The sequence below is a fragment of the Hypanus sabinus genome, chromosome 14, assembly GCF_030144855.1.
Source record: "Hypanus sabinus isolate sHypSab1 chromosome 14, sHypSab1.hap1, whole genome shotgun sequence".
Lineage (NCBI taxonomy): Eukaryota > Metazoa > Chordata > Chondrichthyes > Myliobatiformes > Dasyatidae > Hypanus > Hypanus sabinus.
This window is the reverse complement of record NC_082719.1, coordinates 51,926,843-52,071,021: the sequence shown is the minus strand read 5'-3', so window position 1 is coordinate 52,071,021 and position 144,179 is coordinate 51,926,843. Positions and strand designations below refer to the sequence as shown.

Sequence of the window (144,179 nt, the reverse complement as noted above, 5' to 3'; positions counted from 1 at the left end):
GAGGGGGGAATCTCATTGAAACCTATCAAATGTTGAAAGCCCTTGTTAAGGTGAAAGTGGGGTAGATGTTTCCTATGGTGGGGAAGTGTGAGACCAGAGAGACAGCCTCAAAATAGAGGAGCATCCATTTAGAACAACAATGAGGAGGAGTTTATTTAGCCAGAGAGTGATGAATCTGTGGAATTTGCTGCCACAGGTGGCTGTAGAGGCCAAGCCTTTGGATATATTTAAGGCAGAGGTAGATAGGTTCTTGATTAGTCAGAGTATGAAGTGATATGGGGAGAAGGCAGGAGACTGGGGTTGAGAGGGAGAATGGAGCAACCATGATGAAATGGCAGACTCGGTGGGATAAATGGCCTAATTCTACTATATCTTATAGTCAAACCAGATTCAAGGCCTCTTTGCCAATCTATGTATAATTTTTCTCTGCAGCAGTAAGGCAATGTGATGCAAAGACTATTGTGGGTTCACATCCAACACTCAAAACCACAAGCATCACAAGCAAGCTTCACTGGATGATGTGGATCATAATGTGCAAGTACAGTGTCTGAGGTCACTATTTATTTTACCTTTTTGAATGCTACCACACACTGCTTTATCCATTGCCAATTCTTCCTGATCTGTAGAAATGAGTTTAAGGTGTGGAGCACAGTATTCAGGTTTGTCAGGAACCTGTTATAGTAAATTACAAATCCTAAAAAGGACCACAACTGTGACACATCCTTTGTCCTTGGGACATCCACAACTGCTTGAATTTTCTCACCTCACTTGTGTACATCTTGTGAGTTAATAGTGTGACCACAGAAGTGATGCTTGATATAAAGAATTTGCATGTGTTACATTGTGCTCTAAACCCATAATCTTTTTCACACTGTCTTGATATTTTGGAGATGTTCTTTGTCATCCTCACTGGTAACAATGATTTCATCCAGGTAACACTGAGTGCCTGGGCAGCCTTGCAGCACCTGGTCCATAGCTTTCTGCCAGAGTGCAGGTGCAGATGCTACTCCAAAAGTAAAGGCTATTATAGCAATAAAGACCTTTGTGAGTGTTTATGACTCTTCTTCCATCTCCATCTGTACGTAGGCGTCAGCTAAGTTCACTTTGCTGAAGTGTTTTCCTCCAGCAAGGTTTGCAAAGATACCCTCTATCCTGGGCAGAGGGTATTGCTCTACTTTCAGTACTGAGTTGATGGTGACCTTAAAATCACCACAGATGCTGACAGACCGATTCTTCTTATCTACCGGGACAACTGATGCTGCTCATTGGCTCCACTCAATCTTGGAAAGAATTCCTTCAGCATCCATCTGATCAAGCTCATTGGCTACTTTATCATGGGTGGTATAAGGAACCAGGCAGGCTTTGTAAAATTTGGGTGTAACATTTTCATTTAATGCTATTTCCCCCTTAATATGTTTGAGTTTTCCAATGCCGTCCGTGAACATTGTTGTACCATCATCCAGTAACTTTCTTAATTTGTTTTCAGTTGATTCTGTTGCAGGGAATGAGGCATGCAAGTGGTGGATGGATCTCCAATCAAATTCTAGTTGTCTCAGCCAATCACAAATGCACAATGCTGGTCCTCCTATTTTTTACCACATACAATCCCAATGTGGCTTGTTGGTTGTTGTATTTCACTCTTCCAAATGTTATTCCCACAGGTGTTCTCTTATCTCCTGTATATGTTCTTAGTTGGATATCTGCAGTCTTCCTTTCACCACCAGTGTCCAATTCCATTTTAATTAATTTGCCATTTACATCTTTTGTAAGGCATATTGCTTGTCTATTTATTGCATGTTTTCACATAGCAAATCTCAAGCCTACTCAGTCATGTGTCACTCTAATCATTGTAAGATTTTTCACCAACAGCATGTAGATTCCTGCTCTTTTTGAAATTGCAACTTGACATTTTATCTTTCTCTATTCCCTGTGCAGTCCTTTTCTTTGTCTGTTCGAAATGCTTTTTGTGTATGTGTCCTACTTTGTTGCATTGTTTCACCTTTAAATCTGTATTGGACTGGTTTATGTGAGCCCCTGCCACAATGGTAACACAATTTGTTCAGCCAGAAAGGTTACTGTTTTTTCAGACATTGCAATTTTGTTCTCGTTTACTTTTATTCCTGACTGCAAATAAATTGTGTCTCTGCCTGCTGGTTCCATTGATACACCTATTTCAACTGCTCTTTTAAATGTAAGTTGTGCTTCAGTTGAGAGCCATTCTTGAATCCTTTCTTGTAAGATTCCACAAGCTCAACGATCCCTCAGTGCATCTTTAAGCCCATCACTGAACTGAGAATGCTCAGACAACATCTTCAATTCAGCCTCCTAAAAATGAGCTCCCCTTCCTTTTGATTCCACTTAGGAAAACAAAAGTGATCTGCATTCAATAATGTTTTCAGTTCTAAATGCTCCTGCATTACTGTCACAACAACAACAAAGCTCATTTCAGCTGGTTTAGTTGGACCAGTCAAATATTAAGCAAACTGTATACCTTTAAATCCATTGCACTCATCAAAATTGACATTCGCTTCTCACTGACTATTTCATTTGCTTCAAAATACCGCTCAGTTTGATCAGTATACAAAATCCAGTTATGCCTTGTGTAATGCAACATATCAATCTTTCAGATGTAGCCAGCCATTTCTGCTTTTTTTATTTATTATTTTCACCCAGTACTTACTGTTTATGATCCCATGAATTTCTCCATTTTATGTCTTTTTTTAAATTCAATCGCCTTTCCTTTTCTGAAGTAGCATGCACTCCTCTTTTTTCACTTGTATGTTTCTCACTGTGTTTTTCTTTAAACTGGAAGTCTTGCTGGGTTTGTTGTCTCGGGTTTGTTTAAAACTTCCTCCTCACCACTATTATGTCTTGTTATTTCAAAACAATTGAAAGGAAAACATGGAGTTTCCATAATGCATTTTCTAGTTTGTTCTTTACTTCAGAAAGATGGGCGCATATGACGTTGGGGGAGTAATGATGTATGCCGTTTACATTCTTTTACTTATCACCCACAATGCAGTATGAAAAGAATGTTTAGTCAAACAATATATTTACAATATTACTCAAATATTACTGAAATATTAAATACACAGCAGATAAAAATGTAAAACACGAACTTTTCAAACTCTCCTACATGCCGATGGAATTCTCTTCCATTTGATATGGCATACCTTGCATGGGAAGGCTCAGAAGCACCGGGTGGTTTAATACTAGGGTGGTATACAATTTCTTCAAACCTACTTTCATCCCAATGAGCTTGAGAGCCAAATTCATGAGACATCTGTCTTGCAACTACCTCCAACTGCATTCAGTTTAATGTCACCTAATAGCCAATAAAACAGAATTCTTTTTAACAGAAATATGGTCCCCTGCTATCAACTGAAGCTTTTCAATGTTTGTGCCATGTTGTTGAACTCAGCAGGAAAACAAAGCTAAACCAACCTGTATGCACTAATGTCCTCTGAGGCAGGTCAGTAGTGAAATCACATCCAAAGCAGATCAGTCCATTGTGTCTCTGTTGCCCCAATATTGCCAATTGCAGCAAGAAAGGTGAACTTTTACATCTGTTTCTGTTCTTTTTCACCCAAACCTCGATTTTTTTTCTGGTGTCAGTAAAAGGGATCTGATGATAGTGTAGAATTTTGTGAATAAAAGATGCAAGAGTTATTTTATGTACTTAACAAAAGCCTCAGACCTTTATTTCCATTACGAACAAAATAAAAGCAATTGACTTACACTGACATCATTACATCAGACATTGTCTCTTAAAGCGAACACAACAACTCAATGACAGTGTTTGTGAATTGTGTAAAACAGTTTCGATAATGAACAATATGTGTAATCTGTCACCCATTACATTACCATACACAGGTCAACCCAGAATTTACCACAACCAGCATTGTGAGTCTGTCAGGAGTTCGTACAAGCTGCCTACTTGGGTCCTTTGTGCCTTGGTTGGAGTAACAGCAGGAGCTTCTGGCTCATCCTGGGGTGTGCTGACACGCACATGGTCATGTCATGATGCAGGGGATATGGCAGTGGAACCATCTAGGTCTTGGAGGGCCAGTTTAAGGCAATTTATAGAAATACATTCATGCTTACCCTTCCTATCTACAATAACAGTCTTTTTGCCTCATTCCAAAATGCTAATGGGCATAAGGAGGCTTAAGGGGATGTTGATATACATCATGGCGGACAGACACGAACAAGGTAGAACATTGGTCAACCTTGAGTGTGGTACACCATGATGGGAGGTAGGAATAGGTGAAGAAAAATTGAGTTTACTGAGGAGGGCAGAACGCCACTGGAAGGCAGACCAGGTAGTCAGGGCGTCGAGATCACCTAGATCCCATAGTGGCTGCCGGTACACTATCTGTGGAGGACTGTGGGTACTCTTTTAGGCCCATTTAAGGCTCCCAGCAGGACCCATGGGAGATGATGGTGTTATCACTCATCCTGCAGGGAGGGCCTCAGAGAAGCCCTTAAGGAAAGATGAAAAAGCTCGCACAGGCCATTGGACTGCAGGTGAAATGCCATGGTCAATTTGACTCCCAGGTTCTGGGCGGACCGTGGTCAGAAGATATATCAGATGGGGTGCCAAACTGAGCGACCCAGGTGTTGAAGAACACTTGGCCGCAGCTGTCATTGATACTAGACGGACAACCTAACCTGGTGGTATGGTCCACATGGAAAGGAGACGTGTATAACTGCAGGAGTGGGGGGAAGTGGACCAACCAGGTCCATATTGACATGGTCAAACCATTACTCAGGGACCTCGAAAGGTGCAGATGGTGCCTGATCATGATAGTTAATTTTCGCCTGCTGACCTAGACTACAGGCTGCATTCCAGTCTTGTAGTTCCTTCCTCAGAGCAGGCCACACAAACTTTAAAGCAACCATTTTCTGTGAAGCCATCCCGCCCAAAAGCAAGAGGCTGTGAATGGAGTTAAAAACAGTATGCCTCCAGTTTGCCATCCCTATGGGGCAAGAGCAACTGGTTGAGACATCGCACAGGAGAGGAACTCTTGCGTTCTCGAACTTGACGTCAGCCATCCGCAGGCCCACGGCTACTGCCCTGTAATCCTGGACCTCTGGATCAGTAGCCTAGTCAACACTATGCCAGCATAGTCAGCCACAATGTGTACAGCATCGATGGTGGGCCATGAGAGGCAATCAGCCACAGCATTATTTTTTCTTCAATATACTGTATGTCAGTCATGAATTCCGAAATGTAGGCCAGGTAGGATTACTGCCATGTAGACTGAGTGTCTGACTCTTTGGCCATTGTCTGCACAAGGGTTTTGTGGCCAACAAGCATTGTGAAATGCCGACCCTCCAGCAGAAAATGAAAATTGTGGACAGCCAGGTAGAGACCGAGAAGCTCACAGTCAAATGTGCTGTATCTCGTGAGCTGTTTAACCTGTGTACAATGCCAAGCATTTCCATGTTGGCAAATTCAGTCTTCCCACTGGCTAGCTTTACTACGTGCACTGGCATGGACTGGCACGCCAGTTGTGGAAATGTGGTGGTCTACACCATGTTTTGTGAGTGTAGTGGAAAATGAAGGCTTGATGAGGTTTGGGAATTCACCCAGCAGGCGAGTGAATTCACGTGTGATGGTGTATGTGTAGACAGAGTCATCATGAGGAACTTACTAGGGGTTAGGGGTAGCAACCCAAATTCCTTCACAGCCACAAGCTGGCAGTTATTAAGATATACTAACAGTACTTTGGCGCACAGGAAATCTGTGCTGAACAGAGATCTAGCAGCTTTAGCCAAGATCAAGTCCCATACGTAGCATTTCCCACTGAAGCAAAGCATCATGCATCATATCCCTTAAATCCAGATCCTGCTGCCATTAGCGGCCTCCGGTGAGGGTCCATCGCCATCTCCGTTATAATCAATGGGTGACACTAGCAGCACACTCACTTGAGCACCCGTGTCACACAGGAAACATCACTTTTAAAGGACGTCCAAAGTAAACAGTGGATGACCCTGGCAGGTGGAACCCATGGTATTCACTGGCACTGTCAAGGATGTATGGCGGTAGGCCCTTCTTGGTGACTGTGCCGAAGTGTGCTCAGTAAAAACATTGACCCGCCACTGTCTGGTTCAGAACTGTGGGCGTGAGTCTGCTGGAGCTCTGCTGCAGGGCTTACTGAGACAGGGAAAGGAAAAGGAAAGATGTACCTCTGCCTGGCTGAGTGTAGACTGTCGGCCATTTTAGCAAGCTTCCTCTAGTCCTCACGAGTGTATTAGCGAGGGCTATGCAAACTTGATTAGGCATTTGTTGCATAAAGATTTCTTTAAAAATTAAACAAGGATGGTGTTTGCCCAGGAGAGAAAGCATGTGGTCCATTAGTTCTGAAGGCCTAGCACCACCGAGGACAGGCGAGAAAAGCAAGTGTTTGGAATGCTCAGACTCAGACAATACAAAAGTCTGTAATAGGTGAGTTTCAGGCATATTTCTCATGTCCAGGCAGGCCTTCACTCTGGCTGCAGTGGAACCGCTTAGCAATGCTACAATGTAGTGAAATTTGGTATTGTCCACGGTGATTTCTCACAGCGCAAGCCGGCCTTCCACCTGTGTACAGTGCTGCTCCCAAAACTCCAGCAGCTTCAAAGTGACTGCGTTGGTTGACATATCATTGAGCAATTCTGGAACCACCTCAGAGGGTCTGGATCACCAGCGTAGGATTTTGTGAATAAAATAGGTGAGTGTCACTTCATATGCTGGACAAAAACTGCAGTCCTTTCCTTTCATTAGGAATAAATAAAAAGTGGTTGCCTTACACTGATGTCATTACGTCAGACGCCGCCTCTTATAGTGATCACAACTAAATAATGGTTCTTGTGAATTATCTATAATAGTTACTATTATGAACAATGTGTGTCATCTGTTACCCATTATGTTAGCCTAGAATAGCAAAGCTATTCAGGCTCTTGTACTGTCATTTCAATGGTGACAGCCTAATGATTACAGTGAATAAGATCATTTCTTGGGAGGAACATTTTAGATGCAAAACAATGGATTGTATTGTAACTCTGTATTTACTGTAAAGTTTTAATCTTGTTGCTACTGACCAATTTCTGAAGACAAAACCAATGGGACTTTGAAGGATTCCTGCTGCTGAAAAGTGATGCTTAAATTGCTGACATACAGTACGTTTGGCCAGATTGTACAATTAATATTTTGATATTTATGACGGTGCTTTTTAATGTAAACATCGAGGCAAATTCTGTAACGATATTGGCTGTATTATTCAATTTAGATTGGGGTTCCCAGCTGTTTTTATGCCAAGGACCCTTACCATTAATCAAGGGGTCCGTGGCCCCAGGTTGGGGACCCCTGCCTTACATGCACATTGCTTTGTGGGGGACACAGGTAGCAAGTTTCAATCAATCATCCTATAGGAATGGAGGAGAAGTGGCTGAATGATATTATTGCTTCCCTGCTGCTTCTTTACACCAGCTGCTGTTTTCCTGGAGGTCACTGCATGAACAGTCCAGGTAACTCATCATCATCATTATGTGCCATGTTGTATGATGTGGATAATCATGGTCTAGCCATCACCATAATTGTTCTTGGCAATTTTTTCTACAGAAGTAGTTTGCCATTGCCTTCTTCTGGGCAGTGTCTTTACAAGACGGGTGACTCCAGCCATTATCAATACTCTTCAGAGATTGTCTGCTGGGCGCCAGTGGTCACATAACCAGGACTTGTGATATACACCAGCTGCTCATATGACCATCCACCACCTGCTCCTGTGGCTTCATGTGACCCTGATCAAGGGCCCAAGCAGATATTGTACCTTGCCCAAGGGTGGCCTGCAGGGAAGGAGTGCCTTGCACCTCCTTTGGTAGAGTCATATTTCCATCCCTCTACCCTTTAAGCAAGGGTAAAAGACTCAAACCCATTCAGAAATGATCACTTTATTGTTGCTTGTTTTCTGTTGAAGGCCCTGAGAATTTCATTGCTACATCGGAAACAGCAGCCTAATCACTTTTAAACATGGACCTACTCTGGTTTATCTCATCAGTCCCAGGTTTTGCATCATTAGTGGTGACTGAAGCTTGGATGCATGTTATCACCCCACAACAATCACCGTGGAGCCTCGTTTCTTGCCTGGAGCCACCAGGAAATAGACAGATACATTTCATCAAGTAACAAGGAACTGACTTCCAGATATTTCATGTACTTAACACATTAAAATTAGCTCATCTACTGAACTTAGAAAGGTTAATCATCTTCATTTATTTACACTCAATTATTAAAAAGAAGCCTAAAGTCAGACTGTGTAGTTACCATTACTCCAGAAATGTTGTCTACTGTATTTCATTTTTTTTTTAAATAATATAACTCTGTAAGGATGCATTTAGAACTGAATAAAAATAACAACATCACTCCTGCACATACTATTTAAAATAGACTGTTTAATGGCATATAATTATATGAAACATGGCTGATCTATTTTTGTTTTTTTGTTGACTGAACTAAGAAACAGATTGCTTAAAATTGCTATTACAAGAAAAAAACATTATAAAAAGCCAAGAAACTAGAGTTTCTCTTAAGTCCTTAATAGCCCATAATATTCTTGTTGGAAAATTTCCAGATAACTCCCCATAAACCTTAGGCAATATTAAATTTTTGCACTGGAAATAGTTATCTATATTTTTATTAATAGACCAGTCTGCACAGGATAAGTAAAGAATACCAGGTGAGTTTACAGTTTTATTGGTTGTCCTCCTGTTTTATTACAGACTAAAAGTCTTGGCCAATATATTTTCTAAAATGGAACAGGATATGGTGCGGTATGGTATCAGAAATTGAAAGAATTAATTAATTAACAAATATATGACTAGCTTTGAAGCCTGGTTGCTCTGTTCAGTTTCAATACTTGGCTTTCCAGCTGACATGCTTATCCTAAAGCCAAACTTTATAAAATTATGGTACATATGTTGAATTAAACTGGTTAGTGTGGCATTGGGTGTACTGAGATACAGGATAGCTTCTGCACTGAATGGAGTTGTGTATTTAATATTTCAGTAATAATGTTAGAGTAATATTGTAAACATATTGTTTGATTAAGAATTCTTGTTTGTTAAAAAATTTCTTTATGGGATATAGGTATAAGCACGTGGATGGCATACACCATTGCACCACCATGTCATATGTGTGTGTGTCTCTTTCTCTCTTCAACTCCTGTGATGCCTCACCTTGAGTACGTGCAGTCATGTCACATATCATGAGTGATGGAAGTGAATGGCCCATAGCTTTTGCATCACATGCCCTTACTGCCACAGAAAAAATTAACGGAGAGGCCTTGAGTCTGGTTTGTGGTGTAAAACATTTCAACCAGTACTTGTATGGGAGAGAGTTTGCCTTTGTTATTGACCAACCATTAGTGTCCATTTTCAATCCACAGAACAGTGTTCCACTAACAGCAGCAACACAAATGCAGGGATGGGCTCTGTCTCCTGGAGAACACAATTATAAGATTGAATTCTATAGCATGACTAATCATGGAAACGCTAATGAAGCATCTTGGGTAAAGGAGAAGAGCTGTCAGAACCTCTTCCTACTGTCCCAGAGTCGACTCATACAACCACCATGGAGGATGCTCCAGAACTAGAGGTTGTTTTACAGCCGCAAGTCTCACCTTCCAAAAAGAGTGACTCTCTTTGGCAGGAAAGACGTTATCCCACAAGAGTAAGAAACCCTTCACAGCAATTAAATCATTAGGTCTGAATGGGACAATGTAAAACTTACTATGCTGTGGATGTCTGTATATTATATCATATTAGGTGCATATAGTTGAGATGTGTTCTTTATTGAGTTGGAGTTTATAGCTAAGCAGGGAGGAGTGTTATGTATTTAATATTTCAGTAATATTTGAGGAATATTGTAAGTATATTTTTGATTAAGCCCTCTTGTTTGTTTATGTTTGTTGATGGCATATGACATTTTGCCACCACATCATATGTGCACATGTGTTGCTTAAAGTGAAAAATTAAGCTAACGTACATGCACTCTGGACTCCCACTTTTCTTTTAATTACTTTTATGTTATAGAGTTATCAAAAATTAACAATATGTATGTGGGCAAACCTGCCGCTTCGGTACAGAGAAACACTTAATGAGCTACTGAAACATCTGTCTCCATAAGCTCTATTGATAAGTGCATTTTCTATTTAATTCCTTGCTGCAGCACTGTTCCCAAAGACCAATATAAGTTTTGTCAATATAATCCTGTAGGGGATTTCCATCTTGCCATTACTCTCAAGTGATAACTCAAATCTTACTTGGTTTGCTTCTATTAATATAGACAGGGTTTATGTGCCCAGAATTGGGTGCAGAGCAGGTCAAGACACAGAACCCCAAATGGCATCAATCACAGTGGGCAGTGTGAGCAGCTGAGACAGGATGACAGAATAAAGAAGGCTGAAGACTGAGAAGCAGAAAGTGGGATGGGTAGAGGGTTGGGACTTCTACTGTAGAGCGCTGGTCATAATTAGGAAATAGACATAGGTATCAGGGGTTCTACCAGGTGCTGCTTTCTCTGATACACCGATAACCATAGACTGCAGGGAGTGCGCAGTGTCGGAAATGCCTCAAGACCCTGTAGGATCATTTGCCTCTCCCTCCCTTCCTTCCTTACTCAGGTCTAGTTCCTGAAAAAATTATGTCAGCACTGACCAAAATGTTTGAACACTTGAGAAGTATTGAGCCTATAGATGGATAAATGGACTGTCTCGGTGGTTCCTGGAGGGGCATTTGAGCGTGGCCAAGATTGAATAAACTGAGTAAATTTGTTCTGTCTTTCTTGTGATTTGGTCATCTCCGGTGAGACCGATGTCTATTTCCCACACTTAACTACCATGTGAAGTTACTTTGGACCACTTGTATCCTCTTGCAGTTGGATTAGCGAACTCCCCTCACACCAAGTCAAGGCTCCTTTCATTTAAAGGATAATGTTTATGGGAGTAGAGTCCTTCCATAAGAGCAATGCATCACCTCACATCTTATCAAAGGAAGGTATTAGATGTATTCGTCAAACCTCATTAAAAAGGGTCTGAAATCCCTCAGAAGTTATAGGGCTCACACTATGTAGCAGTCAGCACATCATAGACTCTATACTAATACCAGTTATAGTTTCTCCTCTGAACTGCTATTTTTAATTAAAGCAACCACGATAGAACTCCAAGCCAAAATCCTTTAAGAATGACAAACAAACAATAGAGCTAATACAACACTTAGTTCTTTCTCACTGCTGCCTTCAAGCAGAAGGTACAGGAGCCTCAGGACTCACACCACCAGGTTCAGGAATAGTTACTACCTCTCAATCATCAGGCTCTTGAACAAATGGGGATCACTACACTCATCTACTGAGACGTTCCCACAACCAATGATCTCACGTTAAGGACTCTTTATCTTATTATTTCATGTTCTCATTATGTATTGTTATTTATTTATATTTGCATTTTCACAGATTGTTGTCTTATACACTCTGGTTGATTTTTCATTGATCCTGTTATAGTTACTATTCTATAGTTTTACTGAGTATGCTGTAGGAAAAAGAATCTCGGTTTTATGTGGTGACACACAGAATATACATATACTCTGATAATAAAATTTACTTTCAAATTTAAAAGTGTGTGAATATATTTAACAGGTAACATGCTGAGTTACAAATATAAGCAAGACTGCTTTCTCTTTTTGCCTATGACTGCATATATGAAATAATTTTGCAACATAAGAAATAGAAGCAAGAATGCTTGTTTTCATCATTAAATAACAGCACAGCTGATCTTTTATCTCAACACCAGTTTCCTGCATCAATGCTGTATCTGAGAATTCTCAATATTTACAAAATAGAAAACTATACAAGTAGCTTACTAATTGTAAATACATCTATGTATTCGCCAAACATAAATCTACAGTGATATAACATAAATTAGATTTACCAATTCTAAAGTGTGTGCCCTGGATCCTGATAAACTGAGTCTCATCAAAATCTTCTCAAATCTGCTTTATATAAGATAAACTACAATTTGTATGAAAGGGTTACTTTAAACTGTCTATAAATATAAATTGAATTGTGCTGAAAAATGAAGCTGAGATAGAGAATCTGGATCAACAGTGGAGCAGATTTGTAGAACTACAGGTCCTACTCTTGCTCCTATTTACAGTATGTTCGCATGTGCTTCTCACACTAAGTGTGAGCCCAAAAATTAGACCAATATTCCATCAATTACTACTGCAATTCAAAGATACACAGTTTCTAAAGTATTCCCAAATCTGCTAACCCCGATAAGGATTAGATGAAAAAACACGGATTGCTTTCTCTGAAACATTGCGGGCTGACAGCAGATCTGATAGAAGTTTATAAAATCCAGAGTGGTGTAGGTAAGGCAGGCAGTCAGAAACTTTTACCGAGGGTAGTAATGTCAGATATTAGAGGGCATAATTATAGACCGAGAGGATAAAATTCAGGATGCTAGGGGCAAGTTTTTTTACGCAAATAGTAGAAGGTGCCTGCAACATGCTGCCAGGGATAAAAGCCAATGTGATGGTGACATGAGAATGTGCAGGGAAAGAAGGGATATGGATCATGAGGAGACAGAAAGGATTATTTCAATTCAGTATCGTGTTCGGCTGAAAGGCCTCTGTTCCTGTTTTGTACTGTACAGTGTTGTTCTACGTTCTATAAAACAGCATGCATGCACTCTGGCTCACTTCCTTCTCAGAATCAAAATCAGGTTTATTATCACCGGCGTGTGCCGTGAGATTTGTTAACTTAGCAGCAGCATTTCAATGTAATACATAATATAGAAGAAAAATCAATCAATTGTAGTATATGTATATTGAATAGATTAAAAATTGTGCAAAAACAGAAGGAAATATATATTCTTATGTATATAGGGGAAGAAGCTGTTGCTGAATCTCTGAGCATGTGCCTTCAGGCTTCTGTATCTCCTGCCTGATAGTAAAAGGGCATGGTCTGGGTGGTGGGGGTCCTTGACAATGGATACAGCCTTTCTGTAGCACTGCTCCTTGAAGATATCCTGGGTACTTTGTAGGCTAGTACCCAAGATAGAGCCGAATAAATTTATGACCCTCTGCAGCTTCTTTTGGTCCTGTGCAGTAGCCTCCCCATTACAGACAGATGATGCAGAATGCTCTCCACAATACATCTATAGAAGTTTTTGAGTGTTTTTGTTGACATACCAAATCTCTTCAAACTCTTAATGATATCTAACTGCTGTCTTGCCTTCTTTGTAGCTGCATCGATGTGTTGGGACCAGGTCAGATCTTGACACCCAGGAACTTGAAACTACTCACTTTCTCCACTTCTGATCCCTCTATGACAATTGGTGTGTGTTCCTTCATCTTACCCTTCCTGAAGTCCACAATCAGCTCTTCCATCTTACTGACATTGAATGCCAGGATGTTGCTGCGACATCACTCCACTAGTTGGCATATCCCACTCCTGTACGTACTCTCGTCACCACCTGAGATTCTACCCACAATGGTTGTATCATCAGAAAATTTATAGATGGTATTTGAGCTATGCCTAGTCACGCAGTCATTCGTATATAGGAGCAGAGCAGTGGGCTAAGCACACACCCTTGAGGTGCACCAGTGTTGATAATCAGCAAGGAGGAGATATTATTACCAATCTGCACCGATTGTGATCTTCTGGTTAGGAAGTCAAGGATCCAATTGCCAAGGGAGGTACAGACTCACAGAAATCATTAACTGCAAGACAGCAGTTAGATATCATTAAGAGTTTGAAGAGATTTGGTATGTCAACAAAAACACTCAAAAACTTCTATAGATGTACTGTGGAGAGCATTCTGATAAACTGCATCATCTGTCTGTTATGGGGAGGCTACTGCACAGGACCAAAAAAAGCTGCAGAGGGTCATAAATTTATTCGGCTCTATCTTGGGTACTAGCCTACAAAGTACCCAGGATATCTTCAAGGAGCAGTTCTACAGAAAGGCTACAGAAATACTCCGCCAGAGTTCATTCATAATCCCCAGTACCTGTCGAAGAGCTACTGCCATTTTGGGACCATGCCAACACTACCACTCCCTCCCTTTCAAGATGAAAATCAAAAAAAAAAGAAACAAACTCTGCTGGAAATCTGAAATTAAAAACAAAAGATTGATAAGAATACTCAGCAGATCAAACAGTGTCTGTAGATAGAAAGATGTTTTAATGCTTGGTGAAATAAGGGTTTTCTATTTTTATTTCACACCAGCCTCTTTCTCACCCGCCAGCTATTTTGCAGCTCACCAGTGATCTACAACAAATCTGACTCTGGCCTCATGAAGGCAAAAGCTGCAAAGTAGAGCAGCTATCGACCATTTATGGATCATTTGTACCAGAGAATTACATGCACCTGGTGTTAACCTGCCAAAGACAAATAAAATCATATTTTAGAAGCAAGAAACTTTAATCTATATTTTACCTTTGCTTTTTAACAAGAAATGAAGTAATTATTCTATAATCTCTTCATACTTTCAAAACTGAAACAGCAGACTCTGTAGCTTCCATCAAGCATTTGGAAGCAATTTAATAATACTAGTTGGTAGATTTTTATTAGCACTTATACTTGGCTATGATTTCAACAAAGACATTTATGGGCTTTTAAGTTTATTCAGTATTTAAACATGAAATAGTTAATAAATAATATTGCTTTTAAGTATTATATTTCTTAAATAAAGAATTGTTTAAATGCAACTATTCAGAATCTTTTTAAATGTTTTCTTACGAATTACAATCCTTGTCCTATCCTGTGGCTATGCTGTTTTCCATTATAGCTGGTTTGACTTTTAACAAAGAAGAGGAAAAGACTTCTCCTGATGCTTGCCAGATATCCATGTGTTTCCCAGATGCCATATGATCTTAATGTATAAATAGTTGAATTAGGAAGTGGAAGGATGGAATGGAGGGTTCAGCCATTTCAGGAAAAGGTTTAATGAAGGAAAGCACACAAACAAAAATGGCACTTTCTACTGATGCTGCTTTAGAGGCAAAATTAGTCATCAGTAGAAACGGATTTCTTATACACAAGGATCATGCATAATGACATTGTAGAGTGGATTATTCCCACTTTCATTTTGGCTCTGGGCAAGGAATTTCTTTATGGGTACCTCTTGCAAGGCACCAGCCTATAATTGTCATGAATCCTTTGCCTTTGTGTATAAGTCATTGCTAGCAGTTTCTAAAAGGAACCTTTGCTTTGAGCAGTGGGGCGAAATTGGGGCAGTTTTTCAGAGACAGACATGACTGTCTGATCATCATCTTTGGTGAATGATGCAACTTTATGAATCAGAAATAGGCATCCTAGCAAGATTTAAAGAAGTTCAATCTCACTCTAAGGAAAATAGAAATTCTCCCAGTAACACTGAGGCATCTGTTCCCTCACTCAATATTCAGATTTCATCTCCTGTGGAGGGCTTTCCCACCAGCTCATTTAAGGGATTCTAAATTAAAGCTTGAGGAGGCCTTTTATCTCATGTTGAAGATTGCTCTGCAGCCAAAGCTTCATGGTTTCTGAAAAATATTGTTTTCACATGTTTGAACAACTCAGGAGTGACCTCAAAAGAGCATGGCAGGACGATTGACATCCTCGCTGTATGCTCTGTAGCTCCCTTGCAAAAACACATTATGCTGAGAGAGAACCTCAGGACAACTGCATTGAGCACTGCTTGTACATAACTTCAGGCATATTTGATAGAGATAGATAGATATACTTTATTGATCCCAGAAGAAATTATGGTGTCACAGTAGCATTACAAGTGCACAGATATGCAAATAGACAAATATTAGCAGAGAAGTAAGAAAGAATAAAAAATAAGTTACCTCAAACAGTCTAACTTGAATGGGGGGGGTCATCACTTCCCCAGTTATAGGTTGACTCATAATAGATCCTAATGGCTGAAGGTAAGAATGATCTCTTTAGAGCAGTGCAATTGTCTTAGTCTATTACTAAAAGTGCTCCTCTGTTCAGCCAAGATGGCATGTGGAGGGTGAGAAATATTGTCCAGAATTGCCAGGATTTTCTGTACAGTCCTTTGTCCCACTACAGCCTCCAGTGTGCCCAGTCTGGCTCCTATAACGGTGTCAGCCTCTCTAATCAGTTTATTGAACCTGTTAGCATCACCCGTGTTGATGCCATTGCCCCAGCACACCACTGCATAGAAGATTGTACTGGTGACAACAGACTGGTGGAACATGTGAAGGAGAGGCCTGCACACTCCAAAGGACCTCAGACTCCTTAGGAAGTAGAGGTGAGGTGACTCTAGCACTCTAGCACTTCTCTGTGTTGGTGCTCCCCTTAGTCTATCATCTAGGTGCATCCCCAGATACATGTTGGTCCTTACCACATCCATGTCCTCACCATTAATAGTAAGAGGGAGCAGTGGAGGCTTATTCTTCCTAAAGTCCATCACCATCTCCTTTATCTTACTGATATTGAGCTGCAGATGATACATCTTGCACCATTTGACAAAGTTCTCCACCAGGGCTCTGTATTCATCCTCCCATCCTCCCTTTTGCTGAATCATCAGAGAATTTCTGCAGATGACATGAATCAGTGTTGTATCTAAAGTCTGAGGTATACAGGGTAAACAGGAAGGGACCCAATACAGTCCCCTGTGGGACCCCAGTGCTATTTATAGCCACATCTGACACACAGCTCTGAAGTTGCACAAACTGTGGTCTCCCAGTCAGGTGGTCCATTATCCAGGAAGTGCCAACCTGCATTGAACAGAGTTTTATCCCCAGCAATGAGAACTGTATGCTATTGAAGGCACTCAAGAAATCAAAAACCATGTTCCTCACAGTGCTGCCCTGATGGGAGCAGGCTCCGTTCAGCATAGACAACTCCAATGTGCTCCTGGGAGGCAAACTGCAGGGGATCAAGGGCTGATCTGACCAGGGGTCAGAGATGAGCCAGGACCAGCCTCTCTAGGGCCCTCATGATATGTGAGGTCAGGGTCAATGGATGGTAGTCATTCAAGACTTTTGGGTGGCCCTTCTTAGGTACTGGGACCACATGTGATGTTTTCCACACAGTCACGACCCTTTCTAGGCTGAGGCAGATTGAAAGTGTGCTGGAGAACTCCACACTCCTTCAGGACATTGGGGTTCACATCGTGCGGTCCCGAAGCTTTGCTGTGTCTCAGTTTCCCCAGAGTCCTTCTCACCCACTCAGTAGCGAAGGTGAGTCCACGATGACTGGGGGTTGGTGGAAGGTGGGAGCTGGGGGAGGTGAAGATCAGGACGATAGCAGTTTGTATATGGAGGTGTGGATGATAGGTGCAGGGCAAAGAGGGGATGTAGACAGAGGTAGCCTGTGTTGTTCATCACGTGTTGAATTGTGTAGGGCACAAAACCTGTGTTAAAGCATGTTAAAATGTATTATTAAAATTACACAGCATTCAATACAGTTTCTTCATCATGTGGTTTTAGTAAATAAAATGGTGTCATTAACTGCATCTTAGAGGAAGCCATTATCAGAAACAAATAGCCTTTCACATGAAAAGATACGGACTTACCTTGATGGGCTGGAAAGGGTTTGTTGGATCTGAACATCCAACCTGACTGAACGGTTTGAGTTAACAGACAAGGTTGATCAAGGTAAGTTGTGAATGTAACATCAAAGTGTCACACATATCAGGTATATTTGACTGACATTTTAGGGAAAATGTTGGTATACATACCAACTTGGGTCAGTAACTGGAGGCAAAAGGAAATAGTGGCTACATATTTTTAAGAACTGAGACATAATTTGCAACAGTATTTTCCAATCAATTGATGACATGTTACAATTTGATAGATAATTTGTGCTTGGATCTGAGGAGCAATATTATGAAGCAGAAAGTTATGCTTCAGTGTGGTAGAATATCAATGGCCAAAAATTAACAAGACTTTGCTGAATTCAGTATCAATTTGGGTAACAAGACAACTTTTAGATGGATAATTTATTTATTTTTATTCCGAGATACAGCATAGTAACAGGCACTTCTAGCCCAATGAGCCACAATTACACACTTATGACCAGATAACCTACTTTGGAATTAACTGTCTTTGGGATGTAGAAGGAAACTAGAGAATCCCAAGAAAACCCACGCAGTCACACAGAGGACATACCAACTCCTTACACAAAGAAGCGGGAATTGAACTCAGTTTGCTGACAATGTATTACTCTAACTGCTACGCTACCATGTTACCCAATAAGTTGTTCAGTGCAGACCAATGTTCCATGTGATGAAGTTTTGTTTTAACTTGAGATTGTACAGTATTGAATCTTGAAGAGTCTTATCTCTCATTCTCTACTCTCTGAGTCAAGAACTTTTTTGGTTACATATAGGTTTCCTCTACGCTGTTCAAAATAATGCAACTGACGTTAATATATAACCATCATCTTCCCAACAAATATAGAGTTGATGTAAACAACTTTCAAATAATATCCTGCTGCTGTTGTACTAGAAGTAGTTATAAGGAGAGCTTGAAGGAAATGGCTAGACCTCTTCCATCACACTTAAAAGTAGAAGGAACGTGGGATTCCTCTCAGTGGTTGTAACTTGTAAACTTTCAAACCATATGAGATTTATAATTAAGTCATGTAATTCAACTGCCTCTCAGGACTAATGTGAATTGGTCCAATCAATTGAGTCCTTCCTTCCTTGAACTAAAAATTATTGTATATAAATTTCAGTCAAATAATAACTTTACTTATTTACTGTATTCTCTGCTTTAAGTACTACACCCCTGGATTGTTCTCCATGTATCAAAGAAGGTTTTGGGAAATTTTGTTTGCTCTAAATCATGTAGAAGTTGCGTCACCAGAGGGCAAATACTTAAGATGATCAGCTGGGGGAAAAATGTTTTATGTGGTGAATTAATATGATGTTAAAGACATCACATGAGAAGTTGGAAGAAGCAGATTCAATAGCAGTTTTTGGTTGAAAATTGGATAAGTACTTTAAGATGGAAAATTGACAGACTTTGAGAAAGTTCAGGGAATGGAGCTAAATGGATAGTTTTTCAAAGAAACCTTTCAGGAATGATATGTTGAACGGTTTCTTTCTTTGATGTATGGTTCTCTGGCAAGAAATGTTATTTATACGTAAAAATGCACATTAATGAAGCCCTGCCAGAAATGGGCAGGGCCACACCAGTCTCATGTTCAATGTACAATGCATCCTGCAGATTTCTGAAGACCTTAACTCCTCAGATGTATCCAACAACTTCTCCTTAGTGATCTTCTAGCAATAGATGGAGTGGAAATTGCAGGGGAAGTGTACTCTGAGGTAGATTGGGGTGGAAGTGGAATGACAGATGATTGATGAAGTTAATCAATTTGCCTGTGACAAATTTTGCTTTGAGACAGAGATCACAATGTAGGTAAGATCCCAGAGGAGGAGAGGAGCTGGTGGGAGTTGGAGAGGCATTCAAGAAGATGATTAGGTTGGTGGGAGAAATGAGGAAATAAAAAAGGGTGCACCACAACTAACAGTGAAAAGTGGCCAAGATGCTGCTGCCTTGCGATATCTGTTCAGGTCATGGTCTAGAATCAGTTTTGTTTTCAATTTGTAGGGATATTTTGCAGGTAGCATTGAGGAATAGGGGAATGATTAGGGCTTAGGGACAGGGATGAGAGGAATTAGGAGCCAGGGGCAGTAAATGAAGAGGCAGGAGCCAGAGTCCAGGTTGGAGTGCTCCACAGTAGGGGGCCAGTGATCCCTGAGGAGGTCCATGCAGGAAGGGCTGGTGACCCACCAGGTGCCAGTCCGCACTTTGAGACCAGAGTGCAAATTCCCATGGTCGGCATTTTCTGGGTTCATTAGCAAAGGTCGAAGTCCGAGGGCGGTACTTGGTGATCTGGAAGTCAAGGCCCGATGCCTGCATGTTGGAGGCCTGTTGTCTGCAAGTCTGTGAATCCAGGCTGGGGAGCTGAAGTTTGGAGGCCCAGAGGTGATCCAACCTGGAGCTGAAGGCCTGTCTGTATGTGTGGGTGGGAGGGAGGAAGCAGCTTGTTTTAGTGCTTTGCTTTTATTGTTGCTTTGTTGCTGTTGTTTTCTTGTTGTTGTTGCTTGTGTTGTTCTGCCAAACACTGTGGGCATGATATGTTGGCTCTGGAATCTATGGCAACACTTGCGGGCTGCCCCCAGCACATCCTGAGTTTGTGTTGATTGTTAACGCAAATGACGTATTTCACAGTTAGTGTCTATGTACCTGTGATAATTAAATGCATCGGAATCTGTATTTGAAGCTGAAGGAAGCACCGACCTGTAGGAAGATGGATGCCTTTATCTCTTTGCTAGCATCCCAGGTGGATACAGTCCTTCAACTAAAATGGAAGCAGACCTTAAACTTCATTCAAAGCTGAGTTGCACATGCAGAGGTTAAGGTGAATAGAAGATTTGCATTTAAGGACTGGGGAAGCATCTGATAGAAAATATACAGAGGGCCATGCTAATCAAAATAAATAGGGGAAGATAGGAGGTTTGGATGGAACATAAACCCCGGCACAGACTGCTGAGGCCAAAGGACAGCTTCTGTACCATGGATCCCAAGGAATGCCATCAGTCTTCCAGACACAGCATTGGGCTCCGTGAGAGGAATTCTACCCCCAGCAGAGCGGTTACCACACATCTCCAGTGATCGAAGTTCAATCCTGACTTCAAGCACTCCCCGTGTGGTTTGTCTGCTCCTCCCTGTGAGTGTGTGGGTTTCCTCGGGGTGTTTCAGTTTCTTCCACGACATGCAGGGTGGTGGGTAATTGACCACTGTAAACTGACACTAATGTACAAATGAGTGGTAGAATCTGGGGCATTGAGAGAAACAGGTTACAGGGAAAATTAGTGTGGAAATGGGATTGCCCCGTGAGCCAGCATGGACTTGGTTGGCTGATCAGCCTCTACCCATGTCATACAGAAATAAATGAGTGCATCTTTACTTCCGTAATAGGGCTTATATTATTAGTATAACCAAAAATGGAGTTTTGTCTGGAACTCATTTTGACAAATTTCTGCTGGTCTGTATTTCTAAACTCAAGACTTTCATCTGCAATGATCAGATAGATGCTTTCTGGGTAAAGAGAGGATCATGGGCAATCTGAGCTTTTCCACATTGTGCCTTGACATTGTTAGCAGCAGGTTCTATTCAAGGCTTCATAAATCGCAAAGACATTCGCAGGATATATAAATACGTTCAGGATGAAAAATTCCTTGGAGCAAAAACGTACAGCAGACAATTTATTCACACAGTCTGTGTTAAAGATATTGCTTGACCAGTGTCACTTAGAGTATGTTAATGTTCAGACTGGAAGTAAAACCTGCTCAAAGCAAGATTGTTCAGTGAGGAAAGATTTATTCTGAAGCTCATCAAATTCCTTTGTCAGGTACATATTTCCATGCACTTATAATCAAATTGCTGGGCTGTTCTAGAGACTGAGAGCATCAAACCCAAAGAATTAAAACATTATTTTAATGGAATTCTAGGAAACAATTTTTCCAGAATGTTTAACCACAAGGACAGTGTTAAGGATTGGCGAGACTGTTAGTAGAGATAGCACCCAGGGCATTTATTGAGGCAATAACGCAGAAGAATTCAAAGTCAGGGAGATGGATGAACTTGGTATTCAGCACTCAGCAGGATACCTGAGGTGGCTCCATGTGTAGCACACTCGAACATTTAAACAGGGTCACCAACCTTGACTAAAAAATGTGTAGGCATGTGCTTTGTTATTTTCTTTACTTGCTATTGATATCTGTGATTAGCTTCTAACACATAAACAAGTTTCCAAGTAGTTTAATTGTTGTCAGGTTTGTAATTCTAATTGTTTTTTTTATTAATTACCCCTATCTGGACTGATTTTAACAAGAGATTTAACTTATATTGGCTCTTCACTCAACCCTGGAACATCTGCACAGCAAAGATGCATACATCAGAATGCTCTTTATTGACTACAGCTCTGTATTCAATACAATCATCCCCTCAGAACTAATCAGTGAACTCTAAGACCTAGGCCTCAATACCTCCTTGTACAATTGGATCCTTTATTTCCTGACTTGCAGATCCCAGTCAGTTTGGATTGGCAACAACATCTCCTCCATGGAATCCATCAGCACAGGTGCACCATGAGGCTGTGAGCTCAGCCCCCTGCTCTACTCACTTTACACTTATGTCTGTGAGGCTAAGCACAGCTCTAATGCCCTATTCAAATTTGCTGATGACACCAGTGTCACTGGCCGAATCAAAAGTGGTGATTGAAAACCTGGCTGAGTGGTGCCGCAACAACATCTCACTCAATGTCAGCAGGACCAAAGAGCTGATTATTGACTTCGGGAAGAGAAAATTGGAGATGCATGAGCCAGTGCTCATCAGGGGATCAAAAGTGGACAGAGGTCCTGTCCTGGGCCCAGCAGCTAAGTGTAAATATGAAGCTAGCACTTAGAAGTTTGTGAAGATTTGGCATGAGATCTAATACTTTGACAAACTTCTATGCATGTGTGATGGAAAGCATTTTGACTGGTTGCATTGTAGCCTGGTATAGAAACTCCAATGCCCTTGAATGGAAAAATCCTACCAAAAGTAGTGGATAAAGCTCAGTCCATAATGGCTAACGCCCTTCACTCCAATGAGCACATCTACATGGATGGATGCTGCAGGAAAGCAGCTTCTATCATCAGGGAACGCCTATCATCCAGTTCATACTCTCTACTTGCTGCTACCACTGGAAAGAAGATACAAAACTCACACTACCAGGTTCAAAAACAGTTATTACACCTCAGCCATTAGACTCTTAAACCAGAGGGGATAACTTCACTGAACTTTACTTGCCTTATCACCGAATTATTCTCACAACCTATGGACTCACTTTCAAGGACACTTCATCTCATGTTCTTGATATTTATTTCTTATTGATTTATTTCTTCTTACTATTTATCTTTTTTTTGTATTTGCACAGACTGCTGTCCTTTGCACCTTGGTTGTTGGTCCACCCTGTTGAGTGCAGTCTTTCGTCAATTCTATTAAGGTTCTTAGATTTACTGAGTATGCCACAAGAAAACAAATCTCAGGTTGTATATGGTGACATACATCTACTTTGATAAATAAATTTACCTTGAACTATGAAATCCAGAGCAACACGTACAAAATGCTGGAGGAACTCAACAGGTCAGGCAGCATCAATGGAGAGGAATGAACAATCAATCAACATTTCAGGCCAGGACCCTTCGTTAAGACTGGAATGGAAAGGGAAAGAAGCCAGAAATTTGACTGATTTTAGATGTCTCTGATGGTCAGATTCATTGAAGAGCAGATCAATGGACTGTGACAGCAATAAATTGCTGAATGTCGAATGGCCAACAGGGAGTCTTGGGGGCAGGAGCTCAGACTACCCTGCCTAAGGCCTAGGCACTGTTCATAGTCCACTCTGCTTCTGCTGAAATTCCAGTCCAAAGATATCTGCAGAGATTCAAGAAGTACATACAACAGTGAAAAGCTACAGGGGGTAGGTGTAGAAAATAGTACAAATCAAGAACAATTCTTATTAAAGTGTCACAATTGTCTAGGATTTAACCAATAGATGTGTCCAAAGCTATTTTAGGGCTTTAAAAGAATTCTTGGAGAAACTGCTTCCACTCATAGTAAGTCCCATTTGGATAACTAAACTAACACTAGAACCATTAGCGTATTCAGAAGAAACTTATTTACCCAGAGAATGGTTAGAATGTGGAACTCACTACCACAAACTGTTTTTGTGGTGGATAGCTTGGCTATATCTAAGGAGACACCACATATACAGTACGTTCGAGGGAGTAGGGAACCGGAAAATATCAATGATTGGAGTAAGTAAAGAGTGGTGGGACAAGGCATAAAAATGACAGAAACATTTTACCAAATCACAAGACTTTCGAGTTCTTTAGTTTTAATTCTTATGTCTAACATACCTCCAGCAACAATCTGTCATTTGCATCAGTAATAAGGCAGTGTAAAGAAGCCTGAATTATACAATCTAAGCTTACACAGGCAAGGGTTAATTCAAGGGTGAATGAATTACAAATGTTGCAGAATAAATGTCTTAGAGAGTTCCTTAAATGTAGACTAAAGGGTGAGGCTGTTCTGTGTATAGGAGAAAGACTGCAAGCATTGGCCTTGCCTAGGTACCTGAGACAAAATCATCGCTTTGTCAGATTGAAAAGACTATGTCACAGGATCAGGCCATTCAACCCATTCTGTTCCTTTAGGTTAGATTCAAATCTTCTCTGTTGTTTCTACAGTATATAAATAAGTTCCATTTTCCAACCATACCTGATCATTCTCTCTTTAAACATATCTATATTATTTGCTTTAACCACTCTTTCTTGTAGAACTTGTCTTCAATAACATATAAATCATGGTAGAGTATTCTGAACCCTTGTAGTGGCACTTGTGACTTCCTGACAACTACCCCTTCGTTGAACTACTTTCTTGCTGAACCTACTTTTAACATTTATATGACCCAGTCATTTCCATAGATGTGCATCCTATCTGCACCTCTGAACCCTATCCCAAGCAAAGCTGGTTCATATTTTCCAGTTCCATCTCCATAGCGATGGCTATTTTCTCATTTCTTTGAACATGAGGAGCAGAGCTTCATGTACCTGCTCTAGTCGGCCATATCTCAGAATACTGCAGAAAAACATCACTGTCCTCCCTTATTGCTCCTGGAAGCAAAAATATTGCAAACTCATGATTATTGTAGAATACGTAGGCCTTTTCAGGTGTCTGTTCACTAAGGCAGATATCAGCAAAAGAACAGCCAGTAAAAAGCTCAACTAACTCAATCAAATGTAAAGGCAGAATAAACGGTTAATTGCAGGATTCTTAATAGAGTGGAAGAACAGAGGGATCTTGGGGTCCAAGTCCAAAGATCCCTCAAATTTGTCAGCGTGATATAGTAACGTAACAGTTAGTATAACGCTTTACAGCACAACTGTAAAATTGGGGTTTAACTCCTGCTGCTGTCTATAAGGAGTGTGTATATTCTCTTTTTTACCACGTGGTTTTCCTCTGGGTGCTTCAGTTTCTTCCCCACATTACAAAGACGTATGAGTTAGGGTTAGGCAGTTGCAGATATGCTATGTTGATACTGGAAGCACAGTGACACTTGTGGGCCGCCTCCAGCACATCCTTGATGCAAACGATGCATTTGGAAGTACATGTAACAAAAAAGCTAATCTTACTCCTTGATAGGGTTTTTAAGAAGTCATATGGTGTGCTGGGCTTCATCGGTAGTGGGATTGAGTTCAAGAGTTATAAGGTAGGGCTCCAGTTCTGTCAACCCCTGGTCAGTTCTGCTTGCCTCATTATAGGAAGGATGAGGAAGCTTTAGGGAAATACAGAGAACATTCATGGGATGCTGCCTGGTCTCGAGAGTAGGTTGAGTGAGCTAGGGCTTTTCTCTTTGGAGCAAAGGAGGATGAGAGTTAACTTGATTAAGGTCTGCAAGATGATATAAGGCATAGATCGAGTGGATAGCCAGAGACTGTTTTCCACGGTGGAAATGGCTAATATGGGGGGGGGGGCACATTTTAAGGTGGCTGGAAGAAAGTATAGGGGAGATGTCAAAGTTAGTGGGTGCATGGAACGCACTGCCAGGAATGGGGGTAGAGGCAGCTACATTAGGGAAATTTAAGAAACTCTTAGATAGGCAGATGGATGATAGGAAATAGAGATATGTAGGAGGGAAGGTTAGATTGATATTGGAGTAAGTTAAAAAGTCACCACAAAATTGTGGGCCAAAGGGCCTGTATTGTGCTGTAATGTTCTATGTTCTATATTCTAACAATGAATCAAAGCCATACTGTCACATAATACATACAGCTCCTAAAGCTGACATTCATGTATTCCGTACCATGAATAAAGAAAGTCAAATAACAAAACATTTTAACCATGATAACAAATAAAATGACATCTGAAAATACAATTGAATTTATTCCACTGTGGAATACAGATTAATTCTTCCTCAGTTCATCTTTTAAGGAATTTGGCATTGGTATTGGCAGTGGTTTTTGTTTTTATTATTGTCACATGTACCAAGTTACATAGAAAAGCTTGTCTTGCATACAGTTCATACAAATCAAATTGTTACCGAGTGCATTTGAGATAGAACAAGATAGAACAATAACATGAAGAATTAAGAACAGAGTAAGTGCATTGCAGGTAAACAATAAAGTGCAAGATGATAATGAGGTAGATTGGGGAGTCAAGTGTCCATCTTATTGTACAAAGGATCCATTCAAGAGCCTGACAGCAGTGGGTGGAAGCTGTCTTTCACCTGGTAGTACGTCCAATCAGGCTTTTGTTTCTTCTGCCCAATGAGAGAGGGGAGAAGAGGGAATGTCCTGGGAGGGCAGGTCATTATTTCTGCTGGATACTTTACTCAAGAGTATAGACAGAATCCATGGATGGGAGGCTGGTTTCTGCGATGCGCTCAGCTGTGTCCACAACTCTGCAGGTTCCTGTGGTCATGTGCAGAGCAGTTGCCATATCAAGCCATTATACACCGAGATAGAATGCTTTCTCTGGTGCATCAGTAAAAGTTCATAAGGGTTGATGGGGACATGACAAATTTCTTCAGCCTCCTGAAGAAGTAGAGGTGTTAATGAACTTTCTTGGCTGTGACATCCACATGGTTGAACCAGGAAAGGCTATGAGTGATGTTCACTCCTAGGAACTTGAACCTTGCAATTATCATGGAGCTAATATTGTAGGTTTTTGCAAATAAAATGAAATAGAAACATAGAAAATCTACAGCACAAAACAAGCTCTTCAGCACACAATGCTGTGCCCAACACATACTTACTTTAGAAATTACCTAGGGTTACCCATAGCCCTCTATTTTTCTAAGCTTCATGTACTTATCCATGAGTCACTTAAAAGACCCTGTTGTATCAGCCTCCACTACTGTCACCAGCAGCCCATTCCACACACTCACCACTCTCTGAGTAAAAATCATACTCCTGGCATCTCCTCAGTACCTCCTTCCAAGCACCCTAAAACTGTGCACTCTCATGTTAGCCATTTCAGCCCTGGGAAAAAGCCTCTGATGATCCACACAATCACTGCCTCTCATTTCCTTGTACACCTCTATCAGGTCACCTCTCATCCTCCTTCACTCCAAGGAGAAAAGGCCAAGTTCACTCAACCTATTCTCATAAGGCATGCTCACCAATCCAGGCAACATCTTTGTAAATCTCTTCTGCACTCTTTCTATGGCTTCCACAACCTTCCTGTAGTGAGGTGACCAGAACTGAGCACAGAACTCCAAGTGGGATCTGACCAGGGTCCTATATAGCTGGAACATTACCTCTCAGCTCTTAAACTCAATGCCACAGTTGATGAAGGTCAATGCACTGTATGCCTTCTTAACCACAGAGTCAACCTGCGCAGCACCTTTGAGTGTCCTATGGACTCAGACCCCTAGATCCCTTTGATCCTCCACACTGCCAAGAGTCTTACCATTAATACTAGATTCTGCCATCATATTTGACCTACCAAAAGAATCACCTTACACTTATCTGGGTTGAACTCCATCTGCCACTTCTCAACCCAGTTTTGCATCCTATCAATGTCCTGCTGTAACTTTATTAAGTACCTCTGCTATCTCCTCTGGTTCCATACACGCTTTTCCACTGACACAATTGATTGGTCCTGTTCTCTCACATCTTATCCCCTTGCTCTTCACATACTTGTAGAATGCCTTGGGGTCTCCTTGATCCTGCTCGGCAAGGCCTTCTCATGGCCCCTTCTGACTCTCCTAATTTCATTCTCCTAAGTTCCTTCCGGCTAGCCTTATAACCTTCTAGATCTCTATCATTACCTAGTTTTTTGAATCTTTCGTAAGCTTTTGTTTGACTAGATTTTCAATGGCATGTTACAGTATGAAATGTGGCATTTTATGTTGAATGAGACCTGTAACACATTTCATTGAACTCCAAAACCTACACACAAAAGTGAGCTAAAACTTGACGTGAAAAAAGTTATCACGTCAGACCAGCCTCTTAAAGCAAAACCCCAACTCAAAATCGGTGGTTGTGCATTATGTACATTTCTCCCAAGTATGTTACCAGAATTCACTAAAACCAGCATTGTGAGCCTGTCTGGAGCTCGGATGAGCCACCCAGCTTGGGTCCTGTGTTCCATGGGTGCCTCGTCCAAAGGTACGTTGACACGCTCATGGTCATGTTGTGATGCCAGTGGCACGGCAGCGGAATATTCCAAATCTTGGTGGGCCGGTTTAAGCGATCTGCTGAAATACATGCCGGTATAATGGCTGGTTGTGAGAGGCAATAAGCCAAGCATTATTTCTCCCTTTGACAAGTTGTATATCAGTTGTGAAGTCAGATATGAAGGCCAATTGGCATTGCCTCCATGCAGACCAAGGATCTGATATTTTGGCCACTGTGCACATGAGGGGTTTGTGATCAATGAACACTGTGAAATGGCGATCTCACAGAAGAAAATGAAAATGGTTGATAACCAGATGGAAACCAAGGAGCTAATGGTCAAATGTGCTGTACCTCATTTCAGGGGGAAGGAGCTGCAGAAAAGTCTTGAATGTGTGGAATCAGGTAACATTAATGATCTGGATGATGGGGTGGTAAATTGAGTTAGTAAGTAAGCAGATGATACTAAGATAGGTAGTGTTGTGGATAATGAAGTAGGTTTTCAAAGGTTGCAGAGAGATTTAGGGGCTGAAAGATGGCAGATGGAGTTTAATGCTGATAAGTGTGAGGTGCTACATTTTGGTAGGAATAATCAAAATAGGACATACATGATAAATGATAGGGCATTGAGGAATGCAGTAGAACAGAGTGATCTAGGAATAATGGTGCATGGTTCCCTGAAGGTGGAATCTCATCTGGATAGGCTGGTGAAGAAAGCTTTTGGTATGCTGGCCTTTATAAATCAGAGCATTGAGTATAGGGGTTGGGATGTAATGTTAAAATTGTACAAGGCATTGGTGAAGCCAAATTTGGAGTATTGTGTACAGTTCTGGTCACCAAATTATAGGAAAGATGTCAACAAAATAGAGAGAGCACAGAGAAGATTTACTAGAATGTTACCTGGGTTTCAGCACCTAAGTTACAGGGAAAGGTTGAACAAGTTAGGTCTTTATTCTTTGGAGTGTAGAAGGTTGAGGGGGGATTTGATAGAGGTATTTAAAATTATGAGGGGAATAGATAGAGTTGACGTGGATAGGCTTTTCCATTGAGAGTAGGGGAGATTCAAACAAGAGGACATGAGTTGAGAGTTAAGGGGCAAAAGTTTAGGGGTAACACGAGGGGGAATCTCTTTACTCAGAGAGTGGTAGCTGTGTGGAATGAGCTTCCAGTAGAAGTGGTAGAGGCAGGTTCGATATTGTCATTTAAAATAAAATTGGATAGGTATATGGACAGAAAAGGGTTATGGGCTGAGTGCAGGTCAGTGGGACTAGGTGAGAGTAAGCGTTCGGCATGGACTAGAAGGGCCGAGATGACCTGTTTCCGTGCTGTAATTGTTATATGGTTATACGGTTATATAACAATCAGGGCTGGTAGCCTTGTTAAAGTGTCGGTAATCACCACATGGGTGGCAACCACCATCGGGCTTAGGGACCATATGGAGGGGTAAAGCCCAGGGCCTAATCAGCCAGCATACAATTCCAAGTATTTCCACATTGGCAAACTCAGTCTTCATGGTTGCCAGCTTTTTTGGGTCCAGTCTACGTGCACTGGCATGGACTGGCGGGCCAGTTGTGGGAATGTGGTGCTTGACCCCATGTTTTGTGACTGGAGAATGTTGAGGTTTGGGAAGTTCCCCAGCAGTCGAGTAAACTCACATGTGGTGGTGCATGTGCTTGACAGAAACGTTGTGGGAAACTTACTGGAAGGAAAGAAGGAACATCAACTCAGGTCTGAGAGGCCAGTGTCGGGCAATTTCATGCCCTACAAGGTATGGAACGAAAGACTATGTGACGTGCCACTCCTCACACAGACATTGTGCAGTATTTTTCTTTATTTTACGAGGCTGAGTTGCAAGCTCAACACTCAACCAGGCACAGATGGAAGGCGTACTCGGGAACTGGATTAGACCGGGAACCTTTGGAGTCCGGCACTGATGTCACTGTGCCACCAGCTGGCTTAACTTACTGGAGGAGCAGGGTAACAACCTAAAGTCCTTGACATCCACAAGTCGACATTTCTTAAGATCGACTCCCAGCCCTTGGGCATACGGGAAGTTTGCACTAAGCAGAGATCTAGTTACTTCAGCTAGAATGAAGTTCCCCGTGTAATATCGCCCATTGACGCAGATCATCTCCTGTTGTGTCCTATAGGTCTGTATCTTGCTGCCGTTGGTGGCCTCCAGCAACACTTGGTCCCTCCTTATTTTCTCATCACTAGGCAATGCTGGCAGCACACTCACTTGAGCACCCATGTCACTTAAGAAGCATCACCCTGAAAGGGCATCTTTAATGAGCGGTAGACATCCCTGTAAGCTGGAACACATGGTGTTCACAAACCTGGCACTGTTGAATCTGCAAGGTGGTCACCACTTCCTGGCGTCCCTACCAAAGTGAACACGAGAGCCGCAAGCATCCTTATGTTGGAGGTCTTGCTGACTGGGCTTTTGAGGTAAGGAAACAAGGAGGAATGATGCAGCCATTTTAGCAAGCTCCCTATAGTCCATCACGGGTGTGTTAGCGAGGGCTGTGCAAACTTCATTAGGCATTTGCTGCATGAAGAGTTCTTTAAAAATAAAACAAGGATGGTGATTTCCCGGGAGAAGCAGCATGTGATCCACTAGCTCTGAGGGCTTATCATCGCCAAGACCAGGGAAGGGGAGCAACTGTCCAGGCTCCAGTCATCCAAAAGCCTGGAAAAGGTGAGTTTTCAGTGATCAGCATTTATCGTGTTCAGGCAGATTCACCACTCTTGCACTCTTGGCAACGTGAAATTGCTAAGAGATGCTATCACATTGTAGAATTTGACGTTGTCCATGGATATCTCTCTCAGAGCGACCTGAGCCTCAGCTTGTACAAACCAAGCGATGGCAGTTTGCTCCCCAAACTCTGGCAGTTTCAAAGCAACTGCATTGGCTGACGTATTCAATAATTGTGAAATTGTCCTGGAGCATCGGGGTCACCAATGTAGGTTTTCACCAATACAACAAAGTGAGGTGCCTTATGTGTAATGAAACCTGTAACATATTTTATTCAGCTCCAAAACCTACACATTAAAGTGCACTATAACTCTTTACATAAAAAACCTTCATCATGTTTGACCAGCTTTTTAAAGTGAAACCCCAACTCAGTGTTTGTGGTTGTGAATTATGTACATCTCTCCCAATTACATTACCCTACAATATTACCAGGTGGTTACTGATTTATTCACTTTTAACTGGACTAAAGAGTCAAGTTGAAACTGTAGCCAGAGGTCTAGGATAGGTTCCGCACTGGATTGTCAGCTGTGTATGCTCAACTGGAAGGCACCAGTGTAGATGTTTGACAGGAGAATTGTAATGAGGTGGAGCCATGAAACTTAAATTCATAACTTAAGTCCATCACTGGTCAAGCCCTCCTCACCATTGATCACATCTACATCAAACACTGTTGCAGGAAAGCAGCATCCATTATTAACAACTCCCTCCATACAGGACAGGATCTCTTCTTTTTTTTTCTTTTTTCTTATATTTAAAAAAAAAAATTTATTCACGAATTTACATGTCATCCTTGTGCAGGGGCCATGCTAATCTTCTCTGTATCGTTCCTATTTTAGTATATGTGCTACCGAAGCGAGCACAGGATCTCTTCTTGCAGCTGCCATCAGGAAGAAGGTACAGGAGCCTCAAGACTAACACTGCCAGGTTCAGGAACTACCATTCAACCTTCAGGCTCTTGAACCAAAGTGAATAATTTCACTCAACTTCACTTATCCCATTGTCGAAATGTTTCCACAACTCACTAACAAGGACTCTTCATCTCATGTTCTGATAATTACTGCTTATTTTATTATAATTATTATTATTATTGATTTCTTTCCTTATTTGCACTCTTTGTTGTCTTCTGCACATTGGTTGAAAGCCCAGGTTGGGCAGTCATTTATTGCTTTTATTATGGTTATTAGTCTTTAGATTTATTGAGTATACCTGCAAGGAACGAATCGCAGGGTAGTATATGGTGGCATATATATACTTTGATAATAAATTTACTTTCAACTCTGAAATGTAGTTCAGAAATCAAGATTCCCTCACCCACCTCAAAAAAAATTTAAATTGGTTTCTAAATTGAGACGTACAGAGCTCTCATCTCAGGTTTACATATGATTGGTTACTTTAAACACAATGGTAAAAAAAATTCCCACTGATTTGATGTAACCACAAAATCTTAAATTACAGCACAGTAGTGAAAAAAGAAACATATTGATTGGGCAATCTCTTATGACTGAGTCAAACGTGGTTTAGCCATCTTTGGTCTAACCCATAAAAACAGTAAATGTTCTCCATTCATTGAGAAGCCATTTTCATCAGTACAGCTTGGAGCAAAAATACCTCACAACATCTGTGCTCTGTTGCAAAAGCAGAGTGATTTTATTAAATAAAAATAACACATCAGAAGTCTCAAAAAAAAAAGATGTGGGAAATACAGGGCAAACCTGTGAACATAGCAGAAGAAAAGATATTTATGGCCTCCAAATTTAGTTTACTGCCTTTTTATCAGCTTTCTGCTGGCAGTGTTCAAAATCAAATGCCAATCAGAGCAAATGAACCAGTATAATACAAAAATACAACTGCAGATGCTGTGGATCAAAGAATACGTACACAACGCTGGAAGAACTCAGAGAGGGCTGAAGCCCAGTCTTCCCCCCCCATTCCTGATGAAGGGTCTCAGCCCAAAACATTGGCTGCTCTTTTCTCACAGATGCTGCCTGACCTGCTGAGTTCTTCCAGCATTGTGAACCAATATAATGAAGTTTGTGCTTTACATAAAGACTGCCAAGAAAGTCTGGCAATCACCTTTATGAATTTTTATCCATTGAAAATTGATAGTAGATGGACAGCTGTCAGCCATTGAAGTGGAAAACCATCCCTTTATCTGACATACATGAGCTTTAAACAGCAACATCTATTCATACTGTGAAGTTACCCATGTCCAGTACTGAGCCATCAGCATCTCTGCAGACAGTTTAATCATTGCATGGCTGGTTTAACTGGGGATTCTAGTGCCTTTCTACCCACATATAATGGCAGAGAGACGCCTTCATCTTCACTTCACTACATTATTGAGCTACCACAAAAACCAAGGCTGGGATCTTTGTATTCATGGGTGTGTCAAGGCCAGAAGTGAAGCCACTGATGCAGCACAAGCTGGAGCAGGTACTTTGAGAGATGCTGGGTTCCTGGATGAGTTTGATGGAAAGGATAATAATCCTTACAATCAATTGATGAGCAAAGCCAGTAATTAAGGATTAAGGAAAGTCAGTAATTGAGAGCAACAACATTTTGCTAAAAAGATAACCATGAAATTGAACTGCCAAGAAGTAAATTCGTGCTCTGCTAATAATTTTATTTAAAAACAATTCCGAGTGGTTAAACAGAAGGAAATCTGCAGATGCTGGAAATCCAAGGTAACACACAAAATGCTTGAGGAACTCAGCAGGTCAAGCAGTGTCAATGGAAATGAGTAAACATTGTTAACATTTTGGGCTGAGATCCTTCTTCAGAACTCAGGATTGCTAATATTTTCATTATTGTTATTGAAGTATGAATATTTAGTTATCTGATTGGGCTTATTCCAGTGAAGGAAGAATGAACATAAATTTCATCTTAAAATTGACTGCAAATCTTGTACTAACCCACCAGTACTGTAAAAGTATTGGGGATTGTTCCCTTTCCTCACAGATTCAGAACCCACTGTTGATTGATTTCCTCAGATGCAGGGCCCAATGAGCTAATAAATAGAAAAATAGAGGGCTATGAGTAACCCGAGGTAATTTCTAAGATAAGCACATGTTCGGCACAGCTTTGTGGTCTGAAGGGCCTGTGCTGTGCTGTAGGCTTTCTGTATTTCTATGTATCTGGGATATCAACAAGGAAAGAAAATAGATCATAGTGTGATAAAGGAAAATCTTTTGATAGAATTTACTTTGAGGCTTAAAAAATCTGCCAAACAGAGCTCAACAGTAAAATTATAGCAAAGGCGATAAACACTTACATTATTAATGTATTTTTTTGGCATAATATCTTGGTCCAAAACAGAGCTGGAAAATTTACAAAGGAAAATGAGAACTGAAATAATAAATAATGTACCTTCAAATGTGCTTAGATTAAGACTACCTAGAAGAGAAGGGGGAAGAGGAATAACAGATTACAAAAAATCTACACATCAGTCAGATAAGGATATATTTTCCTCAACGACAAAAGGATTCAGCACTCCATGCAAACATATGTAATTCTTTCGAGAAGTACACACTACTAAACTTAAATGAGAGCACAACCCAGGAAAATGAAGGCATTATTATTATTGAAGAAAAAGTTAAGCAATGAAAGAGCATGACCCTCCATGGTAGACATCCCCACAATCTGAGCAGATGAGATGTCGGTAAGGAAGCGTTGAATGCCTGGATCAGAAATAGAAGGATTCCTTGTGACAATATAACCATATAACAATTGCAACACGGAAACTGGCCATCTCAGCCCTTCTAGTCCATGCCGAACGCTTACTCTCACCTAGACCCACCTACCTGCTCTCAGCCCATAACCATCCATTCCTTTCCTGTCCATATATCTATCCAATTTTTTTTTTAAATGACAATATCGAACCTGCCTCTACCACTTCAACTGGAAGCTCGTTCCACACAGCTACCACTCTCTGAGTAAAGAAGTTCCCCCTCATGTTACCCCTAAACTTTTGCCCCTTAACTCTCAACTCATGTGCTCTTGTTTGAATCTCCCCTACTCTCAATGGAAAAAGCCTATCCACGTCAACTCTATCTATTCCCCTCATAATTTTAAATACCTCTATCAAGTCCCCCCTCAACCTTCTACGCTCCAAAGAATAAAGACCTAACTTGTTCAACCTTTCTCTGTAACTTAGGTGCTGAAACCCAGGTAACATTCTGGTAAATCTCCTCTGTACTCTCTCTAATTTGTTGACACCTTTCCTATAATTTGGTGACCAGATCTGTACACAATACTCCAAATTTGGCCTCACCAATGCCTTGTACAATTTTAATATAACATCCCAACTCCTATACTCAATACTCTGATTTATAAAGGCCAGCATACCAAACGCTTTCTTCACCACTCTATCCACATGAGATTCCACCTTCAGGGAACTATGCACCATTATTCCTAGATCACTCTGTTCTACTGCATTCCTCAATGCCCTACCATTTACCATGTTTGTCCTATCTTGATTAGTCCTACAAAAATGTAGGACCTCACACTTATCAGCATTAAACTCCATCTGCCATCATTCAGCCCACTCCTCTAACTGGCCTAAATCTCTCTGCAACCTTTGAAAACCTACTTCATTATCCACAACACTACCTATCTTAGTATCATCTGCATACTTACTAATCCAATTTACCATCCCATCATCCAGGTCATTAATGTATATGACAAGCAACATTGGACCCAGTACAGATCCCTGAGGCACACCACTAGTCACCGGCCTCCAACCTGACAAACAGTTATCTACCACTACTCTCTGGCATCTCCCATCCACCCACTGTTAAATCCATTTTACTACTTCAATATTAATACCTAATGATTGAACCTTCCTAACTAATCTTCCATGTGGAACCTTGTCAAAAGCCTTACTGAAGTCCATATAGACAACATCTACTACTTTACCCTCGTCAACTTTCCTAGTAACCTCTTCAAAAATATTCAATAAGATTTGTCAAACATGACCTTCCACGCACAAATCCATGTTGACTGTTCCTAATCAGACCCTGTCTATCCAGATAATTATATATACCATCTCTAAGAATGCTTTCCGTTAATTTACTTGCCACTGACATCAAACTTACAGGCTGATAATTGCTAGGTTTACTTTTAGAACCCTTTTTAGACAATGGAACCACATGAGCAATACACCAGTCCTCTGGTACCATCCCCGTTTCTAATGATATTTGAAATATTTCTGTCAGGGCCCCTGCTATTTCTACACTAACTCCCCTCAAGGTCCTAGGGAATACCCGGATACTTATCCACTTTTATATTCCTTAAAAGTTCCAGTACTTCCTCTTCTTTAATCATCATATTTTCCATAACTACCCTACTTGTTTCTCTTACCTTACACAATTCTATATCCTTCTCCTTAGTGAATACTGATGAATATGTCCCACTCGGTGGCACAATAATATTAGTGCCGGACTCCGGAGCGAAGTTTCCCAAGTTTGAATCCAAATCGGGTTGAGCGTCAAGCTAGTAACTCGGCCTCGTAAAAACAAGAATAGCTTGCTACGGAAACACCGTCATGATGGTGCCCCGATAACTCCACTGCTGAGTTAAGGGATATTCTTCTTCTTGTGACAATACAGGACCAGGTGGTTAACACAAAAAATGATCAAAAATACACAATAAAAGACCAACAAATTCAGGATGATAAATGTAGAAAATGCTGAGAAAAAGCAGAAACAATCCAACACATTACAGGATTTTGTAGTAGTTTAACTCAATCTGATTACTTACACAGATATAATCAAGTGGCAAACATCATTCATCAAAATCTTGTTTTAAAATACAAACTCATATATGAACTCACACCTTACTATAAATACAGGCCGGATCTAGTTTTAGAATCAGAATACCACAAATTATATCATGACTGATCCATTATAGCAACCATCCAGATAAAATCACCCAGGATAAACAAGCAAGAACAGTTTATTTAATAGATACAGTCATACCAAACACACAGAACTGACAGAGATCAACAAGTGAAAAACACCAGAAATGTGCTGAATTCAAAGAGGAAAGTGAAAGACTCTGGAGCATAAATAAGGTATACATTGTTATAATAATAATATTTACATCTGGTATCTTCCCAACGTCACTATGCAATGAAATTAAGCAATTAGGCCTACATAGTAAATCTTCAGAAAGCCACAATAGTAAAAACTAGAATAGTCCAAAAGTTTGTAGCAGTTGAGAAATGAATGTGCTCTGCTCTGCCTCAGGTTTTAACAGCTTGGGCTGAGAAAAAATTAATAATAATAATAATAATAATAATAATAATAATAATAATAATAATAATAATAATAATAATAATAATAATAATAATAATAATAATAATATCAAATAAGCAATAAATATCAATAACTTGATATAAGGAGTCCTTGAAAGTGAGTCTATAGGCTGTGGGAACCTTTCAATGATGGGGCAAGTGAAGTTATCCCCTTTGGCTCAAGAGCCTGATGGTTGAGATGTAATAACTGTTTCTGAACCTGGTGGTGTAGGTCCTGAGGCTCCTGTACCTTCTTCTTGATGACAACAGCAAGAAGAGAGCATGGCCTGGGTGGTGGGGGTTCCTGATGATGAATGCTGTTTTCCTGCCACAGCATTTCATGTAGATACGCTCAATTGTGAGGAGGGCTTTACCTGCGATGGACTGGGCTGTATCCATTACTTCTTGTGGGATTTTCCATTCAAGGGCATTGGTGCTTCCACACCAGGCAGAGATGCAACTAGTCAATATACTCTCCACCACACATCTGTAGAAGTTTGTCAAAGTTTCAGACATCATTCAGAACTTTTGCAAGCTCCTAAGAAAGTAGAGATACTGCCATGCTTTCTTTGTAATTGCACTTATATGTTAGGCCCAGAATAGCTCCATTGAAATGATAACACCAAGGAATTTAAAATTGCCGATCCTCTCCACTTCTGATCCCTCACATAAAGGCTGGTTCCTCCGGTTTCCTCCTCCTGAAGTCAATAATCAGCTCTTACAGACACTGATCGTTGTTGTGGCAACACTCAGCCAGATTTTCAATCTCCTTCCTATATGTTGATTCTTGAATCAGCAACCTTGAATATGGGATTGGAGCTATGCTTAGCCAGATGGTCACGAGTGTAAAGTGCTTAGAGCAGGAGGCTAAGCACACAGCCCTGTGGTGCACCTTTGGTGATGGAGATTGTGGATGCCAATCTGAACTGATTGTGGTCTGCAAGTGAGGAAATCCAGGATACAATTGCACAAGGAGGTATTGAGGCCCAGGTCTTGAAACTTACTGATTAATCTTGAGGGAGTAATTCAATGCCAAGCTGTAGTCGATAAAAAGCATCCTGATAAATGCATCTTTGCTGTCCAGATGTTCCAGGGTTGAATGAAGAGCCAATGAAATGCCATCTACGGTGGACCTGTTGATAGGTAAATTGGAGTGGATTTAAGTCACTTCTCAGGCTGGAGTTGATAAGTTTCATCACCAAGCTCTCACTTAATTACTGTGGATTTAAGTGCTACTGGATGATAGGTATTGAGGCATGTTACCACGTTCTTCTTAGGCATAACTGAAGCTGCTTGAGCAGTTGGGTACCTTAGACTGCCAAACAAAAGGCTAAAGATCTCAGTGAACACTCCAGTCAGCTCATCAGCACAGGTCTTTAGTACTCAGCCCGGTACCCCATCTGGGCCAGGTGCTTATCGTGGGTTCACCTCAGCCTCAGAGACTGAAATCACAGGGTCATTAGGAACTATGCGAGTTTGTTATGGTTCCTCCATGTTTTAATGGTCAAAGCGAGCATAGAAGGCATTGAGCTCACCTGAAAGCCAACCCCTGTTGTCTCCTTTTATCACTTGATGCACTTTGTAAAGAGGAGATAGTAGTCAAGATATTGAGCATCCTTCATTCATTCAGGTTGGGTCTGGAATTGCCACTTCACCCATAAGATTGCTTTCCAGAGATCATAGCTGGACCTCTTGTAACTTTCTTGGTCGCCAGATTTGAATGCCTCAGCAGATTGCAGATCTCATGGCTCATCCAGGGCTTCTGGTTGGGGAAAGCTCTGAATGATTTTGTGGGGGCAGAGTCATCTAAACTGTTTTAATAAAGTCCAGGACATCCAGTGTGTATCCATTCAGATCCACAGAAGAGTCCTTGAACACAGCCCAGTCTAAAGACTCGAAGCAATTCCATGGCCACTCCTCTGCCTCCCACGATCACTACTTTGTTGCCCTAACCTCTGGAACTTTGCTCATTAGCCTCCACCTGTAAGCAGGTAGGAGAAGGACAGCCAAGTGAAATTATTGGTTAGTTTATTTTTGAACTCTAGTTTAACCAAGCAACTTTAATCTCCTTATCAAGGGCTCAGATTTTCACATGAGGTATTGCAGTGTACTTATCAGATACAAGACGATTTTAGTTAACAAGTTGTTTTTTTAAGTGGAATAAAGAACCATTGCTCAAATAGTTTACCATCCCTTGGTGAGAACTGCTTGTACTTTCCTAGCTTAATCTATAGCGCAGCACAGTTTGTTTTTAGGTGCACTAGTTTGATACCTGAAATCTGTAGCTGATTTGGAAGAAATTATGGGTAAAAACCCTTGGCAGTTTACCAACAATTAGTATCAGGGTATTATTTATGTGGACAGCAAAATGTGTTGGGAGGGTTCCTGCTTCCTATAGCCAGAGTTTCCATGGACAAATGCCAGCCAGAGACAGCTGGCTTGTCACTATGAATCTAAGGAACCAATGCATCTAACCTCTTACTCCCTCTCCAAACTCATTTATTTGAATGGGGTTGTCTACTTTCACTAAAAATATAAATAAAGTGTCTTGTTTTATTTGAATCAACATTCATGTTTTTGACTAATTTTCTGTATAATGTGGATGTTATTTTTTGGAATTGTTCAAACTTTTTAAAATTATTTCTAAATATCTCTGGTTATCAGATGTATTGATATTAGTATTGGTTTTTTTATTTATGCATGTACTATGATACAGTTAAAAGTTTGCCTTAAATATTGTTCATGCAGATCAGCTTGTTGCACAGTGCATTGAGAAAGAACAAGTCAAAACAATAACCAAGTGTAAAAGCTGAGAGAAAGTGCAGTACAGGTAAACAGTAAGCTGGAAGATCATAACGAGGTAGATTGTAAGGTAAAGTGTCAATCATATCACACAAGAGGTCCATTCGAGAGTCTGATAACAGTGGGATAGAAGCTGTCTTTAAGCCTGGTGCTACGTGCTTTCAGATTTTTGTATTTTTTTGCCTGATGGGAGAGTCAAGAAGAGAGAATGTGGGGGTTGGGGGATGGTGAGGACCTTGGCTATACTGGCTGCGTTACTGAGGCAGCAGGAAGAATGGAGGAGTCCACAGAGGGGAGACTGGTTTCTGTGGTGTGCTGAGGTGTGCCCACAACTCTCAGCAGTTTCTCGCAGTCATGGACAGAGCAGTTGCACAAACAAAACTGTTCTGCTGCTGGATAGAATGGGTTCCATGGTACACCAATGAAAAGTTTAAAGGTCAGCAGGAACCTGCTAAATTTCAGAGGAAATGGAGGCATTAGTGAGCTTTCTTAACTCTGATATCAACGTGGTTGGAGCAGGACAAGCCGTTGGAGGTGTTCACTCCGAGGAACTTAAAGCTCTCAACATTTGGAACCTCAACACCATTGATGTAGGCAGGAACATGTCACACTCCCTCCCCCACCCCACTTGCCAAAGTCATTGATCAGCTCTTTTGCTTTGTTGACATTGAGAGAAAGGTTGTTATGATGACACCATGTCAGTAAGCTCTCAATCGCTTTCCAGTATTGCAACTCTCTATGGTAGTATCATCTGCAAACTTGTAGATGGACTTCGAGAAAAATCTAGCCATGAGGGTACAGGGAATAGTGTAGGGGACTGAGTACTCCATGTTGTGGAGCACCAGTACTCAGAATAATTGTATCTAAATATATTTATAAAGAGTGGAAAAAATGACTTTAATAATACAAGCAGAAGGCCACCACAATAGTTCATGTGTGGGTGTTTGATTTGATTTCTATCACGTGCAGCCCAGTTGCCTGACCACTGCACTGACCACTTCTGTATGAGGGCCACAGACATGATGTTGAGAAGAGGCTGCAAAGGTAAAAAGATTAGCACCAGAGGCAAAATCAGTGTGTGGGCCCAGTGCATTTCCATTATGAGGACCTGTGAGGTTTAATGTTTCTGGAATCTGTTCCAAGTGATCCGCAAGTTTTGTTTCTTAATCAAGAATACAAGATGCTCAAGTAATTAGGCAAATGAGCCAAACAGCCCATGGGCTCACAAGCGACAGAGAGCATCAAACCTGTGAGAAAACAGATGGCCAAAGTGTCCAGTCACTGAACCACCCACGGAGGACAGTTGTGCAGCTCTAGTGCTGAGGGACTGTGGGGGCCCAACGGTGTAAAATATGGAAGAGCAAGGACAGGTGTGCTGTTTATTTAGCAGGAGTTTGAAAGTGCTCCCCGAAGGATCATGTCCAAGCACAGGAACAGGATTAATATACCCACCCACCCATTTTCCTGTCAAAATCTGTGTGCTTCTCCTGCTTGGATAAATAGGAATCGACCGAGAAGTTTTAACGATTGGAACCAGAACACTGAAACTTTCTGTGAAACACATAATTTGATGTTTAAGCTCTGAAGAAGGAAAGCATTCTTGGCTGAATGAGGACTTTAATCATTTGGTTTGACTGAAGAATCTAAGGTTGTTCTCCTCAGAGCAAAGAGCTCTGATCGACAGGCTGAATATAGAGAAGCTGCTACTAATTCCAGTTGCCAGGCAAGAGGAAGAGAAGATGCACAGGCTTATTCCCTGGACTGGAGGCCTCAAGTTGATAGGCTGATACTGTTTTTACTGTAGGCCAAGGGAGATTTATAAAATTCTGAGAGACGTGGACAGAGTAGAAAGTCACAGACTTACTTCCTAGCGAAGGAGAGTCTAGAATTAGAAAGCAAAGGTCTAAGGTGAGGGTGGAAGGATTTAAAGGGGATCTGATGGGATCATAGAGTTGTGGGCATATAAGTGAGCTACCAGTGGAAACGGGAGATGCAGGTACAATTACAGCATTTAAGAGACACTTTAATAGGTACATGGATGGGAAAGTTTAGAGTGATAATGGCCAAACACAGACAAACAGAATTAGCATAGATAGATTGGCAGGTATGGGTGGGTTGGGATGAAGGTCCTGTTTACATGATTTATGACAATGAGTCTTTACAATCAAAGGACATTTTTATGCTATGCAGCATAGTTAAGATCTGCAATCTGCTCTCAAAGGTTGTTGAAGCACATTAAGTCAAGGTGTTCAAAAGAGAATGGGATGAGAACATTGATTCACAGAGAAGCACACATTTACACTCAGAAGGCCATTTGGCACATTGTTTCTACCGCAATTAAAAAGACCTACTCGGCCTCTTTCCAGTACTTTGTCTGTAGCCCTGTAGAGAGATAGATAGATACTTTATTGATTCCAAAGGAAATTACAGTGTCACAGTAACATTTCAAGTTCACAGATGTACAATATTAGAAGAAAAGTAAGAAGAATAAATACAAAATAAGTTACCTCAAACAGTCTAACAGGAGAGGGTCATCATTTCTCCAGCTGTAGGTTGACTCATTGTAGAGCCTAATGGCTGAGGGTGAGAATAACTTCATATAGCGCTCTTTACAGCATCGCATTTGTCTTAGTCTGTTACTGAAAGAGCTCCTCTGTTCAGCAAAGGTGGCAAGGAGAGGGTGAGAAACATTGTCCAGAAATGCCAGGATTTTCCGGAGGGTCCTTTGTTCTACCACAGCCTCCAGTGTGTCCAGTTTGACTCCTATAACGGTGTCAGCCTTTCTAATCAGTTTATTGAGCCTGTTGGCATCACCCATGTTGATGCCATTTCCCCAGCACACCACTGCATAGAAGACTATACTGTTGACACGTGTGAACGTGTGAAGAATGTGTGAAGGAGAGGCCTGCACACTCCAAAGGACCTCAGCCTCCTCAGGAGGCAGAAGCGACCCTGGCCCTACTTGTACACAGCCTCTTGTTGGTGTTCCACTCAATTCTGTCATCTAAGTGCTCCCCCAGGTACTTGTAGATTCTCATCACATCCACATCCTCACCATCAATAGTAACTGGGAACAGTACAGACTTAGTCTTCCTAAAGTCCATCACCATCTCCCTTGTCTTACTGATGTTGAGCAGCAGATGATTCAGCTTGCAACATTTGACAAAATCCTCCAGCAGGGCTCTGTATTCACTCTCCTGTCTTCCCTTTATACACCCAGCTACTGTTGAGTCATCAGAGAATTTCTGCAGGTGACATGACCCAGTGTTGTATCTGAAGTCTGAGGTATACAGGGTAAACAGGAAGGGAACCCTGTGGGGCTCCAGTGACGCTTATAGCCATGTCTGACACACAGCTCTGAAGCTGCGAAAACTGTTGTCTGCCAGTCAGGGGCTCCATTACCCAGGATACAAATGGAAGTGCCAACCTGCATTGAATGGAGCTTTTCCCCCAGCAATAGGGACTGTATGGTATTGAAGGCACTTGAGAAATCAAAAAGTATGATCCTCACAGAGCTGCACTGCTCATTCAAATGAGAGTAGGCTCTTTTCAGCAGGTAGATGGCAGCATCATCGACTCCAATGTGTAATGATCCTGGGAGGCAAACTACAGGGGATCGAGGGCTGATCTGACCAGGGGTCAGGGGTGAGCCAGGACCAGTCTATCTAGGGTCTTCATGATGTGTGAGATCAGGGCCACTGGATTACAGCTCTTAAAGCACAAATTCCAGGATCATTTATATGTGGGTGAGGACTTCTACCTCTACCACACTCTCAGGGGCTGAATGTCAAATCTTACGACCCACTAGGTATCAAAGCATTTCCTCATTTCTCCGTTCATCCTTGTACTGATTACATTAAATCTGCGTCTCTGGATTTTCAACCCAATGCTAAAGGAAAACATTTTTATTTACTCTATTGAAGTTCTCATTATTGTATTCACCTTAATTACGTCTCGCCTTATCATGAAATGGTGTAATATTCAGTGCCATGCAGAAGTTTGGGCACCCCGGTCAAAATTTCTGTTACTGTGAATAGGTAAGCGAGTAAAAGATGACCTGATTTCCAAAAGGCATAAAGTTAAAGATGACACATTCCTTTAATATTTTAAGCAAGATTACATTTTATTTCCATCTTTTACAATTTCAGAATAACAGAAAAGGAAAAGGGCCCGAAGCAAAAGTTTGGGCACCCTGCATGGTCAGTACTTAGTAACACCCCTTTTGGCAAGTATCACAGCTTGTAAGTGCTTTCTGTAGCCAGCTAAGAGTCTTTCAATTCTTGTTCAGGAGATTTTGACCCATTCTTCCTTGCAGAAAGCTTCTAGTTCTGTGAGATTCTTGGGCCGTCTTGCATGCACTGCTCTTTTGAGGTCTATCCACAGATTTTCGATGATGTTGAGTCGGGGGACTGTGAGGGCCATGACAAAACCTTCAGCTTGAGCCTTGAGGTAGTCCATTGTAGATTTTGAGGTGTGTTTAGGATCATTATCCTGTTGTAGAAGCCATCCTCTTTTCATCTTCAGCTTTTTTACAGATGGTGTGATGTTTACTTCTAGAATTTGCTGGTATTTAATTAAATTCATTCTTCCCTCTGCAAGCAAAATGTTCCCCAAGCCACTGACTGCAACACAAGCCCAAAGCATGATCAATCCACCCAGTGCTTAACAGTTGGAGAGGTGTTCTTTTCATGAAATTCTGCACCCTTTTTTTCTCCAAACATACCTTTGCTTATTGAGGCCAAAAAGTTCTATTTTAACTTCATCAATCCACAGGACTTGTTTCCAAAATGCATCAGGCTTGTTTAGATGTTCCTTTGCAAACTTCTGACGCTGAATTTTGTGGTGAGGACGCAGGAAAGGTTTTCTTCTGATGACTCTTCCATGAAGGTCATATTTGTGCAGGTGTCGCTGCACAGTAGAACAGTGCACCACCACTCCAGAGTCTGCTAAATCTTCCTGAAGGTCTTTTGCAGTTAAACAGGGGTTTTGATTTGCCTTTCCAGGAATCCTACGAGCAGTTCTCTCGGAAAATTTTCTTGGTCTTCCAAACCTCAACTTGACCTCCACCATTCCTGTTAACTGCCATTTTTAAATTACATTACGAACTGAGGAAACAGCTATCTGAAAGCACTTTGCTATCTTCTTATAGCCTTCTCCTGCTTTGTGGACATCATTTATTTTAATTTTCAGAGTGCTAGGCAGCTGCTTCAAGGAGCCCATGGCTGCTGGTCATTGGGACAAGGTTTGAAGAGTCAGGGTATTTATAAAGCTTTGAAATTTGCATCACCTGGCCTTTCCTAATGATGATTGTGAACAAGCCATAGCCATAACAAACTAATTAATTTCTGAGATCTTGGTAAGTTATCTGAGAGCTTAAATCTCTTGGGGTGCCCAGACTTCTGCATGGTGCTCCTTTCCTTTTTTTCACTCTAAAATTGTACAAAACAAAAATAATATACTAATCTTGCTTAAAATGCTGAAAAGAATGTTTCATCTTTAACTTTATGGCTTTCGGAGATCATTTCATCTTCTACTCACTTAACTATTCATAGTAACAGAAATTTTGACAAAGGGTGCCCAAACTTTTGCATGCCACTGTATATTTGTATCTCATTAATTATGAGTGGGGACTTTCTGTCAAATCTGAAGGAAGCCAACAGGCAGACTTGATTTGGATACCATAAAGACTTGGATACCATAAAGACTTAGCCTACAGAGTATTGTTGCAATTTAAACATTTATCTAACAAAACAATGATTCACTGTAACTTGGATGTCCTCTGAAACTCCTTCAGCCTGAACCAGACTGCACCACAATGTTTATTTAAATAGTCTTTGACCTGTAACCTTTGTACTCTTGTAGTGTTTAGCAATACTGTTGGAGGGTTGGTGGTGTTGGAAGCAGAGCCAGCTAGTGAGTTACATGAAGCAACTGTTGGGTTTGTCTTTGGAGTCAGAGTTATTCTGTTGTTGCTGTTATCTTACAGTTTGAAAGCCTGGCCCTATTTTAACCTGAGCATTCTGACGAGATGGCCCAGAATCGTCATTGGTAGTAAATTTCTAGAACTAAAAGGGCCATGGCATCAGTGAGATGTTGCTAATATACACCCATGGCCTACACAACTGAAGCTGCCATTCCTACTGGTTTGGAGGGGCCTATGTACAGGATCAGGAAAAGCTGCAGAGGGTTGTAAACTCAACCAGCTCCATCATGGCTACTATCCCCCTTAGCATCCAGGGTATTTTCAAAAGACAATGCCTTAAAATGACACCAATAGTCCGAAGGTCCCCCACCGACCAGGACGTGCCCTCTACTCGTTACTGCCATCAGGGACAAGGTACAGGAGCCTGAAAACACATACTCAATGTTTTAGGAACAGTTTCTTCCTCTCTGCCATTAGGTTTCTAGTCCATGAACCCAGTATTCCCTTTTTGTGCTATTTATTTATGTCTGTTAATCTAGTAATTCTCTATGTTTTGCACTGTACTGCTGCAAAGAGAAAACACATTTCATGATACATGTCAATGACAAGAAACCTGATTCAGATTCATTGGAAAGCAGCCTCAGAAATCAATCATCACCAGCAAAGAAATGATCACTATGCAGCAAGCCAGAAAATAATTTGCAATCACAAGGAAATTCAGCTCCACATTCAGTCTCTACTTTTCATGTAAGTTGCAGCACACAGCTTTAACAAAAAGTTGTGTTATGCAATCCAATTTCCAGTCAATTATGACTCAAAAGACCCAGACATGGGGATTTCCATTCTGCTACTAACCACCCACCAAACTCTACTCCCAATGCTACTCCTTCACAATCTTGCATATGCAATATGGGAAAAAAAACAATCATGTGAATTGTAATTTAATCTATATTTAATGTTACACGTACACTCAGTGGCCACTTTACTAGTGCCTGCTGTATGTTCGTGGTCATCTGCTTCTGCACCCCATCCACTTCAAGGTTCAATGTGCTGTGCATTCAGAAATGCTCTTCTGCACACCGTTATGGTAATATTTGGTTATTTGAGTCACTGTCAGCTTGAACCTGTTTGGCCATTCTCCTCTAACCTCACTCATTTTTGAACTGCTACTCACTGAAAGTTTTATTTTTGTTTTTCATAGTAGTAGGTCTCCGTTAGTCTCGATAGACCATGGATTTGCACCCTAGAAACTTTCCAAGCTTGGGCAGGGTTGTATGGAAGACCAGCAGTTGCCCATGCTGCAAGTCTCCCCTCTCCATGCCACTGATGATGTTCAAGGGAAGGGCATTAGGACCCATACAGCTTGGCACCGGTGTCAATGTGTGATTAAGTGCCTTGTTCAAGGACACACACGCAGCCTCAGCAAAGGCTCAAACTAGCGACCTTCAGACCACTAGACAAATGCCTTAACCACTTGGCCACGTGCCACTCAATCATTGTTTATCGTACCTTTCTCTGTAAGCTTTAGAGACTGTTGTGCATGAAAATGCTGACAGATCAACAGTTTCTGGGATACTCAAACCACCCTGTTTGTCACCAACAATCAATCCAGGGTCAAAGTCAATTAGACCACATTTCTTCAACATTTCGATGTTTGGAATGAAGAACAACTGATCCTCTTGACCATGTCTACATGGTTTTATGCTTTGAGTGCTTCTACATGATTGACTGATTAGATACTTGCATTAGCGAGCAAGTACGCAGGTGTACCTAATAAAGAGGCCACTGAGCGTATCGCTCAGTGCCAGTGTTTGTGCCTCTTTTTTCAATATTACTGTAGTCTTTACTCATACTACAAGACTCAGTTCAGAATGATAAAAAAATTTTGGAATTTGCAAATATATAATCCAGTTGTTCCAGAAATAAACACATCAATACATAATCAGTATGTTTGATCAAATCAATAAATGTACTGTCCAAAACAACTTGTACTTTTGCAACTTACACAGAAAAATCACCTTAAGTACTTCCGAGGAACATTATCAAAGAAAACTTTGACACCAAATAAGAAAACAGATTAAATTTTCAATTGCCGGGTCAGAATGTGATAAATTCCACAGTTTAGGATTTAGATAGTCTAATAGCCAATGATTAAATTCAGAAGATAAAGCAGGCCAGGATTGGAGACCTTTTCAGAGGATGTCATTAGCCTGTATTTTCCCAGCCTTCCCTCCCTGACCCATTTGCATCTATTTTCTGAACAGAAAATATTGTCAATTACTGTATAACAAATTTTACAGAACTTGTAACTAAAACTCCTGAAAGGAATCCATAACTAATTAGCATGTTGTTAATGAAAGCCTTCAATAGGTCAATGCAAATAAAGATTATTGATTTACTGATTGAGGATCCCTTCCCTGAGAACTAAACCTGCCTCATTTGCAGTTTTATTAACATGCAAAATATTATTGTAATAGATTCTAGCAGACTAAAATGTATCATGTATAAGAAGAGCCATGAATAGAAGCTGAAGGATCAGAAAAGTTGAACAGCCAGGTTTTTTTTTTACTTGCAAGGAGGACATTCGGCCTATCAATTCTGTGCTGTCTCTCAGAGGACATCCATCCGTCTCAATGCCTCATTGATCTCCCTGCAACCGGTTCTTCCTCCCAAGCCTTTCAATCCCTTCCCCCATCCTGTTGTCCTGCCGCTCAAATACGCTGGGGGCAAATTACAGTGGCTAATCACCCTATAAGCAAGTGCTTGGAATTTTGGGAGAAAGTTACAACACCCAAGAGAAACCCATGTGGAAATGGGGAGAACGTGCAAACTCCACACCGTCAATACCCGAGGTCAGTATTGAACCTAATTCAGCGGAGCTGTGTGACAAGAACACTTGCCTCCCTTGTAATCACAAGCGAAGAAGGAGGCAAGAAGAAATCAGAGAGGAATGGAAGAGCATGACCAAACAACAATGTCAGGTGAAAAATCTATATGAAGGGTGACTTTGTCTTGATTTGAACTGTATTCACCCAAGTGTCTTTGACCATTGTTGCTCTGTTTCGAGTTTTCCCCACAAGCAGACAAAGACAAATTCCTAGCAATTCCCCTGTTTACATTCCTTGTGTAGCACAAGGTATGATTCTGAAACACTGACATAATATAAAACTAAAACCATTTTTAAAAATGGCTTAAGGAGTACTTTGGATGGGTTTTTCATGATGCAGCATCCGATTACAGCTCAGTGTTATTGATGATTCAAGGGGATGTGTGTATTTTCCTAAGTCTTCCTGCCTACAATTACAGAAGGTGAAAGTCTAACCCAGCTGGGCAATATTTTTCAATCCACACTTGATTTATATCCTTAACCTTTATCATAGTTCCTGCTCCAGTACAGATCAGCGAAGTGCTTGCTTTTTAGTGATAAAGGGAAGCCAACATAATAATATTTTATTTACAGTGAACTCTTTCGAATGGGAAACTCAAACTAAAATACGTAGGTAGTTTCTGAAGATCACTAGGATTTCACTACTTTTCAGCGCTAATTAGTGCCACTCTGAAGAGCAAATTGGTGCAGCTGCGAACTTGTCTCTGCAGGGAGTTTGACTGAGAACAGCCAAATGCCTTTCAATCAGGACCCTGGATGGCCATTGAGGCAGAAAGGGAAAGATGTTCATCCCATTCATTCGGGTCTGGTTCAAACACAGCTTCTCCACGGGGAAAAGGTTTTCTTTTTTCCCCCCCCTGCCTTCAAACTACCCTGTTATTTCCCTCTCTTAAACTATCTCCCACATGTTGCTGACATGAGAAAAGGCTGAAACAGGACAGAGGCACATCATGAATGTTAGCGAGGCAGGTTCTCAACACTGAACAGGAAATTCGCTGTGCAATGGGAAAAGGTAATGTTTCCTCTTTCCAACTAATAATCCGGTTGAACCGATGACACTAGGACAAGGCTGAAAGTTCATTGTTTAGTTTTAAGAGGCTGAATTGGGACATGTTTTTTTTGAAAGCTAGACTGAAAATATAATTGCATTTGGCATCCTGTGAGCCTCCCTGTAAGGATTAACAGTTCATCCATCCTCTGTAACACTGGGATAAGTAAACTCACCACAGCACATTAACATCAGCAAATGAAGGAAAACAAAGAAATCCACGTGTCAACGTGCATACTCTAAATGTTCAAGCATTTCATCATTCAAACGATCCTAATTGTCTGACATCAGCTTGGAAACTTGAGACATACTGGAACATCACATGAGCATTTGAACAAATGTTCAAGTTACTTTGCCTCAAACCAATCAAACTCACAGTAATAACTAGGAAGGACCCAGACACTTTGAGTACGTAGGGGGAGATACAGCCCAAATCCAACATGATCCATTCTGATCAGTGAACAATCTACACGTATCTAAGTCACACGCTTATGTGTAAGGGTCGCATATTGCCAAGATGTAAATTTTAAAATTGACAGGCACTATTGTGCTCATTGCATTGAGTGGACCAAGCAGGCATAAGCACAAGTCTCTGAGGCCTATCTTGGACTTTGACCCATTTGTTAAATGCACAAATGTTGTAATTCACATCCATCTTACATCTCAACAATCCACCATGAAGAAGACAGAAAAAGGTCAAACCAAATGATTCATTTGACCTAGTAGAATCTCAGAGACAACAGGCAAGTTCACTTGGCTGTCAAACCATTGCTCTTGCCAAGTCCGTGACCAACAGCCAACTTCAATATGTCAATATAATTTACTGCACCACATCCCATACTGCACAGCGACCACAAAAAATGCAGATCATTACTGAGCTAAAGTAATTTTTTTCAAAAATATGAAAAATATATGAACGTTGATGAAACTTTCACTCCAACTTTAGATGATAACCACATCAAAGGAAAATATATACAGTGATAAGAAAAACGTGTATTCACACACAAAGGCATTCTCTTTTCTGCAAGGTTAATTCTTTGTGTTTCAGGTAACCTTTTTCAAAGAAACACAATGGAAAATTGAGAAAATGAACGCAAGATTTAAGGGGCTTGGTGATTTGAATTCAACTACACTTTTAGTTCTAATATTGTGCCTCAAAGTGTAATTTTAATTATTTGTAAACAAGAAAAAAATAACTTCCATATGGTACAAAAACCATGAATAGAATGAATATAAAAACCTTGCGGAGTATAGAACATCAAGTGTGGAACAGCTGCTTTTTTGTTGTGATGTCACATCCCTGAAGCATATGTTTCAAAGGGATTGAATGATCCCTTTAGTAAAGATGTTTTTCTATCAAGGCTGTTTTTTGTCCAAGTCTTTGAAAGACGGGTTCATCTGCTTATCACCGATCTACTTCCGTTGCAGTTTCCATGACAGTCGTGACAGGATTCGCTTGGCAGCTCCAAAACATCCTGAATGAATGCAGCTGAATGCTTTTGGCACAAAATAAATGGAAAAAAAAGATAAATTAATTGTGGCCTTTGTTTTTTCTTCAATCACCCATTTGGCAACACATTTGAGCAAAAACACAAGGTTCCTAAAGGACCACTGAGCAAAATAAGGACTCATTTCTTTCTATAACTGGCCAAAAGTAATTATAAGTTTCCTTTTGTAAATCTCACTACACAATAATAAGGGCATCAAATTTTGAGAAACTAGAAATAGGAACCTGCTTATGGATATTGAAGTGATATAGTAATGTAGATTTTCTTTTTGCTGACAGAATGGAAGTGGGTGGTGTAAGCATTGCAGTCATTTGCAGTTCAGGCCTAGTTATCCACAGATCTGCTACTAAGTCCATCACATAGGCAAGTTCCAGGTTGCTGAGTGACTGTTCTTTGCCCAGCTGGAATTTTCCCCTCACTGCAGGATTTCAATTCTTCCAGTAGCTCCAAGTGGTGGCCATTGTGATTTGAAAGAGCAGCTGAGAAGGAGGGTTCTGCTGGGACTCAAGTCTTCCAAAGCACCTAATTATTTTTTTCCGGGGGGGGGGGGGGTTGTTGAACATGAGAGGAAAGACTTCAGTTTGCTTCTTACAACCTGGCCAATGATTGGAGAGGCTGTGAAGAAGGAAGGAGGGGTCTTGAAGTAAGGTGCAGGGTGGAATGTGTTTACTAGAATCTCTAGCCTGAGAATTCTACTCATTGATCAAACTCTCAGCTGACATCTTGAAAGCATTCAACTGAATCTTCCAGAAAGACAGTAGAGCTCTTCCAATATGAGTTAGTTACTCTGAGTGCAATGGAGGGCTCACATTATTAGCACTGGGCTTTGTTAAGTTTCTTTATGTCCCTTTAGGAAGTTGGCATCCCGTTAGGAAGTCTTCATGGGGAGTTTAGGAGTCAGTTCTTTTATGTCCTTTTACCTTTCAAATCAGTAAGACTTGAATCTCCTGTCCATCATTAAATATCCACAGCAGTAACTGAGGATAGGGGCAAGTTGGTGGACTGCAGGCATGGGGTCTGAGAAGTTGAACAACATTGCTAACAACAACACAACAGCTACTGAATGAGACTGTTGCTAAGAACATAAAACAAGGAGCATTAAGGCAGATTCAAAAATCCCACAAATTATTCACAAATGTAACACATGGTACAGAAAACTGCAGAAACTTCAAGCAACTGCTCTGTAGCTAACGAGTGCCAGCTTAGCAGTTAAATTTGTGGTTAGAAAATATTCTGTGAATAAGAATAATAAACATGAAAATAGAAGGTCTGGGATTAAGATTATTCTTGCTGCAAATTCCCAAATGTCCATCCAGTTTCTCCAAGATTTGTAATGTATTTTGTGATCTACAATTCATTGAAATATTTGCTTTATTGAAGATTTGATCCAATCTTATAAGAGGGAAGACATCTGGCTTTTTACTGTGACAATATGAATGAGCTCTCATGGTACCTCAGGAGACATTGGTGTTCTAGGCTTGAGCTGAGTGTTTCCTCTACACTGTTCAGGGATGCCACAATGTCAGTCAAATGTAAGCAGGACTGACTCTAGTGCAATGAGCTTCTAGGACATTGTTAGCTATTCAGTCTTGTGAGTTGACATTAAGATGGAAAACCATGCAGAAACTACTAACTGGTTACTTTTTACATGAGAAAATCAAGAAAGATTAGACCAATCGGCCCTTCAAGCCTGCCCTCAGTTGCTCCATAGCTGAAACATTCCCTGCAATCTCTGTCTTAGAGACTGGCATCAGAATTTCTTTCATGAGGGTGAGCCCTCGCAAGTGTCAAGCCCTTAAGGTGTATCGGTAAGGCCCTAAAAGCCTGTGACAACCAACTAGCTGGAGTGTTCAAGGTCACCTCCAATCTCTCACTATTGCAGTCAAAGGTTCTCACCCGCTTCAAAAGGGTGACAACTATACCAGAAGAGCAGGGTGAGCTGTCTTCAACAACTATCACCCAGTTGCACTCAATCTACTTTGATGAAATGATTTGAGAAGTTGATCATAGCCATAATCAATCTTCCCTAAGCAAGGACCTTAAACGTTTGTTAATTTCCACCTTGAACATTTTTAGTGAGCTTTCCTCTTCCTTCATCAAGTAGTCTGGCCAGGTGGCATATCTCTTCCTTGTTATAGACTTTGTGAGCGAGTGGGTTGGGAATTGGTAGTGAGAAGTCTATTGGAAAAAGGTTCTGGCTAATTTTCTTCATAGTTATTTTTTCTGAACATTTATCATATGCTTTCTTCAATTGTTTCTTGGAAGCAGGAGATTGCTGGAAAGTTTGCCATTGTTGCCCATCCCTAACTAATACCAAGAGGGTAGAGATGAGCTAGCTTCTGGAACCACTACACTGTGCCTGGTGAAAGTCACCCTTGTTATGGGGTAGGGTGTCCTAGAATTTTGATGCTAGAACAATAAAGGAAGAGCAGTGTATTTCCAAGTCAGGATGCCGTGCGGTTTAGAGATGGAGAATGATCAATGCAGTTGGAGATTTCCCCATATTCCTGCTACCTGCAGCAGTCTGGCTGGTAGAGGCCTCAGTCCACAAAATGTTTTGGAAGAAGCTTGATGAGTTGCCGCAATACACTTTTAAAATCATTTAAATCATGTATTCCACAGATACCACATCTTCCTATAACAAGTATTAGTAAAACTTACTTGCCTATAATGACTTCCTTCACTATGCAGATAGGTAGGGAAGAAGAAATTTAGGTGACAGTGATATTTGTGTGGTGAAGGATCTACTCATTTATTAAAGCTATAATCTGCACACTGGCATTCGAACCACTGTCCATGGCAGCTTTAAATCTGAAACTGTCCTGACCCAACAAATATTATGACTGGTTGGGGGAGGAAGCAAAAGATTAACTGACTTTTAAAGAAAACTATGTTGTCTGCAATATACCCTCTTTTTAATTTCCTTTGGTCTTGACCTTCCAGAATGTATTTTAAGTTTTACAGGAAAGAAACAATTAAAATGAAACACTACAGTGAGATGTGGGCAAAAAGACTTGTCTTGTACAAAGAGAGACTCCTGCTGAGGTAGTGGAGCAATCAAGGAATCAATGAAATGAGAACAAATTGGACAGTAAAGAGATGAGAGGGATGATGAAAATCATATACTACATTCCATTTAAGTTCTACAGTCAGTTCTGTAGCAATTTATTAAATTCAGTCAGCAAATATAAGAATTATGAATAGATGAAACAGCATTATTAAAGCTTCTTGACTTTGATCTTCCTAGCAGTCACTTGGATACAATGAGATATCTGAGGTCTGATTCTGACTGAAGGTTATTCTGAATTCCTACACAAAGTTTCTTTCAATTCTAACCACATTCTTATTCTCTCTTCGATTCCTGTTTTCAATTTTTTCTGCTTTCAAGATCCTGTTTTCAGGGATTTATAGAATTTATTTTTCCTCTTTGCTTCCAAATCTTCTGATGTTCCACTAGGAAGGGAGCAGATAATCCAACCTTGTGAACGATTCACTCCTTTTAATCCAGGTGATAAATCAACATGAACGATGTACTGTACTTCTGTATTCATTCTACTCAAGCTGCATTTGTAGCATCCGGTTTTGTCCAATCCCTGGGGATTTTAATTGGAAATAGGAAATGGTATTTTACAGGGGTTTGTTAACAGTTGCAATAATATGATTCAACTAAGTAAAAAGTAACGATAATTGACATGGCAATAATTCTACAGTAATACAGAAGGAAGTGTTTGGTGATTTCATTGGTTGATTATTGTCATCAGTAATTTTTCTTTTGAGAGTTGCTTCATGCTCAGATGGGGTCGTATGGCAATGGTGGGGGGTGTGATAGTGCAGTGAGGAGACTGAGAGGCCGGGCTCAGACCTCAATCGCCTTTATACAGGGGTTAGTGGGAGGAGCCACAGGAGCAGTCAGCAGGGGGCGTGTCTAGACAGGTATATGTAGTTCACCACACAGGTATGAAGTGGATTCCTGAGTATCCTATACAGTGGATAAAAATTCATTTGTTCTGAGTGGAAGTGCATCTCCTGCTATCTTGGTTTCAGAGATAATCTTTAAGAGCTCATCTTTAAAGTTGGTGGTAGCTACTTCTGTAAAATGTTAAGGAGATTGAGCCCTTAGACTGCTGGACCATTGACCAAACTAGAACACAGCCAGCAACCGGATTAGACTCATCACCCACTACGTGCGAGGCTGACTCACATCCAGAGCAATGGTGCAAAATTCAATTGGAATTCATTAGTGTGGGGTCCAGGATTGTTCAATCAGATGTAAATGAGGATTGAGCAAGGTCCAGAATTTGCTCAGCATTGAACTTTCTTGCCTGAGCTCAGGAATGGTTGACTGGAATTGCAGAATATGTTCACTGATGCAAGACTAGAGTCTAGGCAATTCTGCTCTTCAAGAAGGTTATGAATGTTATTTCCTTTTCATTAATTTTTAAATCTTGCAACCAAAATGAGGGCTGATTGTAATTTTCTGCTTTGTGCAAAACATAAGTTGAGCAACCAATAAAATGCTTTGAGAATTGGGACATCAAGTAGTTAACTGTACTTTTGCAAAAGCATTGGATTGTTGCAGCTGAGAAATTTCATTTTAACAAGCAGTTGTCCAAAATAGTTCCAAGTTTTGTGCTTGAGTATTCCATCTGGATTTTTTTTATTATTCACTCTCGGTGAAGAGAAACATCAGCCATAAAATGAACTTCTACTAACTCAAATTAATGTATCCTTGCTTAATTTCATAACTTTTTTGGAACTCAATGTGTGTGTGTTTGGAATAAAGACGAGTGGGTTTCTTTCAAATCAACTTCCCTCTGAAAACTACAGGTTTGTTGTTTCTATCAGGACCATGGTAAATAGGTTATCCTCTTAATATTGGCAACAATTCTTTTTTATATATATTTTGACTGATGCCTCATTTTCAGAAAAATTAGGAAAGTAAATAAGCCTAAATTCTCTCCTTCTGTGATTAGGTCAAATTCCAATGACTGTAATCATCTTGAATTGTTTACCCGATATATGTGTCATCTTGATAATCAGAAAATTATAAGAAATCTCAAAACGTATAATAATTTTGATCATCAGCATCTGGGACATGTTTTCTTCTCATCACTGCCATCATGGAGGAGGTCAGGAGCCTGAAGAATCATATTCAGTGTTTGAGGAAAAGCTTCTTCCCCTCCGCTATCAGATTTCTGAATAGGCCATGAACCCATGAATACTACCACATTATTCCCCTTTTGCGCTACTTATTACTATATTTTTAGTATTGCACTATACTGCTGCAGCAAAACAACAAATTTCATGACATATGTTATCAATAATAAACTTGATTCTGATTCTGATTCTAATTCTGGGGGGATAATCCCATTTAGACAAACACCAATCTCAAACTCTCAGATATATAGGGTATTTTTCAAAATGATTTACAAACCTCTGAAAAATGCTAATGTGTTGAACATTGCAAAATCTTCATTGCTAAATGCACAGCTATAAAAATAAAGCATAAAATATATTGATAGATTTATAGTGCGCCTTTAATACCCTGTTGCAAAGTGGATTTAGTTCAAATGTTTACTTCATGGTTTAAAAAGGTACTTGAGAAAGATTTTTTACTTCACTATTTTAAAAAGAGGACAAAATGGAAGGCAATCAATGGCTAATGGATGTACTAAATGGATGTATTAAATATTTAGCATACTTTCCTTTTATCTATTAAACACACAATCATCTCACATCACGAAAAGCAGCTTGAGAGCATATATTATGACATTGAAAAAAGTCACAAAGAGTTTATAATTCTTCCTTCAACTTTTCTTTTTGCAGTTTAAGTTGATGGTATATGTAATGTAGTTTCATGGCTAGAGAGCATATTTATAATCATAAATGTTGTTTTGGATTCTGTATCTAGCTCTTTGCAGAGGGTTTAACTGCTTTATTTGGACATGCAGTAATGATTAAGTCTGAGCTATGACCAGTAATGTTATTGTTTTGGAAAATCAGTAAGGTTGTAGTGGCTGAAGTTTTTGGGGAAAGTGTGTGGTGCAGACTTGGGAGGAAGGGAAATAGATAAGTGTATAATGAAATATGAATTCAGTGGTGAATCAACAGTGTCACCATGTGGCAAAGTTACTGCAATACAACTAGATTTTCAAATACGTATAAAGCTGATTCAAAAGCAGCTCACATATATGATATTCCTCTGACCATTACTATATTTAAGGTGCTACCTCATTTATTTTAAACATATTAACATCTTATTTTAATATGATGTGTGTGCAAAATAGATCTCTTAGTATATATTTGGACTGTAGAGCGTAGTATATTTTAGTCATTATAATAGGAAGCCATGAATTCATTAGAAATATCATTGCATTACCACCATGTATACCTTCTGCAAACTCCTTCTCACCCACCATTCCACCTCACTCCTCCTCTGTGATAGAGAACCTAGTCTGAGGAAACTGCAGTCAACAACTCACCCAGACCAAATCCCTTCCATATCCTTCAGATGTCGATTATCTGAAATAAAAACAGAAAATTATGGAAAGGTATAATTGATCGAGTATGAGGAGGGAAGCAAGCCTAATTTTTCAGGTTGATAAACTTTATTTGGAATTATGATGCATTTGTTTGTTCAATTGCAAATGGTATTGCAGAGAAATTATACATGTTATTCCTGATACCCTTCACTAATGTTTATCAATTGCATTGTTAAAGCTACAGCTGTCAATGAGAACCATCATCAAGCCACATTAATGAATGCCACATTGATTTTATGAAGGAAGAGGTCCCTTGAACTGGTGATGGCGGGAGCAATTTCGCATTAGGGTTTCTGAAAAAGCAGCCAGATCACAGCAGTTGTCAAGGTCAATAATTAGCCCTTTGCACAATGATATCTCAGCCCTGACATAGCAAATGCACTCCGCTGCCAGTGAGTGGCCAAGCTTCCCTGGAACTACGCTCCACAATTAGCACTCAGTATCATGCCTGTAATGGATGAACTAATTAATTTGTTCATTCACTGGAGACCTTAAGGGAGGAAATGTCCGCCTTCACTGGGCAGCCAACGATGAGGAATAAATCTGAGTTTGTTAATGTTGCACGCAACCTCTTTTATTTTAACAATGCCAAACATTTCCTAATAAACTTCTAATCTGAAGACACTGATACACTGGAAATGAGATGTAATTAAACTGACTTCCCTATATGAGTTTCTGGTTAATACTAAATATTTTAAAAATGGAGGGAAAGAATGAGTAGGAACTACTGGTCTGCCAGCTCAACATTAGGGTAGTAGGGAAAATACTGTACTGGGATCTACAGAAAAATAAATGATATAGTAACTATCTGAAAAGATAGCTGGATTGAGCAGAATTACCATGGATTTATGAAAGGGAAATCCTGCTTGACGAAACAAAATCCTGCATAGTGAGATAGCAGTCAGCATAACACTAGCAGAGTGCCAGTGACTAGGGCTCAATTCCTATTTTGCCTGTAAGGAGCTTGTATGTTGTCCTTTGACTTAATGAATTTTCTTCAAGTGCTTGGGTGTCCTCCAACATTGCAAAAATTAGTGGATTAGCTGGTGACGTGGGTGTAATTGTGTAACATGGGCTCATTGGGTCAAAAGGCCTGTTACCATGCTGTACCTGTAAATAAAAAAAACACTGGAAATCAGCAGGTCAGGCAGCATCTAAGAAAATGAATAAACAGTCCACATTTCAGGCCTAGATTCTTCATCAAGACTGGAAAGGAAGGGGGAAGATGCCAGAATAAAAAGGTGGGGTGGAAGGAAGGAGAACAAGCTAGAGGTGATAGGGAAACCAGGTGGGTGGGAAAGGTAAAGGCTGGAGAAGAAGGAATCCGATAGGAGAATTGAGAGGACCTTGGGAGAAAGGGAAGAAGGAAGGGCATCAGGGGGAGTAGTAGGCAGGTAAGAGGTAAGAGGCCAGAGTGGGGAATAGAAGAAGAGGGAAGGGATGAGGGAAAAAATACTGAAAGGAGAAATTGATGTTCATGTAATCAGGTTAGAAGCTACCAAAATGGAATATGAAGTGTTGCTCCTCCATCCTGAGAGTGATCTCATTGTGTCACAAGAGCAGGCCATGGACTGACATGTCCCCCTTCCCTTTCAGTGCTGGAGAAAGGTTTTGGTCTGAAACATTGACTGCTTATTCTTTTTCATATCTGATGTGCTGTGTTCCTCCAGCTTTTTGTGTGTGTTGCTTTAGATTTCCAGCATCTGCAGAGCCTCTTGTATTTATACCCCCTGGAATTGTTTGATGATGTAATGAGTACAGTATGTGAGGGAATTTGTGACTTTGCTTTACTTGGATTTTCAAAAGGCTTTCAAAAAGTTCCTATGTAAAGGCTTGGTCAGCAAGATTTGGAATAATGGAATTGGGGCTAATATACTGAGATGAATTAATTATCAGACTAAAAATAAGAGTGGTAATGAATAAACCTCTCTTAGGTTGCAAAGCTGTGACTAGTTGTATACAATGGTAGTTGACTGCCTGGATCCCCATGCATCAGATTCTACAGCAGTGGTTTGGTGAGGGAATCAATTGTCAATAAACAGCTTTGTTGATGATACAAGATTAGGTGGGATGTTGAGTGGGGAGGAAGGTGTAAAAAGATTTCAAGGAGATAAAGTCAAGCAGAGTGAGAGGGCAGGAGCACACTAATGTGGAAAAGAGTGAAACTACCCATGTAACAGAAAAGCAGGGTATGTTTAAATGTTGAGAGCTTGGATAAGGTTGATGTTCAATTAGACCCTGATGTCCATGTACACAGAACAGCACAATGCTGTTAGCACAATGTTTTTCAGTACCTGCGGCCCGAGTTCAATTCCCGTTGCTGTCTGTAAGGACAAACGAGAAAATCTGAGATGCTGGAGAAACTTAGCAGGCCAGACAGCATCTATGGAAAAAAGTACAGTTAATGTTTCATGCTGAGACCCTTTGTGGCAGGCAAGGAGACATGTCCTGCCGAAGGGCCTCGGCCCAAAATATTGACTGTAGTTTTTTTCATAGATTCTGCCTGGCCTGCTGAGTTCCTCCAGCATTTTGTGTGTGTTGTCTGTAAGGAGCTTGTATGTTCTTCCTGTGACCATGGGAGTTTCTTCCTGGTGCTCTGATTTTGTCCCACAGTGCAAGGACATACCAATTGGTAGGTTAATTGGTCATTGTAAGTTGTCCCGTGATTAGGCTAGGAGTAAACTAGGTGTGCTGGGCCAGAAGGGCCTATTCCACACAGTTTCCCAATCAATCAATTGATAGATAGATAAATGAATAAGTAATTAAATAAATACGCCGACCTGCAGCAGGTGATGGATGGGAACATTCCTTATGAAAGGGTTTGTGTATAGATGTCAGCCGTGATGACCTGGACCTGGAGGACTGTGTGCTATGTTCAGCAACAGGAATATTTGCCATAGAGGGAATGCAACAAAGCTTCACTAGGCTGGTTCCAGAGATGAAGATCTTGCCACATGACGAGAGATTAAGTAGATTAGACCGAAGTCATCCAGAGTTTAAAAGAATGTGAAGGTATTTCATTGAAATTTACTAAATCCTTAAAGGCTTGACAGGGAAGGTGTTTCTTCTGCCTCAGAAATCTAGAAACAGAAGTCACAGGCTAAGACAAAGAGAAATGTCTTACATAGTAGGTGACGAATCTTTGGAACTCTTTACCCTGGAAGCTGTGAGACTCAGTTATCAAGATAATGGATAATAGAGACTGAAGCTAAGATAATAAGGCTATGAGAATGCTATGGGAAATGGTGCCTAGATAGATCAAGCACAAGTTAGTTGAATGGTAGAGCAGTCCTGAAGGAATGTATGGCCTATTCTTTCTTTTCTTTTTCTTTTTCAATCTTTTTATTAAATTTCATATAAAAAAACAACACATGATAATGAATAGATTACAAATTCAATAAACTTGAAATTACATTAGTAATAGGATAATAATATCCTATTAAACATCAATCAACAAAAGGTACATAAATCAATCAAGTCTATATAAATATATATGAAAAAAAAACAAAAATAATCATCAAAAAAGAAAAAAAAATTTGAAATTATATATGAGAAAATATATATTGAAAAAAAAAATACTAAACTAAACTAACATGGGCAATAATAGCACTTTATAAATATATGAAGGTGTCAAGAAAAGAACTCCGGAACTCCATACCTGAACAAGGATAAGTAGAGAAAAGGATCTGAAATAGGCCAAATTAATTCATATGAAAGTGTCGAATAAATGGTCCCCAGGTTTCTTCAAATTTAATTGAAGAATCAAAGATAGTGCTTCTAATTTTTTCCAAACTCAGATAGGAAATAGTTTGGGAGAACCACTGAAATGTAGTAGGAGGATTTACTTCTTTCCAGTTTTGTAATATAGACCTTCTGGCAGCCTATTCTTACTTTAGTTATGTTCTAATGTTTACCATCCCGAAGTTTGTTTTCTATTTCTCAGTGATGTATTTAACTCCCTCCTCTCAAACTTCACTCGCATGCAAGAATGCCAGATGTGTCTGGATGGTGTTTCAGTCAACGTTTCCAGAGACGGTAAGTGAAAATAAAAATATACAGCATATAACACAATAGATACTGCAGATGCTGGAAATCCAGAACAACACACACAAAACGCTGGAGGAACTCAGCAGGTCAGGCAGCGTCAATATAATGATTAAACAGTTAAAGTTTCAGGCCAAGACCCTTCATTAGGATTGGAAAGTGAGGGGGAAGATGCCAGAATAAGGAGGAGGGTGGGGAGTGGGGGGAAGGAGGACAAGTTAGAAGTTAATGGGTGATCCCGGGCAGGTGGATGAAATAAGAAGCTGGGAGTGATAACTGGGAAAGGTAAAGGGCTGGAGAATAAGGAATCTGATAGGAGAGAAAAGTAGATCATGGGAGAAAGGGAAGGAGGAAGGGCACTAGGGGGAGGTGATAGGCAGGTGAGGAGAAGAGGTAAGAGGCAAGAATAGTGAAATGAAGAAGAGAGAAGGGGGAAGGGGGAAAATGGTCAGAAGTTGGAGAAATTGACGTTTGTGCAATCAGGTTGAAGGCTAGCTAGACAGAATACGAGGTGTTGCTCCTCCAGCCTGAGAGTCACCTTATCATGGCGGAAGAGAAGGCTGTGGATCGACATGTTGGAATGGAAAAGGGGATAGGAGTTCAAATGCTTGGCCACCAGGAAATTCTGCTTTTTGCAGATGGAGCTGCAGACCTATCTATGTTAAGTCTCACCAATGTAGAGGAGACCACATTGGGACATCAGGAACAGTATACAGCCCCAGCAGATTCACAGGTGAATCAGTACCGGGAAGGACTGTTTAGGCCCACGAATGGAGATGTGGATGGAGCTGAATGGGCAGGAGTAGCACTTCTGCCATATTCAGGGATAAGTACCAGGTTAGTGGGGAGGAAGAAATGGACAAGGTAAGGATTCCTGCAGAAGGTGAGGTCGGGACTGGTGTAGAGAGAGTGGAGGACAGTGCGTTCAGAGGGGTAACGTTCGAAGAGCAGAGAGGAGTGCTGAAGCCGAGCTGGTTGATGTTAGTGGCAACTAGAGATGAAAAGATCCAGAGCAAACAGAGACCCAGAGCAGGATGTCGAGGAGGGGTCATTAGTGCAGGATGGGGAATTCCTGTCGAAGAAGCCGGTTCAGAGATGGAGGTGATAGAAGAATATTCAGCGTCATGGTGGCTATGGAACTCCCTGAGGTGTGGGCAACAGGGGACAAAGGTAATTCCCTTGCTGCAGACAGAACATTCTACCTAGAGAGAAGGTCGGAGGGAATATTGAAGACTTGGCAGGGATTATTGATGGTGCAGGTTGATGACAGTGGGCAGTTTAAATTGTTTCAGCATGGACTGGATGGGCTGAAGGGCCTGTTTCTGTGCTGTACTTCACTATGATGCAATGACTATACATCAAGCCAAATAAGGAAATGTTAGTTGGGGACTAGTTTGTGTTTCAGGAGACAATGGAACAGAGAGATGGACAGAATTAGGGAAGAGAATTTTAAAGGACCCAGACTAGTCCAGCAGAATCTCGGCAATGGAAAAACAAAATACACAGAAGGTCAGAGACAGAGGAATGGATAACTCAGGGGTTAACATTGTAGATTGGAATAACTCAAGAGTCAAGGAAGGGTGGTGATAAGATTTAAGCTGTCGGTTTCCAGGAACTTATGTAGGCAGAAAAGAAATGGATGAAAAATGAGTTCAAACCGCTGTGAGTTTGACTCAAGGAGATGAAGTTGAAGCTTAAAAAAAGAGAGAAAGGTTGGAGACAGGTTAGGAGAGCTTTACAATAGTCAGGTTTTCTGGAAGTGACAAAGGCGTGGGAGAGAATACTCCATTTCAGATAGGCAGAATTCAGCCATGCCTGAAGGTGGCTTGTGAAGAAAATAAAGGATCGGCATTCATACGGGATTGAGTTGGGTATCATGCTTCTAGCTGTACTGCTGCCACAAAACAACACACTTTATGTCATCTAAGTCAGTGATAATAAATCTGATTCTGATTCTGATGCTTGTGAATGGTTTCATTCAGCCTGAGGCAGTGGCTACAGAGGAAATTCAATCAGCAGGAAAATATTCCTTCTGAAATTTCTCTCTCCTTCATTAAGTAAATAGTTGGTTTTTCATTATTATAATTAAAGGTTACAATAATATTACAAAATATTTTTGTACTGTAAATGACTTATTTTGTAACTTATTTCAGGGATTCCAAACTATTCCCAGATTAACCACCAAGGTTTTACAAATGCATACAATGACACAGACATCAGTTTTACTAGCTGAAGCCTGATCCTTAGCACAGGCAAAAAAAAATTATGCATCTTATTTGCTGCACAAATGATATGCAGCAACCTTTCAGACATTTCTTGTGACCTTCAATATTTTGTCAGCCGTTTGCCAATGAAGTGGAATCAGCACGAATCTATTTTCATGGTTGGGCCTTGTTAGCATGTGAGTGGAGATCAGTCAATTCTTTACAAGAACTGATGTGTAGCATGTGATGGCAGGGGTGGTGGAGAGCAACAGATCTGTTGGGTCTTCACTCACACAGTCCAGCCAAAGTGGTCACCAAAGGTGAAGCTGTTAGGGATCATTCTGGAGTTATGATAATATGGGTAACATATTTAAGGATTAACTAAAATGAGAAACAGTCTTTGAGAAATAAAACCTGTACACAGTTTAACTTCCAACTAATACTTTGTGGCTTGTGAAACTGATCATTGGGTGTGAGATATTCTGATGCCGTTCTGAAGCTACATAGGGGAAGATGATAGATAAACGTTAAACACAAGAGATTTTGCAGCTGCTAGAAACCTTGAGCATGGGTAACACACAGAAAATGCTGGAAGAATTCAAGTCTGGAGGAGAGGGAACAGTCAACATTTAATGGAAAACAAAACTTTAGACTACCAAATATCACACTATGGGATTATTGTAGCAGAAGTGTTGATGGGTGGCTGATGGTCAGCAGTGATGGGATGGGCTGAAGGGCCTATTTCTGTGCTGTATGACTCTGTAAATCTTTCCACTCTCACCCCAAATTATGCCTCCTAGTTATGGACACCCCTACCCTGGGGAAAAGGTTGTTATCATCCATCTTATCTGTGCTTCTTATAATTTTAAAGGTCTCCCCCCCATTCTCCAATGTTACCATCCTATTCCTTGCCTGGCCAACCTCTCCCTATAACTCACGCTCTCTAGGTCTGGCAACATGCTCATAAATCTTTTCTACCCTCTTTCCATTTTAACTACATCTTTCGTACAACAGGGTGACCAAAACTGTACACAGTACTCCAAGTGCAGCCAAACCAACAACTTATACAACTATAACGTGATGTCTCATCTCTTGTACCCAGTGTCCTGACTGATGAAGGCCATTGTGCTAAGCAGCTTTTTACACTACTTTCAACGAACAATGCACTCTACTCCCAGATGCCTCTGTTCAATTACACTCCTTGGTGCCCTATCATTATTCATAGTACCAAGTCCTATGCTAGTTTGACTTACCAAAATACAACACCTCACACTTAACTGTATTGAAATCCATTTGCCACTCCTGTAGCATTGCCAAAAATGCAAAACAATCTGATTCCCATCAGTTTTCAGTCCACAGAGGTTCCCCTAAGATTCTGTTGCTTATTACTTTAATTCCCATCCCACACCAACTCTGTCCTATCAGCCTTTGGCCTCTTGAACTGCACAACAAGGTCCAACAAGAGCTTGAGGGACAGTACCTCATCTTTTAACTGGGAGAATTCTGACTTAATGTTGAATTTTACAACTTAGTGTAACTTGATTTCTACCTATATCTGTCATGAATTTGTATTATTGATTCAGCTTTTTGGTCTCATTTTCCTCTTTTTTACCCCTGGGAATGGAGGACCTTCCCAGCCTAGCCAGACTGACACATCCTCCTGCTTTGCTATTCACGACAACAGCCTAGGTACTTTATGTTCTCACTCTATAACAGATTCCAATCAACCATTGTCCAGATAACTTTGTCTGCAGTTTAACCCTAATGAGGCCGGCTCTACCCTTTCAGTGAAAACCTCTATTCCCCATCCTTCCTGCAGTTTAATGAGCTTCTTTTTTTTTGTTTACTTTGCAGTTCTAATCAAGTGCCAGACTTGAAACATTAGTGTTGTTTCTTTGCCCACAGATGCAGACTGACTTGCTGAGTATTTCCAGCATTTTCTGATTTTACTATAGCTTTCTAGCATATGGTAAATTTTAAATTCCCTATTACCATTAATAGCAGGAGCAACAGGGAGAACATGAAGCCCATTCTGTAAAAGGGCTGGATGGTTTGGAGTTTGTAAAATGTGTGCAGGATAGTTTTTTTGCAGCAAAACATAGAGGTAACAACTAGAGAAGGGGCAGTGTTGGATCTTCTGTTAGGAAATGAGATAAGTCAGGTGACGGAGGTATGTGTTGGGGAGCACTTCGGGTCCAGTGATGACAATGCCATTAGTTTCAATATTAATTATGGAGAAGGATAGGACTGGATCCAGGGTTGAGATTTTTGATTGGAGAAAGGCTAACTTTGAGGAGATGCGAAAGGATTTAGAGGGAGTGGATTGGGACAATTTGTTCTATGGGAAGGATGTAATAGAGGTCATTCAAAGGTGAAATTTTGAGGGTACAGAATCTTTATGTTCCTGTTAGGTTGAAAGGAAAGGTTAAAAGTTTGAAAGAGCCATGGTTTTCAAGGGATATTGGAAACCTGGTTCGGAAAAAGAGAGAGAGCTACAATAAATATAGGCAACATGGAGTAAATGAGGTGCTCGAGGAATATAAAGAATGTAAAAAGAATCTTAAGAAAGAAATTAAAAAAGCTAAAAGAAGATCTGAGGTTGCTTTGGCAATTAAGGTGAAAATAAATCCAAATGGTTTCTACAGTTATATTAATAGCAAAAGGATAGTAAGGGATAAAATTGGTCCCTTAGAGAATCAGAGTGGACAGCTATGTGTGGAGCCAAAAGAGATGGGGGAGATTTTGAACAATTTCTTTTCTTCGGTGTTCACGAAGGAGAAGGATATTGAATTGTGTAAGGTAAGGGAAACAAGTAGGGTAGTTATGGAAACTATGATGATTAAAGAAGAGGAAGTACTAGAGCTTTTAAAGAATATAAAAGTGGATAAGTCTCTGGGTATTCCCTAGGACCTTGATGGAAGTTAATGTAGAAATAGCAGGGGTCTGACAGAAATATTTCAAATGTCATTAGAAACAGGGATGGTGCCAGAGAATTGGCATATTGCTCATGTGGTTCCATTGTTTAAAAAGGGTTCTAAGAGTAAACCTAGCAATTATCGGCCTGTAAGTTTGACATCAGTGGTGGGTAAATTAATGGAAAGTATTCTTAGAGATGGTATATATAATTACCTAGATAGACAGGGTCTGATTAGGAACAGTCAACGTGGATTTCTGCGTGGAAGGTCACGTTTGACAAATCTTATTGAATTTTTTTGAAGAGGTTACTAGGAAAGTTGACGAGGGTAAAGCAGTGGATGTTTTCTATATGGACTTCAGTAAGGCCTTTGAGAAGGTTCCGCACAGAAGGTTAGTTAGGAAGGTTCAATCTTTGGGTCTTAATATTGAAGTAATAAAATGGATTCAACAGTGGCTGGATGGGATAACTGTTTGTCAGGTTGGAGGCCGGTGACTAGTGGTGTGCCTCAGGGATCTTTACTGGATCCAATGTTGTTTGTCATATACATTAATGATCTGGATGATGGGGTGGTAAATTGGATTAGTAAGTATGCAAATGATACTAAGGTAGGTGGTGTTGTGGATAATGAAGTAGGTTTTCAAAGTTTGCAGAGGAATTCAGCCCAGTTAGAAGAGTGGGCTGAAAGATGGCAGATGGAGTTTAATGCTGATAAGTGTGAGGTGCTACATTTTGGTAGGAATAATCAAAATAGGACATACATGGTAAATGGTAGGGCATTGAGGAATGCAGTAGAAAGAACAGAGTGATCTAGTAATAACGGTGCATAGTTCCCTGAAGGTGGAATCTCGTGTGGATAGGGTGGCGAAGAAAGCATTTGGTATGCTGGCCTTTATAAATCAGAGCATTGAGTATAGGAGTTGGGATGTAATGTTAAAATTGTACAAGGCATTGATGAGGCCAAATCTGGAGTATTGTGTACAGTTCCAGTCACCGAATTATAGGAAAGAATTCAACAAAATAGAGAGAGTACAGAGGAGATTTAGTAGAATGTTACCTGGGTTTCAGCACCTAAGTTACAGAGAAGGGTTGAACAAGTTAGGTCTTTATTCTTTGGAGTGTAGAAGGTTGAGGGGGGACTTGATAAAGGCATTTAAAATTATGAGGGGGGTAGATAGAATTGACGTGGACAGGATTTTTCCATTGAGAGTAGGGGAGATTCAAACAAGAGGACATGAGTTGAGAGTTAAGGGGCAAAAGTTTAGGGGTAACATGAGGGGGAATCTCTTTACTCAGAGAGTGGTAGCTGTGTGGAATGAGCTTTCAGTAGAAGTGGTAGAGGCAGGTTCGTTATTGTCATTTTAAAAAAATTGGATAGGTGTATGGACAGGAAAGGAATGGAGGGTTATGGGCTGAGTGCAGGTTGGTGGGACTAGGTGAGGGTAAGCATTCAGCATGGATTAAAAGGCCCGTGATGGCCAGTTTCTGTGCTGTAATTGTTATATGGTTTATATGAAGTACAAGTCTCTAGATCCCCAGAAGTTGTCATACAAGTTAATAGTGTGGTCATGAAGGCATATGGTCTGATAGGCTCCATTACAACTGTTGCAATGTAATGCTGCAGATCGATAAAACTGTTTAGAACACACATGGAGTATTGTGTTGATTTCTGGTCACCTCGTTATAAGAAGGAAGTGGTATAGAGGATGAAAAGAATATTTACCAAGATGCTGTGTCTGGGTTAGAGAGCATGTCTTATAATGACAGATTGATCAAGCTTGGGCTTTCTGAGACATAATTGCAAGGCAGAGCAATTTACAAAGAACAAGCCTCATTGAGAGTGAGTCATCATTTGAACCAATAGAAAAAAGGGAAGTAGAAGCACAGCGGCCATGGTTGGAGTGGAGCAGAGTTAGAGCAGGACGGTTTGGCTCAATAGGCTTTGACGAGAACAGTTTGGGGAACACAGGGGAAACCTCTGAATAAGTTTCTAGTGAGTTTTTTTCTCTTTCTTTGTCTACTAGTACATAATTAGTGCACCAAAAATGGGTCCAGAGTTGGTGATATGTTCTTTGTGTGGGAGGTTGGAACTCTGGAAGATCTCCAGTCTCCCCAATAACTACATCTGTATGAAGTGCATCGAGATACAGCTCCTTAGAGACAGTGTTAAGGAAATGGACCTGCAGCCTGATGACCTTCACTTCATATGGGAGAATGAGGAGCTGATAGAAGCTATAGGAAGGTAGTCACCCCTAAGTTGCAGGAGGCAGGCACCTGGGTGACTCTCAAGAGACAAAAAGGGCACGGCCTGTGGGCGCAGAGTACCCTGTGGCCATTCCCCTCAATAATAAGTACAGTATACTGCTTTGGATAATGTTGGGGGTGAGGCACAGCAACCGGGTCTCCGGCGCTGAACTTGGCTCTGTGGCTCAGAGGAGAAGTGAGGGAGAACAGAAGTGTACAGGTGACGGGGATTCCACAGTTAGAGAAGCAGACAGGAGATGCCATGGACGCGAAAAAGACCACCAGATGGTACTTTGCCTCCCAGTTGCCAGGGTCAGGGACATCTCGGATCAGGCCCACAACATTGAAAGGAAAGGGGAGAGAGAGGAGACAGGAGTCTTGGTACATATTGCTACCAATGACATAGGTAGAAAAATGAGCAGAGATATAGAAAGTCGGATAGAAAGCTGAAAAGCAGGACCTCCATGGTAGTCATCTCTGGATTGCTGCCAGCACCATCTGTCAATGAAGGAAGAATAGGATGATCTAGCAGATGAATATATGACAGAGGAATTGGCACAGGGGGAAGGGTTTCAGATTTCTGGATCATTGGGATCTCTTCTGAGGACCTGTACAAAAAGGACATGTTACAAGACTCAAGGAGCACCTTGTGAGGAAGGAAGGGCAAATGATGAGGCAAAATTACAGTCAATGGCATGAGTTGATGTGTAACATGGGGGCAAAAATCAAAAAGGATGATGAATACAGTACTGAAGATGTTATATTTGAAAGCACACATTATACTGAATAAAGTAGATGATCTTGTAATGCAGTTAGAGATCGACAGGTACAAGTTCTGGGTACCACTGAGTCATGGCTGACAGAAGATCATCCAAGGATAATCATTGTTTCAAAAGCTTAAGCAGTTTGGCAGAGGGGAGGTGTTTACCATATTGGTAAAAAAAATAAATCAGATCCTTAGGAAGATGTAGTGTCCTTGTGGGTAAAGTTAAGAAACTTCAAGGGTAAAAAGACCCTGATGGGAGTTATATACAGGCATCAGTACAGTGGCCAGGATGCAGGATACAAAGAGGGAATTTGTAGAATGCGTACAAAATGTCTTTTTAGACCAGCTTGTGGTTGAGCCCACTCGAGGAAAGGGATTGGGTGTTGTATAATGAACCAGATTTGATTAGAGAGCTTAAAGTAGAGGAGCCCTTCGGAGGAAGTGATCATAAGATAATAAAATTCACTTTGCAGTTTGAGAGAGAGAAGATAAAGTCAGACGTATCAATATTACAGTGGAGTAAAGGAAATTACGGAGGCATGAGGGGAGCTGGCCAAAGCTGATTGGAAGAGGACACTGGCAGGATGGCAGTGGGAGCAATTTGAAAGGTGCTGAATACACATATCACAAAGATGAAGGAGATTCTAAAAGAGGATGAAGCATGTGGCTGACAAGGGAAGTCAAGGACATCATAAAAACAAAAGAACGGTTATATAATACAGCAAATATTAGTGGCTAGCTAGAGGATTGGGAAGTTTTTAAAAACTATCAGAAGGCAATTTAAAAAGCCATAAGGAAAGAAAAGATGAAATTTGAAGGAAAGCGAGCCAATAACAAAGGATACCAAAAGTTTTTTTCAGAAATATAAAGGGTAAAAAAGAGGCGAGAGTGGACATTGGACAGCTTGAAAATGACACTGAAGAGGTTTGTAATGGGGACAAAGAAATGGTGGATGGATGTAATAAGTATTTTGTGTCATTTTCATTGTGGAAGACACTAACAGTGCCAGAAATTTGAGAGTGTCAAGTGGCAGGAGTGTGGTTGCTATTACTAAGGAGGTGTTTGGGAAGCTGAAAAGTGAGAAGGTAGATAAGTCACCTGGACCAGTTGGACTGCACCCCAGGGTTCAGAAAGAGGTACCTGAGAACATAGTGGAGGCATTAGTAATGATCTTTCAAGATCACTAGATTCTGGAATGGTTCCAAAGGACTAGAAAATTGCAAATTCAATCCACACTTTAAGAAGGCATAGAGGCAAAAGGAAGGAAATTATAGGCCAGTTAGCGTGACTTCTGTGGTTGGTAAAATGATGGAGTTCACTATTAAGGACAAGGTTCGTGAAGGCACATGATAAAATAGGCCAATAGGCATGGTTTCCTTCAGAGGAAATGCTCTCTGACAAATCTGTTGGAATTCTCTGAGGAACAGGCAGGATAGACAAAGGAAAGTGGATGTTGTGTACTGGGTTTTTCAGAAGCCCTTTGAGACAAAGTGTTGCACTTGAGGGTGCATAACAAGGTAAGAACCCATGATATTACAGGTAAAATACTAACATGGATCGAAGATTGGCTGACTGGCAGGAGGCAAAGAGTGGGAATAAAGAGGAAATTTTCTGGTTGGCTGCCGGTGACTACTAGTGTTCCACAGGGGTCAGTATTGGGACCACGTCTTTTCAAGTTATACCTCAGTGATTTCAATAATGGAATTGATGTGTTTGTGCCCAAGTTTGTGGACGATATGTTGATAGATGGAGGAGTCAGGTAGCATGAAGGAAGCAGGAAGTATGCAGAAGAAATTAGACAGATAGGGAGAATGGGTAAAGAAGTAGCAGATAGAATATAGTGGAGGGAAGTCTGTGGTCATGTACTTTGGCAGAAAGAATAAAGGTGGACACTATTTTATAAATGGGGAGAAAATTCAAAAATCAGAGGTGCAAAGAGACTTGAGAGTGCATTGCAGGATTCCTTAAAGTTTAACTGAGGTCCCTCACTTTTTCCATGTCGGCTCAGGAATCCTGTATCAGGACAGACTTGCTGACAGAACTGGCAAATCCTTTTAACTCAGTGGATGCTCAGCTCTCATGAGGAAGAAATGAAGGAATGAGATCAGTTCTATTTTAACTTTTAAGTTTGCAGTAATATTTTGAATTACTCATAAAAGTACTTTAAGCATTTTTACATTCTGTTGATGTTTTTAAAAAGTATTAATAATTTTTTAAAATGTTACTTATTTCATCCTTAATACTTCTGACTGTGGGTGAACGGCAGTGTGCTCAGAGACATTACAAGACTTGATTGATCTGACAGTCATTAAAGCTGGGGCAGTCTCTTTGGCAGTGGAAGTTTCCTTAGTGGTTATACAAGCAAAGCTTGCTGTAGGCCGATTAAAGGGTTTGAGTAGGTCACACATCACTGGAACCATTGTTGGATCCAGGAGCCATCCTAAATCAGATCAGATTGTTGAAATTTTACCTTATTTTTCATGCTGTTATTTCAATTCCTTTTCCCAAAGTAGTGGAAAACCATAACACTAAATCCTAAGGCTCTGGGAACTGGAAAGGAGAACTTTATGGAGAAATTTACACCGATTTGGCATATGTCATTTTAAAAACACACTGGAATGTCAAAATCATTAACTTGTTCTGAAGTCTGCAATTAGACCTAAAATTAGACAACTGCTTTGTTTGTACGGACATAAAATGTCTTTGCCAGGGCAATCGTGTGCGCTCTACCTATGCAGGCTGTGGAGGCACTATCACTAAACGTATTCAATGTAGAGATTGTCAGAATTTTATATCCAAAGAGAATTAAGCGAAATGGGCTTAGTGTTGGAAATTAGACTGAGGTAGAAGACCAACCACCATTTAATTGGATGGGGGAAAGCACTCATGGGAGGCCAAATGATCACCTTCCATTTTCATTTGCTGTGTTCTTACATTACTGAACATGAAAAAGCTGCAAATACAAAAGAGAAACATGATCTTTGCCTAGTTGATCAAGGCTGAATATGTGCAGCTTCCCTTTGCCATTCCTGCAGATTTTCATCCTTCAAAACTCCCAATATAAACAGGAAGCGGGAAAAGACAGGCTCACAGATTTGGTTTGACTGGTGCTTGCTGATTCTTTTTTTGAATGAGATGCTTAGAAAGCACCATCTCTGATCCACTGTGGGAAAGTCAGTGCTTTTTTTAAAATTAGATTATATATCAATGGGTATTTGGAACATCCAGCTGTGATTATTGCTTGTCATCAAAGATTGAAATGTGCCCATTTTAACATCCAATGTTTGATTTTTTGACAAATGCAAACTTCCTGGTGTGAGATGAAAAAGATGTGATCACTTGCGGCTTGGCTTTTCATGTATACCACATCCATATTGGTTTCTGAGAGAGCAGTGGCTGAATTACCCAGACCCAACTCCCTCCAGTGACATATTACATGTTCCTTACTGAAGCAGACTTAACTTACAAGTTAAGTACAGCCTCAACAAGTTGCAATCAGCACACACAAAATCCTGGAGAAACTCAGCAGGCCAGGCAGCATCAATATAAAAGTGTAAACAGTTACATTTTGGGCCAAGTGGGTCTCAGCCTTAAACATCAACAAGTCCTGATGAAGTGTTTTGGCCTGAAACGTCCACTGTTTACTCTTTTCTATAGATGCTGCCTGGCCTGCTGCGTTTCTCCAACATTTTGTGTGTGTTGCTTGGAATACCAGCATCTGCAGATTTTCTCATGAAGTTGCAATCAACTTCATTTCTCTAAAATCAGCGAAATGCAAAAACATGCAATATTACTTTTTTTTTAAATGTCAGTCAAAATCCTAAAGGGCTTTGTCTGATTTTTTTTGGTCAGCAAGGAATCGATTGGATGAGTCTACTAACATTATATTAACCTCCCAGTCTTATTTAAATACTTCCAGAAATTTGCTTACATAATGTCTCAGATGATACATATACAGGTGTCCCCTACATTATGAATGTTCGCTTTACGCCACTTTGCTTTTACAAAAGACCTACATTATTAACCTGTTTTCACATTACAAAGAGGATTTTCGCTTTTACAAAAATTTTTCCTATATAAATTAATGGTTCTTCACTTTACGCCATTTTGGCTTAAGAAGGGTTTCATAGGAATGCTCTACCTTTGTAAAGGGGGGGGGGTAGAGAGAACACCTGTAACCCAAAAAGCAGATGTAGTTCAATAATCTCATAAGTGGTTACCTTCAGATATACCCCAGGGTCTCTCTCTCTCTCACACACACACATTCCCCTCTTGCCTCACTCACCAACTTCCCTCTCCACCATCACCTAGACAGATAGAGACTGCTCCTTCCAGTTCCATTTGAACTTTTTAAAAATATATACTATGCATTTTTTTTACATTATATATACACATTTTTTTTCTAAATAACATGTACCTTTTTGATGGCAATCACTTGCTAAGCTACAACTGTGGTTGGTCAGCTGTGCCTCTGCCTGCTTCATTCAATGTTCCCCCCCCCCCCCACACACCATCCCAAAGACATTTATTGTCATCTGTAGGTGGACATCCAAAGTATTTGAAAAACTCATTTTCAAGCAAAATTTTTCCCTCAAATACGTATGGAGTATAGGAACTTGGAGATGAAGGTCTTGGAGATTCTTCTTGGTATCCAACATTGAGTTGCTTCTATAATCCCTCATGTCCAATTTCTAACACCAACAAGAAAGGACCTCCTAATCAACACTCGCCTTGTATGGGTAAGGATCATCTGAAACTCTGCGGGATATTATTAGGGAAGAGCCCTCATTAACAAATATTTCATGCTTCTAAACAACTGCACAAAATGTAATTATTTTTGTGCACTAATCATGCAGAACCTGAATATAATTCAGCACCCTCACTATGCAAGTTGCTGTGAGAATCAATCAACCCCAAACTTGATCTGGAAAGAATTTATGTTCTTCCAAACTGAGTACATGATTGTTACAATACTCAACTGAATAATTGCATAGTTTTATTTCATGGGTCAAAATGTATACAATTTTATTGAAAACAAAACATACGATTATGTCAATTAATATGTTTCTAGAAAATCAGAAAATAATTGAAAAAACAATGAACGTTTAATAACATTTTCAAACATTAGTTAATACAACAAATAAAATACTGTAGTTTAAAGTGGTCAGTTATCTCATTTTCAAATCAACACAAATCTGAAAGATGCAAGAGTAATATTTCCACCATCTGGTTAGGAACCCTCCTAGCTACAAACTCTGTAAGACAATTTGTTACTTGGATCACTGTTGCTAATACTTATGAAAAAAAAACTTTAGGGGATTCAAATGTCAACACTAAAACTTTAATATCATCTCCTTCCTTTCCCTGGGGGGAGAAAAAACAATTCTCTCTTTGAAAGCAATGGGCAAAAGTGAGAAAAGAAAGAAAATGCAGTGTTTATTGTTCATTTTATAACTATTTCTGCAAGACAGCAACATCCAGGAGGTACTTAGGACTTTGTTTCTAATGCACCATCAATAACTCTCGGAGACGGGAGGCAAAAGATAGGCTTTTATTAGCTGCAAATGTGACCACGACATCTTGGAGACTGAGGAAGGAGCAGTGGCTCCAATTGCCTTTATACAGGGGTCTGTGGGAGGAGCCACAGGAGCAGTCAGCAGAGGGGTGTATCCAGACAGGTATACACATAGTTTACCACATTCACCCCCCCCCCCTTTGTTTTAAAAGAGAGTCCCCACAGGCTAAGTTTCTCACAAGTATATTTACAGGTCAAGTCTATCAGGCGGTCGAGCCTGTCGCTGCGATCTACGTAGCACCAGTGATGGTGGTTGTGCTGGCTCCGGCCTGACTTGAGGTGTCAGCCTGTTAGGCATCAGTAATCCCTCATGCGTGTGCATGGCGCCTGGTATGGAAGTGTCGTGAGGAGTCTGCGTAGGGCTTGGTGTGTGCGGGGTCTCGTGGGTATTTATACACACACACACACACACACACACACACACACACAGGTACGGGGTTCATAGTCACTGTGGAGTGTTCAGGGTAGGGGTCTGGTGCTCCTGCGGGCGCCAGGTCGCGGACGGAGACCGTGTCCTCCCGCCCATCAGGTAAGACCATGTAGGCATACTGGGGGTTCGCATGAAGTAGGTGAACCCTCTCGACCATCGGGGAGTATTTATTGCTGCTTGTATGTTTCCGGAGCAGCACTGGCCCTGGGGATGTCAGCCAAGCCGGTAGGGTGGTCCCGGTGGCAGACTTCCTGGGAAAAGAAAAGAGTCGCTCATGAGGGGTGGCATTGGTGGACGTGCATAACAGGGAGCAGATGGAGTGGAGTGCCTCGGGGAGGACCTCCTGCCAGCGAGAGACCGGCAATCCCTTTGACTTAAGGGCTAAGAGTGTGGCCTTCCACACTGTGGCATTCTCCCTCTCCACCTGTCCATTTCCCCGGGGATTATAGCTCGTGGTCCTACTAGTAGCAATGCCCCTAGCCAGCAGGTACTAGCGCAGCTCATCACTCATAAAGGAGGACCCTCTATCACTGTGGATATAGCAGGGATATCCAAACAGAGTGAAGAGCTGGCGCAGGGCTTTTATGACAGACGTGGCAGTGGTATGGGGGCAGGGGATGGCAAAGGGGAACCATGAGTACTCGTCGATGACGTTGAGAAAGTAGACATTGCGGTCGGTGGAGGGAAGGGGGCCCTTAAAGTCGACACTCAGCCGTTCAAAGGGGCGGGTGGCCTTGATAAGTTGTGCCTTTTCAGGACGGTAGAAGTGCGGTTTGCACTCAGCGCAGACTTGGCATTCCCTGGTCATCGTCCTGATGTCCTCAAGGGAGTAAGGCAGTTTCCAGGCTTTCACGAAATGGTAAAATCGGGTGACCCCCGGGTGGCAAAGATCTGCATGAAGGGTGTATAGCTGGTCGAGCTGTGCGCTGGCACACACTCCCCGGGATAGGGCATCAGGGGGCTCATTGAGTCTGCCAGGCCGGTACAGGATATCATAGTTGTAGGTGGAGAGTTCTATTCTCCACCGCAAAATTTTATCATTTTTGATTTTGCCCCGCTGTTGGTTGCTGAACATGAATGCAACTGAGCGCTGGTCGGTCAGCAAGGTGAACCTTTTGCTGGCAAGATAGTGTCTCCAGTGCCTAATAGCTTCCACTATGGCCTGGGCTTCTTTCTCCACCACAGAGTACCAGATTTCAGGGCCTTGAAGGCTACAAGAGAAGAATGCTACTGGCCTTCCTGCCTGATTGAGGGTAGCAGCCAGCACGGTTGGAGGCGTCACTCTCTACTTGGAAGGGAATGGTCTCGTCCACCGCATGCATCGTTGCTTTGGCAATGTCCCCTTTAATGCAGCTGAAGGCCACGTGGGCCTTGGCAGAGAGGGGAAATGTGGTGGACTTGACCAGGGGCGGCCCTTGTCTGCGTAATGGGGGACCCATTGGGCGTAATAGGAGAAGAAGCCCAGGCACCGTCTGAGGGCTCTGAGGGTGTTGGGAAGAGGGAGTTCCAACAGGGGGTGCATACGGTCGGGGTCAGGGCCAATGACCCTGTTCTCCACGACATACCCCAGGATAGCAAGTCATGTGGTTCCGAACACACACTTGTCCCTATTATAGGTGAGGTTACGAGCTTTGGCCGCATGGAAAAATCGTTGGAGGTTGGTGTCGTGATCCTGCCAGTTGTGACCGCAGATGGTGATATTATCCAAATATGGGAACGTGGCCTTCAGTTGGCACTGGTCCACCATCCGGTCCATTTCCCTCTGGAAGACAGAGACACCATTCGTGACACCGAAGGGGACGCGTAGGAAGTGATAGAGCCTGCCGCCCGCCTCGAAGGCGGTCCTCTGGGCGGATGGGGAGCTGGTGATAAGCAGATTTCAGATCTATTGTCGAGTACACCTTGTACTGAGCTATCTGGTTGACCATATCCACGATGCGGGGTAGGGGGTACCCGTCAAGCTGCATGAACCTATTGATGGTCTGGCTATAGTCCACGACCATCCTATTTTTCTGCCCAGTCTGAACAATGACCACCTGGGCCCTCCAAGGGCTTGTGCTTGGCTCAATGATCCGCTCCCTGAGCAGCCGCTGCACCTCTGACTGAATGAAGGCCCTGTCCCCTGCGCTGTACCTCCTGCTTTTAGTTGCCACAGGTTTACAGTCAGGGGTCAGGTTGGCGAACAGCGGTGGGGGAGGGATCTTGAGGGTGGAGAGGCTGCAAGTGGTGTCAGTAGCGCGGCTGTCGGCATGGTGCAGGGTGGGATGTGTGGGTCGGTGTGTGTGTGTGGTCAGTCGCGGGTTATATGATGAAGTCCCACAAAACTGAGGATTTCTGACTGTGATTGGTGGGAGGGGCCCATCATACACCATTGTCACACTTTTCAGCTGGCTCTGGAAGTCCAGCACCAATAGCACAGGGGCATACAGATGCGGCATGACCAGTAACGCAAAGTTCCGATATTCTGTGTCCGGGTGAATAAAACTCTCAGTGCTGCCCGTGTCAAACAGGCAGCTAGGCCTGTGCCCCTCCACCAGGATGTCCATCATTGACCTTGCGAGCTGGTGTGGAGCGCTTTGGTCGAGGGTTACGGAGGCCAGAATTGAATATCCATCTTGGTGCCCGGTAAGCACCCATGGGTCAGAGGCGGGGCGAGATGGCGCCGACAAATATGGCCGTCCCCATGCCTCGCACGAGGCGGGCAGGCAAGATGGCGGCGACCAAGATGGCTGCCCCCATGCCCCGCACAAGGCGGGCAGGCAAGATGGCGGCAACCAAGATGGCTGCCCCCATACCCCGCACGAGGTGGGCAGGCAAGATGGCGGCGACCAAGATGGCAACCCCCATGCCTCGCACGCGACACTGCTCGTGGTTTAAACTTACAGGCCTTGGCGAAGTGGCCCTTCTTTCCGCAGCTGGAGCAGATAGCTTTTCGGGCCGGGCAGCGATTTCAGGGGTGCTTTTCATGTCCGGTCGTAAAATGCTCTCCATGGTTTAAAATTGCAGCTAATAAAATTGATGCACCATCAATAACTCTCGGAGACGGGAGGCAAAAAATAGGCTTTTATTAGCTGCAAACATGACCACGACATCTTGGAGACTGAGGGAGGAGCAGTGCCTCCAATCGCCTTTATACAGGGGTCTGTGGGAGGAGCCACAGGAGCAGTCAGCAAAGGGGCGTGTCCAGTCAGGTATACACATAGTTTACCACAGTTTCAGAGTCTGGAATTGTCAAAGACAACAGATAGAAAAATTTCCAGGCCTAGTACAAGCCTTCAAGTATCTGATCTGTGTGATGTGTGATGCCACAACTACAGCTGAACTCTGCTGCTCTTGCAGACTCTTTGGCTACTAGATGTCTAAGCAAATGAACATAACAGAACAAATGCAAAGCAAATCTTTCTTTTTCCATGCAGTTGCAGTGGTATGAACAATAAAACTGATGTACCTTACTTCCTCTGAAAGCTTAAGGTTTTGTTTTCTGTTGTCTTTTTCCTTTTAAAAGTTTGTGCTGTTCAAGATAAAGAAGGTTAGAGCAAAATGGATGCTTTCTCACATCAAGCACTTCATGTCAGCTGTGAGCACAAGTTTACCGTAAGCTGTAGCTCTTTCCTGCTGGCAATGAAAACAGAAAATGCTGGAAACGTTCTCATAGAGGTTCTTCAATATGGAAAATTAACTGCCATTTCACACATTGCCTGCCTGCCGAGTTCTTGTTTCCTCAACACTACTTGCTTTTAATTCAGATTACAGACATTTAGTTTTTTTTAAAAAAACTTCTTTCTCGCTCACCATAGAAATGTGTCTCTGTCCTAACTTCAGTGGTTGGGAAATTGTTGGAGTCCATTATTAAGGATGAGGTTTCAGTGTGCCTGGAGGAACATTAAAAAAAAGGCCAAATTCAGGATGGTTTGCTTAAGGGGACATCTTGACTGACAAATCTGTTGGAATTCTTTGAGGAAATAACAGGTAGGATAGACAAAGGAGAGTCGTTCAGCTTGATTTTCAGAAGGCCTTTGACAAAATGCCACACATGAGGCTGCTTAACAAGCTAGAGCCCATGGTATGACAGGAAAGATGGAAGGCTGGTTGACAGGCAGGAGACAAAGAGCCGGAATAAAGGAGGCCTTTTCTGATAGCCAGTCACTTGTGGAATTCTTCAGGGGTTGGTATTGGCACCACTTCTTTTCACTTATATGCAACTATTTGGATAACAGAATTGATAACTTTGTAGCCTAGCTTGCAGATGATACAACAGTAAGTGGAGGGGCAAATAGTATTGAAGAAACCAGAAGTCTGCAGAAAGACAGACATATTGGAAGAATAGGCAAAGTAGTGGCAGATGCAATATAGTATCGGAAAGTGTATGGTCATGCACTTCAGTAGAAGGAATAAAAGGTGTAGACTATTTTCTAAACAGAGAAAAATCAGAGATTCAAAGGGACTTGGGAGTCTTTGCGCATGAATTCCAAAAGGTTAACTTGCAGGTTAAGTCAGTGGTAAGGAAGGCAAATGTAGTGTTAGCATCATTTCCAGAGGATGAGAATACAAGGGCAAGGATGTGATACTGAGAATTGGTAACACATTGGTCATACCACACCTAGAGAATTGTGAGCAGTTTTGGGTCCCTTCTCTAAGAAAAGATGTGCTGTCACCAGAGAAAGTCCAGAGGTGGTTCACGAGAATAATTCCAGGAATGTATGAGGAGTGTTTGATTACTCTGAGCTTTCATTCACTGGAGCTTAGAAGAATGAGAGGGGGTATCACTGAAACCTCTCGAGAGGGATAATAAATGGAGTGGCAGAGAAGACTTGATGGGCTGAGTGGCCCAATTCTGCTCCTATGTCTTATGGTCTAAACTTGGTGGTGTGATTTCTTCCCTTATTTTGAACAGTTTGCCAGGGGCTTCTCTGTATCTACTAACTAGTCATAAATTACAGTAGGAATTCTGTTTGCTGTTGTTCATTTACATTGACCTTCAATGATTGTGACAGAAAGTGCCTGTGTGCTGGATAAAGAAGAAGCTTTGAAAGTAGTAAATATATCGATGCAACACATGAAAGTGCTCCCCCCCCCCCAGTCTTATCATGCACTCTCAGATACACACTTTAATCACAGTGGAGGCTCGAAGTGTCAACAATCCTAATGTTCTACAGTGACAGTTTTCTGAAATGATGCATACATTACATGCAGCATGGACTTAGCAATGAAGGGCAAGAAGATTAGAATGGGCTGAGGGGCCCATTTCTGAGCCACGTGGCACCACAACTCCAGGCTATTATTGTTTTCCTCTGTGTGGTGAGGATTCTACTGAAGTAATACAGAACTAGAAAAATACCAAATAAAAAACTAATAAAATCTGGGCAAAGTACTCATGAGATAATGGCAGAAAATTCAATACGTAACCTGCAGGAAAAGCTGGAAATCATTGCAGGATGTTATAGAAAAAAATTAAGAAAATAGTTAATATGGCTGTAGAATAGCTGTAGTAACTGTGCTTTTTATTCCAATTCATTGGCCAATTTCATATCAGAATCATCTGACGAATTCTATTGATATACATTGCAATCACATACCCAAATTACACAAGGATGAGAAGCCTTTTCCAATTATGCTGGACTAAGGATAATTTTAAAAGGTAAGGTTTCATACCTCTCCCTTTACTTCTATCGTGAGAATTTTTTCCTCAATATTGTATAGGTAAGATATTATGGAAAACAAATTAGCAAACAAGACGTGCAGTTAAAAATCAATTAAACTATCAAAATAATTTTGATCAATTTAAAACAAATCAGATTACAGTCAATTAAACTATTTTTCACCCATGAGTTACATTCAGCACGATATCCAGGTACTAAACTCCCAGATTTCAGCAGTACAGCAAGGGTTTGTTTAATGGTGACAGAATCTCTAAAGGGGACACATCAACTATGGAGAGGAGAATAGAGGGTTAAGATTTCAGGGCAATGATTTACGGAATGCTGACAAGTCATCATCGGTTTGAAATGTTAACTTTACAGTGCCATCATCTCTTCACAGATGTTGTCTGACCAGCTAAATATTTGGATTTGCAGCATCAGTTTACAAGGATTGAGATTAATTTGTTGTTTTATTCAAGACTTTGAAAGAACATTATCCCTAGAATCAGGCTTGCATTTTGCTTCAATCATTCAGCTAAATTCTTTGAATGTTTATCAATGTACTGTGATTACAGCAACTGCAGAAACCGTATATAGTAGTTTTGGCCATAGCAAATGATTTTTATAATTATACAAGCTTGCAGCACAGGAAGGGGCTTTTTAGACTGTTTCAGAGAGATGATTCCGAATGAAATATACTGCTTATTTTCATGCTTCAGTTTAATCCCATATTACAATGGAATTTAATTCCACCACGTCAGCAGATTAAAAAATTCCAGATTAAGAAAACAAAATGCTGGAAGAACTCAGCAGGTCAGGCAGCATCTATGGAAATAAACAAAACAGTCAACATTTCAGGCTGTGATGCTTCCTCAGGACAGGAAAAGAAGGGGGAAGATGCCAGAATAAGAAGGTGTTGGGGGGGGGGGGGGGGGGAAGAAAGAGGAGGAAAAGTTAGGTGATATGTGAAGGCAGGTGGATGGGGGAGGGGTTGAAGCAAGCTGGAAGCTGATAAGTGGAAAAGGTAAAGGGCAGGAAGGAATCTAATAGGATAGGAGAGTGGATCATGATAGAAAGGAAAAGAGGAGGGGCACTGGGGGAGGTGATAGGCAGGTGAGAAGAGGCAAGAGGGCAGAGGGAAGTGAAAAGGGAAGGGGGAGGGGAAAAAAAAAATCACTGGGTTGTTCATCCCATCACCTAGACATGAGGTGTTGCTCTTCAACCCGAGAGTGACCTTGGTCTGGCAGAAGAGCAGGCCATAGATGGACATGTTGGAATGGGAATGGAGATAGGAATTAGTATGGTTGGCCACCAGGAAATTCTGCTTTTTGCGGATGGAGTGGAGTGCTCGACAAAGTGGTCTTATAACCTACGTCGGATCTCAATGTAAAGGAGGCCACATTGGGAACACTGGATACATAGACAACCACCAAAGGTTTGCAGGTAAAATGTTGCCTCACCCGGAAGGACTGTTTGGAGCCCTGAACAGAGGTGAGGAAGGTGGTGAATAGGCAGGTGGAGCACTTCTACACCTGCAGGGATATACCGAGAGAGAGAGAGAGAGAGAGAGAGAGAGAGAGAGAGAGAGAGAGAGAGAGAGAGAGTTTAGTGGGGAGTGACAAATGGTCAATGGAATCACAGAGGGAGAGTGATGTGGGAGGAGATAGGGCCAGTCAGGGTGGAAGCACGAGGCAAATCTGACGAATTCCAGATCACACTAAATCTTTACGTAGAAAGAATCATTATTTCCCTTCTGGTCTTTTGGCCAATTATTTTAAAATTTATGACCTCTGCTTTGTCAACCAGTGATGTGGAAACCCATTTCTCCCTGTTAGCAAAACCCTTCATCTTTTTTTGTGAGTATCTCTGTTTGCTGTAAAAAGATCAATTGCTGTGCTTATTATTCCACCCCTTGGTATCAACTGGTAAACATTCTTCTTGAAGTCTGGTCGTTTAGCTGAAACCTAACCAGAGTCAGAGCATGAATTCATTACTTTTCTGTTCATTGCTTGTGTCTATAATGTCAAATACCCCGTGCACATTCGTAGCTCCTTTATCAACTTGCTCTCGCAATTTAGTTTTGAATGCTGACTTGAGGCTTGACAAATAATTAAGATACAGTACAAGGGATACATTTTAAAAATTGCAACAATTAATATAATCAAGAATCAAAAAGTGATAGTTGTTTCCCCAAAGTGAGAAAATATGGATTATCAGATATTTACTTTTATCAATTAAACCACTTTTTTGGGAAGCATCCAGAAGTCTATCAAACAGTTAATTCTTCAACTTTGGTACTTCAGTGCCCTGGTTAAGAAGAAGAAACATCAAGCATTAATTTATTCAGGGTGGACTCCTTGGTTTGCCAATATTTCCCATCCTTTTGTGGGTCAATTTGTCTGCCATTAGCAAATACCAAAAAGTTTTAATGCCTGTGATCAAAGAGCATTACACATCAGTGGATGGGATGCTTTAGATTACTACCGTTTCCAACCTGAATTAAGTACTCAAGTACTTTGTGATATTTGGATGGATTAAAAGTAGCTTTGTACCTGTAGCACACAGCTTTGCTCATCTTAAAATGCTTTAAATTTGGATGTAGAATTATGACATGGTTAACAGTCTGCAGGGATGTGATTAAAGAGGGATCGCTTCTTTCATACATGCTTGCACTGTACAGGCTGGAATTGGGGAAGTACTGATTGCATACACATTTGCATTTTTTTCTATTTCAGCCATAATCATTACTGTGTATAACCATGCCACATCAGTGCCTAAATCACCAAGAGACATTCCTGCTGTAACAAGAATCCATAAAGGAAGTTCTCCTAGGGCAAACTCTATGGTAAGCACAATCATGAAACCAAAGTACAAAGGGTCTAGGTGCTGGTCTACTAGCAGTAATCGATTGCAGGTTTGCTCATCGAAAGAACACATCCTCCAGCTCCAATGTTCTTGACAAGGCAAACCAAACACATGCTAATGGACACTTTCTTTATCCTATTATTCCATCAATGGCTTTTGGGACTTCAGGATGGCAGCCAGAATTCTTGATATTATGGCAGTAGCAGAATGTTTCATGAATGTTGGTCCCACTTGCTATCCTTCTGCCATTTTTTTATTCAAATGATAAAGTCACAGAACACTATAGCACAGAGACAGGCCCTTCAGCCCATCTAGTCCATACCAAATTAGTTATGTATCTGCCCAGTTCCATTGATCTGCACCCAGACCATAGCCTTCCCTACCCCTTCTATCCAAATCTCTTAAATGTTGAAATCAAACCCATTTCCACCACTTGCACTGACAGATCATTATTCCGCACTCACCACCTTGAGTGAAATTGTTCCCCCTCACGATCCCTTTAAATATTTTGCCCTTCACCCTCAAGTCATGACCTCTAGTTTTAGTTTCATTCAACCTCAGTAAAAAGGCCTGCTTGCATTGACACCACCTACATCCCCAAATTTTGTACATCTCTGTCAAATCTCCCCTCAACTTTTGACATTCTAGGGAATAAAGTCCTAACCTATTCACTCTTTCCCTGCAACTCAGACCCACAGGTCCAGTCAACATCCTTGTAACTTTTCTCTACACTCTTTCAATCTTATTTGCATCATTCTTGTAGGTAGGCGACTAAAACTGCACATAATACTACAAATTAGGAGTACTCACTAACGTCTTAAACAGACTTAACATAACATCCCAGCTCCTGTACTCAATACATTTGATTTACAAAAGCCAATGTGCCAAAAGCTTTCTTTACAACCCTATCCACCCATGACTCCATTTTCAAGGTATTACATATTTATAGTCCCAGATTCATCTATTTTAATCACATGCCTCAATGCCCAACCTCTCACCACATTAGACCGGCCCTGGTTGGTTCTCTCAAAGTGCAACACTTCACATTTGTCTGCATTAAATTCACCTGTCATTTGTCAGCCCAGTTTTGCAGCTGGTCTAGATCTCCCTGCAAGCATTGGTAGTCTTACCTGCTGTCCAGTACAACCCCAGTCTTGGTGTCATCTGCAAATTTGCTGATCCCGTTTATTATATCATTCAGTCAGTTGATGTAGATGTCAAGCAACAATGGACCAAGCACAGATCCCTGCAGAACGCTACTAGACACAGGCCTCCAGTCAGCGAGGTACCCATCTACCACCACTTTGGCTTCTTTCATTAAGCTAATGTCTAATCCAATTTACTACCACATCCTGACTGCCAAAGGCTTTGCTAAAGTCCATGTAGATAACATCCACTTCCTTACCTTCAACCTTCCCAGCAACTTGCTCAAAAAAATTTCAAGATTAACTAGGCACTCCTTGCCATACACAAAGCCATATTGACCATCATTAATCAGTCCTTGTCTATCTAAATATTTATGAATATATCTGGTTCCTTAGAATACCTCAATTTTCCCCACCACTGACGTCTGGCTCACCAACCTATAATTTCATGGCTTATTCTTAGAGCCCTTAAACAATGGAACAACTTTAGCTATCCTCTGGCACCTCACCCATGGCCAAGGATGTTTTAAATATCTCTACTAGGGCCCCTGAAATTTCTCCACTAGCCTCCCATAGTGTCCAAGGGAACAGCTCGTCAAGCCCTAGGGATTTATCCACCCTAACTTGCTTCAAGGCATCAAACACCTCCTCCTCTAATCAATATGGAGTCTATGACCTCACTGCTGCATTTCCTCATGTCTATAGTCTGTGTTTGTCCCTGTCTCTATGCAAATACAGATACAAAAAATCCATTTGAGATCTCCATCTCTTTTGGCTCCACACATAAATTACCACTCTGAACTTCCAGAGGCCCAGTTTTGTCCCTTGCTATCCTTTTCCTCCAAGAATTCTCCTTTACCTTGTCTGCTAGAGCAACATCATCTTCTTTTAGCCCTCCTCATTCCTTTAAGTGTTCTTTTGCATTATTAATACTCCTCAGGTACCTCATTTGTTCCTACCTACCTGCCTATACCCACTATGCACCTCCTCGTTTTCTCAACCAGGGCCTTAATATCTCTCAAAAACTATCATTCCCTTAACCTACATCCATGCCATTTATTCTGTCAGGAACATACAAACTCTGTGCTCTCAAAATTTCACTGGCCAAGTACACCTTTGCCAGAAAACAGTCTGTCCCAATCTACACTTGCCAGATCTTTTCTGATACCATCAAAATTCACATTTCTCTAATTTAGAATTTCAATCCAACTTCACCTTTTTCATAATTGTCTTGAGACTAATGGCATTATGATCAGTAGATGCAGAGTTCCCCTGCACAAACTTTTGTCAGCTGCCCTGTCTCATTCCCTAATGGGAGATGCAGCATTGCACTCTTTGTACTGGTTAAGGAAATTTTCCTGAACACATTTGACAAACTCTTTCCCATATAGCCCTTTTCCAGTTTTGGAGTCCCAGGCAATATGTGGAAAGTTAAAAATCACTTTCTTTCACAACCTTGTGTTTCGTGCAATAATTTGATCTCTCTACAAATTTTCTCCTTTACATCCTGCAGATCGTTTGCTGGTCAATAATATAATCCCATTAATGTGGTCATACCCATCTTATTCCTCATTTCTACCCATAAAACCTCACTAGACAAGCCTCTCCAGGCTGTCCTGTCTGAGCACTGCCATGACTGGTAATGACTCTCCTCTCCCTTTAATCCCCCTCGCTCTATTACAGCTAAAACAATGGAATTCCAGAACAGAGCCGCCAGTCCTGCCCCTCCTGCAACCAAGTCTCACTAATGGCTACATGCACTGATCTGTGCCCCAAGCCCATCAGCCTTTCTTGCTATACTCCTTCATTGAAATATATGCAGCTCAAAATATTAGCCCCACCATACCCAACTTTGATTACTGATCTTGTATGTAGACTTAACAATGTGTCTCCATAACTACTCATGTATTTAAAAAATAGTAATATTTGACCAAGATTGTAAGTTGTTTACATTACGAACTCTAAAGCACTTGAATAGCATGATACCATGTCACAAGTGCACACCTCAATGAAGTAAAAGTGAAGTACACATGTATATCCCCCGGCTCCCATGTTTTTACTTCAGTTAGTTTTAGTGTTACAAAAGACAGCAGTGGTGACGAGCAAGTTTTAAAATGAACCTGAGGCAACTACCTACCTGTTGAAGCACAGCATCTTCTTTCTTCACAAAGGGGAAAGAGAGACATTTGAGTTAATAAAAAGCACAACGTTTTTCCCCTTTGAGTTGAGAAAAAAAAAGACAGAAAACAGTTGAAATTCATGGGTTCATAAACAGCAAGTACTGGATGATAATAATAATTTAAAAAATTTGAAAAAAGCAGAGAGATAGAAGACAGCTTCATAGAAGTTTAACTGCTACACACAAACCAGATGAAATGAGCTTTGCTGATATTGTGAATGTAACGCGGGAACTTTTAGAACAGAAACCATTGTTGATTTAAAAAAAAAACACAACACTAAAAGTTTCATAAGTGGGCTCAAAAAGGAAGGGGAGCCCATTTCAGTGTATGTGGCAGAGACTGTCTGAGCTTTGCATCATTTAACCATCACTGAAATGACAATGAGAGATTGTTCAGTTTGTTGAATCTTAAAAGAGATCATTAAAACAAATGGCTCCTATCTGAAGCACAACTCTCATTTAAAAGAACAGCTGAAATTGCTGTATCAATGGAAACAGCAGTCAGATGCAATTGAGTTACAGTCAGGAGTGAAAGTGAATGTAAACAAAACTGCAATGGCTAGACAGAAACCTGCCAGGCTGAGGAAGTTGTGTTACTGTTGTGGCAAGGATTACATTCCTGTGGGAATGGCATTTCTAACAGTGAAATACAGCAACCAATAAGCCATATTGGGCTTGTATGTGGTACAAAAACAGAGGGCCAGCATTGTGGGGATGTGTCCAGCTGAGACAACTACAACTTGATTGGCGATCCATCTATATTTGCATATCACATCTCCTGCAATAGAGTCAATGGAGAGTAAATTTAAAGAAAATGGTACTGGATGATGCCACAGCAGTGTTCAAAGATGGCACTAGAAAACTCAAACATGTCAAGGGTAAAATAGTATTAAGTGAAAATGCTTCACCCAAGTTTTACAAAACCCATCCAATTCTTTATACCATCCATGATAAAGTAGCAGTGACATAGACTGTATGGAGTCTAAAGGAATTCCTTCCAATGTTGAGCCGATCCCAGTGGCCCCCAGCAGCCAAAAAGAATGAGTCTGTCAGGATCTGTGCTGGTTTCAAGGTCACCATCAACCGGTACTGAAAGTAGACCGACACCCTCTGCCTAGGATAGTGGACACCTTTGCAAAATTTTCTGGAGGAAAATACTTCAGCAAATTGGAATTTGCTGAGGCCTAATGACAGATGGAGATGCAAGAAGAGTACAAAGTGTTTCTCACAAACACTCAAAGGGCTTTATCACTATGGACCGGGTTCTGCAAGGCTGCCCAGGCACACGGTGATAGCTGGATGACATCATTGTTACTGGTGAAGATGACAAAATCATCTCCAAAATCTCAAGATAGTGTTCAAAAGATTAGAAGATTATATGGTCAGAACATGACACAACTGTGAATTCTTTGAACCATGCATTACTTATTGTGGTCACACCACTGATGCAGAAGAATTATACAATTGAACTGAGAAAATTCAAACAGTGGTGTATCTCCCCCCGCCCCCCCCCAAGGCCAAAGGATGTGTCACATTTGTGTTCCTTTTAAGGGTGTGCCAAATTACTGCAACAGGTTCCTGCCAAACCTGGCTAGTGTACTCCACCTTGAACTCATTACTACAGATTGGGAAGAAATAGCAATAGACAAAGCAGTGCGAGATGGCTTTCCAAAAAGGTAAATTAAATGGTGACATCAGACACAGTATTGACACATTAATGACCCACAGCCTCATGAAGTTTGTGATGCCTCGGCTTGTGGTATAGGTGTGGCTATGTCGCGTGTTAAATGATGAAAGTGAATGCCCCATAGTCTTTGCATCACATTCCCTTACTGCTGCAGAGAAAAATTATGCACAAATTGAGAGAGAGTCCTTGAGTATGGCTTGGGATGTAAAATATTTCAACCAGTACTTGTATGGAGAGACTATCCTCATTACTGATCAAACACTAGGGCCCATTTTCATTCCATGGAAGGGCCTTCCACTAACAGCAGCAGCACAAATGCAGAGATGGGCTTTATTTCTTGGAGCTCACAATTACAAGATAAAATTCAGAGGATGACTAATCATGGAAATACTGATAGAATGTCCCATTTACCCTTAGAAAAGGAAATAACTAAAAATCCTAAAGTGGACACTGAGGTATTCTCCCTAATGCAAATCGAAAGTCTCCCTATTATGTCAGTGATGATCCAAAGGGAAGCCAGAGAAGACCCCACACTTGTCTCAGGTCAACATGGTCACACAAAACAGCCAGCTCCCCCATTTTTACCAGTACCACAATGAACTAGCCCCTGGCGGAGGTTGCCTTGTGGGGAAATGGAGAATTGTTGTACCATTCAGGCTGAGACCTAGTGGTGGAAGAGCTACAGGCACGATCAAAATGAAAGCATTGGCACAAAGCTTTGCCTTGTGACCTGGGGTACATCAGCAGATCGAGCAGCCTGTCATACACTGTTCGTAATGCTAACACATCCCAAAGATGCCAAAAGTAATGAATGGTCAGCATTGACCTATTGACCTGGGGGAGGATTCATGTGGATTTTTCCAGACCGTTCATGGGCACTAATTCCTTGGTAGTAGTGGATGCAGCTACAAAGTGGCCAGAAGAGTTCCCAACAGCCTCCACTACAGCTTCACACCTCGAGAAGTCTCTTCAAGGACTGGTGTTCCAGAACATTCCAGTCAGTGACAATGGTCTACAGTTTGCTGCAGAACAGTTTCAGTCATTCCTGAAAATGAATGGAATAAGACATTACGTCTGCACCAGCTACGAGTGGCTTGGTGGAAAGAATGCACTGTGAGAATGTCAGCAGAGAACACCATACTGAATCAGAAACAAGAGAGAATCTGCAGATGCTGAAAAATCAACACAACACACAGACACAAAGTGCTGGAGGAACTCGGCATCTATGGAAAATAGTAGAGTCGACGTTTCAGGCTGAGCTGCTTGGAGAGAAGACCACAATGAGGAATAGATTAAAAACTTGGGGGAGGGGAGAGAGAAACACAAAGTGATACGCGAGAACAGAAGCGAGACTGATGAATAAAAGAGGTGGAAAGTTGATTGGTGAAAGAGATACAGGGCTGAAGGGGGGTGGGGAGTGACAGGAGAGGACAGAAGGCCATGGAAGAAAGTGGGGGGGGGGGGGGAGGAGCACCAGAAAGAGGCAATGAGAGAGGGAAAGGGGATGGGGAATGCCCTGCATCTACAAGACTTCGGGTCACAATGCAAATATGCCAGGTCATACAGGCAGACCAAATGCTCATCTCCTAAAGGGATGTTACAGGCTTTTGATTGCAGTGATCATTTATCAGAAAAGTAGGATTAAAAGGTAGTTAGTAGTTGCTTGCTACCAGCAAGTCATCACTGTGTTCCACCAACGCCATCTTAAACCAGAAGACGTGCCGTAATGTACCCATTAACACAAGTGCATGCCTGACTGAAGTAAAATGAAGTACACATGTTTATCCCCAGGCTCCCATGTTTTTCCTTTGACTAGTTCTGGAGTTACAAAACACAAGACACTCCACTATCAGCTCTGGTACTCTGGTTCCAATCCTCCTGCAACTCTAGTTTAAACCCCACTCCCAGGCAGCACCAACAAACCTGGTTGGACTTGTTTTGTATTTCAAGGGCCCTATCACTGGCATCCTTAGTCCTACACCAGCCTTTACCTTTCCCCATCCTCCCCAACATTTAGGCCAGTGACTGCACATTTTGGCTAGCACCTGTGCTCATGTAACCTGCAAAGGAGTATTCATACAATTACATTAATTATCTTTCTGCAAAGTTTGAATCACCTCGACGGTTACATCAGATTTTCAAGAATCATTCCAGATTGCCACATTAAAAATGTCTGGTGTTTGGCACTTACTGGGACTAATGCTTCGCTTGATGGGGGAGGGGCTTCGGCTCTGGGATGACTGCAAAACAAAGCACAAGAAATGTTGGTTCCTGCCCTTGTAAAATAATTGCACTCCTACCTCACGCGCTGGGAACTGGTTTAGAAATGCTGGGTCCTTCAGCAGCTTCTGACACCGAGACAGGATGGTTTACACAATATAAACAGGTCTTAACAGAGCTCATTTCAAATTATTGATTGGTCAGCCAGATCATGTTAATCCAATCTTATTATTGATGTTACATCCATTTTGATATGGATGAGCCCAATGGAGGTTTGCAGACATGGTACATTGTTAAGACTACCATTGCAGCATACTGTGCTGTAATGTTCTATGGATACCACAATTCCCAACATAACTGTCCATTTCCCTCCACTGATGCTGCCTGACTCAACCAGTTTCTCTCTCTCCTTTGATTCCCCTGTTGAATCATGTGGTTCCTGTTCTCTTGGTAACAATCCTGCACTGCAATTTTAGCAGTGGTTGGCAGCCTTGGTTCAGAGTTTTGGAAAAATGATTTGTATTTATATATTTTTCAAAAAAATCTTAATTGGCAAGTTAGGGTTTCTCCCTCATTCAGAGGAAACTGCAAACTATTAACAGAAATTTAATACATAACTATTGCACATAGAGGGAAGAACAATTAAAAAGAGGTTGCAGTTCCATTTCCTTCAAAGCAGATGAACATTGTTTTTAAAGAGGTCTCGGAGCAGACTGCATGCACGCAATATCGCCAGATAATAGAAAACTCACAAAATTGCTTCATTTTCAATGTTCTGTAAATAATTGAGATGAAAATTTTTAACTAAGCAATGTTTGTATTTGTTGTAGTTTCAGCTGGAAACTGAGCCAACATAGAATAGTTCAAGGGAGAGAATGCCAGACAAAGCAACAAAAGGCTTGCTTGAAATATCACAGGCTCACGATTCTGGTTTTGCATTGAAGTAGTCCCCAGTTCTTGCACTACAGAGCAGAGCAGAGCAGAGCAGAACACCCTGACCGGTCTAATTGTGAGTGACTGGCCATCTGTACTTGCTCCCTGCACAGATTACAGATTCAGTCAAAAATAATGGAGTAACTATCCATTTGCTCCAGCAAAAACTGGGATAAGGAAACAAGGTTTAAGAAACACATACAACTATATTTATTAAGACTTTGGTTAAAGCCTGTGCATTTGAAGTGTACTTGGAGTCACATTGTAAAAATAACTTACCAGGCCACGGGCTGGACTGGTGGAACGAGAATGAACTGGACTAGAGCTCCTGCTTCGGCTTTTACTGGGAGCCCACTGAATAAGTAAAAATACAGAATGATTATCAATGGGGGGGGGGGGAAGACACTTGCCATACATTTGAATTAATTCTATCATGCTACAACATCCTACTACAATTCAGTAAAGCTTCTAAACAAATTAGATCAATGCCATTGAAATGTTAGCATGAAAGAGAAGGCAAGACTGAAGGAGTGAACTTCCCTTCAAAGTATTCTTCCAATATATAGAAAGTAATAATAGTCAGGATTTTCTTTTAAATAAGTGAGGTCTCTCTTGCCATCATTACGCTTTGAATCCAGGATCTGCTCTACTCAGATAGTAGTGACCGTAACTTTAGAACAACCTGAATAGCTGATAGCATTTCAAAGCCCCAGTAACTCATGCTAAAGATTAGGAATGCAGTGAACTCGCCACAGTTGGCTGAGTTATAGCAAAAGACAAAATGTTTATTAAAAAGTCAATTTTATTTTTAATTAAGTGTACAGCACATGAAGTCCACATCTGCTCTTCAGGATCAGATTATGGGTAAGAAGCAAACAAACATCAGGTTTAATTTATTTAGAAAGAAAGCAATGATAATTGAATCCAGTTACTTGCTACCAAGATAATGGAAAAATGTGGAGTTAATAAGAAACAAGATGGCAGCACATTTGCCTTTTACAAAATATCAGTCTGGATGTTGTTGTCTACAACCTTACCCATTTGAGTACATTGATCACCAATGAATCATCAGTTTGGGTCATTCCAACCAGATTTAGCAGCTGATGGCTGGAAACTCTCAGGTAATAAACCCTGAAAGTCATCTTGCACTATAAGCTTTACATAAAAAGAAGCTGCAAATATCTACTTAAGCAGAGTCTGCAACAACAATTTACAGCCCTTTCTTGTCCTTCACCAAGTAAATGATCTACTTACCAGAGCTCCCCTCTTTGTGAATGCTTCTCCCTTAGCAACAACAGTGTCATTTTCTACCAGAGCTGGCCAGATGTGATAAACCACCAGGGGTGCAGTGAAATCAGAGTCATAGCTGCGGCGATACCTGGGAGGGGCAAGAAAAACTGTTCTTACCTGGGAGGGGCAAGAAAAACTGTTCTTACCTGGGAGGGGCAAGAAAAACTGTTCTTACCTGGGAGGGGCAAGAAATGTATCGCATGCGGGAAAGCAAGCACAGATAACAGTCACGCGAGGGGTGATGACAGGAAGGACCACACCCAGCAGGAATATAAACCAACAACATCCACAATGTGACTCAGGAGAAGAGACTTCACATAATTATTTTCATATTGAGATCAGTATATTTTGTTGCAGAAGCAGGACCAATCATCCAGAGGGTGAACCCACAGAAAGTATCTGGCCTGGATGGGGTCCCTGGCTGTGTTGCTAGATCCTGTGCAGATCAGCTGGTAGGGACATTTCTGATATTTTTAACCCTCGCTGCTTCAGTCAGTGGCTCCCACCTGCATTAAGACCAACTTCACAGTACCAAAGGAACACAAGATAATATACCTTCCACCTAATGGCTGAGAGTCACCATCACGAAGTGCTTTGTGGGGATGATCAAGGCACTCATTAACTCCTGCCTCCCAGACAACCACGACCCACTCCAATCTGTCCTCTGGCAAAACAGAACTATGCTGGAGCAAAATCTGCAGATGCTGGAAATTCAAACAACAACACACACAAAATGCTGGTAGAACACAGCAGGCCAGGCAGCATCTATAAGGAGAAACACTGTCGACGTTTTGGGCCGAGACCCTTCGTCAGGATTATGCTGGACCTCATTTCCCTAGCCCTACTCTCATTTCTAGAGCACGTGAACAGTAAAGACACCTACATTAGAGTATTCCTTATTGATTACAGCTCTGCCTTAAATACTATACCTCCTGGAAAACAACTCCACACACATGGGAGTGAAGACCCCCTTTTGCAACTTGATCTTTGACTTCCTAAACAACCAACTACAAAGAGCAAGGCTAGCCAGTAACACCTCCACAGTAATTATTCTCAATGCTGATACCCCTCAAGGTTGTGACCTCAAGACTGGCCAAGAAAGCTTACCAGTGCCTCTGCAGCTAAAGATGTCTGGCATGTCCCCCTTGACCCTCACCATGTTTTCCAATTGATGCACAATAGAAAGCACCTTGTGCAGATACATTGTGGCTAGGTGTGGAAACTACTCTGATGAGACTACATAGAGCTGGATATGCCTCAGCACATCACAGAAACCAGCCTGACCTCCATGGACTCGACACTTCTCACTGCCTCAGTAAAGCAGCCAACATAATTAAAGATCCCCACCCACCCCAGACATTTTCTCTTCTCTTTCCTCCCATCACACAGAATATTCCAAAGCCTGAAAGCACATGTCACCAGGCTCAGGGATAACTTGCATCTGGCTGTTACACAACTATTGGACTGTTATAAACCTTATGATATGATTGACCCTTCACTTCAGTCTACCTTATTATGACCTTGTACCTTTGTCTACCACACTTCATTCTGCACCTCATTGGTGTTTTACCTTGAGCTACTTCAATGAAATATTGCAGGATTTGCAGCACCTGGTGACACTGATCTGTCTCAGATGGCAATGTCATAACTTCTTTCAAGACAGATGTCAGGCCCTGAGGGTGCCAACCAACTGGTGGGAAAGTTCAAGGACATTGTCACCCTCTCACTGCTGCAGTCGGAGGTTCCCAACTGCTTCAAAAGAGCGGCAGTCCCCAAGAACAGGGTGAGCTTCTGCAATGACCATGGCCCAGATACATTTACACTTGCAGTGACGAAGTGCTTTAAGAGGTTGGTCAGGTCCAGAATCAACTCCTGCTCAAGAACCTGGTCCCACTGCAATGTGCCCATCACCTCAAAAGGTCCACAGCAGATACAATCTCACTGGTTCTCTACTCAACCTTGGACCACCTAGGTAATAGCAGCACCTACATCAGGCTTTGCTTATTGATTACAGCTCAGCATTCAACACAACCATACCCATAGTACTAATCAACAAGTTCCAAAACCTGGGCCTCTCCATCTCCCTCTGCAAATGGATCCTCGACTTCCTCATTGGGACACCAGTCAGTGCAGATCAGAAATAATATTCCCTCCTCACTGAAAATCAAAACTGGCACAGCTCAAGGATGTGTGCTTAGCCCACTGCACTTCTCTCTACACTCATGAATCTGGCTAGTCACAACACAAACACCATCTATAAATTTGCCAATGACATAGCTATTGTTGGCAGAAGGTGACAAGGTATCATAACATCTACCTTGTACTCAATATCTGTAACACCAAGGCATTGATTGTGGACTTCAGGGAGGGGTAGTAGAAGAAACACACCAGTCCTCATCAAGAGATCAGCAGTAGAAAGAGTGAGCAGGTTCAGCTCCTGGGTGTCAACATCTCTGTAATTGCATCACACATTGGGCACAGAAAGACCTTCAGAGGAGCTATATTTCACTAGGAGATCTGTTATGTCACCAAAGACTCTCACAAATTTCTACAGATGCACTGTGAAAAGCACTGTAACTAGTTGCATCACCATCTGGAATGGAGAGGCCACTGCACAGGATTGGAAAAGTGCAGAAAATTATACACCCAGCCAGCTCCAACATGGGCACTAGACGCAACAGCATCCAGGACATCTTCAAAGGAAATAACTCAAAAAAAAAATATTTTTTTTTTAAAAAGGCAGCAACTATCATTAAGGACCCCCATCACCTAAGGCACGTTGTCTTCTCATTGGTATCACCAAGGTGGTGGTACAGGAGCATGAAAACACCATCAGTATTTCCGGAACAGCTCCCACCCCACCCCCCCCAAGCTATCAGATTTTCGAATGGACAATGTCCACTACCCTACTATTTTTCCACTACTTATTTAATATATGTTTCTTACTGTCATTTTGTGCATGTATTGCACTCTACTGCAAAACAAATTCCACAACATATGCTAGATATATCAAACCAGATTCTGAAATTTGACCAGTATCTACAGAATACAAGACAAGCATTCACTGTACATCAGTACATGTGAAAATAATAAACCAACTTATCCATTTCTATGAGGCATAGCTATAACAAGGTTTCAAAATATATGGACCCAAGTTGTTTGATGAGGTTAATACAGCTTAACCATTAGAATCCGAGCCAAACAGCATGAAAGCTCCAAGGCTCAATGTCTCCATGTTGACTAATGTGCCTCTCTTTTCTATCCATGTATCTTTCCAGATAGCTTTTAAATTAAATTTTATAATTGTGCCTGCCTCCAGCAATTCCTTCTACAAGTCACTCCCTGTGTGAAAAGGCTGCCTCACAGCTCCCCTTTAAATACGCACCCCACCCCCAAACACCTCAAATTCAGGTTCTGTAGATTTAGACTTCCCTACCCTGGGAAAAAGACTGACCTTTCACCTTTTCTACGCACATCATGATTTTATACAGCTCTACAAGTTCGCTCCTCAGCACCCTACACTCCAGAAGATTCATCCCAAGCCTATACAGATTTGCCTCAAGACCACAAGACATAGGAGAATTAGGCCATTCAGTCCACTCCACCATTTCACCATGGCTGATCCTGGACCCCATTCAACCCATGCACCTGCTCTCTTCCCACATCTTTTGCTGCCCCAACCGACCAGGAATCTATCAACTTCCGCTTTGAATATACCCACAGACCTGGCCTCCACCGCAGTCTGTGGCAGAGCATTTCATAGATTTGTCACTCTTTGGCCAAATAAAATTCTTCCTTACTTCTGTTCTAAAAGGTCACCCTTCAGCTTTGAGCTTGTACAGTCTAGTTCTGGATACCTCCACCAGCAGGACCATCCTCTCCACTTCCCGCATATCTAGTGCTTTCAACATTCAGTAGATTTTAGTGAGATCCCCACGCATTCCAAATTCCAGTGAGTACAGGCCCAAAGCTACCAAATGCTCCTCATATGTTAAATCCTTCATTCCCAGAATAATCCTTGTGAACCTCCTCTGGACTCTCTCTCCAAAGAGAATACATTCTTTCTGAGATATGGGGCCCCAAATCTGTTGACAACACTCCAAGTGCGGCCTGACTAGTGTCTTATAAAGGCTCAACATTATCTCCTTGCTTTTATAGTGTATTCCCCTTGAAATAAATGGCAACATTACATTTGCCTTCTTTACCACAGACTCAACCTGTGAATTAACCTTCTGGGAGTCTTACACAAGGACTCCCAAGTCCCCTTGCACCTCTGACATTTGAACCTTCTCCCCATTTTGAAAATAGTCCGCACTATTGTTCCTTTTACCAAAAAGCATTATCATTTATTTCCCAACACCGTATTCCATCTGACACTTTTTTGCCCATTCTTCCAATTTGTCCAAGTCCTGTTACAATCGCATTGCTTCCTCAGCACTACCATCCCCTCCATCTATCTTTGTATCATCTGCAAACTTTGCCAACAATTCCATTATCTAAATCATTGACAAGCAACATGTAAAGTAGCGGTCCGAATACTTGGCCCCTGAGGAACACCACTAGTCACTAGCAGACAACCTGAAAAGATCCCCTTTATTTCCATTCACTACCTTCTGCCTGTCAGTCATTCCTCTATCCATGCCAGTATCTTTCCTATAATGGCACATGATTTTATTGTTAAGCAGCCTTGTATGGCACCTTATCAAAATGCCTTCTGAAAATCCAAGTAAATGACATCCACAGCCTCTTTTGTCCCTCTTTACAGAGATCATGCTGACCTCGACTTATTTTATGTTTAGTCTCCAAGTACCCCAACACTTCATCCTTAATGGACTCCAACACTTTCTCAACCACTGAGGTTAGGCGAGATTTCCTCTTGTGTTCTTCCCTTCTTGAAGAGTGGAGTGACATTTGTGATTTTCCATTCCTCCAGGACCATGCCAGAATCAAGTGATTCTTGAAAGACCAAGATCAATGCATCCATTATTCCTTCAGCAACCTCTCAGGACTCTGGGATGTAGTCCATCTGGTCCAGGTGACTTATCCACCTTTAAACCTTTCAGTTTCCTTTGTAATAGCAATGGCACTCAACTCCTGCTCCCTGACACTCACAGATCTCTGACATACAGTTAATGTCTTCCACAGTAAAGACTTAAGCAAAGTACTCAAGTTTATCTGCCTTTTCTTTGTCCCCATTACTCCCTCACCAGTACCATTTTCCAGTGGTCCAATATCAACTCTCACCTCTCTTTTATTCTTTATACAACTGAAAAAAACTTATAACTGAAGCCCTCCTGTCCTGGTGACATTTTTGTGAATCCTTTTTTTAGCTAGCTGACAGGAACTGCAAACTATACTGCACGTGTGATCTTAACAAGAAATTGTGTGTTGTATGCAATGCCCAACAAACGAGCGGGAGGTGCACAACCCTGGAGTTCTACAGTACCAGGTTCAGGAACAGCTACTTCCCTTGAATTAAACTGCACAAATCAGTGGAGCAGCACTAAGACCACACTGCACTCCAATGGAATTAGATTTCTTTGTTCTAATTTATGCACAATTTGTGCTTTTTCATGTGCAAGACATGTATCTGATGCCATGTGCCTATGAGGCTGCTGCAAACAAGTTTTCATTGCACCTGTACGTAAATGAAATTGTAAATATTGCAGAAAACTTGACTTTGACGTTGAAGTCAACTGTGTCAAATGCTTTCTTCACTTTTCTGCCTATTTGTGTCACCATCTTTAGGAAAGAATCCATCGTATGCCTAGATCTCTCTGTTCCAGGGACATTTACTATGCAAGTCCTGCCATGGTTTAACTTGGACAAGTGCAAAGTGCTGATTTTTACTAAGTTAAATTCCATCTGCCCTTCCTTGGGCCCCTTTCCCAGTAAACTTATAACCTTCTTCACTGTCCATTATATCAACAATGTTGGTGTCATCTGCACACATACTATCCATGATAATTACATTCTCATCCAAACAGCAGATGCAGAACACAACTGGTCACAGTTCTGCAGTCTGAAAAACAGCTCTCCACTACCACCCTCATTCATTTCACCAAACCGAATTTTATCCAGTTATCTAGCTCTATATGGATTCCGTTTAATCTTAAGCAACACTTGGGGTCAGAGTCCATAGGACACTCAAGGCTGCCACACAGGTTGACTCTGCGGTTAAGAAAGCATACGATGCATTGGCCTTCATTGATCATGGGATTGAGTTTAGGAGCCGAGAGCTAATGTTGCAGCTATATAGGACCCTGGTCAGACCCCACTTAGAGTACTGTGCTCAGTTCTGGTTGCCTCACTATAGGAAGGATGTGGAAAAAATAGAAAGGGTGCAGAGAAGATTTACAAGGATGTTGCCTGTGTAAAGGGGGTTTCTTCTTTTTTTCTTTGTTACTGTGTATGTAATCAAAAGGGCTTTGTTTGGTTAACTAGCAGGAATGCTCCTTTGTTGCGAGAGAGTGCTGGAAGCTTGTTTGGGTTAAAATTTACTGATAACGAGAATGGTATTCCTTTGTAAACCAAATGGGGATTAATGTTCTTTCTTCTGAGTCTGTAAGCTTTTGTTGACGGGCTTTTGGGCAGATCGGCGCGAGGGGGTCGAGAGAGAGGACACAATGCTCTAAGCTGGGCGAGGATCGGACCCCAAAGGGGGGTCCGAGGCCAGGAGATTCTCCGAGGAGGGGGGGGATGAAGCTAGATGTGCTTGGTTGACCACTCGGAGGGTCCTGAGTTGTTTGGAGAGTCGAGGAGTTCGGAGGGTCCTGAGCTGCGAGTCGAGGAGTTCGGAGGGGATCAAATGGTGGCCAGAAGACTTCAGTAATTGAGCTCCAACGGTTGTGCACGAAGTGGTTTGGACTTTGATAAGTTTGGCGCCTTTTCTTTAATTTTCTCTTCATATATACTGTATCGTTATTAATCACTTAGTTATAGTAACCTTTATAAATTGTACTCATTTAATCGCATATGGTGTACTGTCTGTTTTTGGGCGAGGCGGGGACATCACACAGCATCCACACCAGCTGATTACCCAGTTTGGCGGGGCCGAAGGCTGCTCCCCCTAGACGAGAACGAGTGTGAGCGAGCCTGAGGCAACCCAGGGGGTTACACCTGGATTGGGGAGCACGCCTTATGAGAATAGATTGAGTGAACTCAGCCTTTTCTTCTTGGAGCAATGGAGGATGAGTGGTGACTGATAGAGGTGTACAAGATAATGAGATGCATTGATCGTGTGGATACGCTTTTCCCAGGGCTGAAATGACAAGCACGAGAGGGCATAGTTTTAAGGTGCTTGGAAGTTGGTACAGAGATGTCAGGGATAAGTTTTTTTTAAAAAATAAAACGCAGAGTAACGAATAGAATGGGCTGCCAGTGACGGTGGTAGAGGCGGATACAATAGGGTCTTTTAAGAGACTCCTGGACTGGTATATGGAGCTCAGAAAAACAGAGGGCTAAGGGTAACCCTAGTTAATTCCTAAGGTAAGGACATGTTCAGCACAGCTTTGTGGGCCAAAGGGTCTGTATTGTGCTGTGGGTTTTCTATGTAACACACAAACTACTGGATGAACTCATCGGCTAAGGCAACATCTATGGAAATTAATAAACAGTTGATGTTTCAGGCTGAGACCCTTTTTCGGGACTGAAAAGGAAGAGGGAAGGAAGCTAGATGGGAAGTGATAGGGGAAGCCACTCGTGGGACAGTGATCTATTTCGGTACTTTTGAAATAGTTAGAGTATCAAACTTGCTAATGTAAGTCATAGCTGAGGCACTCGAGGGTAATTCAATAAACACAAGGAGAAAAAAGGAACAGAAGAATGTGCTGACAGGATTAGATATAAGCAAACACTGTGGGTGGAGATTCCTGTAGAGCACAACCACTGGTCTGGACAGATGGCATGACAGAAACAGACTCAATGTTCAGCACAGAAACAGGCCATTATGTGAATGGATTTCAAACACACTCTCAGCTAATCATTGTCAGAGTTGAGGCAGCTTTGAGAGATTTGCTGAGCAGTGCTTTTAGATAAAGGAGATCCTGCATGTACTGGAAATCCAGTTAAAATGCCAGAGGAAGTCATCAGGTCAGATAACAGGAATGGAGGAGGAATGAAGCCAACGATTCAGGCCAAGACCCTTTATCAGGATAGAGTCTCTGCTGAAACATCAATTCTTTATTCTACTCCCCCCCCCCCCCAACAGACGCTGCCTGGCCTACTGAGTTTCTCCTGCCTCGTGTGCATGTTACTAATGCTTTTAGATTTTGTTCATTTCTCGCATTACTATCTGTATCCAATTTTAGGTGAACAGTCAGTTTTATAATTTAATGAATTCAACAGCAAAAGATTTGCTTTTTCATAATGTTTGTAATATCAAAATCTGAGTAAGATTTACACTTATAAGACAATGTGATATAGAAGCAGAATTAGGCCATTTTGCCCAAGTCTGCTCTGATTTCATGATGACTGATCCATTTCCCTCTCAGCCCCAGTCTCCTGCCTTCTCCCCGTAACCCTTCATGTCCTGACTAATCAAGAACCTATCAACCTCCGTCTTATATATGCCCAATGACTGGCCTCCACAGCCACCTGTGGCAATGAATTCAGCACTCAGACTAAAGAAATTACTCTTTATCCCTGTTCTAAATGGATACCCTCCATTCTGAGGTTGTGCCTTCTAGTCCTAGACTCCCCACATCCAATCTATCAAGACCTTTCTGTAGGTTTTGATGATATCCCTACAATACTACTCTACTACAATATGGATTATGTTATGGTATAATCAGTTTTAGCAGCTTATAGAACTGTCTTTTTGCATCATTACAAAATGATAGTTAGATTCTCTGTTTACTCTATTTTAATAACAAACTAGTAAAAGTTGGGAAATCAAATTGATGAGCTCATGCTCATATGGAATTTTTTCATCTGTTTTTGCATAGTGGTTACAAATTTTAAGCAAATAGGTTAGCACTTGTGTTATAACAGAACATAAAGATAGGCTAGTTAAATCACAAAGCTTGTGACTACTCTTAACATTGATAATGATTTCTAGCTTAAAAGGTCAACTGGGATACCAACAGTGATTAATTAGTTTGTTTAAAAGGCATCACTGATTATCCTGCAACTTTAAGCAAATAAAAAAATGCCCAAGGAATATTGCAGTAAGGCTGTATGGAGGATTATTAATTCATAAAAAAGTATCAGAAATAAAGTTTAAGACCGATTGTTGCCATCAGCAAGTTAGTCGGTATTGTCAGCTGTATTAATTTAGCACAAGTAATGACAGAATAGCCAGAAAATTGTAGCGAACAAAACCACGAGTTCTCTCTCTTTTTTTAAAAAAAAACAGCATCACAAATAAAAGGAAAAGATGTTTTTACTTCTAGGTCCTTTTCCTCCCAAAAATTGGGGCATCTTTCTTGAGTTATGAATCTTCAATGCTCTCAATAAATAGGACACCTCTAGTTTGATATGTTGGCTTTGCTTAAACAACTCCAGAATGTTCTGAAATGCTTTATAAGCAAAATGTGGCCAATATTATAATGAGAAAACTGAAAGCCAATTTAGGCTATTCAGCATGTTTTTGCCAGGTGCAGAGGCAATACCAGTATTCTTCACTGATGACTTGAGCAATGGTCATACCATTGTGTTTGCAATTTCCACATGTACACCGATCAAACACATCTTTACCTACAACATTAAACAAGCAGAAATATCCTCCAGCTGAATACTGGGAACATAGCTGATCTGTGCAAGTGGTCATTATTTCTCCCTCTTCACAGCACCTGTCCCAACTGAAACAGGTTTGATGTCGGACGTCAGCCAAGCTGTGTTTCTGATCCTGCAAATATCCATTAACATTGTTATTTTCTGCAAGCTCTAACTCTGCCTGCATTACTGAAACAACAAATAATGCTGATAGACTCCAAACCACTGCTCATTCTACTTTGCAGAAACTTGGACAGCAGATTTTCAGATGATCCATTGTATAAAATCACATCAAGGCTATTTCACCCATCACTCATTTTCCCATAAACTTAATGGCCTCCAAGTCAAGCACCATCTCAACTTTTAAACTTCAGTTTTCAAATGGCCTCAGCCCTTCCTCATCTCTATAACCTCAAGTACTGTTTGAGTGCCTGCTCTTTATTCGTTCCAAGTTCTTGCTCCACCATCACCAGTTTGATTGTTAACTGGGGCAGCATGGTAGTGTGGAACACAACACAGCAATTACTAATCTGGGGTTTCAATTCCTGCTGCTACCTGTAAGGAGTCTGTACATTCACCCTGCATGGGTTTGCTCTGGGTGTTTTGGCTTCCGCCCACACCCTACGGTTAGGGTTAGTGAGTAGGTTTGCTCTGGAAGCACAGCAACAGCTGTGGGCTGTCCAGCACAATCTCCACTGACTTGACCCAAATGAAGCATTTCACTGTACCAATAATAAATAAAGTTAGCTTTTATCATTAAACTATCACCAAGCTGAAGGATTCTTTCACGGACACCTAAAATAAGTAACTTCCTGCTCCTTCAGTTCTAGCTCTGAACAAATCTGTCCTACTACTTCCTTAAATAGGTAGATGTAAGTTTTTAAATTTGGCAACACTCCCATGAATTACTTTGGGATGATTTGCTACACTAAAAACACCAAGCAGAATTTGTTGCTGTTGATACAATGGAAGGCACTCTTACTTATTCTCATTGAAGAGTTCACCATCCGCCGTGAAGGCTATGTCAAGTGGGGGCTCCAGGGTCTGCATGGCAAAGGCTACACGGCAAATTTCACGGATAAAACTGCTGATCAATATAAAGTCAACTTCGGGCGGCATCGAGATCTTTGGATGGACGCTAATGCTACGGATCACATCCTGTTGAAATACAAGTTGATCTTTTTAAATGGGCTATCCTGTAGTGGAACATGTCCAATCCACTATATAATTTTAAAAATCCCACAGGTTACTGACGAATTATTCACCTCATATCAAAACATTGACTGACTTGCCAACAGCCAAATGGTATCAGCTAGCTTGTAGTTTTTTTTTTGGGGGGGGGGGGGGATTCGTTGAAACGAGTGAAATTAAAATTAGTAATAAATTAATGGAAATATTTTAGTGGCCATCTCAAAGAGTTAGTGAAAACTTATTTAAAATGCAGTGCGTACTCCAATATCTAAAGTTTATTCATAGATGAAAAAACATCTTAGCTTAAAGAGGGCAATCTGCCAGCATTTGGTCCTGACTTAGATTATCATAAAACAATGTTAATATGGTTTTGTAAATGGTGACAATAAAGTACGCATGTGGTTATAGTATACAGTACAATAATAACTCTCACCCAGAAGTTAATCTCACCACAACATATGGAACAGTAGAGTTATACATAACAGCAAATTAAATTATTGAAGAATGGGGAGCCAGTTTCCTAGTATGGCATCAAATTTAGGTGTTCCCGAGTGCCCACCTGCTTTCTATTACCTCAAATACCTCTTCAAAATTGAAGAGGCATCACATGTGATAGAATGCAGGTGGGAACTGCCTATTTCCATGGTTTCAGCACTCGATTTTGATCAGGAAGAGAAAAGAGCTTACTGCCAGGGTATTAGAACACATTATTCCATGTAGCAGCAGTTGCTGGCCACCCTTGGCTTGGAGTGCTGCCTCCTCCTGGACCAAGTTTCATCCAACACCGTAACCTGATCCAGTTGCAAGTCCTTTAATTGATTTGTTTTACCTGCTCTCCTTCGGTTTCCCACTGACTGCACACAGAGATGACACCCATCCGCTCATGATCTCAGTGGACCTTCCAGTACAAATATGATTCAAAGCCCAAATCAAGCTCTAATTACAACCTTTTAGTCAGGCACTTTCCCAAGCCCATTTTCTGGATGTCTTGCCCATTCCTGGAGGTGCAAGAATGCGAACTATCAAATGGCAACACAGATGCTGTGGTCAAAGCAACACACACAACTAGCTGGATGAACTCAGCAGGTCGGGCAGCATCCATGGAAACGAGCAGTCAACATTTTGGGCCGAGACCCTTCGTCAGGACTGAAGAGGAAGGGGGCAGGAGCCCTATAAAGAAGGTTGGGGAGGGTGGGAAGGAGAAGGCTGGTAGGTGCCAGGTGAAAAACCAATCAGAGGAAAGATCAAGGGTGGTGGGAGGGGAAGCAGGGAGGGGATAGGCAGGAATGGTGAAGGAATGTAAGGAGAAAGCTTTATGGGTAGTAGAAGGCAGAATCATGAGGGAGGTGACAGGCAGCTAGAAGAGGAGGCAGAGTGAAGGTGGGATGGTGGAAGGGAGAGGAAGGGAATTACCAGAAGTTGGAGAATTCGATGTTCATACCAAGGGGCTGGAGGCTACCCAGATGGTGGATGAGGTGTTGCTCCTCCAGCCTGAGTTTGGCCTCATCATGGCAGTAAAGGAGGATCGGGTCTCACCGATGTAGAGGAGGCTGCACTTGGAACACCGGATGCAATAGATTACCCCAACAGACTCACAAGTGAAGTGTTGCCTCACCTGGAAGGACTGTTTGGGGCCCTGAATGGTGGTAAGAGAGGAGGTGTAGGGACAGGTGTAGCACTTACGCTTGCAGGGATAAGTGCCAGGTGGGAGATCTCACAGATTGGGGGACCGCTTCATCGAGCACCTCTGCTCCCTCCACCACAGGATCTCTGGTTGCCACCCACTTCAACTCTGCTTCACATTCCCATTCTGATATGTCCATACATGGCCTCCTCTACTGCCATGATGAGGCCAAACTCAGGTTGGAGGAATAACACCTCATCCACCGTCTGGGTAGTCTCCAGCCCCTTGGTATGAACATCGAATTCTCCAACTTCTGGTAATTTCCCCCCCTCTCCCTTCCCCCATTCCAGTTTCACTCTGCCTCCTCCTCCAGCTGTCTATCACCTCTCTCATGATTCTGCCTTCTTCTACTACACAGTGCTTTCCCTTTACATTCCTTCTTCACCTCTCCTGCCTATCCCCTCCCTGCTTCCCCTCCCCCACCCCTCGATCTTTCCTCTGATTGGTTTTTCCACCTGGCACCTACCAGCCTTCTCCTTCCCATCCTCCCCTCAACTTCTTTATAGGGCTCCTGCCCCCTCCCTCTTCAGTCCTGATGAAGGGTCTCAGCCCAAAACATTGACTGCTCGGTTCTACAAATGGCAACACTGATACTTTGGGCTCAGACACTGAACAATTTTGTGCACTGAACACTAATGTCAAAACATATGCATACTACACAATCAGTCTTTAGTGCACCATTAAAAATACAGATGGATTCCTAGGCCACTAAACTATTTTAATACTAAATATAGTCCTGATGAATGGTCTCCGCCCGAAACATCTACTTTGTTCCTCTCCTTAGATGCGGCCTGACCTGAAGAGTTCCTCCAGCATTGTGTGTGTTACTACTTTAACACTGTTTTGAGTGCCCAGTAAAACTAACATTTGATCTCCTCATTTCTGATGAGATAATTAACATCTTTTAAGCTATTGGATGGAAACACTGGCTCTGTGTATGCATTTAATGCACACAAATTATCTATTTCTTCCTCTTGTTTTTGCTCACTAATCATTCTGATGTTTTAAACTATGATGTGGCAAGATCAGCATTGCATGGATAAAGTGTGTTTCTGCAAGTTCTGAAGTTTCTCTAATCCACATGAATTTTAATATTACACAATATTAAACAAATTGGGTGAAAGGTTCAGAAATTCTGGGGGGCATTCTTCAGCAAAGTTGATATAAATTACTGAACTTATACAAAGAAAGATGTACAACTAGAAATTGAATTAGCAATAAATACAGGGACTGACACATTCCTTATAGATACATACATCAATGCTGCACTGGACATCATAGAGATCCTGATTGCGAATGATGTAATCCATCACGTTGTCATCCAGCGACTCTGGGCCACGGTGCGATGGTGACAGCATTTTCCGTACCCGCAGCTTGAATTGTCGGAATGCTGTTTTTGCTGCCTGAAAAGCCTCCTAAAGTCAACGGGAGCAGAAGCATTCAGTTTAGACACAATTTCGCTGGTACTGTCTGATCATTTCCATCTTTGACATGTCAGCTCCTACAGGCCTGAACCCCTCTCGCATTATCGTCATCGGGAAAGAGATGGTCGAAACAAAAACAGGAAGTGCTGGAAATAGTCAGCACATGGGAGGAGAAACCTGTCAATTGTTCTGGTCAGTGACCCCTCGTCAGAAGTGACAAGGACACTAAAGTCAGTTTGCAAAGCTGCAGGGAGGTGTGGGAGGAGGCAAGTCTCTGCAAGGAGAAAACCAGAGTAACCATGGCGATAAGCTGCAAAGTGCTCTGGTTATTGAGTGAATGGGAACAGGTAGTAAGAACACAAACAAAGGAATGTAGTAGTGAACCAACCTACACGGAATAAGACCTGGAAGACATTCGGGCTTGAGCTGTTTAGGAGGCAGATAATGCTCTTGTCGCTAAACTGCCAGGCAATAACCATCTTTCAGTACAGAGTCTAAACAGCTACCCATAATGCTCAATGGCATTATCATCATGGAGTTGCTCCCAGCAACATCCCGGGAAGATGATGAGACTTAACTGGAGCAGCCATTGAGATACTGTGGTTAGAAGAGCAGGGCATCACAGAGTGGTACACCTCTTGACACCAAGGCCTTTCCAGCATCTACAGGGTGGTGGAATACTCCCCACTTCCTTGAAGAACAGCAATACCAAAAATATGAAAGAAGTTTGACATCGTTCAGGGCGGTGCAGGTCATTTGATCGGCCCTCAGTCTCACCAAATTCCCTCACTATCAATTGACCATGGATACACTGCATACCATCTACAAAATGTACTTCTGGTGCCCACCCAGGTTACCCTTTCAGTTCCTCCCAATTCTTCTACCTCCGGGACATTCCACACCAAACTATACACACAATCTTACGACCATAAGATATAGGAGCCGTAGACCATTTGGCCCATCGAGTCTGCTCTGCCTTTCATCCTGGAACTGTATCACCAGAAAATGCCAACATTTAGATGCTTTCCCCACTGAACATCCCTGTGGGAGTACCTTCACCAGAGGGATGATGGAGGTTTAACAAAGAACAGCTACAAAAGCAGAATTGGAGGTAGTGAATGCTGACTTTTTCAGCAAAGTCTAGATTCCCAAACCTGAATATACATTAAAAACAATTGCATTTGAGAAATTTATCTTTGTCACCCAACAACATTGCCTAAAAACATCTCTTATTATCTACTTATTCATTCTGTGATTTTTTTTCCTCTCTGTACACATGCAATCATGAAAAGTACAGAGACAAGAAAATCTGAGATTTAGATTTCTGACTTTGGTTGGTTTGATAGGAGAGCAACTGCTTCTATTTGGACAAATTGATTTGCTGATTAATTCAGTATGACTTACCATTTAACATTTCTACCCCAACTATCATTTTCCCCAGGTCTATAAAGGTCAGGACAATGCTATACTGAGGCAGCTTACTGGCAACCAGAAAATTAGATTGACCCATGTGAATTAGTTAAGTCACAGGCTGAGACTGTGGTAAAGAAGACAAATGCAATGTTGGCATTCTTTTCAAGGAGATTAGAATATAAAAACGAGGAGGTAATGCTGAACCTTTATAAGTCAGGCCGCACTGCAAGTATTGTCAACAGTTTTGGGCCCCATAATCACAGAAAGGATGTATTGTCATTGGAGAGGCTGAGCTTCACGAGGATTATTCTGGGAATGAAGAGGTTAATATATGAAGAGCATTTGGCAGCTTTGACCCTGTATTCACTGGAGTTTAGAAGACTACGTGGGAATTTCATTGAAACCTACATTAAGACGGTAAGATAGTAGCACGATATCGATACGCAGCAGCGTCTCCGGACTCTGGATTGGGGGTTACCAAACGTTATGTGGTTTTTCTTGTGTGGTCTGTTTTGTGCTTTTTCATGATATCATTCTGGAGAACGTTGTCTCATTTTTTAACTGCATTGTATTTGTGGTTTCTAAATGACAATAAACTGAATCTGAATCTGAATGTTGAAAGGACTAGATAAGATGGATACGAGAGGATGTTCCCTCTGGTGGAGGTTTCCAGAACTGGAAGGCACAGCTTCAAAATTGAGGGGTGGCCTTTTGGAACAGAAGGAAGGAGAATTTTTTTTTTAGCCACCAAGAGTGGTGAATCTGTGGAATGCTCTGCCACAGCCTGTGGTGGCGGCCAAGCCATGGGCATATTTAAAGCAAAAGTTGATGGATTCCAGATTGATCAGGGCATCCAGGGATATGGTGAGAGGGCAGATGAAGTAACGGAATGGACTCGATGGGCTGAATGGCCTATTCTACTCCTATGTCTAATGACTTTGTGGTCTTTAGCAGACCATTCCATATCCTGACCTCCCTCTTGTTCCTATTAATTTCCCCACTCACTTTAAAATTATGCCCTCTAGTACTCATTTGCTAAGCATTAAAATTAGACTTCTAGAGTTGGTATAACCAAAATCCCTTCCAAGTACTGATGAAGCATCACTGAACCGAAATATTGACTGATTTCTCTTTCCACAGATGCTGTTTGACTAGTCAAGCCCCTCCTGCTTCCCTTCTCAATAGTGCATCTTGCTTTAAACAAGTGCTCAAGTGTCTGCAATTACAAAATCTTCAAACGTTGGCTTAGGTTCAGCACTAGCGGGAAGCTGTAGATTTGGCACAGCTTGAAAAGAATTACCAGTTGCAGTATGAAACAGACATCCTGTCATGCTAGGATAGAATTTTACAGAGCAAGAGCCTCTGAGCGTACACTTAAAAGGCAGTGGGAACAGATACTTTGAAGGCCAATAGCAGGAGTTGGACTCAGACGACCTGGATGCATTGCCACACGAATAGCAGCCTACTCATGCAAGCAACTACTACATGATTAGTTAGGGTCCACAAGTGTTTCTTCAGCTGCATTGACATCATTTGGCACCGCTCAAGTTCATTACAATCTCACCTACCAACAATCCTCATCACTCAGAACCCAGACTTAAAACTGAAGTGTTCCAGTACCCTCTCGCTTCCATCAAGATTCACAAACATGCACCCTTACCAGCTTGCACAACGGTCATTTTGACAGCTTCGACCCACATACACTGGCAGTGATAATCACACGGAAACTGGTGCCCTCCACTACCATCGCTCCATGTATCTGACAGCAGCTCAGGGAAATCTGCACATTAGTAGTTAACCTGCAGCCGCCATCACTAATACTTTTTCCCCACACTTCAGGAGTCCACTTCTCAGCCTCTCCAAGGGAATCAGAGGAACGAGACTGGTGCAAATTTCAGTTTAAACGAATCCCATGCTAAATCCCTGAAAACTGTAGACTTGATTGTAATTGAGTACTAAACCATTATTGCCTAAAAAGGCAGCATCATTCAAAAAAAAAAGGATTTAAAAAATATTCTTGTCATGAACATTACAACATTTAAAAGGATTTTAACTGCCTGTATTTTTAGAATACTATTTGGGCAGTTCAGGATGAAGATGCCAGTAATGATGAAAGCACCAACACCATGATCTCTCACCGGTAGCCACTAACCCGGGTATTGCTTTCGGATGTATTTAGTTTAGAGGACCTTTTGAGATGGCAGAGGGGTGCACTACTGTCCCATAGCTCGAGTGACCAGAGTTCAGTCCTGACCACTGGTGCTATTTGTGTGGAGTCCACAAATTCATCTCATAACTGGATGGGTTTCCCCCCAGGTGGCCCAGATTCCTCCCACATCCCAGGTGCAAGTACCTCTCCAGGTTGAAGTATCTCGGGGGGGGGGGGGGCGGTGAAGCAAGGATGGCAATGTGGAGAGCACCAAACAGATTAGTGTAATGAGTATAAATGGGTGCCCAATGATCAGCGTGGACTTGGGGTCAGAGGAGTGGTTCTGTGCTCTCGCTGGGAGGACGCAGATGTGCAACGGTGATCCGTGTTGCTTGGTGAACTGCAAAGCCTGTGAGCCAGTCTACGGTTCGCTCCGAGGACTGAGGAAGTGGCTACCAGCCCGGGGCGGCCTGGAGTCGGACGTTGCCGCGGAGAGCCAGCCAGCGTCAGAGCAGCAAGAGGAATGCCGCCGGTTAGGATGGGGACTGAGTTTGATGCAGACATCCTGGGCCAAAGGGCCTGTTCCTGTGGTGTACTGTCTTCATTCCACAGCAACAGAGAAAGAACTCAGTATGAGTGGAGTGAAATAGACAGATGCTGTTTTGGGTCGAAAACCTTTATCTGGACTGAAGAAAGAGGGAGGCAGTCAGTATAAATAGAAGAGGGAGAAGGGATGATGGAGGAACTAGCAAGTGATGGGTGGATACAGGTGAGGGGATTAAATAGGCAAATGAGGGAGGGAGTGATGTGAGAAGGTGGAATGATGATGATAGAATCTAATGAGAGAACGGTGGAGTGTGGAGTAAAGGGAGAGAGGAGGGGAGGGGTCCACTGGGTGGATGAAGGGATGCAGCAAGATGAGGAGGAGAAAGAAAAAAAACTAGGGGCCAATTCCTATTTATTGGGACTGATGAGGGTGAGGCATTGGCTTTGGACAGTGGTAATGCCTACAGTAACCCATTATCTGTTAGAAAGGCATGTTTTCACCCTCACTACCCCTTGCCTTTGCCCAGTAACCAGCCCAGAAGCCTGCAACATTCATACTGGAAGGTGCCAGTCAGTGCCAGGGCTTTATAATCAAATGTTGCCCTATGATGCCATGTGCTTCCTCCCACATGCTGACTGGCAAGTTGCTGATGGCTGTAAACGGCCTCTAGTGCAAGTGGAAGAACCAGAGGGCAGTCAACAGACACACGAGGGAATAGGCTACACAGCAATGGGTGGGGGGGGGGGGGAGTGGGACAACGCTTAACTAGCAGCCCGTGGTCACAAACCATCTGGATTTGGGCACCAACCTAGTACCCATTGTGCAATGCTTTGCGGTCAGCGACAAGCTACGCGGTGGGAAAGAGTCAACTCCTGCTCTCTACCAAATGAAAGTCTTTGAATGAGGCTTATAAATAACGTCCTTTATGCAATCTGGAAGGTGTTGTCACAAGAGATTCTGCAGATGCTGAAAGTCTGGAGTAATACACACCAGCTACTGAAGGAACTGTCTTGTGAGCATATTCAGCTTTAGCCTGGAAACCGTCAGGTACAAACTGATGGGTTGTTCCAGCATCAATTTGACCCTCGCTCTGTTGCACCTGCAGAGGGCGGCAGCTTTCAGTGAGAACATCCTTAAACACTGTTCAAGAACTGCTCCCTGAAGACACCGGCTGGATATAGCAAGGAGCGGAGAGTACTCCTTTTAACAGCCTCCTGACCAGTGACCCAGTCCTGCTCTGTGGAACGGCAAATGCCAACTAACACTGCGGAAGCGTCTCCAGTCAGCAGTCAACTTCAACCAGCTCCAGCAAGTCCCAAACATTCGCAAGTACAGCTGTAATAACAAGCAATTTAACCAGCAACTAGTTTGTGAGTAATGGCTAAGCCATGGGAGAACCCATGGTGGGAGTTACCTCACTGATTATATGTACGTACTCAGGGACGTGGGCTTCACAGGCTGAGCCGGCATTTAGTCGCCCCTCACCGGCTGCCCTTGGGAAGGCAGCGGTGAATCGCTGCAGTCCGCGAGGTGCTATTAGAGAAAAGTTGCAGGTCCCGAACGTAGCGAAGGTGAAGGAATGTTTAGCCAACTCTTGCTTAAGACAGGATGTTAGCCTGACCATTGGACTCAAGTAGCAGCATGGGTGTTAAGTTAGCATTGCATGCTGGGCCACACCATGATCCGCCTACTCTGCATAGTTCCAACAAGCTTTCAGCACCTAAAAACCACCTCACTCCGCAATATTATGACAAAAGCCAATTTGACCTTTCAATTCAAACATATCTAAAAAAAACTTCACTCCAGAGATTCCGCTTGCCGTTCTGCACTACCCTTGGTCTTTACTTTAAAGAATAGATCATTTATACTATTTCTCCTGGATATACTCTTGCTAATGTATCATCTGTTCCTGATCTCTAACCATCAAAACCACAATAGTTCCCTTCCGGAGCTGAGGTTGTGAATACTGCCCGCAGGAACCAGAATCAGATTATGGTCTGCACTGCCATCTAGTGCTCATCCTTGAAATTGCATGCAGACATGCTAACATTTCACCTGCAAATCTGCTGCGGTTGTCCACTGTGTCCAGTGCTCCTGGTGTCACCTCCTCTACATTGGTGAGACCCATCAAATTGGGGGACCACTTCATCGAGCACCTCTGCTCCATCTGCCACAAGTAGGATCTCCTGGTAGCCAAACAATTTAATTCCCTTTCTCATGTGTCAGAACATGGCTTCCTCTTGTGCCAAGTTGAGGCCACCCTCAGAGTGGAGGAGCAACACCTTATATTCCATCTGGATGGTCTCCAACCTGACGGCATGAATAGCAATTTCTCCTTGGAGTAAAAAAAATTTCACCCTCTTCCCCCCCCCCCACTCTGACCTTTTACCTCTTCACACTTGCCTATTATTTTCCCCAGGTCCCCACCTCCTTCCCATTCTCCTATGGCCCACTCTCCTCTCCCATCAGACTCCTTCCTCTCCAGCCCTTTACCTTTCCCACCCACCCTGGCTTCACCCATCACCTTCCAGCCAGCCTCCTTCCCCTCCCCCAACCTTGTTATTCTGGCACCTTCCCCTTTCCTTCCCAGTTCTGAAGGAGGGCTTCGGCCTGAAGCACCGACCGTCTATTCGTTTCCATAGATGCTGCCTGACCTGCTGGGTTCCTTCAGCATTTTGTGTGTTGCCTTAGAAGCTGCATCACTCCAGTAGACAGAGATCTAAACATTTGCTCCAATATAATGGATGTTTTAAGGACCCTGGTAAACTCCCTTTTAAAGTATTTAGTTAGCTGGTGAGCAAAATGTTTATAATACAAGGCACAACCAAGATCGATAAAGAGGACTGATTAAAAAAAAGCATCTAATTGCATCTTAACTTTGTGCCTTATTGGTTTGTAGACATCAAGTGGTGATTCAATTTATAAACACTGTGCTGGTGAGATTTGCGGGAAGCACTCAGTAAAGGCAAAACCCAAAAGAACAGAATGCATTTTCAGAGACTCCAGCACCCACACCCTCCCCCATGCCCAGCATAGGGGTTTAATAGAATTTGCATAGCTTTTGATCACAACATACTAAAATCAGTGATAACTTTTATGGTCAATACATGATGGCTTCCACTTTATGTTACATCATCCTATCTGCACATCTGGCCTTTCTCCCTCATATCTGTCCAGTTTCCCCTTAAAGGAAGTTTTGCATCCAGTTCAGAAATAATCTCCACAATCAAACTGCTGACAAAAATTTTGGAAAATCTTCTGGGAATTTATTGTGACAATCCTACAATGTTATGGTGCTGTATAGTGGGAAGTTCAAACATATGCCCAATTATGAAGTCTACTATCCCTCAGACCAAAGGTTCCCAACCTGGGATCCATGGACCTCTTGCTTAGTTGTTTTGGTCCATGACATTAAAAAGTTGGGAACCACTGCTGTAGGCACTTCCATCCACAAAAAAAAGTCCAATTATATATTCTCTGCTGGTATATGCAGACTCTCAGTTCTTATCATTCTTCTAACTTCCCCCCCCCCACCCCCATTATCTTTGTAGACACACATCATAGAGGCCTGAAGTATAACTAGTACTTAGTGTGGTCTAATCAAGGTTAGAAATTTAACACAACAATTTCTGCATTGGCTCATTTTCATTCATTAATGAGCAATTGTACTTCAATTGCACACAACTTTGTAAAACGCCATTTGCTAAAGGCCCTGCAGATCTAAAGTCGTTTTGGATTAAGGCTCGTAGGTCAGAATGGGAAAGAACATGATCCCCAGGCCATGAGACTACTGAACTTCCTGCCACTACCAAGGTCTCATCACTCATGAACTGCCAGTAGCATTACACCGCTTATTTTTGACTTGGGTTGTAAAAGTACCTTCCACTAAATGTCAAATCTTCTGGAATATATTTTATTATTTATTGATTTATTTGTGAAAATATTACTTTGTTGTGTGGGAGTTATGACCGATTTGTGCACCTTGGTCCAGAGGAACAGTTTCGTTTTGGGGTATACATGTATATAGTTGAACGACAATAAAATTGAACTTGATTTTTATTGTAACAGGGATATGAATCTATGCATATCCCTAGATCCCAATGTGATCCGCTTTTATTTTAAAGGAACTGTCAGCTTGCTTATTAAATCTCTGCCAGTGCAGTGACTGAACATCTATCTACAACTGACTGGAATAAGAAATTCTTTTCCTGTGGAAAAAAGTCTCTTCAAACTTTAGTTCAAATCAGATAGTCCACCTTGTGCTGCCTGGTATTTTGTTATAATGAATGGACAGAAGTCAGTTCATGTTCTTTTCAGAGCTTTGACCAGCTGGTCACTAAAATGAATGACAATTCAGTTTTACACACCTCAAACAAAGCTGCATTTAATTCAAATCCCTAAAAAAATTGGATTGTCATCAAAAACACTTCCAGATCTGCAGGGCTGTGACAAAATACCCGACTATATTGCAATGTGTCATTCAGCTATGATTCTACTTACTGCTGTTGCAATGAATATTATTCGCTGTACCATCTCTAGATCATCAACATAACGCCTCAGGAGATTTTGTGCATTCAGACGCTCATTGGCATAAATGTCATTGAAGTGTGATATCAGTCGTACTTGACGTGAAGCATTAGTCAGTTTACTGTAAGTTGGAGAGGAACGGGTCACAGATGGAAAAGAGATCGGAGAACGCCGTCCTGGGATCCTTTAAAACAAGGAACCAAATCAATTACAATTCCCCAAAAACTGCAATAGTCAAACATTTAGCTGGGCTTTGGAGTTAATAAATATACCTGTTACATTATAAAACATACTTTATTCTCTTGGCAGTTCTAGCTTTCAAGGGACTGGGCAAGCACAAGAAAGAAAGAAATATTAGACAACCTGGTGACCTGTAACATTTATCAACATTCTGATTTTCCAACACAAGAATTGGCACAGGTTTAAAATGTGCATTAAGATTGAGATCATGTTATTTCTACTTCCTCGTGTTATTTCTTGGGGAGTATTTTCTCTGAATGTAATGTGAAATAAAATTGTAAACTCCTCTTAAAGAAGAGATTCATGGTTTCACTACAAAGCACAGAGAGGAAATCTTTCTCCCTTGATGATTTGACAGTCTGCAAAAAAAATTCTCATTTCAGGCACAAGTACAATTGCACTCATACAGCAAGAGTCTGTAATGGCCCAGAGAGCATGTCCTTCATCTGTCAGCTCTCGGCTATGAATTGGACTGCTCTTAGATCATGACCATGAACGATTTGATGACATTACTCACTGGGACCAAGCAGAGAAAATCAGCTGGTGTTCTTACTCATGGTTCTGTTATGTCTCTGTCACAAGTGCACATATGGGAATACAAGATTTTGCCAAGACAGCAATATCAAACTATCTGTGTGCCTGTACCAGAGCTCACACACAACAAATAATCCGTCAATAGACCAAGATGCTAGAGTGAACTTTGAACCCCAGAACATGATAACACAGATTCCCACATCACCAATGGAGGTGGTTGTTAAAATATTGGATGTTATTTTCCATAACTCTACAGAATATGAAACAGTTCCGATGGAACGGAGGTGGCAAAAGTAAGTCCACTGATTAAAAAGGAAAGAGTAAACAAACTAGGAATTATTTGTTAACTTTTTCCTAGTAGTGAGGAAAAGCCTCAGGATAAATGATAAGAAAACAAGGTACTTTGAAAATATCAACAGGCTGAGACAATGAAAATCATTGCTGGCTAACTTATTGAAATTTGAGGGTGATGTAATTGGTAGAATAGATAGAACAGCTTCAAGAGGTGGTGCCTAAAAAAATCTATCATTAACAATCCTCACCATCTAGAACTTGCCCTCTTCTCATTAGAAAGGAGGTATAGGAGCCCAAAGACACTCATAAATTATCAAGAACAGCTTCTGCCCTTCCACCATCAGACTTCTGAATGGTGCATGAACTCATAAATATCACCTTGTTATTCCTTTATAGCACTATATTTTTTTTAATCATTTATAGCTCTGTACTGCTACCACAAGACAACAAATTTTGCATCATACAAGTCAGTGATAGTAACTCAGAGCCTGATGCTCTTCAATTTTTGGAAAACATTGCACAAAGTCTGACAAAAGAGCAATAGTGCAGAATTAAAGACATGCCATTGGGGGATGCTGTATTGCACACTGCCTGGTAGACAGTAAGAATAAATATTTCCACTCACCCCCCACCCAAATGGCAACCTTGCCCCACTCAGGGAGCCTTGGTGTGATTAAAGTATCGAGTGGAGTTTGATTTCCTTATCTAAAAAGGATGCTCGTACTTCTGGAGTGTTGTAAAGTTTTACCAGACAGACACCCAGGATGGCAGGACTTCTCACCACTAGGAGTGAGAGGAGACCCAATTAAAATTGACAATGTTCTAATGGAGAGAAAAATGTTTCCCCTAGTTGTAGTGTCCAAAACAGAGTTACAATCTCAGGATATAGGGCAGGGCTTCCCAACTCTTTATGCCATAGACCCTGACCATTAACCAGGGAGTCAATGGTCACCAAGTTAGGAATCCCTGATTTGGGGCAAGACATTCGGGACTGAGACAGAAATGTCCTAATAGTGAACTTGAATTCATTACCACCAGGGGCATAGAGGCCAAGTCTTGGAACATTTCTAAGATAATTAAAGTGTCCAGATGCACGAGGAATCAAGACACAGAAAGAGGAGGGGATGTGACAATGAAGGATGCAGCTAGAAGTAAATATCCTCCAGATTCTATTCGCTAATGCACCAATGAAACACAAGAGAGGTGTGAAAATTATAGTGTTAAGTATTGGAGTTTCATATTTGAATACATTTTCTTATACCAGGTCCAGCCTTATAACTTTAATCCTGTCCCTGCAGTCGGGTAAAATCCCAACAACCAACTTCAGTTTCTCAAATGGGCCAACTGAGAATAAAGCAGCTCCTTGCCAAACTGATTAAGCTTAATTACAAGTCAAGTAGTAACCAGAGCGCAAAGACTTTCAGGGAAAGAAAGTGGGAGGAAATAAAGAAAGCCCTTTCTCTCAGGTTGTTATGATCTGGAATGTGTAGATTGAAAAAGAACTTACAAAGGAAAGGCACTTCTGCATGAAGGGAAAGATCCTGCTGTGCTAAAAACATCAGAGAAGTAAAAAGAGAATAGGATTCATTTGACAGCTCTTCCCAAGGGCAAGAAATACCTTTGAGCCCAGTCACCTCTGTTCATGTCACAATATTTCATTACTTAAATATCCTAGCAGATCATAGGCAATATGACAAGCAAAAATATGAGTACTGGGCTAACTATGATAAATTGGTAGGCTTTTATGTACTGTACCCTACTTACATTTAGATTTTATCAGTCTACTCAAAGCGGGATTAAAACAAATGAAAGACTCACCTTACATTGATGCATGACAAAGTCAGATATTTTGGCATTAGTATCAGCAGAGCAGCAATGGGAGATAGATGCACAGGAGCATGAATTTCTTTGCTCTGGTAAAGTGTCTTTTTTTTTAAAAAAGGTAGTGCTATCCCCAAATGGCAGGTACTGAAGGGCATTGTTGTCAACAAACACCGGGTTTTTTTTATATATTAGTTTTTTTTAATACATTTTACAGATTAAAAAACCCCAAATCAAAATGAGGAACATTAATACAGTGCAAAATTAAGCATACAATGACAATATGATACAGAAAAAGAGAATTTTTAAAAAAGCACCTAAATTGAAGACAAGTAAACTTAGTATCCTCCCCAAGCCCCACAACACAAAAAAAACTCCAGACCAACCACAACACAATATAGAGAGAATAAATCAGGACATTCAAACCCCCAGACTGTGAATACACTTAGCAACAGAGGATAATAATGCCTACTACCAGAAAAAAAGGAGCTGAAAGCAAGGGACCGAAAAGAAAAAAAAACCCTAGCAAGAGGAAGGTTATGAAAGTACTCGTTAAAAGGTCCCCAGACCTTATGGAACTTTAGGTCCGAATTAAGAACTGAATAATGAATTTTTTCGAGGTCCAAACAGGCCATGATGTCGTTAAGCCATTGAGCATGCGTGGGCAGGGCAACATCTCTCCATCTAAGGAGGATCAAACGTCTAGCCAGGAGAGAGGCAAAGGATAATATTCGGCATTTGGTTGGACTCAGATGTAAATCTGTCTCGCCCCAGAAACTGAACAAAGCAATTAAGGGGTTTGGTTTTAGGTGCTGATTCAGAATATATGATAACGTAGTGAAGACATCTTTCTAAAATTAAACACCTGCATTTTAAAGTTTGAAGTGCATTTGTTATCGAAGTGTGTACATCACACATCCTTGAGATTCACCTCAAAACAAAGAAACCCAACAGAACCCATTTAAAAAAGACCATCAAACACCCAAAAACAACAGAAGAAAAAAAAATCACACAAACAATAAAAGTAAGCACATGTCATTCGGAACTGAAGTTCACGAAAGCAAGTCCATAGCCACGAAACGAGTCATCATTGCGGCCAATTCAGGAGCCCACAACTGCAGGCCACAGCCTCAGTTCAGTGCAGAGAGGAGTAAACCTCACAGAGAGCAAACTGAACCGGTCTGACCCTCACCTCCAGCCCTGGCACCTGACCTTTCCAAACTGGTCTGGTGCTTAAATTCTCCTAACCTTGGGTAGTCCCTCTCAGACCCTAGCCCAGCCATTTCGACACACTCTCTGGACCGGGATCCACTGCCTCGACTTGGTCCTTATGAGACCTTTCCAATTCAGTCTTGCGCTTAAGAATCAATCAAACCTCAGGTCTTTTCTTGCTCTTGGGCACGGGGCTAGGTGCCACTGCCTCGACTCTACATCACCTCCAAGTCTGCTGCAACAATAGCCACATTGGCTCTTGGGCCCGGCCTAAACCACCTTGATCTGGCCCATATATGCCAAGTTGTAACCATCCTGCACCTTCAAAACTTCAGTTCACACTGCAAGAGAAATGTCAGGTCACGCAGGCAGCTTAACAGCTCAACTCCAAAAGGGAAGTTATAGACAGACTATTGATTGCAGTGAATGCATCTGAGAGACAGCCTGATTAATACAGTAATTTTTTGTTTCGTTTTTCTAACCGCAAGTCATCACTGTGCTTCACCAGTGCCATCTTAAACCAGAAGGTACATTATAAAAGAGTGTCTTCATGTTCTTGAAGACTATGCACGAGCTGAGAGTGGAGAATCCTGCTCATTGCTAGAGTAACTACCAGCCTCCAACAGGAACGTAGTGCATCAGGACTCAAGGAAAGTAAAGCAAAATGTCTCTTCAGTTGCTTCTGTCTCAAACCCATTATTTTGTGGACTGGGCTTGATGGAAAACTATGCCGTGTTCAAGTCTCAGTATAGATCAACAAGACCTTGTTGAGGTCCTAGACTCCAGCTTTTTGTGGTCAGACATCCTGGCACCTTAGCAGAGCGGGATGCAAACTCAGCTTCCTGCGCCACACTGTTGGGTAGTGACCAATGACCTGGTGCCCGAATGAACATTCAAACTCACTGGAAAATCCCCAGCTCATACCCAACTACCTGCTCACTGGTTTAATAGGTATTGTAGGCAGCACATTTAAATGGTGGAACACAGACAGTGAAGTCCAAGGAGGAAGAGTCAAAGGTAATTAGAAGGATGATGGGATGAGGAAGAGAGAGGTACCTTTCCTGTAGTATGGATTTCTCTGCCGAGAGGAAGGAGACTTCATCCTTTAGTTGTCTGATCTTGTGGTCATAATCACCCAGGATGTCCACCTTTTGTTTATAATATCTCACCTGCTCTCGAACTGCACTCAGTCTGGAGAATACATGACATGGTTTAATCTAAAATGCCCAAAAATAAACAAAATTGGTTTAGAAAAACAATTATTTGCTCTCGAGTGACAGTGGCGATGTTTAAGCAGAGAGGTCCACATTCCTCTCCCAAACACTATGTCTACCTCTTTCTGGGCATTAGACCTTGCAAAAGACTCAAGGTTTGCAATGAATTGCTTTGTTTTTGCTAAGTTTAAGATCTAACAATCTGCTCCTGGTGCAAGTGGAAAGGGAAAAAAATCTGAATTATTTTTAATCTCTCAAGAATTCCCATGTTTTGTTTTCTTCCTCCTTTGGCCATTTCAATTGAAATTGACTCATCTCACTAGTTTCTCATCAGTTAACTTCTCTGTTTACTGAGTAGCATGAAAACTCTCAGTTCTTCACTCCAAATGCAATTGCACTCTTAAACTGAAGCACAGCATTCAAATCGCAGTCACAAAATCTTTCTGGACTTGTCCGACATTGTTGCCTACTGGTATTTTAAGTAAAACAGTTCCTATTTGTAGTATGCAATGATGCAAAATGAACTTATGCAATTAAAACTACTTTATGAATGATATTGGAGATCAATTTATTTCAAAGTTTTAGCTCAAAGTCATAACAGAAAAAAAATTAGCATTTTGCTCTTTTCTGTAAATGTTTCATTACTGAAGGTTTTCTCCTGTCTAGGGTTTTTGCATATTTGTCCTTTCTCCTGCCTTCTAGTCTTGGACTCATTTATAAAATGACTGTTCATTATTCTATGCATAATCTTCTGTCTGGTTGTCTCTAATTAAGTATTCCACTTCTAATTAATATTTTCTTTTTAAAGCCAAAACAGTGATTCATGATATTGGAGAAAATTTTAGTTTTAAGGACATTTTCTTAATACACATAGGAAAAGCAAGACTGGGAACTGTTTGCCCATATGCAACTCTCTACAACAGAGATGAGGAGGAATTTCTCGCTGCTGTCTGTCATGAGTCTGTACTTTACTCCGGGTGTCCCGATTTCCTCCAACATTCCAAAGACGCAAGGGTTAGTAGGTAAATCGGTCACATGGGTGTAATTGGACAGGAATCGGACTCTTTGGGCCACAAGAGCCTGGTGCTCTAAACAAAGAGATTTAAGCAGAGGGAAATGAAACTGGAATTCATCACCACAGATAGGCATGGAGGTCAAGTCATTGGGTATATTTAAAGTGGAAGTTGATAGGTCAAAGGTTATCGGGAGAAGGCAGGAAATGGGGATGAAGGAGAAAAAAAATCAGCCACGAGAGAATTGCAGAGCCAACTTGATGGGATGAATGGCCCAATTCTGCTCCCATGTCTTATGGAAGCAAAGAAAGCATTTTCCTTGGACATCATGTCAGATTATCAAAGAACTCAGATACTGATAAAGACAGACGTGTACAGAAAGTTTGTGATAGTCCAGGTAATGGCTAGACTAACTGAAAAAATTTTTTAAATGCCAGAAATGCTCAGTTCATGCAACATCAGTGGTGGGAGAAACAGTGAATATTTCAAGCTTAATGTTTTAGTAACTATCATTCAACAACCAAAGATTACTTGGGACTAGACAGTGGATATTTACAATGAAAGTGGCCTCATCTTGTGACTACAGCCATAATGTTAAAGATGCCAACTGTCATGCAGAAGAGAAACCCACTTGCAGTAACAGCTCAAACCACGTGTCATGGGAAACTCAGGAAAACAATGAAATGGATAGAGTAGAATGCATTTCCATCCCTCTCCTCCGTTATCAACAATTGTTTCCCCATTTCCCATAAAGATAGTTTCCCATACTAGTTGAAGGAAGCCATATTCCACTGAAAGAGCATGGAGTGTTCAAAGTAGAACTGTTAATACTTGTGATGTTTATGCCACAAGTTTAACCTGCCCTGAGATTTTGCTTTCATTTACAGGAGCCTGAAGTCCCATTCATTTTATAATTCAACAGCAGAACAACTTCTTTCTCTCTGACATCAGATTTCCGAACAGTCCATGGACACTGCCTCACTATTCATTTTTCCTGACTTGTATTATTTTATATATCTCTCTTACATTGTACTGCTGCAAAACAACACATTCCCTGCCATTTAAAAAATGACTCTGGAAGGATTTATATATGAGTGTCTGTAAGGAACTGACAAACATTTAAAGAATTGAAACTCACTCAGCTTTCAATCTACTGATTTCATCCTCCGTCATTTGGAATGTGACAGCTGATTTGTTCTGCGTACTGTCCAGTTCCAGATGAGCTTCTGCTAACCTAGAACACAGAGACCGATGATGACTCATTGTAACATGCGAAAAGCAACAAAATCCCTGTGCTGCTGGCTGACCTGTTCTGGATAGAGCATTGTATTCAATTCTCACAGGCTCCTTCCTATGTCTGCTATAATTAGATTTAACACAACTTCGACATTTCCTTGTGTAAAAAAATTTTCAATACAGTATTATGTTTTTAAAATAGAAAAGCTTACTTTCAGAGGGAAACAAATCACAAACTGTCCCTAGTCAAATTGCGCTACTCCAAGGATTGAACCTGGCCCGCCTAGTCACAAATCACTCTTGGCCGCCAGCAATCCTCAAGAGTCGCAGGTGAGATGATGTCATGCATTGTACAATGCTCCCTCGCAATATTACCCAGGAAATTAAGTCAGCTTGTTCTGAAAGATACTGACCAATTGTCACTTCAGCAAGAAGCAGAACAAGTGATGGCCTCAGAAGTCCTAGCTACCTCACTATTGCCTTCTGCTACTCAAATTCTTCCTTCCAGAAAAATTCAGTACAGCAAATAATTTTTGATAGCAGTTTGATTAATAATGTTTCATATTAGATTTCTTACTCGTGCTTGACAGCCCCCAGTTGGCGACGTGTGGTATTTAATTCAGTCTCTAGGTCGAGCATTTCCTGATCATGGGCTGTTGCCAGCTCCCTCAGTCTCCGATCTTTTTCAGCAGATTCCTTGAAAACAGTACAATGCAGTAAACACCACAAAATATTATGTCATCCCTGAGCGCTTGGATAAGCAGTTTGCCATTTATTAAATGAATACATATGTAACTCCCTGGGTCGCCTCAGGCTCACTCAGCTCGTTCTCATCTAGGGGGAGCAGCCTTCGGCCCCGCCAAACTGGGTAATCAGCTGGTGTGGATGCTGTGTGATGTCCCCACCTCGCCCAAAACCAGACAGTACACCATATGCGATTAAATGAGTACAATTTATAAAGGTTACTATAACTAAGTGATTAATAACGATACAGTATATATGAAGAGAAAATTAAAGAAAAGGCGCCAAACTTATCAAAGTCCAAACCACTTCGTGCACAACCGTTGGAGCTCAATTTCTGAAGTCTTCTGGCCACCATTCGATCCCCTCCGAACTCCTCAACTCGCAGCTCAGGACCCTCCGAACTCCTCGACTCTCCAAACAGCTCAGGACCCTCCGAGTGGTCAACCAAGCACATCTAGCTTCATCCCCCCCCCCCCCCGGAGAATCTCCCGGCCTCGGACCCCCCTTTGGGGTCCGATCCTCGCCCAACTTAGAGCATTGCGTCCTCTCTCTCGACCCCCTCGCGCCGATCTGCCCAAAAGCCCGTCAACAAAAGCTTACAGACTCAGAAGAAAGAACATTAATCCCCATTTAGTTTACAAAGGAATACCATTCTCGTTATCAGTAAATTAGCATTCCTGCTAGTTAACAAAAGGAAACCCTTTCCCAACAGTAACAAAGAAAAAAAAAGAAACCCCCTTTACACACTTCCTCCACCAAATAAAAGTCATGTCCTCATGACTACTAAATAACTCGCCACCTTTCCTGCCAACACGCCATAACCCAAGCACAAACAGTGACATCTCCTTCCCACACAGTAACACTCACGCCCTGTTCCTCAGGCGCTACTTAGGCCAACTATCTGGGAGTTCCCTAACCCTTCTGAGGCCTCCGTACCCCCTCACCTAAACCCTTCAGGCTCGGACACAACTGGGGATACCTTGGGCCCACTACCAACTCCTCTCTCAACCTCTCACTCATGCCCCACACTGCACACAGCTAACCCTCCCCGCTACACCTGACTCAATGGGAGAAGGGCCAAAGGTCTCTTCCTCAATCGAGGGAAAGTCAGCAAAAGGCAGCATGTACCACACATCCAGCACATCATCCATCGAATCTGTATTCTTCCTCATTCCTGTGATCGGTAGCTGCTGTTTGATCTTCTCCAAACGGAAACACGTGGCCTGCACTGCTCCCGCAGTCTCTTCAGCCTCCTGTTCAGTATTCACTGCACTGCTCTCCAGCTTTTTCTTCCTCATGACTTCTTCCAGATCAACTTTCAGGTTTTGCACTTCATTTGAACTGTCGATGGTCATCTTCAGGTTCCCTTCAAGCTTCCACTTCTCTCTTCTGAGATTCGTCTGTAATTTCTTCACCTCTGCAAACTCCCCTCTCCGGGTACTCAGTTTGCTATTACCCTCAGTCAGACAACTTTCTTCATTCTCTCCAACTTGTAAGTCTTCCAAATGGTTCCAGATCACTTTCTCCAGTCTCTCCGTCTTCATTTCAAACTTGATTCCGTAGAGACAGTCTCTTACGAGCTGCAACCTTCGCCAGCCCTGGCACGTGTCCCGAAAACACTTTAACTCGGTAGTTCTCAGCTGCTCCTGCAACGACCTCACTTCATATTCTCCTGAGGCAAATCCAAATACCAAGAGATCATCCACATACACCAAAACTCCAAACGCCTCCACATCCCCTATGGTCTTCCACCTGCCCCACAGGAAGGTTGCAAGGGCTCCAGATATGTCCTGTGGCATCTTTTCGGACCCGAAGACTCCTAGGGAATTTATAACGGCCGTCTTCTCCTTGTTGGCCCCACTCATCGGGATCTGGCAACATCCACTCCTCAGATCCAGCACCTTAAACCACTTCACACCACTCAGACAGGCCATCGCCTCTCTGGCCCTCAGGGTCATATTCTGGTCACTGACAGTGCGCCTCTTCAACGCAATATAATCCATACACACGCTGCCTACATCTTCCACGGCTGTAGGGGCCAGTCGCCACAACCTCTCTCTCTCCGAGGTGTCTTCAGCAGTCAACTCCCCTCCCTTGTGGTATTTCGCAGCGTCCACGAAGAGGGTCTCACCCTCAGATACTTCCCCCAGGCCGTACCACCACTGGCTCTTGTTTGAATTCGGTATCAGCCCAATGCTGCTACACACGTCCGCACAAGCAACTCGAAACCCTGGGTGCATCGACAATGCCTCCAAACAGCGCTCACCCGCCTCCTCCGGGCAGGCCCCCAAGCGCACCAGCAGGATATTGGTTCTCTCTAGAACAGAAACGCTGCCCGTCTCAACAGGGTCCGGACACATCACCATTAACGATTCCTGAACCTCAGTCTCCTCCACATTTGCCTCTAAGAACTCCATTTTCACTGACCAACAACCATTGTCTGGATAATCACCGGCACTGGTACCCCGAATCTCCAGTGTCCTCAATGTTGTCAAGGGTAAATGCTTCCAATAACGGTTATGAAACAAACTGTACAGCAACTTCACCGGCGCCCCAGTGCCGAGGATGGCTTTAACTTGACTTCCATCCATCCGTAACAACACCTGTGCGCATGGCCCCTCTAAGCCTTCAGGAATAGGGTCTGTTCCTTTCGGGAGTTCCTTGGTACATTGCTGGGAACGTGCTCCCCCAGAGACCCCAAGCCATACCCCCACTGGGCCTCCTCTAAGTTTCCCGACACCTCTCGAATCAACGGAACAACCGATCCCCTTGACAGATCCCCTTGGCACCACAAGCAATTTATCTGCCCCCCTAGGCAAAAAGGGATACCCTAAAAACTTCCCACCAATCTCCTGCCACAGATATAATAAGCCCCCCCCAGCTGCGGGATTTGACTTCCAGTCGAACCACATGCATTTTCCCACACTTTCCCAGAACTGGCAGCGGTCACTTCGAGGTAATTGCGCCTGACAGTTCTAACAAAGTCACCAGCCCGCCTACTCAAACTTTCAACCCATCCCTGTCGCTTTTCCTCAGCCAAGCACTGCCACTCACCCAACAACTGAGGGGTCCGCTCCGCCCACGCCTCCGCCCCTTTAGGGCTGGACATTATTCCAATAACCGGGCGGAGCTCACCACTGCTGAAACATCCCAACCTGTCACTCCTCAATCTCCAAACAGTACGGACAACCCATGGTCCCACCACCATTTCGTCAGCCAACAGCAACCACCCCACCCAACACACACACAGCTATAACCAGCAATCGCACACCCACAAAGGCACAACAGCTCTTCGCCGCAGACACAATTTAAAGAGGGTGATCACACAGCTTCCACAGAAATCAATCCCAGACGAGCCCCCACAATGTAACCCCCTGGGTCGCCTCAGGCTCGCTCAGCTCGTTCTCGTCTAGGGGGAGCAGCCTTCGGCCCCACCAAACTGGGTAATCAGCTGGTGTGGATGCTGTGTGATGTCCCCGCCTCGCCCAAAAACAGACAGTACACCATAAGCGATTAAATGAGTACAATTTATAAAGGTTACTATAACTAAGTGATTAATAACGATACAGTATATATGAAGAGAAAATTAAGGAAAAGGCGCCAAACTTATCAAAGTCCAAACCACTTCGTGCACAACCGTTGGAGCTCAATTTCTGAAGTCTTCTGGCCACCATTCGATCCCCTCCGAACTCCTCAACTCGCAGCTCAGGACCCTCCGAACTCCTCGACTCTCCAAACAGCTCAGGACCCTCCGAGTGGTCAACCAAGCACATCTAGCTTCATCCCCCCCCCCCCCCCCGGAGAATCTCCCGGCCTCGGACCCCCCTTTGGGGTCCGATCCTCGCCCAACTTAGAGCATTGCGTCCTCTCTCTCGACCCCCTCGCGCCGATCTGCCCAAAAGCCCGTCAACAAAAGCTTACAGACTCAGAAGAAAGAACATTAATCCCCATTTGGTTTATAAAGGAATACCATTCTCGTTATCAGTAAATTAGCATTCCTGCTAGTTAACAAAAGGAAACCCTTTCCCAACAGTAACAAAGAAAAAAAAAGAAACCCCCTTTACACATATATAAAAACACTAAAAAAATGCAACACAGATTGAATTCACACCAGAGATTGTGCAGATGCTGGAAATCCAGACTAACTCAGTTAAAATGCTAGAGACAGGCAGCAGGATCAGGCAGTATCCAAGGAATAAGCCAGAATTTTTTGTGTGTGTCTGATTGAATGGAGGGGGATTTTTTGCTTGCAAATGTTACACCACTGTTAAAGTCTTAACAGTAATTTCACATTGGAAATTATAAAGTCTTAGTTTAAAAATACTGTGAATATGGTCAAAATTACATTCGTCCGTAAATAGTTACCACAGACACAACAAGAGCACAATGTAGCACTGAAGCCTTGTTTCCTCCTCATTTGAATCAGGACATAAAAGATGATAACTATACCAACATGTAATGATTTATGATGCTCTAATGTTACAGGAAACAAAAACAAACAAAATATACAAAGGCCACATTATTAGGTACAACTGTCCATTAATGCAAATATCTAGTCAGCCAATCATGTGGCAGAAACAATGCATAAAAGCCTGCAAACGTGGCCAGAGGCTCAGTTGTTGTTCAGACCAAGTATCAGAATGGGGAAGAAATATGACTGAAATGATTGCTGGTGCCAGACAGGGTGGTTTGAGCATATCATACTATTTTGATCTCCTGGGATTTTAATACAGTCTCTAGAGCTTACAGAGAATGGTGCCAAAAAAATCTTTTAAAAAATTAAAAATCGAGCAGCAGTTCTGTGGGCAAATATGTCTTGATAATGAGAGATGCCAGAACAGAATGGTTAGACTGGTTCAAGCTGACAGGGAAGCGACAGGAACTCAAATAACTACATATTACACCAGTGGTGTGCAGAAGAGCATCTCCGAATGCACAACGCATCGCACCTTGAAGTGGATGGACTACTGCAGCAGAAGACCATGAACGTACACTCAGTGGCCACTATTAGGCACAGGAGGCACCAAATAATGTGCACTGAGTGTAGAAAGCTAATAAATCCCAGAAGTACTTTTCGGGATGAAAGGCAGGATATGTAGCAAATAATCTGAGGCCAAACGGTGCAGGGCTTTCTCATGTGCCCGCTGATTTGGCTGCCAATTTTGTCTTTTGCAGGTCACCTGTATCCAGAGGCATCACTGCAGCTGTTAACTGGGTAGCTGACATTTCAATATCACCAGAGTAAAACGGGAGGCACAGATTATCATAGCAAATTACTAAATGTTGACATGAGCTTGTTATAAATAGAATGCACAGTTGCACAAGGATAAATGGTGGGGCAGAGCTGGAGGGGACAAGTGCTTGCCTGCTAAATATAGCAGTGTTCAATAGGCCCTCTTCCTTGTATAGGATCAGTTACTAAAGAAATAATACTGTGCTATAGAATTAGTTGCCTGGCAGAAAAATATTCAGAATTGCTCCCAGGGCTCCTCTTTTTTACCCCCTTTTAGAAGTGATTTTATTCCTTCATGGGAGTCTACAGCTCAACGTATTCCCTACAAGACCCACGCAATTCCAAACAGCAATTTGGAAAGCAGTGTATTTAGGTCACAGCGCAATTCCTTTCCACATACTCTCTCCGAATACATGAGGAAGCAACTGGAGTGTTTATATTTTGTCATTATTTAAGTAAGTGAAGCTAATTATTGTCTGTGCCAGTCATAGAAAATCAACACTATTAAAATTAAAAGACAGACAAAACGCAATAGAAACTGGATGTGAAACTTCTGATTATGTTGGTAAACAGACACTGAACAATGTTTGATTTTTGACACATGGCTGCATGGATAATGCTCTTCCTTTCTGAGGACAGAGTCTGAACAAATGAAAAGAAATAAAAGCCCAAATAGACTATTCATCTTCTTGTGTCTGCTTCACCACTCAATAAATTTACACTTAACCTCAGCACCGTTTTCTTACACAGGCTCCATGTTACTCAATTCATTTAATATCCAAGAACTTATCAATGTGTGCCTTGAATAAACTCAATAGCTGAGCCAACATAGTCTAAAAGCATCAAATCCACTGACTGTCCCAATTATTCTGTAGCTAACAACTTCAAAACTCCCCCCAACCTCTTTCACCTCAGATGGTTGAAGAAGTTTGGTATGGGCCCCCAAATCCAAAGACCTTTCTACAGGGGGACAATTGAGAGCACCCAGAATGGCTGCATCACTGACTGGTATGGGAACTGTACCTCCCTTAATCGCAAGACTCTGCAAAGAGAGGTGCAGATAGCCCTGCGCATCTGTAGTTGTGAGATTCCCATGATTCAGGACATTTACAAAGACATGTGTGGAAAAAAAGGACCCAAAGGATCACTGAGGACCTGAGTCACCCCAGCCACAATCTATTCCAGCAGCTATCATCCAGGAAACAGTACCACAGCATAAAAGCCAGGACCAACATGTTTCGGGACAGCTTCTTCCACCAGGCCACCAGACTGATGATTCACACTGATCTGAGTGTACTTCTATGTTACAATGACTGTTCCAGTTATTATAAATTACTATGTTTGCATGTTTAGACAGAGACGCAACAAAGGTATTTACTCCTCATGCATGTGAAGGATGCAAGAAGTCGATTCAATAGATTTATCAAATGTTACATCCCTTTCACAAAACCCCATTGACGTTGCCCAATCCTATTTCCAACAAGCTCACCACCACTTCCTTCATAATCGAACACATTTTCGCTACCATTGAGATCAGACAGATAACCCAAGTCATGTCCAGCATTTTACTGTATAAATCTGCCAATTTATGCCTGGGATTTTACCAGAGTGGGACTGGCACACCATTGGATGCTATTATAAATGTGCAGCACATTTTAGTTCACTTTAAGATGTTACACAGTAGTATAATACATCTTCCAATGAGTTCATCAAGTTCACCAGGGATTGGAACTCTAAGGAGCTCAGGAAACAAATGTTCCAAACTCTGAGCTATTGAAACAGGGTCCAGATGAATGATGCCGAACTATCAGGATCTCTGAATGATCAGTGCATTATCAGCTTCTTACTATACCAAATTCAATCATATTAAGACTACTATTCCAGAGAGTTTCTTTAACACAAGATTAATTAACCCTTTTTAACTGCAATACCAAATCTAAATTTGTATACAACCTTTATTAAATTTGTCCTCTATTCTTTTACAGTTAATTTAGTTTGCTCAATCTGTATGTAGATTCATGTTTCTCATTTCCCCTCGCTCTGTGCCAATAGTATGATTTGTTACATGCCCCTTTAATTTCCTGTCTGGTACCACTACACAGCTACATGAAAGTGTCCATTTTTTCCAGTCTGAAATGGCGCATATTGTTTTAAGAATATATTAACCGTTTGTTACTGCCAATTAACTCTCTACCACTATTACAGGTATGCATTCCCATTTCTTCTCAGAAGTTTCAAATATACTGTAATGATATTTAATTTTATTCACATTTTTTCTCCCATCTTAATCTAACTTTTCTTTTGAATTCTTTAACCATCTGATGTGATGCCAAAATTCACCTCCTGAACTCAATCCTTGTACTGTTTATTGCCTAGTCCCCAAATATCCTTAAGCTTGATGGGCAACAGATTTCAGATGCTTAATTTCCCTTGTTGCTTGTTAACAGGTTACACATTTAATAACTTTAAAGCAATAAAAGGAACATGGTTTTTATTGCTTCAAATCTAATGAACATTCCTTTTTGCTCTGGTGAAAATTAAGTTCCTAGACACATGTTCAACAAGGTATTTTAGTCGATATCATACCTGCATGAGAGAAAGGCTGGTGTCAGAGGTCACCCCTGAGGTAATAACTGTAAAGTTAGACCCAAGCCATGGCAAAAAGCGTGATTTGATGGTATCAATGCCGGAATAAATACCACCTATTCAAAAAAAAACAAACAGTAAATAAGGTTAACAGGAACTGATTTTACTTCAGTGCTAGCCCCCAATATGGTTGATACAATTTTAAAGACCTGACTTCGCCCATTTAATTTGAAACAAGAATGCAGCTTCAATGCCAGAAAGAGAACAAAGGTGAATCAGGTGGTGGAATTTAAAGTGCATAAAGCTAAGGAACAAAGTGATGAGATTCAACAGTGCAAAAGGGTCCACTTCCATCAATTAAGTTGGTCTGAACAATGACAACTTGTTCTTTTGAAGTTGAAAAGATCGTCTAGGTGCTCATCTATCTGTAGAAAGTCCATAGTGTTTCAATTCACTGTGAAATCTGAAGAAAAATAGAATCATGAAAGTTTAGCATCCTCACCATGCCCTTTTAACAAGTGGCAATTGACTCCCTGAATAGCATGTAATTGGGAAAAAAAAATTTACAGCATGGCTTCATACACATCAGTGTGATGATAATACACGTCTATGCCCCAGCAGTGAAATGATATTTTAATATTGGCAATATGCACCCACTTGAGATGCTTTAACAATATTAAAAGGAATCACTGTGTTAGTAACATTTAGAGGAGGAAAACAGATTTCCTTGCAAGTGTACAATTAACTGAACTGCTGCATGCCTTCCATGCAAGAGTAACTTTTTGAAGACATTATTACATTAGCATGTCTATCACTCTCAGCTATATAAAATAGTATAGAGCAGGTCTTAAGGAAAGGAAGATTTTTCAGATCATACAAGTTCTGCACCATTCCGATGCTCATTCCCTTACAAATTGACTCAAGCAAAATTAAAAGAAGCTAACTTAAAGTCAACTGCACCTCAAAGAGAGAAAAAAAATCTCAGTATTCAAATGAATAGATATTCATGGCTGAGTATGGAAGTATTTCTGTCATCTTTATTTCATGACAGATCAATGCAATGGATACCCAGAACCTAAGAAAGGTTTGGTTATTTTCTCCTTTATATTGAAAGAAGACCAACCCCAACAGTTAATCCCCCCTAAATACTAGTGCAGCTCTGATGCAACTTTGTCTGCACAAAACAACAAGTGTAAACTGGGTATGAATTTGGAACTCAGACATGCATTCCAAAGATATTATAGCAACAAGGTACTATTTAAAAAAAAATCAAAAATGCAAAAGGCAATCTTGAAACTGTCATAGTTTCTTGGTCTTGCTGATCACATGCGTATGCGGCATGCAGGCAGGGCAGGTGGCACACATGCAGGAGACGTGGCGAGTTTCCTGTTCATTTAAATTCATGGGTGGGAGATCTATTCCAATGGCCCTCTTGCCATTCTGTAGGTTGCCAGTTTCCACATAAATTAGTACTGCAATGCGTCAATCTATAGCTCAAAGTTAAAGAGACTTTGTAAGCCTGATCAACACCTTGAAAAAGTGTTTTTTTTTTAAAAAAAGCTTGGAGGACCAGACATTTTCCAGGTGTTTATTCTCAGCCATTTCTTGTTCCTGATATTTAACATAGTTTGGGGCCAAAGGGACAGAAAAAAATACTCATACCATTCTTTTCAGAGTTAGAAGATTTCAGCATAGAATGAAACATGAAAGCTACTGTAGATATGCAGATGACTTACTGTACCTGTTTTTTCCAATATGAATAAAAAGAAATTAAACAGCCTCATTTCCACCGGAATAAATCCTTGACAACACCAAGCAAAGAGAAATGGAACAATTCCTGTCCTTCCAGTGAAGGAAGAAAAGTGAAAGTGATTTGATTCTCACAGGTGACCAGTGAAACGAGGAGCTTTCAATCGTGATACCTTCACTTGCTGCGAGGCTGAGGATGGTGAACAGTTCACTTTGCACTTTTGAGGTCAGTTCAATAAGCTCACAGCATCGATTCAAGTTCTGATCACACGAGTTGATCTACAAATCAGGCAAAGGAAAAAAAGCAAATAAGGCCCGTCACATTATCCTGCAGAGAAATGATCTGGACCTATCAAACTTATTAACACTAATATCATAGAGATACAGCACAGAAATTGGCCCATCCACTCACTGAGCCCACAGTGACCTTTTCAAGCACCACTTTCAGGCCAATCTGTGCTAATAAATCTTATTCTACCTTCCCCTCCCCCAAACTTTAGCACCATTCTATGGGCAACTTACAGTGCCCGATTAACCCATCAACCAACACACGAAATACTGGAAGAATTCAGCAGGTCTGGCAGCATCACAGGACAAGACCCTTCAAGTCTGGAAAGGAAGGGGCAGTCACCAGGTTGCTGGACACTGGAGCATCTGGAGGAAACACAAGCAGTCATAGGGAGAAAGTGACAACTCTGCACAGACAGCCCCAACAAGGAGATGGGCCACAGAAACTGCTAGTCAGCAGCTTCACCAACTGCACCTCATGAGAACTGTTCACGTCCTTCGCCCCCCCAGCATTCTCCCTGTTCTCAGCACAATGTTTGCCTCAGTGAGCAGCAGGCAGCCTGCCCTACCCGCACTCCTCTACAACAGAATATTGATCGGAGAGGCTCCCCAAAGAAAGACCCAATCCCTCAAATGGGACAACAGCCAAATTCAGCTGCATTGTCAGACTGACCAACTGATAAAAACTGAATATCCAGGAATATTCTGACATTCATTAACTTCAACAATATTTTAAAAGTTGCAGAAACGATTATAGCACGATCTTGAAATATTTCAACAGAAGGATGAAAATTTGATACACTAAGGGTTGGGAAACTAGGGACCAACCTCTCTCAACAGGAACAGGAAGTGAAGAGCGACCGGCCCCTGATGTGAGATTGGGTACAGACAGCAGGTGTGCAGGAGCTCAGCTCAATAAACGTAGGCTATGGGAAACTGCTGAGGAAAGCATTAGAAGTGACAAAGCCAGAAAGAATTAGATAGAAGGGCTATTGCAAGGGTAAAGACAGCCAATATGGAGCTCTTTGCAGTGGCTAGAGCATGGGGTCCCAAGCTCAACATGTTTGAACAGTCTGGTTCACCTCCAGGACGGGAAGGGGATGGAATAAGTGGTGAGACCATAAAGTTGACGCAGGGTACATAATGTAGTCTTCACTTTCTGGTTTAACTGAACATAGAAACCTACAGCACATTACAGGCCCTTCGGCCCACAATGTTGTGCCGACCATGTAACCTACTCTAGAAACTGCCTAGAATTTCCCTACCACATATTCCTCTCTTTCTAAGCTCTGTGTACCTATCCAAGAGTCTCTTAGAAGGTCCTATTGTATCCGGCTCCACCACCTTTGCTAGCAGTGCATTCCACGCACTCACCACTGTGTGGAAAAACTTACCTCTGACATCTCCTCTGTACCTACTTCCAAGCAGCTTAAAACTATGCCCCCTTGAGTTAGTCATTTCAGCCCCAGGGAAAAGCCTCTGATCACAGAGTCTGCAGCTCAAACTAAATCAGATGATGGACAAGCAGTCTGAAAAAGAGAACCAGTGGAATGGTTAACTGAGTTGGAGATATACATGATTGGGTCTTATTACTCCTGGATATAGGAAGTCACCAAGGGTCTGTTTAGTATCCAGTCTTAACAGTGAGAGAATAAAACCATTGCTGAAAAATTTCTCATCAAGATTGAATGGACAGAATGGAAACAGAAAAGGGCAGCTCCATTCATCTGGACGAGAAACGAAGGCCACTGCTGTGGCACAGCTAATACTCTCAGATAAGACAGTCACAACGGATGAACATTTATAGTATTTATATGGCAAGGGCAGGTTTAGACACGGAACTGTCACCTTCAAAAGCCAATGAATTCAAAGACAGGAGGAAGAGAAGATTAAAGAAACATTCGGAAGTCCAGTGAGCTTATTGTTTGTTTCCTGTGGTGCAGGTGTTTGGCAGCCGGTGACCAGTGTAAAACAAATTGAGTCATTAACAAAGAACAGGGAACCAGTTACACCATCAGCTTCTGTGGGATCCTGTACCTTGAGTAACTAGGAGCTTAATTGAAAAGAGTAAGAGTGGTCTGAGTTGAGAAAAATGAGATAGGTATGGTTTCGGAGTTAGGGGAGTGGATCACAGAACACTTAATTCCCAACTTTAAATGCCCTGTAACTAACTCTGCCCCGCCCACTCCCATGCATAAAATGGGGGAATTCATTGGAAATATTAACTAATTCTCCGCGGAAGCTAACTTTATTGTTGAATATTTACAAAGCTTTTGTTGTTTCCAATTTCCAGCATCTGACCATTTTTCTTTGTGCTTTTGGAGTCCTGGGAGCATGATCTTTATTTTTATTTATCCATACAGCACAGAGTAGGCCAGAGGGCCCTTCCGGCACTACAAGCCATACCACGCAACCCCTGGCAAACCTGATTAACCCCAACCCAATCACAGGACAGTTCACAATGACCAATTAAAGTACCTGGTATGTAGGAAACCATAGCACCCACCCCCCCACGCATGGCACAGGGAGGACACAGACTCCTTACGGAGCAGTGCCAGAATTGAACTCCTGAACACCCCAAGCTGCAATAGCATCACACTAACTGCTACATTACTGCGGTGTCCTTGTGGATTTACATCCCTACAGTGTAGGGATAGTCATGTAGGAATCCCTTACACAGAGAATATTGTAAGATCACCACTTTGAGGAATAAGAATGTTAAAAGCAAAGAGTTAAAACTTCTCGTTGTGTTGCCCAGCTGAGGATCGAGATCCTTTGGCATCGCTGCTCCGTAGTACACAGGTTCAAAACAATAATTAAGGGTGCTAACAATCTCCAGGTGATGGCAGTGATAATGCTGTGCAATTTAGTAACATCTGGCAACCTGCTTATGCTGCCTGCAATCCCCATTGTGAAAGAGCCAATTTGTAAATTCCTCACGTCTGGCTTGTGGCCAGGCCCTGCTGGCCTCTATCAGTACTTGGCTGGAATAATGAGCATTCCATTGTAGTAATAGCATTGTAAAACAGGCAGGAGTATTTTGAGAGAGAGATTGGAGTTAAGCAGTGTTCCTCCATTTCCTTCTAGCTGTCCAGCATTCCTGAGCAGTACAGTACATCAGAAGGCTGCAGTGGTCACCACTGGTTCAGCGTTAGCTTGCAACAAATACGAGATTACGGTCATGAAAGACATTTCTCCAAGGAGGAATTTTGAATGTCTTAATTATAAAACTACCAGAGTAACACAGGGCTTTCAATGTAAAGCAAACTTCAAACTACAGATATTCAATACCCCAGAAAAGGAAAAGAAACAGGGCCAAGAGCAAGGCAGTAGCAAAGGCTGTTGTGCCCAATCCAGAGAGCAAATACATCTCTGGCAGATGGTATCTATGTGTGAATATTAATACCCTTGCCACAGAACCAGTCACCTTGGCCCCCATTCCACCAGATTAAGGCCTCAGTGGTAACTGCTGTGGAATGGATGTCCAATATTAAAATAAATTACATACACACTTTCCACTCCACAATAAGCCAACTGAAGCGATGCACAAGCATGTCACCCTTGTTCCTGATGATAGAGGCAAAAAAAAAATGCCAAGATCCAGTAAAAGACATTATAACATGTTTTGCAAATCTGCAGGATTTTTTGAGGGAGTGCTGCAACTGGCAGAATAGGCAAAGGAAAAACAGTGGAAGAAATCTATTTAGACTTTCAGAACGTAAATTAAAGCATGTGGATGGGGATAAGGTATGAATACGGAGCTGGTTGTCCAAATCAGTGATTTAGACAAGGGAGCTAAATGTAACAAATTCTCATCTGTGGATACACAAGGTTGGGTTGAGAGTTTGAGTTGTGTGAAGAATGCAGAGAAGCTCCAGAGTGACCTTAACAGAATAAGGGAGTGGGCAAGTGCAAGACAGAAGCCTAATGGGCTCAACATTGACAGTTTATTCATCCTCATGGATGCTGCCTGTCCTGCTGAGTTCCTCTTGCACTGTCTGTATTGTTCATGGGGATAAATATGAGATAATCTACTTATTCTGGCCAAAAAAAAAACAGGAACATGGATTATCTGAATGGCAACAGACTGGGAATGTTGTGGGGGAGGGCCAAGTGTCATTATACACCAGTCTCTGAAAGCAAGAATTAAGATGCATTAGGTGGATAAAAAAGCAAATATTGTGTTGCCCTTCATCATGAGAAGTTTCAGGTTATTACTGAGATCATACTTTAAGTGGCTGGTGTAAATTTGTCTTCTTATCTGAAGGAGGATGGTCTTGCTATGGAGGGAGTGCAGTGAAGACTCACTGGACTGATTGCCAAGATAGCTGGAATAAGAGTGGAGATAGATTGCTGAATAAAATCCCACTTGGCCCACAGTTCAGAAGTTTGAAAAGGGATCGTGTTGAAATTCTTAATACTATAATGGATTGTACTGATTAGATGCAGGAAGAATGTTCCCAATGGCAGGAAAATCCAGGAATAGGGATCACAGTCAAAGGTAAACACTGAGAGGAGGAGACATCTCTTCCCCTGGATAGTGCAAAACTGCATGTAGATGATTAACCTTGATCCTATTGAATGACAGAGCAGGTTTGAAAAGCTAGATTACCTTATCCTATTCTGATTTTAAGTTTCAGTGAAGGTTTCTCCACATTTGGAGTTTTGATTTAAATTATTTTGATGCATTCTATACAGAAGCAAGTGCTAACTGGTATATGTGAATAAATGGTTGTACCTGTCACCAAAGTTGCTGAAAACAATTGAATACAACTCAGCCTTGAAAGGCATCTTAAAATAATTGTTTGAAATTCATTTCCAAATGATTAAATCCAAAATTATATTTTCCTATTAGAATAAAATTCTAAATAACCTATAGATTTTAGTTCGTATGCAATTCTTCACAATTTGAAACTTCGATGAATTTTATGTTTTCCTGATTCTCCATCCTATTTAGAAATGACATAAAGCTAACAACTAATTGCTGTTTCCAGTATAGATGCAATGCACCTATTCTTGCACAATGTCACCATTTGTCAACGTTTAAATATCAGCTAAGGATGCCATGTTGAACGCATAAAACGTTTGAGTACTGAGCAGGACAAATGTTAGTTTCAGTTTTGCATAATACACCTAATGACGAAAGCAAGATTGCAAAAATGCGCAGAACTTCAGGCTAGTTGCTACATTGCCATAGCAACGAGCGTCCTTAGTTACCAAACTCCCGGGAAATCTCCACGCTACTCCGCATAATTCTTCCAATTATTTCACCAAGGCACGTTGCGATGTAGATCTAAAAATATTCGCAGTTTTAGTCTATTCAGTGAAATACGAAAACGCTTGTTTCAAATCAACAATCATCAGTCTGCAAATAAACGAAACACCAAACTGAGGGTCAACGAATCACTCGGTGCAAATTAGAGTATTTGAACATTTTCACCAAAACTCACAATTATTTTCTAGCTACCGTAATGTTTAATCTATTTCAGTTTGCAAAGAGATGCGCCCAAATTCTGCACGTTGTACAGTGGCACGCTGATTACTGTAAAGTTACATTTTACAGAGACCTTCTCGCAAACTTATCTAGATTACCCAACTGGAAATGGAAGAAAGTGGAATCAAGCTCACGTGATATTCCCTGTACCAAGATTCAAGCTTATTCTGCAGTAGCTTGTATGTCGTTGTGTTGACCAGCCTTCGCAAAGTATCAGCCATAGCTGAGGTGCAGCCACTGACACTTCCTGGCAATGCCTGTACCCACCGCTCGGTTCTAGCCCAGCTTGGCTGTTTTTATACTGCGGCTGGGGACATCGACTCTTTGGTGTCAGGGACGCTACGCGTGCGCAGTTCTGTTCCTGCGACTGAAGCTGCTCTCTTAGTTGTAGCAACGGTACAGGCAAACTTGCCGCAATGTATCCTGTCCAATTGCACTGGGTTGTTGATAAGTGCACGATATTCTTGTTAACATTACTATTTGATTTACCCCACATTATGAGACATTTACGATTATTCGTGTCTATACATTTCCTGTGCATGCTTTATTTTTTCACACATCTGTTATCTCGTTACAAATTAATAGCTTTATTCTAGAAAAATAATTAGTTTACTGTATAAAGAGAGTATTGTATTTACAAGGAATGGAAAACCACTGTAACAAAAAGCAATTTTGCTGCTTTCAAGACGGAAAAGACAATTTGGCCCACCATTATTGTTCTGGCTTTTGGTAAAATAATCCAAATCTTCCAAAATCTTAAAGCAGATTATTTGTTTTTCTTTCTAAGGACATATCTACCAATATTCAAAAGTAACTAACAAATTGCTCCCAGATTACACTAGGTCAAAGCTGAAAGGAAAACAGCAAGTTTAGGACCAGCAAGACATAAAAAATACTCTATGAGTAGTGTAAAAGAGGAATAGTGGGGTAGTGCTCCTGGGTTCATAGATCATTCAGACATCTAATGGAAGCTGCATGTTTAGGCTCCTGTACCTCCACCCTGGTGGTAATAAAGAGAAAAGGACATGCCCCAGATGGTGAGGGTCCTTAATGGTGGACGTCACCTTCTTGAGGCGCCACCTTTTGAAGAAGTCCTGGATGACGGGAGGGCTGTGCCCATGATGGAGCTGGCTGAGGCTACAATTCTCTGCTTCCTCTTCTGACCCTCCATATTGGTGTTTTGGAGCCTCCATTCCAGTCAGAATACTCTCCATGTAGAAATTTGCTTGTCTTTGATGACCAAATCTCCTCACATTCCGTATGAAGAATAGCCACTGGCATGTCTTATTCATGATTGCATCAACCTGTTGGGCCCAGGACGGATTCTCAGAGACGTTGATGCCCAGGAACTTGAAGCTGCTCACCCTTTCCACTCAATAAGGACTGGTGTGCATCACCTGAATTCCCATTCCTGAAGTCCACAATAAATTCTTTGGTCTTGTTGATATTAAGTGCAAGGTTGTTACTGTTTCCTGTATCTCCAGAGTTGCCACTTAGTGAAAGTAAACAGTGATGGAACCCACCACTATCTCAGTGCAAACATGAGGAAATCTGCAGATGCTGGAAATTCAACAACAACACACACAAAATGCTGGTGGAACACAGCAGGCCAGGCAGCATCTATAGGGAGAAGCGCTGTTGACGTTTCGGGCCAAGACCCTTCGTCAGGACTAAGCGAAAGGAAAGATAGTAAGAGATTTGAAAGTAGTGGGGGGAGGGGGAAATGCGAAATGATAGGAGTAGACCGGAGGGGGTGGGATGAAGCTAAGAGCTGGAAAGGTGATTGGTGAAAGTGATACAGAGCTGGAGAAGGGAAAGGATCATGGGACGGGAGGCCTCAGGAGAAAGAAAAGGGGGGGGGGGGTGAACACCAGAGGGAGATGGAGAACAGGCAAAGAACTAAATATGTCAGGGATGGGGTAAGAAGGGGAGAAGGGGCATTAACAGAAGTTAGAGAAGTCAATGATCATACCATCAGGTTGGAGGCTACCCAGCCAGTATATAAGGTGTTGTTCCTCCAACATGAGTTTGGATTCATTTTGACAATAGAGGAGGCCATGGATATCAGAATGGGAATGGGATGTGGAATTAAAATGTGTGGCCACTGGGAGATCCTGCTTTTTCTGGCAGACCAAGCTAGGTGTTCAGCGAAACAGTCTCCCAGTTTGCGTCGGATCTCACCAATATATAAAAGACCACATCGGGAGCACCGGACGCAGTACACCACACCAGCCGACTCACAGGTGAAGTGTCACCTCAACTGGAAGGACTGTCTGGGGCCCTGAATGGTGGTGAGGGAGGAAGTGTAAGGGCAACAGGGTCCTGGTGGTTTGAGGATAGTCAGGAACTGGGACTGGCATAAAGTTCATGAAAACAGTGTTCCTAACTCCAAACCCACCCCCGCCCGCACATACCTTGGAAATGTGGACAACTTACAGCAGCACTTCAAAGTGCAGGAGTGCTACCAACAATGCTTCTGCAAAATCGCCCAAATTCACTGTTAGGATAAGTAAACCAAAGGGATATTTCTTCACAGGTCAACATCCCCAGTCATGATACTCCTTTAAAAATCAGTTGGCTTTTGGCCTGCATATCAGACACTGAACTCCCAGGAAGCCACTCTGTACTGAACTCTTTCCTACTTTGGATTTGTCCGTTTTTTTTTGCACTGATGTACTGTTTTTCTGTGTTCTTCTCTTCACTGTCTGGTATCATTCACTGTGTGCTATCTCATCTCTTACGGCCGAGACGCTGCCGCAAGCTTTTAATTGTCCCCGTATTGTACTGAACTTCAGCTTACTTGTGCACTTGACAATAAACTCTGCTCGATTTGACTACAAAAAACTATAGGGCAGAGGGAAAGATTCAAGGAGGTGTTTAAAGCGCAATGTACTCCCGCAAATCATTGGCCCATGACTACTTAAAATTGAGAGCGAGCACCCAGAACGCATCGGATTTCTGAACGGTCCATGACCCTGCCTCGTTACTCCTTTTTTTTTTGTTATTATTTGTAATGTAATTTATAATTGTATGCTCTAATGCTCCTACAAAACAACAAATTTCACGCCATATTAGTCAGTGATTACCAAAACTGTTTTTGAGAAGCTGCATCGGGAATGTATGACAGCTCTGCAAAAGCGCCGTGAGGTGGAAATCAGAAATCACCAGCAACCTCAAAACACAAAACCAAATCTCATTGAACCTGATGGGGTGACTAAAGTCGAGATATTTCTTCATATTTTTAAATCCACTTTTACTGAGATTGGCTACAGCCGGTCTCAACGCTGCCAGACAAGCCGTACGCGAGTAGAACTGAAGTGACACAAACCTCATTCTCCCCCCCCCCCCCCGGCAGGTCCAGGCGTCCGGACTCCCCCCCCCCCCGGCCAGGTCCAGGCGTCCGGACTCCCCCCCCCCCCGGCCAGGTCCAGGCGTCCGGACTCCCCCCCCCCCCCCGGCCAGGTCCAGGCGTCCGGACTTCCCCCCCCCCCCGGCCAGGTCCAGGCGTCCGGACTCCCCCCCCCCCCCCCGGCCAGGTCCAGGCGTCCGGACTCCCCCCCCCCCCCCGGCCAGGTCCAGGCGTCCGGACTCCCCCCCCCCCCCGGCCAGGTCCAGGCGTCCGGACTCCCCCCCCCCCCGGCCAGGTCCAGGCGTCCGGACTCCCCCCCCCCCCCGGCCAGGTCCAGGCGTCCGGACTCCCCCCCCCCCCCCGGCAGGTCCAGGCGTCCGGACTCCCCCCCCC

The 144,179-nt window shown here is 41.9% G+C and overlaps 1 protein-coding gene and 1 non-coding gene across 15 annotated transcripts; both read right to left on the bottom strand.

The window, feature by feature from the left end:
• Positions 1-31,746: 31,746 nt before the first annotated feature.
• On the bottom strand, positions 31,747-31,853 carry LOC132405095 (U6 spliceosomal RNA). The gene has a single exon (XR_009515747.1). It is a non-coding gene; the product is annotated as a U6 spliceosomal RNA (small nuclear RNA).
• Positions 31,854-37,403: 5,550 nt separating this feature from the next.
• On the bottom strand, positions 37,404-140,752 carry spata18 (spermatogenesis associated 18). Of its 14 annotated transcripts, XR_009515660.1 has the most exons (15): positions 140,572-140,749; positions 134,829-134,934; positions 132,907-133,022; positions 124,921-125,039; positions 124,246-124,341; positions 121,937-122,071; positions 116,753-116,963; positions 107,976-108,134; positions 104,827-105,002; positions 94,095-94,218; positions 93,120-93,194; positions 91,879-91,927; positions 87,959-87,982; positions 84,037-84,118; positions 79,035-82,636 (listed from the first exon to the last, which is right to left on the bottom strand). XR_009515660.1 is itself a non-coding variant. In XM_059989191.1 (14 exons), the coding sequence occupies exons 3-14, from the start codon at positions 132,910-132,912 to the stop codon at positions 51,351-51,353; spliced, it is 1,281 nt and encodes a 426-aa protein (XP_059845174.1). In that variant the 5' UTR covers positions 132,913-133,022; positions 134,829-134,934; positions 140,161-140,187; the 3' UTR covers positions 50,766-51,350. The 14 variants fall into 14 exon arrangements, 9 of the variants coding, with proteins under 9 accessions (XP_059845169.1, XP_059845174.1, XP_059845171.1 ...); XR_009515659.1 differs by lacking the exons at positions 79,035-82,636; positions 84,037-84,118; positions 87,959-87,982 and adding exons at positions 37,404-38,418; positions 57,845-57,975; XM_059989191.1 differs by lacking the exons at positions 79,035-82,636; positions 84,037-84,118; positions 87,959-87,982; positions 140,572-140,749 and adding exons at positions 50,766-51,441; positions 57,936-57,975; positions 140,161-140,187.
• Between the last annotated feature and the right edge of the window lie 3,427 nt (positions 140,753-144,179).

Excerpts from the sequence above, each read along its gene's own strand:
- spata18 (XM_059989182.1), bottom strand. The coding sequence starts at position 140,658 with ATGGCTGATACTTTGCGAAGGCTGGTCAACACAACGACATACAAGCTA. Across the intron at positions 125,040-132,906 it reads CCAGCCTTTCTCTCATGCAG|GAATCTGCTGAAAAAGATCG; the intron begins GTATGATATCGA and ends ACTGTTTTCAAG. Across the intron at positions 122,072-124,245 it reads ATCAGTAGATTGAAAGCTGA|ACTGAGTGCAGTTCGAGAGC; the intron begins GTGAGTTTCAAT and ends TGTATTCTCCAG.